The sequence below is a fragment of the Bos indicus genome, chromosome 17, assembly GCF_029378745.1.
Source record: "Bos indicus isolate NIAB-ARS_2022 breed Sahiwal x Tharparkar chromosome 17, NIAB-ARS_B.indTharparkar_mat_pri_1.0, whole genome shotgun sequence".
Lineage (NCBI taxonomy): Eukaryota > Metazoa > Chordata > Mammalia > Artiodactyla > Bovidae > Bos > Bos indicus.
This window is the reverse complement of record NC_091776.1, coordinates 43,688,492-43,832,670: the sequence shown is the minus strand read 5'-3', so window position 1 is coordinate 43,832,670 and position 144,179 is coordinate 43,688,492. Positions and strand designations below refer to the sequence as shown.

Here is a 144,179-nt window from a genome sequence, read left to right as displayed (position 1 = left end):
AGTCCAACTCTCACATCCATACATGACCACAGGAAAAACCATAGCCTTGACTAGATGGACCTTTGTTGGCAAAGTAATGTCTCTGCTTTTGAATATGCTATCTAGGTTGGTCATAACTTTCTTTCCAAGGAGTAAGTGTCTTTTAATTTCATGGCTGCAATCACCGCTTCAGCAAATAATGTCCTAGGGCTGTGTTGAATGCATTCATCTCTGCTGATCCAGAAAAAAGCATTTCACAATCTTGCTGGATCCTAAGAGTAGCATTAAGAACACACATTACAATACTGTTGCAAGAATGCATTTTATGTTATGTGTGTTAAAAAAGTTTTATTTATTTATTTGTTTTTAATTGGAAGATAATTGTTTTACAATATTGTGTTGGTTTCTGCCATTCATCAACATGAATCAGCCATAGGTATGCATATGTCCCCTCCCTCTTGAATATCCCTCCCACCTCCCACCACATCCCACTGCTCTAGGTTGTTACAGAACACTGGATTTGAGCTTCCTGTATCATACAGCAAATTTCCACTGGCTATCTAATTTTACACATGGTTATGTATATGTTTCAGTGCTACTCTCTCTATTTATCCCACCCTCTCTTCCCCTGCTGTGTCCACAAGTCTGATCTCTGACTCTGCATCTCCATTGCTGCCCTGCAGATGGGTTCATCAGTACTATCTTTGTAGATTCCACATATATGTGTTATCATATAATATTTGCTTTTCTCTTTCTGACTTACTTCGCTCTGTATAATAGGCTGTAGGTTTATCCACCTTATTAGAACTGGGTCCAACGTGTTTCCTTTTATGGCTGAGTAATATTCCATTGTATATATGTACCACAAATTCTTTAACCATTCATCTGCTGATGAACATCTAGCTTGCTTCCACATCCTAGCAACTGTAAAGTGCTGCAATGAACATTGGGGTTTATGTGCTTTTTTCAATTTTGGTTTCCTCACTGTATATTCCCAGTAGTGGGATTGTTGGGTCTTGTGGTAGTTTTATTCCTAGTATTTTAAGGAATTTCCATACTTCTCTCCACAGTGGCTGTATCAATTTGCATTCCCACCAAGAGTGCAAAAGGGTTCCCTTTATCCATTCCCTCCCAAGCATTTACTGTTTGTAGATTTTTTGATGGTGGCCATTCTGACTGGTGTGAGATGATACCGTCATTGTAGTTTTGATTCACATTTCTCTAATAATGAGTGATGCTGAGCATCTTTCATGTGTTTATTAGCCATCTGTATTTCTTTTTTGGAGATATGTCTGTTTAGGTCATCTGCCCACTTTTTGATTGGGTGGTTTAATATTCTGGTATTGAGCTGAATGAACTGGTTGTGTATATTAGAGATTAATCCTTTGTCAGTTGCTTTGCTTGCAATTATTTTCTCCCATTCTGAGGGTTGTCTTTTCACCTTGTTTATGGTTTCCTTTGCTGTGCAAAAGCTTTTAAGTTTAATTAGATCTCATTTGTTTATTTTTGTTTTTATTTCCATTACTCTAGAAGGTGGGTCATAAAGGATCTCACTGTGATTTATGCCCAAGAGTATTCTGCCTATGTTTTCCTCTAAGAGTTTGATAGATTCTGGTCTTACATTTAGATCTTTAATCCATCACTAGTTTATTTTTGTTTATGGTGTTAGGAAGTGTTCTAATTTCATTCTTTTATATGTAGCTGTCCAATTTTCCCAGCACCACTTATAAAAGAGGCTGTCTTTTCTCCATTGTATATTCTTGCCTGTTTTGTCAAAAATAAGGTGCCAATAGGTGCATGGGTACCTCTGAGCTTTCTATCTTGTTCTATTGGTCTATATTTCTGTTTTTTTGCTGGTACCATACTATCTTGATGACTATATCTTTATAGTACAATGTTACATGTCTTTTTGCCACAGTAGTAAAGCATATACATTATGATGTAATTGTGTAGATTATAAGAACTAGAGCTTCTTGTTGAACAGATAATTTTTAATAGAAATCCCATTTACAATAATTGCTGTTCAGGTGGTCTCAGGGTGTCCTGTAGCAGTCACACTTGACTTGACGATAAGCAGAGCAGTTATTATCAACTCTAAGTTAGCTTGTGTAAATTTATTTTACATAATAAATGATGTGAATCATGCATTTAGTTTTGGAATCTCAATTATTCTTGCCATTTTTTATGAAATAACTCATTACTTTCCTGTTGACTGGAAAGTAATCAAAACTCTTCAGGGAAAAGCCAGTTTCTCTATCAAATAAGGAAGCCCTTGAAGAGAGTGCCATAATCAACTTTACAGAGGGGTGAGGACAGTAAGAGGCAAAAGTAGAAAGGATTTACCCATAAATGTTCAGAAATACCTGCTGTGAGATAAACACCTCACAGTAGTGAATATGTACAATAGGAACTCATAAAAAAGTTGTCTCTTAGGAGAGACTTGTCTTCTAGACTCCCAAGTGGTGGCCTGGGAATATCGTGCAATGGCAGCCAGGAACCTGGACCAGTTTGTTGCCATTTGCCTGGTTACTAACAATTCAGGCACATCCAGTAATTACAAATTGGAATTCACTACTTTTCCTGTTTGAGGACTATTTTTTTTGACACTTTGATACCCTTAGCTATTCATATATTTTCATCCTTACATAAGATGTTTCCATTCCAGTCCTTTTAACAAGTAGATATGTGATATACTAATAACTAATTGGTGATAAGTGATTGGTACTATTTTTGTCAAAATTTTCTTCTATTTATCTTTTAAAGTGCATCACACTTCATAATATGAGAAAAGAAGAGCATAGCCGACTTTTCTTCCAGCAAGGAAGCAGCAGTGTTGATAACAGCATTGGGGCAGAGCAGGGCAGAGTCTGATCTGTGTAACGCAAAATGAGTTTCCAAATTTGGGGACACACGCTTTAAACATTTGTAACTTTGGCTTTCCTTCCTTTAATCAGTAGGTTGACTAAAAGCAGCTGCATATATTGTCTTTGAGATAAGGCTTTGAAACACTGCAAAAGAACAAGGAAGACAAATTCATTATATGTCATTTCTTTCAGTCTGGCAGGCAGATGATAAGAGTCCTATTTTCATGAATTATAGAACATCCATCCTGCTCTCGGTTTTGGGAGCCTTAAATTGTCAAAGCTTCATCTCCATGAAACTTCATTCTTATCCTTAAATAGTTATTTTCATTACGTTTACTTTCATTAATTCTTTCAGTATAATAGCATCAAATGACCTCAGCAGCTATTTTATACATATGCTACATCAGTACTCGTTACATTGTTATATTGGTACTTAGTATACGTATTAGTAAATGGGGCATTCTCTCCAATTACTTTAGGGGTATCTACTTGTGATATTGTGACTTATAATAACAAATATATATTTGGTATTTTGGCACAAAACCTTTGGAATTTCCTAAGTGATAAAAACAACAAAGGTGCCCTTTATTTGTTAATGAGGTGGATTTTGGACTGACCTTAGGTAACCTAAGTGTGGTGGCTGGTTGCCAAGAGAATCAACTTTGTGTTTAGAAGCCTGGAATGTTCAGTCCCATGCCCTGACCTCCAGGGAGGGGAGAGGGCTTAGAGGTGGAGGTCACCAATGGAAGATGTAATCAGTCATATCTATCTGACAAAGCCTCTGTACAAACACAGAAGGATGAAGTAGCAAGAGCTTCCTGGTCAGGGAACATGTGAAGATTCTGGGAGAGCTTGTGTCTGGAGAGGGTCTGGAAGCCCCAAGCCCTTTGCCCAAACCTCACCCTGTGCACATTTTCTGTTGGTTGTCCCTGGGTTGTATCCTTTTAAAACAAATTGGTAATCTAATGTCAACTGAGAAATAAATGCACAACCTAAAAGTTGAGAGGTATATTTTATTCAGTGGACATACTGAGGATTTTAAGCCTAGGAGGCAACATGTCAAGTAATCCTAAGAGAACTGTTCCCAGGAGGTGAGGGGAGGGAGCCAGGTTACACAGGAGTTTTTGCAACAAAGGGCAGGTATTTGGAACAAAGTGAAAGTGAAGTCACTCAGTCATGTCCGACTCTGCAACCCCATGGTCTGTAGCCTACCAGGCTTCTCTGTCCATAGGATTTGCCAGGCAAGAGTACTGGAGTGGGTTGCCATTTCCTTCTCCAGGGGATGTTCCCGACCCAGGGATTGAACCCAGGTCTCCTGCATTGCAGGCAGAGGCTTTACCCTCTGAGCCACTGTGAGCACTCAAGAAAATCAGACATCTCAAGTCAAGGAATTTAGTGTTTTCTATGTACGGGAAGATGCAAGAGTCTGGACTCACTGAAGTCATTCCTTTGATGTGCACCTCAGCTCTCTGGGGCCAGGATCTTGTGTTTTCACAACCTGAGTTCCACAGAGCTTACTATGGGGAGTGGCTGCAGTCTGATGGCTGCTGGATGGCAGGTGTTCTTTCCTTCCTGAGTCCCCTCAGGGCTCACCAGCTCACTATCTGTGGTGGCTGCAACTGCTAAGGATTGTGACATTCTTTGTTCACTGATATGGCAGGAAATATTCCATTTCTCAATATTATTTCCATTTATGGATAAAGTTACTGAAGTTAAGCAAAGTCAGAAGACATGGTAGTGCAGGTAACTGTTCTGTGAGAGGGAGGGGTTAGAACATGGAACAGTCTGCCTCACACTTACTCCTTTACCAGATCACACTTAGGACATTAAGAAACACTGTTTTCTTATCAAGCCACTGCTACTAGTATCTCATACTGTCCCTCAGATACATTGTGAAATACGGTCAGTACCATTTAACTCTCAAGATGTAGACTCATTAATTTCCTTAATTAAGAAGTAACTCATTCTGTCATATTATGAATTATGAAACCATAAACTGGAGCTGGATTTGACATCTCTAGTAGCAAAAGTTGATATGGTCTGCCATGTTTTAAAAATGAAATTAAGAATAATATTATATTCACTACTCTATATGAAACCAATATTGTTACCTAGCAGACATTCATATTCAGTGGCATGGTAGAATTCCATTATATTTTGAACTTTGTAGCTTCTTAGTGTTACTGCCAAAATCCTGGCTCCCTCTCCACTGATGCTAAATAAAAATATGGAGACAAGGTTTTGGAGCAAATAGAAAGATGGGTGAGAGAACACCTCAGGCTAGCATCTCAAGAACTGTGCCCCACTTTGAGGAATCTGAGGGAATTATATAGGTGGGGCTTGCAGTCTGGGGTATGTGATAAGGAACAAAGTAGTGAGAATCTTGAATTCTTCTTCCTGCATTACTTCCAAACGGTCAGAGCTGGCGTCAAGTAGTCCAGTAATTGGGTCCTTTGTCTCTATGTTTATCACTCTGCAACATTTTTTCTGAAATACAAAAAGCTACAAAGAGTGGTCTGCAAAGGGAGTGTGGGGAAAGTAAGCAGCAGGTACAGGATAGTGTAGTGTCAGGGAGTGGTAGGTTAGCTTTGCATAGTGTCAGGGAGTGTTAGGTTAGCTTTGTGAAATACTAATCTTGTTACAAACTCTGCAGAGTAGTAACAGTTAAAGCAAATCTGCTGCTGCTGCTAAGTCTCTTCAGTCGTGTCCGACTCTATGCGACCCCATAGATTGCAGCCCAGCAGGCTCCCCCGTCCCTGGGATTCTCCAGGCAAGAACACTGGAGTGGGTTGCCATTTCTTTCTCCAATGCATGAAAGTGAAAAGTGAAAGTGAAGATGCTCAGTCGTGTTCGACTCTTAGCAACCCCATGGACTGCAGCCTACCAGGCTCCTCTGTCCATGGGATTGTCCAGGCAGGAGTACTGGAGTGGGTTGCCATTGCCTTCTCCAAAAGCAAAGCTAGGAGTGATTAACTTCTCCAGGTCCATTTATGTTTCTTCTTTAGTCTTTTCACTGCTCCCCTTTCCTTTCCTTGTTCTCAGGAGAGGAAAAACTTCATTTCTATTTTTGTTGCAACATTAGTTTTAAGTCTGTAATTCATTTCCCTTGGAAAGTTTTAGGCAGTAGCCTTTGACCAAAAGCATTCAGTTAAAAAAAAAAAAAAAAAGACTGACTTGAATATAACTCTTACTTTCTTTACATGAATCATCTTTGGGTAAAAGGCACTGAGGCAGGAGGTAGATGGGCCCTGGTGCAGGGTAAAGCAATTGGAGATTTATCCCCTGTGGACCAACACTCCAAGACAAGGATGGCACAAGAACTGAAAGAGACCAGTTAGACCTAATTGATATCTATAGGACATTTCATTCCAAAACAATGAATTTCACCTTTTTCTCAAGCGCACATGGAACCTTCTCCAGGATAGACCACATCCTGGGCCATAAAGCTAGCCTTGGTAAATTCAAAAAAATAGAAATCATTCCAAGCATCTTTTCTGACCACAATGCAGTAAGATTAGATCTCAACTACAGGAGAAAAACTATTAAAAATTCCAACATATGGAGGCTGAACAACACGCTGCTGAATAACCAACAAATCACAGAAGAAATCAAGAAAGAAATCAAAACTTGCATAGAAATGAATGAAAATGAAAACACAACAACCCAAAACCTGTGGGACACGGTAAAAGCAGTCCTAAGGGGAAAGTTCATAGCAAAACAGGCACACCTCAAGAAACAAGAAAAAAGTCAAATAAATAACCTAACTCTACACCTAAAGCAACTAGAAAAGGAAGAAATGAAGAACCCCAGGGTTAGTAGAAGGAAAGAAATCTTAAAAATTAGAGCAGAAATAAATGCAAAAGAAACAAAAGAGACCATAGCAAAAATCAACAAAACCAAAAGCTGGTTCTTTGAAAGGATAAATAAAATTGACAAACCATTAGCCAGACTCATCAAGAAACAAAGGGAGAAAAATCAAATCAATAAAATTAGAAACGAAAATGGAGAGATCACAACAGACAACACAGAAATACAAAGGATCGTAAGAGACTACTATCAACAATTATATGCCAATAAAATGGACAATGTGGAAGAAATGGACAAATTCTTAGAAAAGTACAACTTTCCAAAACTCGACCAGGAAGAAATAGAAAATCTTAACAGACCCATCACAAACATGGAAATTGAAACTGTAATCAAAAATCTTCCAGCAAACAAAAGCCCCGGTCCAGACGGCTTCACAGCTGAATTCTACCAAAAATTTAGAGAAGAGCTAACACCTATCCTGCTCAAACTCTTCCAGAAAATTGCAGAGGAAGGTAAACTTCCAAACTCATTCTACGAGGCCACCATCACCCTAATACCAAAACCTGACAAAGATCCCACAAAAAAAGAAAACTACAGGCCAATATCACTGATGAACATAGATGCAGAAATCCTTAACAAAATTCTAGCAATCAGAATCCAACAACACATTAAAAAGATCATATACCATGACCAAGTGGGCTTTATCCCAGGGATGCAAGGATTCTTCAATATCCGCAAATCAATCAATGTAATACACCACATTAACAAATTGAAAAATAAAACCCATATGATTATCTCAATAGATGCAGAGAAAGCCTTTGACAAAATTCAGCACCCATTAATGATAAAAACTCTCCAGAAAGCAGGAATAGAAGGAACATACCTCGACATAATAAAAGCTATATATGACAAACCCACAGCAAACATTATCCTCAATGGTGAAAAATTGAAAGCATTTCCTCTAAAGTCAGGAACAAGACAAGGGTGCCCACTTTCACCATTACTATTCAACATAGTTTTGGAAGTTTTGGCCACAGCAATCAGAGAAGAAAAAGAAATAAAAGGAATCCAAACTGGAAAAGAAGAAGTGAAACTCTCACTATTTGCAGATGACATGATCCTCTACATAGAAAACCCTAAAGACTCCACTAGAAAATTACTAGAACTACTCAATGACTATAGTAAAGTTGCAGAATATAAAATCAACACACAGAAATCCCTTGCATTCCTATACACTAATAATGAGAAAACAGAAAGAGAAATTAAGGAAACAATTCCATTCACCATTGCAACGGAAAGAATAAAATACTTAGGAATATATCTACCTAAAGAAACCAAAGACCTATATATAGAAAACTATAAAACACTGGTGAAAGAAACCAAAGAGGACACTAATAGATGGAGAAATATACCATGTTCATGGATTGGAAGAATCAATATAGTGAAAATGAGTATACTACCCAAAGCAATTTATAGATTCAATGCAATCCCTATCAAGCTACCAACGGTATTCTTCACAGAGCTAGAACAAATAATTTCACAATTTGTATGGAAATACAAAAAACCTCGAATAGCCAAAGCGATCTTGAGAAAGAAGAATGGAACTGGAGGAATCAACCTACCTGACTTCAGGCTCTACTGAAAAGCCATAGTCATCAAGACAGTATGGTACTGGCACAAAGACAGAAATATAGATCAATGGAACAAAATAGAAAGCCCAGAGATAAATCCACGCACATATGGACACCTTATCTTTGACAAAGGAGGCAAGAATATACAATGGATTAAAGACAATCTCTTTAACAAGTGGTGCTGGGAAATCTGGTCAACCACTTGTAAAAGAATGAAACTAGAACACTTTCTAACACCATACACAAAAATAAACTCAAAATGGATTAAAGATCTCAACGTAAGACCAGAAACTATAAAACTCCTAGAGGAGAACATAGGCAAAACACTCTCCGACATACATCACAGCAGGGTCCTCTATGACCCACCTCCCAGAATATTGGAAATAAAAGCAAAAATTAACAAATGGGACCTAATTAACCTTAAAAGCTTCTGCACATCAAAGGAAACTATTAGCAAGGTGAAAAGACAGCCTTCAGAATGGGAGAAAATAATAGCAAATGAAGCAACTGACAAACAACTAATCTCAAAAATATACAAGCAACTCCTACAGCTCAACTCCAGAAAAATAAATGACCCAATCAAAAAATGGGCCAAAGAACTAAATAGACATTTCTCCAAAGAAGATATGCAGATGGCTAACAAATACATGAAAAGATGCTCAACATCACTCATTATCAGAGAAATACAAACCAAAACCACTATGAGGTACAATTTCACACCAGTCAGAATGGCTGTGATCCAAAAGTCTACAAACAATAAATGCTGGAGAGGGTGTGGAGAAAAGGGAACCCTCTTACACTGTTGGTGGGAATGCAAAGTAGTACAGCCACTATGGAGAACAGTGTGGAGATTCCTTAAAAAACTGGAAATAGAACTGCCTTATGACCCAGCAATCCCACTGCTGGGCATACACACTGAGGAAACCAGAAGGGAAAGAGACACGTGTACCCCAATGTTCATCGCAGCACTGTTTATAATAGCCAGGACATGGAAGCAACCTAGATGTCCATCAGCAGATGAATGGATAAGACAGCTGTGGTACATATACACAATGGAGTATTACTCAGCCATTAAAAAGAAAACATTTGAATCAGTTCTAATGAGGTGGATGAAACTGGAGCCTATTATACAGAGTGAAGTAAGCCAGAAAGAAAAACACCAATACAGTATACTAACGCATATATATGGAATTTAGAAAGATGGTAACAATAACCCTGTGTACGAGACAGCAAAAGAGACACTGATGTATAGAACAGTCTTATGGAGTCTATGGGAGAGGGAGAGGGTGGGAAGATTTGGGAGAATGGCATTGAAACATGTAAAATATCATGTATGAAACGAGATGCCAGTCCAGGTTCGATGCACGATACTGGATGCTTGGGGCTAGTGCACTGGGACGACCCAGAGGGATGGTATGGGGAGGGAGGAGGGAGGAGGGTTCAGGATGGGGAACACATGTATACCTGTGGCAGATTCATTTTGATATTTGGCAAAACTAATACAATTATGTAAAGTTTAAAAATAAAATAAAATTAAAAAGCAAAAAAAAAAAAACTGAAAGAGGAGGCTGGGCCCCGCCTAGATAGAAGACAAGAGAGACCACATGTTTCTTATTCTCAGAGTCAGAGACCTTCCTGACTACACATGTGCAGAAAGACTCCTTGGAGGTCAAAAGAGGAGTGATGCTAAGAGATACTACCTATAGGCCGCTTTCGTGGAATCAATCTTGGCTGAGAGATGCATGGACACACGTGGGAGGATCCTGAGACACATCAAATAGGGACTCTGCACCAGGCAAATCAAAATGACTGGTCAAAGGAAACCCAGAAGAAATGCCCCATGAAAGTATTTCAAATTGTCAATGAGCACACGACTCAGCGACTCTCTCTGAGCCCGCCTATCCACACATATCCTACAGCATGTGTCTATCCACATATACTGTAGTGTTTTTACTCCTATTAAATAATTTACTTCTTTCACCACTTTCCATCTTTGTGGAAGTTCTTTTTCTGCAAAGCCAAAGAAACAGGGTCTTATCACTGACTGACCACTGGTCTAGTGGCTAGAATTCAGTGCTCTCACAGCCATGACCCGGCCTCAATCTCTGGCTGGGAACTGAACCCTGCTTCAAATTGCTGAAGGCTGAGGCCACTAAGATCATGGCATCTGGTCCTATCAGTCCAGTTCAGTTCAGTCATTCAGTCATGTCCGACTCTTGGAGACCCCATGAATCACAGCACGCCAGGCCTCCTTGTCCAACACCAACTCTCGGAGTTCACTCAGACTCACGTCCATCGAGTCAGTGATGCCATCCAGCCATCTTATCCTCTGTTGTCCCCTTCTCCTCCTGCTCCCAATCCCTCCCAGCATCACAGTCTTTTCCAATGAGTCAACTCTTCGCATGAGGTGGCCAAAGTACTGGAGTTTCAACTTTAGCATCATTCCTTCCAAAGAAATCCCAGGGCTGATCTCCTTCAGAATGGACTGGTTGGATCTCCTTGCAGTCCAAGGGACTCTCAAGAGTCTTCTCCAACACCACAGTTCAACAGCACCAATTCTTCGGCGCTCAGCCTTCTTCACAGTCCAACTCTCACATCCACACATGACCACAGGAAAAACCGTAGCCTTGACTAGATGGACCTTTGTTGGCAAAGTAATGTCTCTGCTTTTGAATATGCTATCTAGTTTGGTCATAACTTTACTTCCAAGGAGTAAGCGTCTTTTAATTTCATGGCTGCAGTCACCATCTGCAGTGATTTTGGAGCCCCCAAAAATAAAGTCTGACACTGTTTCCACTGTTTCCCCATCTATTTCCCATGAAGTAATGGGACCAGATGCCATGATCTTCATTTTCTGAATGTTGAGCTTTCAGCCAACTTTTTCACTCTCCACTTTCACTTTCTTCAAGCGGCTTTTTAGTTCCTCTTCACTTTCTGCCATAAGGGTGGTGTCATCTGTTTATCTGAGGTTATTGATATTTCTCCCAGCAATCTTGATTCCAGCTTGTGTTTCTTCCAGCCCAGCATTTCTCATGATGTACTCTGCATATAAGTTAAATAAGCAGGGTGACAATATACAACCTTGATGTACTCCTTTTCCTATTTGGAACCAGTCTGTTGTTCCATGTCTACTTCTAACTGTTGCTTCCTGACCTGCATATAGGTTTCTCAAGAGGCAGATCAGGTGGTCTGGTATTCCCATCTCTTTCAGAATTTTCCACAGTTTATTGTGATCCACACAGTCAAAGGCTTGGCATAGTCAATAAAGCAGAAATAGATGTTTTTCTGGAACTCTCTTGCTTTTTCCATGATCCAGCGGATGTTGGCAATTTGATCTCTGGTTCCTCTGCCTTTTCTAAAACCAGCTTGAACATCAAGAAGTTCATGGTTCACGTATTGCTGAAGCCTGGCTTGGAGAATTTTGAGCATTACTTTACTAGCATGTGAGATCAGTGCAATAGTGTGGTCATTTGAGCATTCTTTGGCATTGCCTTTCTTTGGGATTGGAATGAAAACTGACCTTTTCCAGTCATGTGGCCACTGTTCAGTTTCCCAAATTTGCTGGCATATTGAGTACAGCACTTCACAGCAAATAGGTAGGGAAACAAGGAAACAGTGAGAGACTTTAATTTTGGGGGCTCCAAAATCACTGCAGATGGTGACTGCAGCCATGAAATTAAAAGATGCTTGATCCTTGGAAGAAAAGCTATGACCAACCTAGACAGCATATTAAAAAGCAGAGACATTACTTTACCAACAAAGATCCATCTAGTCAAAGCTATGGTTTTTCCAGTAGTTGTGTATGAATGTGAGAGTTGGACTATAAAGAAGGCTGAGTGCCAAGGAATTGATGGTTTTGAACTCTGGTGTTAGAGAAGACACTTTAGAGTCCCTTGGACTGCAAGGAGATCCAGCCAGTCCATCTTAAAGGAAATGAGTCCTGAATATTCATTGGAAGGACTGGTGCTGAAGCTGAAATTCCAATACTTTGGCCACCTGATATGAAGAACTGACTCCTTGGAAAAGATCCTGATGCTGGGAAAGATTGAAGGCAAGAGGAGAAGGGGACAACAAAGAATGAGATGGTTAGATGGCATCACCAACGTGATAGACATGAGTTTGAGTAAGCTCTAGGAGTTGGTGATGGACAGGGAAGCCTGGTGTGCTACAGTCCACAGGGTTGCAAAAAGGTGGACATGACTGAATGACTGAACTGAACTGAGGCCACCTGAGATCAGCACTAGGGTGAATTTTGGATGTAAGTCTTTTGAAAAATCAACTTAGCAGTGTATCACAGTGTTGGAATACTAGGACCATTTTCGAAGGTCTCCCTCTTGAACTCTCCTCCAGATTTAAAGAAGTAACTGCTACCTTTGGCTGGGATTCACAGATCCTGGAGAAGACAGTCAATCACACCTGCCTTGATGCATAGTGATGGTGGGTCCCTCGAGTGCTTACAATGTGCTGCTGTTTATTCTAGGTGCTCTACAGTTCTCTCTCACTTACCGACACAATAAATCTGAGAAATGGAAAGCTCAAGCTCAGAGGGCTTCACTCACTGGTTTGAAATCCCTCAGCTTGAAAGTGATGGACCTGGTGTGCCAACCTGGTCTTGTGCTTCTCTATTCAACACTGGCTCTCAAGAATGAAACAAAGGACAGGACTTGGAATTTCATGTTTCTCAGTGCTGGTTCCAACATGGTCTCAGTAAGCAGTTATTAGAAGATGAGGAAGGACAGAGGAAGGAAGGAAGGAAGGAAGGAAGGAGAGCAGGACAGACAAGGATGTGCCGTGAGGAGAATTTGGGAGAGAATGGGAAAATGATGAGGGCTGCACAGCAAAAGGCAGATCCACACTCAGGACCTATGAGGTCACACCTGCTTTCTCATCATGAGGACTTCTCCTCTGGGCCTTAGCTTGGCAGATATTTGTTGTTTACTGCATCATATATTTCACTAAAAGCCTGAAATTTGTGATTTTTTATTATCTCATTTCTTTCACAATTATTAGTTGAAATACTTAAAACAATGAAAACTCCTGCAACTGGTACTATTTGGTTACTCTGAAACCCTTTGAAAGGAAAAAAGCAGAAAAAACAGAACTTCATGCTTTTGAGGTGATTGGTCTTGGGGAACTTCATGTTTTCCAGTTCCTTTGGCTAAGCAGACCCTTACAAACACCACCTCTTCAACGAAGCCAATCACCATCCACCCAGGAATCCAGCCCTAGGAATCCACATCTCTGACCCTCAAGTCTTTGTGCTCTTAGAACAAAAACCACAGAAAACTGGGTGTATCTCTAAATACATTTCAGGTTTTGAGGCATGGCTAGATACACTGTTATTTTATGTAAATAAGACAGAGTATATAATTATGGTTTTGGCAGAGGCTCATAGAAGAGATGAGTAAAGAGAGGGTTTCAAGTATACTCACTTACTCATGAACTGTCCTGCATTCTGTGACATATCCATCAAAGGAGCCCCACCCCGAGGTTGCCTCTTGGGAGGACACATCCATCTAACCCTGAAAGCCAAACTGGACACAGTGATTTTGGTGGGTATGATTTCACCTTCTCCAAAATCTCTATGCAGACAGATGTGGGAAGTGGAGGTGTCTCCTGTCTGCAGAAACACATTTTCATGTCTTAGCCCCAAGTGTCAGAAAAAGCAAGATTTTGTGTCCGATTAGGACCCAGTCTCTCCTTCTGATGCAATCTCTCTCATTCTTAAACACTGTGGACCTGGAACATTGCTGCTGAGATGATAACATTTTTTCCCGAGTAGTGCTTCTGACAGGAGAGAACATAAAGCTAGCATCTCATCACCAACATTAGAATCCTTAAGCCATGTTCTGCTCCTCTCACCCTTTCTTTTTGTCCAGCACAGGCCACAGTGAAATAATGAACTTCATACAATGGGTCTATTGTCAAGGGCGACACTTCTGGCCAGACATGATTTTGAACATAGCTCTGCTTCATCATGGGCTTTTCTGGTGGCTCAGTGATAAAGAATCCATCTGCCAATGCAGGAGTGATGGGTTTGACCCCTGGGTTGGGAAGATTCCCTGGAGAAGGGAATGGCAACCTACTCCAGTATTCTTGCCTGGAGAATCCCATGGACAGAGGAACCTGGTGGGCTACAGTCCATGGGGTTGCAAGAGAGTCAGACAAGACTTAGTGATTAAACAGCAACAACTGCTTCTTCATATTATAAAAATAAGCAATTCACTTATTAAATGTCATCTTAGGCTTTTAATTTTCACACAAATGTCAGATGTGAAATCTTATTAACTATCAAAAGAATGTACAGGCATATATTTTTGGTAAACAATCTATTTGAATGTTCAGTAGCATCATATCCAATTTGAGGACCGAATCCAAAATCATGGAGGGGTTCATAGAATTAAGTTAGTTCTCATTTTCTTCATTTCTAAGATAAAGAGAATCCTTATTATTCAAGGTAACTATGACTCTGTGATCCATGAAAGATTTCATAGTCTTATGAAAAGCTTATCAGAAGCTGCATTTTGTACCCAGGCTTAAATGACTACCGGGAAGGAAATGTGAGGTGTTTATTTATGGGGTCTGTTCTCAAAATTAATGGGAAAGACTGAGAAGGCTCGCTTCATTAATTGGAAAGAAAAGGGCACTTTGTCTCACTTTTCTGTCTCTGCAAGTCCAGCCAGGAAAGAGTGCTGATGCTCACAGGAGATCATATGCAGAAAGGATAGGCAGGCAGATCAACACTTGTCAGGAAGATGATTTACAGGGAAATGATTTTTGGAATATTTCTAAGTCTCAGTAAATATCAAATAACTTAGGAGACACAAACAAAACTCAACTCAGAATGATATGAGTTGTCCATGCAATCCAGACAGCTGTGCTTAGGGAAGTGAACAGCTTTGTCTCACTGAAGTTTGAACAGGGGCACAGACTAAGTTCAACAGCTGCTGCATACATGAGTTGTTAGTTTTTTCTTTTTTTAATTTAATTTTTTATTGAAGTGTAGTTGATTTGCAATGTTGTGTTAGTTTCAGGTGTTCAATAACACGACTCAGTTATATATTCTATTTCAGATTCTTTAAAAATGCACATGTTTAATTTTTCAACATATTACTTACTTAAGATTTATTAATTTAAAAAAGGCCCCATGTGATGACTATAACTTACTGTCATTTTTAAAATTCTTGTCCTGATAAGACCTAATTAGTGTGAGAAAATTTTGTTAATGCTTATCAGTAAATCAGATAAAAGAGAATGTCATTTTTTTGCCAGCCCCGAAATTCTGGATCACAGATACATGACAACTGCTATGTTCTCATGCCAGAGCTTGAAAATATTCTGTTTATTTTTTTCTCTAAGACTGATCAAGGTCAAGTTCTTCATACAAGAATAAAGGCAACTTGCCGATGATGAGTTTTGGATCTAATGTGAGTGTTTTCCTAAATTTGGTAAAACCTTTCATGGACACTACAATGCGTACAGCATAGAAGTAGAGACTGGATATTCATAACTGTCTTTAGTTCTTTACTGTTAAATCCTTTTAATATTATTATGGATATTACTCCAAAGCACAGCAAAAATGAGATACCTTTGCTGCCCATTTGCAATAGGTGGTTCCTCTTTTTCTCAGAAGAGAAGGTCTGGTGTGAGAGGGCAGGTCTGAGGTCTGGGACCTCTGCTTACTCCCTCTTTGGCTGCAGGAGAGGTTCCTTCTCAGCCCAGCAAGGTTCCTGTTGATGAAGCACAATCTTTCAGTTGTATACTTTGGTTTAAAACATCCCTGTGAGGAAGGTGCCCAGACCCCAGGACCCAGGACAGAAGGGTCCTCAGGAGCTTCCTGGGCACAGACCCCCAGAAAAGGGTGGAAAACGTCCCCTTTGTCAATCATAGGAAAGGCTCAGCCCCCGTGGGAAAGGGCACACCTTCCATCCACACACAGATAACACTCCCATCTCATCACTGCCACTTTAAACTTCTTTCTGCCTTTCCTCCTTTCTCTGCATTTTCTGCTTTTGTTTTCCTTCCTCTTCTTTCACCAACAGGTCCCTTTCTTCAGTGTGTTCTTCTCTTTCCTCCCTCACATCTCCCGAGCTCATTTCCTTGTTCTCTACTCCTGCTCCAGCTTAACTTCCTTCCTCACCACAAACTTTCCTTTTCTTTTTCATCATTTCTGACTTCAACCACTGCAGAGGAGCATATGCCCTTCCATAGAACTATGGTTCTTCCTGGCAGGCACAGAAATGCTCAAAAGATATATTTGGAGTGATCTAATGTTTCAGTGTGGTTACTAAAATCTAAAGCTATGTCAGAGGATGTGAAGGGATGTGGGCTTCACAGTAAGTTCCCTACAAATGAATGAGTTCTATTCCGAGAGAAAGTCCAATTTGTTTCTAAGTCCAACAAAGTTAGCCCAGGTACCCAACTAACACGATCGACTCTATAGCACTGCACTGAAATTGGTTTATAATACTTTTCACACAAACAATACATAAAAAAGCATACACTCAATAAAGAAAACATTTTTAATCTTACAGTGCAGTACCTTGAAAAGTTCAGTAGTACAGTACAACAGCTGGCATACAGGGGCATATTTGCATTTTTGGAAGTTCACAACTCGAAAGTTTGTATGTAGGTACTTACTGTACTAGAGATTTGCTTAGTCCTTCTTACTCCACTAAGGCAATTGAAGGTTTCTCCACTTGCTATGGAACCTTAACCTTAGAAGCAAACCTCAAAGACATGGGCCACGACTGTTTCTGATGAACTTGAGGCTTCCAGCAAGAGTCAAGTTCTGCAGCCCCATCTGTCAGAAGAAGAGGTGATGTAGCTTGTTAAGGTTAAATCACACATTGTTTCCCCCACCTTGGCTTAATAAGTTAGATATCTGCAACAATGATTCACCAGAAGATTAAACTACAACTCACCCTTGAACAACATGGGCTTGAACTGCAGGAGTCCACTTATATGTGAATTTTTTCATAGATACAGTGCTTATATTTTCACTGTACAAAAATTTAGATTAACAGAATGTAGGGGGAAGTTTGTGTTTGATTAGAGATCACAGAATGTGATTTCAAAAGGGTTCAAATCTTGATTTCAACCAAACTGCTTTAGCTTCCTGCCCTGGTGTGAGGGCATTTTTTTGAGGCAGAGGTGGCAGCCTGTACTTTTTCCACTGTGAGAGGTCAGAGCACCTGATCCCTCGTGTCTCTAAGGGGCAGCTGTATGGTAGTTCCATCTTGCACTGACATTGGAAGAGGATCGGCAAAGCTATTAAGCAAATAATTTCTTTTATCTGCTTTTGTGTATTTAAGAAGGACAAACTAGAAGCTTCATGCTGGTCTAAAATTTTCCATTTAAAGAATTTTCTGTTTTAGCATTGTCCCCTGCCTCAATATAACAACTACTTTGTGCTGTTATAAAGTTTTTTTTTTATTAAAGTTACTTTTAAGGAGAAGGCAGTGGCACCCCACTCCAGTACTCTTGCCTGGAGAATCCCACGGACGGAGGAGCCTAGTGGGCTGCAGTCCATGCGGTCGCTAAGAGTTGGACACGACTGAGCGACTTCACTTTCACTTTTCACTTTCATGCATTGGAGAAGGAAATGGCAACCCACTCCAGTGTTCTTGCCTGGAGAATCCCAGGGACGGAGGAGCCTGTTGGGCTGCCATCTATGGGGTCGCACAGAGTCGGACACAACTGAAGTGACTTAGCAGCAGCAGCAGCAGCAGCAGTGTTTTTTGTCTTCTTCTTGGCAAAGATTTTAATGAAGAATAGATATTACTCAGGTGGCAGAGTAGTGTGCAGTTTTCTTCTAAAGAAACTATATTTTTCATGAGAACAAAGAAAGATTGCAAACCATATAAACTAATTTAATTTTCTTTGTCATTCAAAGTACACTTTGCCTCCTGAGGGTTAAATTCCTATACCAACTGAAGATTATTATTTTTTCTATCTTTGCAAAATTAGCAAAATAAGAAGTCATTTATCTTTTAAGTCCTATGATGAAGTGTATATAAATGAATTGTACAAAATCATCACACAAAAAAGAAATTGCCTGTCAGATTCCCTTGTGAGTTTCATACCTGTCAGAAGGAGCATTCTCCTTTAGAATGGAAACAGGCCCACCTTCTCTAATTTTCTACTTGATAAGATAAAAAGTAATTACAGACAGTTAACCATAGAATTCACCACTTATTAATTTTCTACTCTCCGTCTGACTAAATTTTTTCTTCCATTTCTCTTAACTGAAGTTACTAATTTTACCTAAAAACATCTTTATATGAGTCAATGAATTAAGCCTGAAGTAGTGTTATTTCAATGAGGCTAAAAGACCAGATCTTTTTGCACTTTTCCAGAGCAACAACACGTGAAGCCAAAGTAAACTATATTGAAGGAAGATTTTTAGTAAGAAAGTGTGTGGCCTGTTCACTTATTAAATTGTTGACTTAGGGTCGGATCACAACTCCATGCACACTGACGTTTCTGTTTGCTTGCTCCTGGGGACAAACAGCAGCAAGCCTTGCTTAGCAAGGAAACAAACATATCCAGTCCTTTCCAGAAACATCCTGAACTTCCTCAAGGAGGCTGAATGGACTATGGGGAAATTTTATTTGCTCTTGGTCAAAGGAACAATTAATTCAAAACAGATTTAAATCAGGGCAGCTGTAAGGCATTGGGTTGGAAAGAGGAAAAGGAAAAGAAAAAATTGTTCTGTGTTTCAAGAGAGTTTAGGAGATTTCTTTCAAGTCTAAAAATTGCAACCCAAAGAACACAACGTTTAACTAAAAATAACAGCATTATGACTCTTGGAAAAGAATCAAGACTTTTTTCAATAAAATAATCAGTACATCTGAGCGATCCACTATAACAGTCCTACAATATTCATACATTTATTGATGTTGCAACATAGAACAGTGTATATGTTGGACCACAGTTGTGCTAAAATAAGGCAACACGGCAAATGTTTGACTACAGAAGAGTTATTTTATAGTGTAAGCCTCCATGAATAAAAATATACATGCTTATCATCAAACTGACACTAGATGTAGGATGGAGCGATAATTCCCACAGTTGGGTTTCAATAATTTATATATTAAGTGCTTCCATTTTGAGTCAATTTCCTAATACATGTGAATATAAAATTAATTTCATATTTCAACTAGAGAACATACTACATAATTTTATATGGTCTATTCCATTAAGAATGGTCTCTAAAGACTTGATGAGACCATGATATTGTGCATGTATAAAATGCCTTGGGAGTTCTTTGCAAAATAGATAGTTTACATTTCATCTGCAAAATATGTCTATAAAACCATATAATTGTATGCAAAAGTATCATAATATTAACTTTGTATTTACTTTGTAAATATCTAAACCATTTGTAAGAAAGAATAAACTACTTTTTGTGTTTTGATAATAATCTATATCAGAATTTCCAAATGAACAAAATAGAAAAAAAGTACTTGAAGCCATAAGTTATATTTAGGTATTTGTCAAGAAGCCAGATTCCATGGGTTTTGAATATCTGACCCTTTGGCATCTTCCCACATAATCAGCTCTTTAACCCAGACTTGGAGTAAAGGGAATAACAGTGTTTTTTTCCTTCTCTGTTTAACTTGGCTTAGCTTTCTGTAGAAACTCCTCTTTCCCACAGCCTAATTCCAAACAAATTGTAATGTTAACAATACTCTTACCGTGGTTAATTCAACCATTTTGCCTGTTAACCTGATGAAAGGCCAACATTAGATTGTTTCCTTTTTAGGTGAGAAAGTAATTAGGAATTTCAACCTATGATTGACTTGTATTCTTATTACTGAATTTCCTTTTTTTTTTTTGCTTTTGAGCAAAATTTTCCTCTTTCATTGCTTTTGAGCAAAAATTTCCAGACATGGAGAGATCTTAAGAACAACAAAAAAAAACCTGAGGGGGATGATATCAAATGATTTAGAAAATATATGCTTTCCCTTCCTGAGTAACCAATAAGTAACAGAATGCTGGAAAATGGGTCGCAGATAAACTTTGATATGATCATTTTTCCAGGGCAAATTTCCAGGGCATCTCGTTTGCCAACAAGACATTTGAACATCTCAAATTTACCCTGGAAAAATGATCATATCAAAGTTTATCTGCGACCCATTTTCCAGCATTCTGTTACTTATTGGTTACTCAGGAAGGGAAAGCATATATTTTCTAAATCTTAAGTCCAGGTTCGATGCACGATACTGGATGCTTGGGGCTAGAGCACTGGGATGACCCTGAGGGATGGTATGGGGAGGGAGGAGGGAGGAGGGTTCAGGATGGGGAACACATGTATACCTGTGGTGGATTCATTTTGATATTTGGCAAAACTAATACAATTATGTAAAGTTTAAAAATAAAATAAAATTAAAAATAAATAAAAAAAAGAAAAAGAAAAAAAAAACAAATGTCTTGTTGGTTTTTTGTAATCATCAGAGAGAAAATACATGGATTTGAAAAATAATTATATTCTAAGTCAGGAGACAAAAACTATCTGTCATGCTTTTGGTGGAAATTAAATAGCTAGGGGCTGGAGAGCAAGATGATTTAACCCTATGTGAGGGGCTGAATGTGACTATCAGGACAGAGTATTTCAGCTTTGCTCATTTGACAGAAAAGCAGGAACCATGAAATATGTCAAAAATCTCTGTTCATGAGGCAAAAGTGGGGTCCAAGGACTGCAAACCTGCTGCCCACAACACTGGGCCAGGAGCTTGCTGGTCTGTTCCTGTATTTTCCAGGGGGTCAAAGGGGCGCTACAGTCCTGCAAAGCATTTAAATGATGTCCACAGTGGTGGGGGCAGAAGGTTGGGGCAACAGCCTTAGTGATTGCACATGATGTAGAAATGCTATTAATGTATTCATGGTTTGAACGTTTAGTGTTAAACAGATGTCTGACTTTGCTTATCCAGAGCTGCCCACATTTATTTCAGCAAAGAATTTCCCTCTCTGTTCCTTGCCATACACACACACACACACACACCAAATTTTTCACAAACCAGAGAACATAGGTGTCCTAAAAAAAATGCATCTTGGTCAATGATGATCTTCATTGTTGTCAGTTGTCTGAAACTAGGATTGGATATATTGGTGCAAAAGTTGGAAAATATTAAGGACTTTGGAACTCTCATGATACACATTTGGCTCTTCTTATCCACAGGTTCCTTGTCCACAGAGTCAACCAATAGTAATTCAGAAGTGTTTGAAAAAAAATTTCAGAAAGTTTCAAAAAAGAAAAACTTGAATTTGCCTTGCACCTGGCAAATATTGGGGCTTCCCCAGTAGCTCAGTGGTAAAGAATCCACCTGAAATGCAGGAGATGCAGGAGATGCAGGTTTGACCCCTGGTTCAGGAGGATCCCATGGAGGAGGAAATGGCAAATTATTCCAATATTTTTGCCAGGAAAATCCCATGGACAGAGGAGCTTGGCAGGCTATAGTCCATGGGGTCGCAAAGAGTCAGTCATGACTGAGCCTGCATGCCTTTGCAACTATTAATTAATAGATTTGCATTGCATTTGGTATAATCTATAGATGATTTAAATTATATAGGGGATATGCAAAGGTCTCATGCAAATGCAACACCATTTTGTAGGAGGGACTTGAGCATCCATGGATTTGGGTATTTGAAGGGGGTCCTGGAGTCAGTTCCCTGTGGATACTGAGGGAACACTGTATTTAGTGGTCTGACACTACCCATGAAGGCTAAGTTCAAAGGATCTAAAAATGAATCACATAAGAGCTCAATATTCAGCTACTTAGAGAAGTCTATGTTGTCTTGCCTGGGAAATCCCACGGACAGAGGAGCCTGGTGGGCTACAGTCCATGGGGGCGTAAGAGTCTGATATGACTTAGGGATTAAACAACAACAATAACAAGAACACCAATGCTAATCTACAGAAGCACGGACTCATTCCCTTTGGTCTGTGTACCCAAAGCATCCATCTAACATTGTTACTCAAGGTTGAGTAGACATGGGGACCAGTACTTAAAGACTTATCCTTCTTTCCTTGCTTTTTATTGTTAATTGAAGTTAGGATCTCCTCTAGGGCATTAGATATTTTCTACAACCGTTGTTCCTCTTCTTTCCTATAGAAAATTAATTTTTCCCATTTAGATAGGACCATAAGAGCAAAACCTGGCCCTTATTTCAGTCATGAATATTCTTGAAGGCAATGAATGTAAGTGGTATTTTTTGTTTAATATAGTACATAAAAATGAAAACCAGGCCATAGAAGATACGTTGGATAAGCCTTGCCTCATCCTACATACTGTAGGAGGAATAAATGTCTAAAGAGGAGAGAATTGGAAAGATATTGAAGATGTTATGATGTAGGAAAAGTGTAACCCATGAAATCTGTTAAAGGACTCCTCTGATTTGGAATTAAAATATTTTATTGCTCAATCCTATAGCTTCCAATAATTATAAAATAACACACTCACAAGTGATTATTTGGGATCATTTTATTTTTATGTGACTCCCATATGCTGAAGAGTCACAGTGTGTCTGAAAAATAGACAATCCTGTTACTAGTAACAAAAGTATCCACTCTCTATTGCTGTTGGAGGAAACCAGGGGAAATATTTAAATGTCTTTCTATATGTAATATCATGACCTGTATACAGTAGTCACTTAATAATGCTGCTACAGTTGTGCTCATATCAAACATAGGAGAGTCTTCACTCCCATTGCTGGAAGGTACTAGGAGGCTACACAGCATAAAAGGAGAAAATAAGGTGTATATAAAGAACATTCATTTAGTAGGAGTCCTAGGTATTTACCCCCAATTCATTAATTTGCTCTGCAAATATGATATGAGATCAATTAATCTTTCTGCATTCTGATATTTTCCTTCTGGACTAGAGATAATATCACTCATTTCTGGGCATGTGGTTTTGTGGAAATTTCATCATGATAAAGAAACGCTGGGCTGGAGGAAGCACAGGCTGGAATCAAGATTGCCAGGAGAAATATCCATAACCTCAGATATGCAGATGACACCACCCTTATGGCAGAAAGTGAAGAGGAACTAAAAAGCCTCTTGATGAAAGTGAAAGAGGAGAGTGAAAAAGTTGGCTTAAAGCTCAACATTCAGAAAACGAAGATCATGGCATCCGGTCCTATCACTTCATGGCAAATAGATAGGGAAACAGTGGAAACAGTGGCTGACTTTATTTTTCTGGGCTCCAAAAATCACTGCAGATGATGATTGCAGCCATAAAATTAAAAGACATTTACTCCTTGGAAGGAAAGTTATGACCAATCTAGATAGCATATTAAAAAGCAGAGACGTTACTTTGCCAACAAAGCTCCGTCTAGTCAAGGCTATGGTTTTTCCTGTGGTCATGTATGGATGTGAGAGTTGGACTATAAAGAAGCTGAGTGCAGAAGAATTGATGCTTTTGAGCTGTGGTGTTGGAGAAGACTCTTGAGAGTCCCTTGGACTGCAAAGAGATCCAACCAGTCCATCCTAAAGGAGATCAGTCCTGGGTATTCATTGGAAGGACTGATGTTGAAGCTGAAACTCCAATACTTTGGCCACCTCATGCAAAGAGCTGACTCACTGGAAAAGACCCTGATGCTGGGAAAGATTGAGGACAGGAGGAGAAGGGAATGACAGAGTATGAGATGGTTGGATGGCATCACTGACTCAATGGTCATGGGTTTGGGTGGACTCTGGGAGTTGGTGATGGACAGGGAGGCCTGGCATGCTGCGGTTCATGGGGTCGCAAAGAGTTGAACACAACTGAGCGACTGAACTGAACTGAAACCATATTTTGAAAATGCCTACTTATTTATGTATTTTTGTCTGTGCTAGGTTTTCACTGCTGTGCGAGTGCTTTCTCTAGTTGCGGTGAGCGGGGCCTACTCTCTAGTTGTGGTATGAGGGCTTCTCGTTGCAGTGGCTTCTTTTATTGCAGAGCACAGACTTTAGGCATGTGGGCTCTGTAGATGTGGTACACAGCCTCAGTTGCCCCAAGGCATGGGGAGTCTTCCCAGACCAGTGATTGAACCCATGTTCCCTGCATTGACAGGCAGGTTCTTAATAATTAGACCAATACGGAAATCCTCTGTATTTCTGAAAGAGTATTAAATCATAGCTAATCACTAGCTTAGAATAATACAAAATGGCAATTTTTCCTTTTTCTCCCCATTTTATTTCCTTGACTTAATTTGGTCAAATAATAGCACACTTTTAAAAATATTCAGTTCTCAGAAAATAAAAGCTCTTGAAGGATGTAAAAAAAAATGTGTCCATGCATGAAACAGACCACTCAAAGCTGGTGCACTGGGACAACCCAGAGGGATGGATGGGGAGGGAAGTGAGAGAGGGGTTCAGGATAGGGGGGACACATGTATACCCATGCCTGATTCATGTCAATGTATGGCAAAAACCATTACAATATTGTAAAGTAATTAGCCTCCAATTAAAATAAATTAATTAATTAAAAAAAAACTGTGTTCAATCTCAAAATTCTTCAAAATCACATACAAGACCCTTAAGTAATTTTTTTAGTTTCAAATATATTTACAATTATGTGTGTGATCGTATTCACTGCTGTGCTGTGCTTAGCTGTTCAGTAGTGTCTGACTCTTTGTGACCCCGTGGACAGTAGCCCACCAGGCTCCTCTGTCCATGGGGATTCTCCAGGCAAGAGTACTGGAGTGGGCTGTCATGCCCTCCTCCAGGGGATCTTCCCAACCCAGGGATGAAACCCAGTTCTCCCACATTACGGGAGGGTTCTTTACCACCTGAGCCACCAGGGAAGCCCAAGAATACTGGAATGGGTAGTCTATCCGTTCTTCAGGGGTTCTTCCCGACCCAGGAATTGAACTAGGATCTCCTGCATATCAGGCAGATTCTTTAGCAGCTGAGCTACTAGGGAAGCCCATGATAGTATCAGTTCAGTTCAGTCACTCAGTTGTTTCTTTATTTTTGCAACCCCATGGACTACAGCATGCCAGGTTTCCCTGTCCATCACCAACTCCTGGAGCCTACTCAAACTCATATCCATTATGTTGGTGATGCCATCCAACCATCTCATCCTGTCGTCCCCTTCTCCCCCTGCCTTCTATCTTTCCCAGCATCAGGGTCTTTTCCAAGGAGTCAGTTCTTCACATCCGTGGCCAAAGTATTGGAGTTTCAGCTTCAGCATCAGTCCTTCCAATGAATATTCAGGAATGATTTCCTTTAGGATGGACTGGTTGGATCTCCATGCAGTCCAAGGGACTCTCAAGAGTCTTCTCCAACACCACAGTTCAAAAGCATCAATTCTTCTGCGCTTTCTTTATAGTCCAACTCTCACATCCATACATGACTACTGGAAAAACCATAGTTTTGACTAGATGGACCTTTGTTGGCAAAGTAACGTCTCTGCTTTTTAATATGCTGTCTAGGTTGGTCACAGCTTTTCTTCCAAGGAGCAAGCGTCTTTTCATTTCATGGCTGCAATCACCATCTGCAGTGGTTTTGGAGCCCCCCAAAATAAAATCTCTCACTATTTCCATTGTTTCCCCATGTATTTCCCATGAAGTGATAGGACCAGATGACATGATCTTAGTTTTCTGAATGTCGAACTTTAAGCCAACTTTTTCACTCTCTTCTTTCACTTTCATCAAGAGGCTCTTTAGTTCTTCTTTGCTTTCTGCCATAAGGGTGGTGTCATCTGCATATCTGAGGTTATTGATATTTCTCCTGGCAATCTTGATTCCAGCTTGTGCTTCATTCAGCCCAGCGATTCTCATGATGTACTCCACATATAAATTAAACAAGCAGGGTGACAATATATAGCCTTGACATACTCCTTTCCCTATTTGGAACCAGTCTGTTGTTCCATGTCCACTTCTAACAGTTGCTTCTTGACCAGCATACAGATTTCTCAGGAGGCAGGTCAGGTGGTCTGGTATTCCCATCTCTTTCAGAATATTCCACAGTTTGTTGTGATCCACACAGTCAAAAGCTTTGGCATAGTCAATAGAGAAGTAGATGTTTTTCTTGTATTCTTTTGCTTTTTCAATGATCCAACAGATATTGGCAATTTGATCTCTGATTCCTCTGGCTTTTCTAAATCCAGCTTGAACATCTGAAGTTCATAGTTCACATACTATTGAAGCCTGGCTTGAAGAATTTTGAGCATTACTTTGCTAGCGTGTGAGAGGAGTGCAATTGCGCAGTAGTTTGAGCATTCTATGGCATTGCCTTTCTTTGGGATTGTAATGTAAACTGACCTTTTCCAGTCCTGTGGCCACTGCTGAGTTTTCCAAATCTTCTGGCATATTGCGTGAAACATTTTAACTGCATCTTCTTTTAGGATTTGAAATAGCTCAACTGGAATTCCATAACCTCCACTAGCTTTGTTCATAGTGATGCTTCCTAAGGCCCACTTGACTTCACATTCCAGGATGTCTGGCTATAGGTGATCACACCATCATGGTTATCTGGGTCATGAAGATCTTTTTTGTATAGTTCTGTGTATTCTTGCCACCTCTTCTTAATAGCTTTTGCTTCTGTTAGGTCCATACCATTTCTGTCCTTTATTGTGTCCATCTTTGCATGAAGTATTCCCTTAGTATCTCTAATTTTTTTGAAGATATCTCTAGTCTTTCTCATTCTATTGTTTTCCTCTATTTCTTTGAATTGATCACTGAAGAAGGCTTTCTTCTTTTCAGTGAAAAATACATCTATTTTGGGTATTAGTTCTAGAGGGTCTTGTAGGTCTTCATAAAACCATTCATCTTCAGCTTCTTCAACATTACTGGTCGGGGCATAGAGTTGGATTACTGTGATATTGAATGGTTTGCCTTGGAAATGTACAGAGATCATTCTGTTGTTTTTGAGATTGTCTCCAAGTACTGCATTTCAGACTCTTTTGTTGACTATGATGGCTACTCCATTTCTTCTAAGGGCTTCTTGCCCACAGTAGTAGATATAATGGTCATCTGAGTTAAATTCACTCATTCCAGTCCATTTTAGTTTGCTGATTCTTAAAATGTCGATATTCACTCTTGATACCTCCCGTTTGACCACTTCCAATTTGCCTTGATTCATGGTTCGTATGCAATATTGCTCTTTTCAGCATCAGGCTTTACTTCCGTCACCAGTCACATCCACAACTGGGTGTTGTTTTTGCTTTGGCTCCATCCCTTTATTCTCCACTGATCTCCAGTAGCATATTGAGGACCTATCGACCTGGGGAGTTCATCTTTCAGTGTCCTATCTTTTTGCCTTTTCATACTGTTCATGGGGTTCGCAAGGCAAGAATCCTGAAGTGGCTGCCATTCCCTTCTCCAGTGGACCACGTTTTGTCAGACCTCTCCACCACGACCCATTGTCTCAGGTGGCCCTACACAGCATGGCTTGCAGTTTCACTGAGTCAGACAAGGCTGTGGTCCATGTGATCAGATTGGTTAGTTTTCTGTGACTGTATTCCATGAGAGTATTTATATATATACTAATATAATGCCAAAAGCATCCTACTAAAAGGTGAGCATTCCATGCTAGATGCAGAGACTTTTTAATGTTAATTGGTTTAGTAAACAAAGTTCACAATTTTGTAGAGATAAAGAGATTACTACTGATTCCATCCCTGGAATTTTCTTGTAGTTAGTTGAAACTATAGAAACTAGTTACATATAAGTCATATAATGAAGCTATTTTCTAAGATGCCATCATCCATTCATTTATTACCTTGCTCATCAGTATTTGTTGAGTAGTTGACATGTACTAGGGATAGAATCGGAGAAGGCAATGGCACCCCACTCCAGTACTCTTGCCTGGAAAATCCCATGGCGGAGGAGCCTGGTAGGCTGCAGTCCATGGGGTCGCTAAGAGTCGGACACGACTGAGTGACTTCACTTTCACTTTTCACTTTCATCCATTGGAGAAGGAAATGGCAACCCACTCCAGTGTTCTTGCCTGGAGAATCCCAGGGACGGGGGAGCTTGGTGCCCTGCCGTCTATGGGGTAGCACAGAGTCGGACACGACTGAAGTGACTTAGCAGTAGCAGCAGCAGGGATAGAATGGTGAGCCCATCAAACAGACTAGGGGCTCCATAAAGCCATGGAGTCCACTCTGTGTACATGTCCATGTATGTTGACCTATTTGTTAAGAAATTAACTGAAAAAATTAATGTCCCCTTTTAGGGTTTGCCTTATTTTAGATTCTACAATTTGATCGCTTTCTTTTTCATATTCCTTGGACTTTAGAGTTTCATTGCTTCAAATTAATTCAAAATATATTTGAAACATAAAAGCAAACAAGTCTTTTTATGGAAATGCTAAAAGCAATGTTTTATAAATTTGTTTAGAACTGTGAAATTTGCTTACCATCTCCCACATGATATGGCTCATTTATCTATGGTAACAGCAATGGAAAAAAATTAAAGCTATTCTATATTTAACCATATTGCCTCCAATGCTATATGTGACCAAAATATGATTTCTGATGGAAATATAAATGAGCTCTGCTAAAATATGTCAAGAGATCTAATCAGTACATTAAATAATACTTTTCATACACTAGGTGGGAATATTTTCCTCACGCAAGGTAGGGAGTTTTTAGATGTCAAATGTGTTTCACCATTTAAAAAGAACTGATAAAAATTACCCTCCTAAACAATAATTATCCTGCTCTCATTGATGTTTGGGTAATTTCAACAGTAAGTTAATGGTGGAAAATTTTTTTTCCTGATGAAATATAATTTATTAATATCTCAGTTGTGGTGTTGGTACAAATGAGGAAGATGATAGGAAGGTAGTAGTAAAAACCCATTACATTATAACTTAATGTTTGTAACTTATTCTATTTGTTTCAGTGGCTGTAATGCTTCCCTTTTCCACCCCAGTCACCCACTCCACCAACACTTTGTTACGTGTTTGTTGATCTAACCCAGCTCTGCTGTGTCTGGTTTTCTCACAGTGATGTTTGAACCCCACCACTCACATATGCACACCCTCTCCATAACCACATGTGAAGACCATAATGCTTGAAAATTTCTTAAACTTGTCTGTATTTTTTTTTTCAAATTTCTTATAAATGCTTTATTCTGACTCTGGCTGTGATAAATGACTTTTCCACAGAGTATGAAATAACTCACCCCATGCTCAGGTAATAGAGTGATTAGCTCACACCTTAGTTCTTAAAATAGGATCCTCACATTTGGATCTCGGAGTCCATACATTGACAAGAGCTAACCTTGACAATACACACAGGAGACAGACTCTGCTACTGAGGAATTTGTGAAGCCACCAAGGACTGTCATTTCCCCAGTGATTTCTTCCTTTTTTTTTTTTTTGGTTTGAAGATAATTTTATTTTTATTTTTTTTAAATTTTATTTTATTTTTAAACTTTAAAATATTGTATTAGTTTCCCTCTTTAATTCACTAGCTACTCATTCCTTGACCTCTACAATGAAACAACTAACCTTCCACAGACCATTGAATCTGACCCCTACCAGATCATCAAAGACTCTTCATCTTTAAACATACCTTTCCTCCATCCTTGCCACCCCCAGTGCTAGGCTCCCAGAAATAATATGAAGTCACCCTGTGTGTCAGACAAGGGGCTTTGTGGCAACAGAAACTGGTGCTGGCCATCTGTATCTAGTAGGATAGAGAGGTGGTGTGCCATGATCAAGTGGAATTCATCCCAGAGATGCAGTGGTGGATGGATCTGCAAAGCAGTCATGTGATGCACCAAGTTAACAAAACAGAGAAAAAAATCATGATCATTACAAGAGATGCAGAAAAAGCATTGAACAAAATTGAGCATACATTGATGAGAAAAACTCCCAATAAAGCAGGTGTAGAGAGCAGTACCTCCACATCGTAAAGTCATTGGATGGCCAGCCCACCCAAGAGGACTGCTCTCTTGATTTCTGTGCATCTCCTGCCAGACCAGTCCATGCACAACATCCACCCACTCATATGACTGACCTTCCCTTTAAATCATGGAGCCCCAATCAGTAACTGTCTATGTGCTTTCCCCCAGCCCCTGGTCCCCAGCTAGTTATTGATCCAGTATGATAGTGGATCAGTGAGAAACATCCCCCGCTGTTGGTCCTTAGCATGAGGGACTGTGAGGGGCATTTCGCTCTGCTGTTTCCCTGGAAACCCCTCAGCCAACCTGATGTCAATTTCCCCTGTAACTGGGTACTTGCTTCTCCCCCAGTAGCAAAGACTGCGGCCATTTTCTGTCCTGCCCAATGTCTGCAGCACACTGCGAGGTGTTGCTCCAGGGCCTTGCTTCAGACATGAAAGATTCCCCATCCATTAAATCATTGATGTCTCTGTCACTGACTCCAGACTCTTTCTTTGGTCTCAAGGCTGGGCTTGCAGGCATGTGGCATACAGTCCAACCTTCATATATGATGAGCCACTGTTAAGCTGTGGTTTTTCCAATAGTCATGTATGGATGTGAGAGTTGGACCATAAATAAGGCTGAGCACTGAAGAATTGATGCCTTTGAACTGTGGTGTTGGAGAAGACTCTTGAGAGTCCCTTGGACAGCAAGGAGATCAAATCAGTCAATCCTAAAAGAAATCAACCCTGAATATTCATTGGAAGGACTGATGCTGAAGGTGAAGCTCCAATACTTTGGCCACCAAAGTATTGATGCAAAGAGCTGACTCACTGGAAAAGACCCTGAAGCTTGGAAAAATTGAAGGCAGGAGAAGAAGGGGATGACAGAGGACAAGATGGTTGGATGGCATCACTGACTCAATGGGTACGAATTTGAGCAAGCTCTGGGAGTTGGTGAAGTAGAGGGAAGCCTGGTGTGTTACAGTTCATGGGGTCATAAAGAGTTGGAAACAACTGAGAAACTGAACAACAAAAAGAAAAAAAGGAAAACATTCCTCTTTACAATTACATCCACAAAAGCAAAGCAAAATACCTAGGAATAAATTTAAGCAGGAAGTGAAAGACATTTATATTGAAAACTATAAGACATTAATGAAGGAAATTGAAGAACACACAAATAAATGGAAAGAAATTTTCTGTTCATGGGTTGAAAGAATTAATATTGTTAAAATGTCCATACTAACAAAAGCAATCTACAGACTCAATATGATTGTTATCAAAATTCCAAGAGCATTTTTCATAGAAATAGAACAAATAATTATAAAACTAGGATGAAACCAAATATCCAAATATTTAGTAATTAACAAATTAGTTAACAAGTTTACTAAACAAATTACTAAATTACTTAACAAATTACTAATTACTTAACAAATTACTAAAGTAACAAATTTAGTAATTAACAAATATTTAGTAATTAACATAGTATGTTATTGGCATTAAAAAAAGACACATAGATCAATAGAACAGAAAGAGACCTTGGAAATAAACCCACTCATAAGTGGTCAATTAATTTATGATAAAGAAGAATATACAATGGAGAAAGGACAGTTTCTTCAATAAATTTGTTTGGAAAAAACTGGACAACCACATGTGAAAAAATGAAACTCAAGCCACTATCTTATACAATACACAAGAATTAACTCAAAATGGATTAAAGACCTGATTATAAGCCCCCAAATCATGAAACTCCAAGAAGAAAACATAGGAGGAAAGCTCCTTGACATAAGCCTTACAATAATTTTTTGAATCTGACATCAAAATCAAAAGAAACAAGAGCAAAAATAAACAAGTGGGGTTGCAGAGGAAGCAACAGAATGAAAAGGCAACCGACTTCACGGCAGAAAATGTTTGCAAACCATATATCTGATTAGGGCCTAATAGCCAAAAGACATAAAGAACCCATACAACTCAATAGCAACAAACAATTTGATCTTAAAATGGGCAGGAGATCTGAATAGACCTTTTTCCAAAGACCAACAGAGAGATGGCTAGCAGGTACATGAAAAGATGCTCTACATCATTAATCATCCGGAAAACGCAAATCAAAACTACAGTGAAATATCACTTCACACGTGTTGGAATGGTTATTATCAAAAAGACAAAAATAAAAAGTGTTGGCTAGGATGTGGAGAAAATGTAACTCTTGTACACTGTTGGTGGAAATGTAAATTGGGGGAGCCACTATGGAAAACAGTATGAAGGTTCCTCAAACAATTGCAAATGGAACTGCCATGTGATTCAGCAATTCCAATTCTGGGTGTTTATCTGAAGAAAAGGAAAATACTAACTCAAAAAGATACATGCATCCCCACGTTCACTGAAGCACTATCTCCAAAGTCTAAGACATGGAAGCAACCTAAGTGTCCATCAATGGAGAAATGGATAAAGAAGGTGTGCTAAATTTATACATACACATATATACATACAATGGAGTATTATTCAGATATAAAAATGAAATCTTGCTATTGGTGACAACATTGAGGGCCTTATGTTAAGTGAAATAAGTCAGCAGACAGAGAGAGACAAGCACCAGTATCATAAGATCTGTCTTACATGTGGAATTTAAAAACAAACAAAACAAAATCAACACCAAACCCAAGGTCCTAGATACAGGGAACAGATTGGTGGTGGCCAGAGGCTGGGGTGGGGTAGGAGAGAAAGGTGAAGGGGATCAAAGGACAAAAAGAAATAAGAAGATAAGATAAAAAACAGATAAACCGTTCTATATGTTACTCGTAATCCACCTTAGAAGTTGCAGAAACACACCAAAATATTAAGTACCACAGAAAAGTAAATAAAGAACTACCAAGTTAAAACTCAGATTATTAATTAGTCTTTTCCTAAGAAAAATAGTTTCCAGCCAGTGGGGGCCTCGTGGGCCGTGGGAAGCTGACGAGAACATGTCCTTGTGGCTGGAGCTCTTGTGCCTACACGGCAGACACCTTGCATAGCTCAGCCTCCAAGCTTCTCCAGGAAGATGTCAGTCTCGTCTCTTCACATAAAAGCAAAATTCTCCCAGCCTACATCTTTTATCAACCTAATGGTTCTTCTTCTTCTCATCTCTTTTTAAAAAATCTCCACTGCCTGACAGATATTTCCACTTGGATGAATTACTGTCATCCCAAATTCAATATGTTTAAGCTTAAATGTATATTCTTCCCTCTCCTCTTTCCAAAGAAACCTTAATGCCTCATTATCCCAAGGACATCTGTACAGCTAGCCTTTTACCCGGCTGAAAACTGTTAGTTATTTTTAATTCTCAGTACACTCCTGGTTCCTATGTTCTCTTCCAACTTGTCCAACTGAGATATCAGTTTATTTCATTTACTATCCATTAGTGACCTCGCGTGCAGAAAGCCTGGGCTTTGCAACAGGTCCCCTGCTAAGTTTCACTTAAAATGTCAACAATAGTAAGTCCAATGAGGTTAAGAAACTATTTGAGAAATAGTCACTGTTAATAGAAAAAAGGGAAAGAAAGAGGGAGGGAAGTAAGGAAAGAGGGAAGAAAAGAGAGGAGGAAGGAAATAGAGAGGGAGAGAAAGAAGGAAGGAAGGAAGGGAGAAGGAAAGGAAGGAAGGAGGAAAGCAAGGGAAGAAAAGGAAAGATAAGCTACGTAAATAAAAGACCACTCAATAAAAATTGGGAGAACTGGTTCTCCTTGTACTAGTTAGCTCCAGTAAACCATTAAACACTGTTGGTTTTCAGTAACTTGAGATGGGAGTATTAGTCTGTGTGGCATGAGATCTTTCCAGTCCTGACACTGTATGACTTTTCTTCAGAAATCCCTGTTTTCTAGGTTGCAATCCTCAAGCTAGATTAAGAGAGAGCCCTGGAGTCAAGTAGAGACCTCAGCAGGCCTCGAGAGGTGCTCAGGTTACTAGGGGGGTGCCAGAGAGCATGCAATTCCCCAGTGTCCCCATCCTAGGAAATCAGGACCTGCCATGCTAAGCCAGGGTCGGCTGTAGAACCTGAGAGGCTTGGTCAAGGATAAGATAGGGCATCTCTTGTCCATGGCTACTAGGTGTGGTGGAGGGAGAAGGGTAACCCAGGACAGCATCTTAGGAAGTCTGAGTCAAAGCCAACCAGACCACCAAACAAATCTAAACCATCTAAAGGGCTGGGGCATCCATCCAAGACATGGAAACAACCTAAGTGCCCATTGGCAGATAAATGAATGAAGATGTGCTGCATGTGTACAATGGGATATTACTCAGCCATGAAAAAGAAGAAAATAAGGCCACTTGCAGCAACATGGACGCAACTGGAGATTATCATACTAAGTGAAGTAAATCAGACAGAGAAAGGTAAATGCCATATGATATCACTTATATGTGGAGTCTGAAATATGACACAAGTGAACTTATCTGTGAAGCAGAAACAGACTTGCAGACACAGAGAACAGACTTGTGGTTGCCAAGGGGGAGGGGTCAGTGAGGAGTGGAGTGGGAGTTCGGGGCTGGCAGTGGTAAACTATTTCATATCGCACAGACAGTGGATAAACAACAAGGTCCTAGTGCATAGCATAAGGAACTATACTCATATCCTATGATAGATCATAATGGAAAAGAATATTAAGAAGTTTATTTATATAGCTGAATCACTGTACTGTACAGCAGAAAAGGACACAACATAGTAAATCAACTATACTGTAATTTAAAAAACAAAGGACTTAGGCAGACAGGAGAAAAACATATTGGGTTGGTCAAAAAATTCATTCCGGTTTTTCTGTAAGATGTTGTGGGGAAACCCAAATGAACTTCTTGGTCAGCCCAATATATGAAGCAGAGAAAAATTCTAGAAATTTTCTCTCATGAGAATTTTGTCAAAGGCTGATCATGTCCTCTGGCTAAAACTTTGACCTGGCTCTGTCTGTGTGTGTGTGTATATGTGTGTGTGTGTGCATGTATTTCCCTGTCTCTTTGTGTCTGTGTGTGAATGCTAGCTTGAAAGGAGGATGAAAGGTTAAAGATAAAAAAGCAATGGGCTAAAATACGAATGAGATATTATATAATGAATGTGAGTATATGTAAATTATTCTGTTCATGTTTTCAAGACATTTGATAATGCAGGAAAAATATAAGTAACAGTTAGAAGAGAGTATAGATTGAAAATAAATATTTATTGAGAATCTATTATGTCTATATGTTGCTTCTAAAGAGTCAGCAACATATTAAACAAACCTGGACCTCAAACTGTGCCATGATTTTAATGTAAAACTAAAATTACCACAATGCCAGACTTAAATTATCCTGCTTAGCATCTTTGCTAAAAACCACACAGACTAAAGAAGAAAGCATACACACCAGACAAGTTAAGAAAGACTGTGACTTGCTAAGCCTCTGTGAAGCTCCTGCAGGTTTGCCTGAAACTTGGTGACACCCCCACTCCCACCTCACGTTGGTGGAGGAGGATGAACTTGCCCTTTCAGGCTGTGGAGTGGTCACTGGGTATGACCACAATGACAATGAACACATTCAGGGAATTCACGGGACAAAGATGTAGTTGAGGCTGTAATCTACCAATAAAACGCTCCTCCCAGCTCTGTTCTTTGTAAATGTGTGAGGACAGAAAGTGAGGCTAGTATAGGTTGGAGGTCAAAGGAGATAGGTTTTCCTCTTAGCTTTCCATCTGTCACTGCAGCAAAAATCCCCAAGTACCACTGTGCTCAGGCAACTCTGAAGCTGAAAACCTTCCACAGATTCATATTGATGTGTGGCAGAACCAATACAATATTGTAAAGTAATTAGCCTCCAATTAAAATAAATAAATTTAAATTAAAAAAAGATTTGCATGTGAGAACAGGTTTACTCTTTTCTGTTGGTTTTTTTTTTTTTAATTTTAAATTGAACTATAGTTGGTTTACACTGTAGTGTTAGTTTTAGGTATACAGCAAAGTGACTCGGCTATACATACATGTGTATCTATTTTTTCCAGATTCTTTTCCCTTGTTGGTTATTACATACTATTGAGTAGAGTTCCCTGTGTTACACAGTAGGTCTTTGTTGCTTCTCTGTTTTATATTTAGTAGTTTGTATACGTTAATGCCAAGGTCCCAATTTTTCCCTCTCCCTTTTACCCTTTGGCAATCATAATGATACAAATGAACTTATGTACAAAACAGAAATAGATCCACAGATCAAGTTTACTCTTGACTACTTTCCTCCATTTATTTATTTCTCATTCATTCATACAACCTAGCTATTGGAGAAGGAAATGGCAACCCACTCCAGTGTTCGTGCCTGGAGAATCCCAGGGACGGGGGAGCCTGGTGGGCTACCGTTTATGGGGTCGCACAGAGTCGGACACGACTGAAGCGACTTAGCAGCAGCAGCAGCTATTGTATAAAATTTATGCTCTAGGTCCTAAGAAATAGAAATAAAGTGGTTAAAAAAAAGAAAGGGGCCCTGGGCTCACAGAGCCTCCCATCCAAGAGGGGATACAGACAATGACCAAATCATCGCAATGCAGTGAATGTTACTATTACGGGAAGTGCTATAGAAACACAAAAGGTGCACTAGTCGAGGAGTGAGAAATCAGTTTTGAAGAGAATGACACTTCAGATGAGACAATGAGTTAGCTGAAGCGAGAAGAAGACTCCTGCAGAAACATGCATCAGTGAAAGCAGGCTAAATCATGCTGACAGAACAAAAGAGATCTGCAGGTCTCAGTGGTTTGTGTCTCCCTCATGGGTTGGCTGCAACTCTGAGACAGGCTGGGACCTGGGACCCTTTGCTGCAGTGCTTGCACCTGGACAAACAGCTCCTCAAGCAACAAAATACAAAGAAACTATAAGGGACTAAAAATAACTGTCATGGGCAGTTGGGGCAAATTATGGACAGCAAGATACAAAAAAGACCAAAAAAATCCAACAGCTGCTTCTGAAGAGCCTGGAGCAAAAGGAGGAGATTGGGAGCAAAAGCAGGATACTATACAAGCTGTCTGCTCTAAGCCATCCCTCCCACCTGAACCCTGGACACACCCCTCCCCTCACCCCATGTAAGGACCAGTTTGCCCCCTCTTGGGGAATGAGCAAGGGGACCTTTTACTTGTTCTTGCTCTCCCAAATGCAGCAGGGCCCCCAATAAATCCTTGCCTAAATTTCTTGTCTGGCCTCTAGTCAATTTCTACTGATTTGGGAAGGGCAAGTATCCCATTTGGTATCAGCTCTGCTCTGCTCTCTACCTTCTTTCTCTAAGACATGAGTTGACAGGTCCTTCATCTGGGCCATCACTTGTCTTATGGCAGAAGGCAGACATCCTGTTGAAGCACAGAGCTATTATCCCCAAGTGAGATGTGCCACTTCTGCTTACATTTCACTGGGCAAAGCAAATCATGTGGCCAAGTCCACAAGGTCAGGGTGTATAATTCCCAAAGGGCACGGCAGGAAGCTGCACTATGAACTGGCCTTGTAGCAGAAGACTGAGACCATCCATCAATGTTGTAAACAAAGGGACAGACCGGTCATTGAAGTGGTGCAGTCTCAGAGTTCAATGGTTGTCATGCTCCTTGATCTTAGATGGTGAAATGGAAAGTGACAAGGCAAGAGCTGGGACAGACAAGCTCCATAGGCTGCCTTAGAGAGAGGATTTCATCACAAATGCTCTGGGAGCCTTTGCTGGCTGCTTGGACTATGGAAACTGGATTGGAGAGAAGTCAGATTGATGGAAGTGTGGACATTAAGCCAGGTGAAAATTTACAAAACCTGAATAAAGGCAGTAGGAAAAAGATAATAGAATTTAAGGGGTGTTTGGAAAATGGAATCAGCAGTGGTTGGAGAACTCTTGTATATGAGGGATTAACACCAGAACATGCAAGGAGACAGCCAAGTTTTGTTCAATTCCCAGAAGAGGGGTCTCAAGCCCAACATAGAAACACAGAGCAGGGTCAGGCTAGGGAACAAGATGGTAAATCGCATTTGGGGACTTTTGATTCTGGCTCTTGGAAGCCATTCCAGCAAAGGTATCAGTGAGTCAGGACATATTTAGGTCTAAGGTTATGGAAGAGGGGAAATCTGAGCTAGAGGTGTACAGAGTTCATCAGGATATAGGCATGAACCGAGCTGAATGGCTGGCGTCACCCAGATGCTGTGTGAAAGAAGAGGGGAAAGGATGGAAGAAGGCAGCATAACAAAAACACCTTTCCAGCTGAGATTTTCTAGCCCTTTATTAAACACACACTTTTCAGACTTCTATTTCTCTGTCTTAGAGGAAGTGCTCTCATTCCCAAAGAAAAGTTTGGGACAGGTTTTCCCACTGTTCTCAACATAGCATGATCAGAAGGACAATTAAACCACAAATGAGGCAACTTGGGTTCCAATTTTCAGCTTTGCTCATAGCAACCATGTGTCTGTGTTGTTCAGTTGATAAGTTGTGTCTGACTCTTTGAGACCCCATGAACTGCAGCACATCAGGCTTCCCTGTCCTTCACTAAGTCCCAGAGTTTGCTCAAACTCATGTCGATTGAGTTAGTGATGCCATCCAACTATCTCATCCTCTGTAGCCCCCTTGTCCTCTTGACCTCAATCTTTTCCAACATCAGGATATTTTCCAATGAGTCGGCTCTTTGCATCAGGTGGCCAAATTATTGGAGCTTCAGCTTCAGCATCAGTCCTTCCAATGTGCATTCAGGGTTGATGCTCTTGAGGACTGACTTGGAAAATACCTTAATCAGCAGTGTCTGAACTTTCTCATCCTGAAACAAGGGTGTTAACACCTCAGCTCCCTCCTGAAGGAGCTTGTCAGGGCTGGAAAAGCTATATAGTACAGGTGAAAGTTCCTTGAAACTTGAAGTGCCTTTTAAACACAAGTTGGCGTTATACCATTCACCCGAGGAGGGGAAATTCCAAGATCTATTTTGAGATCTCATAAAATATGAAGGAAATAGAAAGTCCTTTGCCAAATCTCATAAAAGCAAAACTGACAACATTTTTGACATGACTCATTCTTCTCTTGAAAACCAACTATCAGATAAGGGTCGGCTCCTTTCAAATAGAAATTTATGGAAAATAGCACTTTTAAGAAATCTTGTTGGACTGAGATTGCTATTGTTTCACATTGCTCATTTTTGAGGTGTCTGTCATTATTTACACATGATTTAGCCTGTACCCTTGACCCCAACCCTAATATTTGTATTTTCCCCTTCAGGAAGATACATTTAAATGGTAGCAAAACATTTAAGTTTTCCAATTATGTCACCAAATTTTTAGTGATCTTTTTTTATGGAGCTCTCAGTATTAACCAAAACCTTTGAATATCCACATACTTAAACGAAGATTAATTCTAGAAGATTTCTCTAGAGATGTGAATTAGAGTGTTTCCACTGCCAACGGTCCAGTGAATGTGTTTTCTATAACTGACATTTTCAAACAGTAATTATGATCCTCTTTCCAATGCTTTTTATTTATTTAGATTAGAGTAACCTTCATTGTCATTGCTTGTGTTTTGTTCTTGTAAACTCCCATTTAAATCTATCCAAGCAGGTAATGGGAAATTTTGGACTTTTGGTTGTAGGTCAAGTGTTATTTTAAAGACTGTCAAGAGTGGGAACTTGTGCTTCAGCTTACTATAGTTTTTTTATTTTCACAACCAAAAAGTGTTCCAAATGTGAAAATATGATAAAATTCATCATATACCACAAGAACTATCACAGTTTAGAGAGAAAAAGAACTTCACTACACATTTAATTAAGTTTCTTTAAGCTTTAAATGTTAAAAACATGCTTGGTGCATATACACAATAGAATTTGTTTGGTCCTTGAGTTAATTTGTAAGCTATATATACAAGCTGGAGAGGTAATAAATGTTAGGTATGTAGACCATTAATCACCACACTCACCCCAAACATCACTATCATTTTATATGTTCTCAGTCAGTCCTTAGAATTTTTCTCAACACAATGCTCTGGGAAGCCACGTCCAGTTACTTACCTGTTTGCCACCCTGAGGCCAGCAGTCTTCACAGGTGATAAATACCAATAGTCAAATGTATTTCATCCTACTTTATCTACAGTAGATGTATCTTGTATGTAAATTTTATCTTTGAATATAAAAAATCTTCCATAGAACTTAACCTATGCTATAAGCACTTAAGCTATAGGCAACTACCTATTTTTTTTTTACAGGTATTAACACTACTTATGGAATAATAAATTATGACTCTCCTACTACTACTGTCTCTGTCACTCTTTGCTACCATCCCAAATAATGAAGTATTTGCTAACTGTTAATCACTAATGACTATTTAGCAATCATTCCTACACTCATTTCAAATAAATTGTGAATTTAGGAAGGAAAAAGTTGATTTTAAGTCTTATGCAAACCTTTGTTTTATCACTTCCATGACTACAGTCTATTTTCTCAAATCTCAGCTAATCTCTTCATTACTGTTTGTAAAGCAGTAATAAAATGGACATTTATTGTGCACTAACGTGGAAAGTTATCATTATTCTTCCAGAGCACATCCTATGCCTCTTATTGAGAGGCATTTTCCTTTTTCACATTCCACTGGACTCTTCCAAATGAAAGTCCCCTAACCGCATTGTAAAATTGCACCATGTAGCTCTTGATATCATGCAGATGTGTGTTGACAAAATAGCTACTTCAAACTTTGTGCGTGGCCTTAAAAAAAGTGTTTTAATGACTAGGAAAGGAGATTTGTTCAAGAAAACAAGTTGACGGTAAGCAGCTGTTCCTGTTTTATACATTCCATCTGTTGGACCACATTTTCTATCTGTCCTCTTTTCAAGTCAAATCTTCAACAGATTCATCTTAGTCATTCATCTAATAGTAAATGTCTGGTTTGGTACAGTTATGAGACTTGTAACAAACTAGTTGGTGAGTTTTACCCTGTACCCCTGGTGGGGAGCCTTTGGCAACTTGACTGTAGTGCACAGTTCTTACCTGACGGCATGAAATCAATTTCCAAGTGCTAAGGAAAATGCCATAGTATATCATTGTCTATAGCACAACAAAGAGATCTTAAAAATACAGTTTGGGTAAAAACATATCCAAAAATAGTGGCTTCAGAAGTGTGTCTGGTATCAGCACATAGTATGTCTCTTTGTAGACAGCCCACACTTAAAACTCACTTTGAATCAACTTAGTAAGTCTTTGATGGCTAATTATAAAAGGTTCTTTAAATTAAAAAAACCTAACATAAATGGCTATTTGTTGATTTTTATTGTGTATTTGCTGGTTTTTATTATATATTTTTATTGTGTATTTTTGCTGGGGTGTAATTGTGACTGTATACTTATTAAAATATACTTAGACTGCACAAATCACTAGTCATACTACTTACATTGGATAATCTTATAGTACCATAGAAAGTACTCTATTGCTTCAGAAAGGCTCATAATTCATGGGTTACATCACAGCATTTGTCAGTCTCTCCTGAATAACCACATGTCTCAAATGAGAATTAAAATGACTTATGCTGTGATTGTGTGGCCTTGATAATTACCAGAGAGCCTAAGGGGTCTAATTTCCATGACTGAAGCATATTGATGGGGGCGGGAATGAATGTTCCTGCTCTTTGAACCAGAAATCAATGATTTGAGGTTTTCTAAGTTAATTATATGACATGTTGTTAAGATTTTATTAGATAATATTAGAACTAGTGAAATGTCAGTCCATTTAAACCAAGAGCTATTTAAAATGTAAAAGTTTTAATATATTCACAGATATAGATGAGTAGACCACAGTTGACAATTTGAGTTCCTCTCAAGAATATTTTCATCAGGGGCTTCCCTGGTGGCTCAGTGGTAAAGAATCTGTCTGCCACTGCAGGAGACACAGGTTCAGTCCCTGATCTGGAAAGATCCCTCATGCCACAGATCAGATAAGCCTATGCACCAAAACTACTGAGCCTGTGCTCTAGAGCCCAGAAGCTGCAACTACTGAGTCCATGTGCCCTAGAACCCAAGAGAAGGCCCTGCAAGGGGAAGCCTGCACTGAAACTAGGGAGTAACCCCTGCTCACCACAACTAGAGAAAAGCCTGTGTAGTACAGCCAGAAATAAATAAATAAAATTTCAAAAAAGAATATTGTTATCAAAAATAATAGAAAACGAATCTACTGAATGAACTTAGAACCATCTGGAATCCAATATTGGCAAAGCAGTGATCAGTAACTTGGTATTGACATGTCACATAGTACTCCCACGAGGTCACAGAGACTCTGTGACTTTGAGGTAAAATGTACATTTGAAGGGCACATATGACTGAGAGTCTGGGGGTCTTGCAACTTGACAACATTTAGCGGTTCTGAGCACCTGTAAAAAAAGGCTTGATATCAGTGCTTTGATCAGTAGTTTTGATGACAGAAAATGAGACAGTATAACCATGATATGACTCTTGACTTTATGTCAAGATTGTCTCTCAGTTTGTTAAGATTTACTCAGTTTTATTCAGAGAACTTCTAAGCCATGATTTGTCAGGATCAAGTTTTTAAAAAATCTTGAAAATAAATTATTTTATTGATGTATAGTTGATTTACAATGCTGTGCTGATTTCTACTGTATAGCAAGGTGATTCAGTTATACATATATGTATACCTTCTTTCTCACATTCTTTTCCATTATGGTTTATTACAGGGTATTGAATAGAGTTCCCTGTGGTATACAATAGTTCCTTGTTGTTTATACATTCTATACATAATAGTTTGCAAGTCAAGATCAGTTTTAAAGTGTTTTCAAAATTTTAGTTTTCAGCAGAGCAATCAAGAATGTGTGATTTGCTTGAAAAATAAATGATAGTAGATCCTAGAGTCAACTTTCTCCCTATAGCATTGCAGTGTTTCTTGAGTAGAAGGTGAGGAATGACATCAGAGTGAGCATCTTAAGGCCCTGTGAGCTGGCACCCTCTCTGGTCTGAACCTCCTTCCTACTAGACTCATGACAATGAGTGGCTTGGGGCACATCATTCTCTGTGTGGGGCAGACAAAGAAAACCATCTTTACTCTGAAGAATGAATTGGACCCTCAATTGCATACCAGTCAAGGGAGCTCAGACCTCAAAGAACTTGTAGTCAAGGAGTACGTGCATGCTAAGCCACTCAGTTGTGTCCTACTCTTTCTGATCCCATGAACTGTAGCCCCCCAGGCTCTTCTGTCCATGGGATTGTCCAGGCAAGAATACTGAAGTGGGTAGCCATTCCCTTCTCCAGGGAATCTCCCCAACCTGGGGATTGAACCTGGGTCTCCTGCATTGCAGGCAGATTCTTTTACCTTCTGAGCCACCAGGGAAGCCTAAGGAGTAGACAGGTGTACACAAAATACTACAATAAAGTATCTAAGTCCTAAAAATTCATATGAACAAAACAGACAAAACTCAAATTGTATTCAGCGTTTGCACATGGGAAGAGAAGACCTCACACATGAGAGGAAGTGAAAGCAGGCAAGGGGAGGGGGTAGGATCCAGGACAGTGCCAACACCACTCTTGGCTTCTCTAATCTCAAGGGTAAGAAAAAATCTCCATGGAAGGGTCTGCAAGGCGCTGAGGCTGGAGCTTGCTCACAACAGAGCCAACTTTACCTGCATCCCAGAGCTGGAGATGCCTCTTGGGGAGAATGGATGTACAGGAGAGTCCAGTGTAGCAGGGGTCCCGAACGGACACACAGACAACAGAATGTGGCCTCTGGTCTCTCCCTGGACCACAGGTCAGAGACAGAGGAATTTGTTCTTGTGCATTGCCAAGGCCACCATTTCTCTACTTGGTCTTTTTAATCTATTCTTTACTTCATTCTAATCTCTTCTTTACTCCTTTCAGTCTCCACATCAGCTACACTCATCTGCTTTCAGTCCTTCAGACTTGCTGTTTCCTGTCCTCAGGGATCTCGCATATATTGTTCCTTCTGTAGGAAACCCCCTTCCTTCCCTGACACTCCATCCAGTTCCCATGCACCCTCCATATCTCAACTCGAGCTTCACTCCCTCTGACCACATCTCCATCTCTCATCTGCACCTGCAAAGATCAGGTTCTCATATTTCTTTGTACTTTCCTTTTATAGCACTTGGCTTGTTTCTAACTATAGGGCTGTGGGCAAAATCTTAAACTGTTTTGCTCACCACGGTATTTTGTTAATATGTAGCTAGACTCTATTTAATAAATAAAAAGTATTATTAAATCCATCTGAAAAGGTCGTCTTTGAGAACACTCCCCTACCCTCTTGTGTTTACTTCTGTGATATCCCCCATATCTGAACCTCAGCATGAAATTCTCAACCAGATGTTTTATTCATTTTCCATTGCACCTTCTCTTCTATAATCTCAAGCATCCAAAGAAAAATAATCTTAGCTTTTTTAAGAGTAAGACTTAAGGGAAAAACCCTTAGTGTCCACTTTTCATCTTTGCTATTCTTTTGATATATCTAACTTGACAGTTATAAAAAGTTTCTTCTGAGAAAGAAAAGTGCTCTGAACTGCTGGCCCTTTTAATGTGGGGCATAGGAAATTTCTGTTATAAACAGAGGAAGTCAGATGTTTCCTTTTCCACAACTTCTAAGAAAATTATTATTGTTAACATCTATTCCCACCTAGGAATAAAAGGAATTTAATATAAATCCAAGAAAATTCCTCATCACAGAAATAGATTTGCTTCATCTAGAGAAACAGAGGTCAAACCACATTCTCATCAACTTGATGGGAATATTTGCAGTTTGTACACAAGACAGAGAAGCATAATTTAATTATTGATAAGAAATACCATTTGCTGGTAATGTAAGAACATGATTTTATGTTTATCAAATATTTGAATCTTGTAATGATAATAGTCTCTACAGGTGAAATGGCAGCCTTGAGTTCAAACACTTGTCCAAGTCAAACTGTAGCTGCCTGAGTCTTCCCATGTAACTTGTCTAAACCAGAATTTCTGAGAGTACAGAGGATGCTACAAGTAACTGAAATTATGCAACTTTTGACATGTTTATTTTTTCAAATAAGACAGCAGTAGTATATTATCGGAGAAGGCAATGGCACCCCACTCCAGTACTCTTGCCTGGAAAATCCCAGGGACGGGGGAGCCTGGTAGGCTGCAGTCCATGGGGTCTGGAAGAGTTGGACATGACTGAGCGACTTCCCTTTCGCTTTTCACTTTCATGCATTGGAGAAGGAAATGGCAACCCACTCCAGTGTTCTTGCCTGGAGAATCCCAGGGACGGGGGAGCCTGGTGGGCTGCCGTCTATGGGGTCGCACAGAGTCGGACACGACTGAAGCGACTTAGCAGCAGCAGTATATTATGGAGAAATGCATTTTTAAAAAATATGTCTATTTTCTTTTTAAAGTAACTAATTAATTAATTTTGGCTGTGCTGGGTCTTTGTTGCTGCACATGAGCTTTCTCTAGTTGTGGCAAGCAGAAACTACTCTCTAGCTGCAGGGCATGGGCTTCTCATTGCAGTGGCTTCTCTTGCTGCAGGGCATGGGCTATAGGACGCACAGGCTTCAGTAGTTGTGTTGCGCAGCCTCAGTAGTCATAGCACATGGGCTTGGTTGTTCCACAGCATGTGGGATCTTCCTGGACCTGAGATCATAGAGCACTCCTGCTCTCCATGTTACCACGAAACCAACAGGGCTCTTGTATAGCTGAAATTTGCTGCAAAATGCAGACTCTCACTGAAGCCCAGAATCAAGAGATAAAAACAAGAACACTGAAGGAATTTGAAGCCTCTTGCACCTACAGCTCAAGTAAACATCAAGAAAATCCCAGTGCTTCTCATAACAAAACTTCTCAGATTAAAGGCCTATTTCCTTCCATTTCTACTAGTCAATACAAAATGTCCATCTTTCTCCAGAAAATTACAAGGCATGCCAAAGGCATGAAAAGACATGATCTGAAGAAACAAATGAAGCATCAGAAGCAGATTCAGATATGACACAGATGTTGGAATCATCAGGCAAGGAATTTAAAGTAAGTAAAATGAGTAAGTTTAGGTCTCTAATGAAGAGAGGACAATGTGTAAGAACAGATGGGTAATGTAAGCAGAGAGATGGGAACTCTAAGACACAGTCAAAAGGGGATACAAATTAACTTATCTACAAAACAGAAATAGAGTCAAGGATGTAGAAAACATCTGTGGTTACCAAGGGTAAGCAGTGGTAAGCAGGGGGAGGGATAAATTGGGAGACTGGGGTTGACGTATACACATGTATGCATGCTCTGTCATGTCTGGCTCTGGCGACCCCATGGGCTGTAGCCCTCCAGGCTCCTTTGTCCACGGGATTTTTCAAGCAAGAATACTGGAATGGGTTGCCATCTCCTCCTCCTAGGGATCTTCCTGACCCAGGGATCTAAACCATGTCTCCTGTGTTTCCCACATAGGCAGGTGAATTACTTACCAATGAGCCACCTGGGAACCCCTGACATATACACGCTACTATATATAAAATAGGTAACTAATAAGGACCTGCCGTATAGTGCAGGGAACTCAACTCAATGCTCTGTAATGACCTATATGGGAAAAGAATTAGAAAAAGAGTTGATATATGTATACCTATAATTGATTCACTTTGCTATACACCTAAAAGTATACTAGCACATACTAGTATACTGTATATAGCACACCATTGCAAATCAACCATGCTCCAATAAAGATTTTTTAAAAAAGAAATTGTAGAAGTCAAAAAAAGTACAACAGAAATGAATGCTTTTGACTGATTTTTTTTTTTTTTCAGTAGAATATGACTCAGTCAAGGAAAGAATCAGGAAATATGAAGATACATCAGGGGGATCTTTAAAGCCAAAATGCAAAGACAAAGAAAGAACAACAACAACAAAATAGAATAGAACACTTAAGAACTATGGGGAAATTTAAGAATGTAAAATATATGTATAATTGAAATACCATAAGGAGAAAAAAAGGGAGCAAAGCAGAAGAAATATATACGTAATAATGGTGGAGAACTTCCTAAAATTAATGACAGACACTAAAGCACTGATACAGAAAGTTTGGAGAACATCAAGCAGAAGAAATTCCAAAAAAGCTCCACTTAGGGCAATGGCACCCCACTCCAGTACTCTTGCCTGGAAAATCCCATGGACGGAGGAGCCTGGTAGGCTGCAGTCCATGGGGTCGCTAAGAGTCAGACACGACTGAGCGGCTTCACTTCGACTTTTCACTTTCATGCATTGGAGAAGGACATGGCAACCCACTCCAGTGTTCTTGCCTGGAGAATCCCAGAGACGGGGGAGCCTGGTGGGCTGCCGTCTATGGGGTTGCACAGAATCGGACACGACTGAAGTGACTTAGCAGCAGCAGCAGCAGCAGATACATACTACTCAAGCCGCAAAAATACAAAGAAAAAGAAAAAACTCTTTAAAGACATTGGAGGAAGGGAGGGAATGCTGTCTGAAAAAGAATAAGGGTAAGAATCACATTGCACTTCTCATGAGAAACTGCAAGAAGAAACAGGAGTAAGATAACATGTTAAAAGAAAAAAAAAATCCTCTAAGCTAGAATCCAGCAAAATTAACTTTTGTAAGTGAAGGAAAAAGGACAAACAAAAACTGAAGATACCCACTGCAAACAGACCTGCCCAGTAAAAAATGTGAAAAGAAATTTTTCAGAAAGAAAGAAAATTCTAAGGTCAGAAACTTAGATCTACTTAAATAAAGGAAGTGCTAGAGAAAGAATTAAGGTATTTTTCTTTTTCTTATTTTAATTTATTTAAAATACCACTGCTTTGTAAAGGAACAATAGTAGGATATATTGAGTGTTTATAAATTATGTTTAATGTAAGTGTCATGAATGACATAATGTCATAGGGATGGGAAGGAGAACTGGAAATATTTTGTTATAGGTTACCTACACCACATATGAATCAATGTAGTATTATTTGAAGGATAACAGATTAGTTAAAAAGTAGTGAAACAAACAAACAAAAACCCTTTAGGACAGCACTCAGTTTTATAAAGACAAGTATAACTGATACACTAAGATAAGAGATAAAATGAAGTCATGTAAAAATGTTCATTAAGCCAGAGAAGACAGAAAACAGGAGAAGGAAAGAGACAATGAATGCATGCAATGAATGGAAAATAGTTACAAATTTGGTGGGTATTAATCCGACTATATCAATAAACACCTTAAGTATAAATTGTATAATATAATAAGACACACAGATTGTATAGTGGGTTAAAAAAGACTCAATTATACATCATCTATGAGAAACCCACTTTAAATATGAAAAACTGATGCTAAAAACAAAGCAATGAGGAAAGAAATACCATGGTAACACCAATCAAAAGAAAACTGTAGCAGCTGAGTTAATCTAAGAGCAAGCTGACTTCAGCACAAGGAACACTATCAAGCATCTAGGGTGGATTTTGACAAGAATAAGAAAATGAACATCAAAAAGTAATGTATATTGCGATGACCTTGAAAGGAGGGAAAGTAGAGAAAATCAGATCAAAAGCTGGTCATTTGAAAATATAATTGATAAATCTCTCAGTCAGTCTAATAAATAAAAAATAGAGAAGACAGACATTACACATTTCAGAAATGAGAGAAGGGCTGTCATTATTGCTTTCATGGACATTAAAGAGTGATAAAAGAATGTTATGGACAGCTCTATGCCCATAAATTTGATAACTTAGATGAAATTCCTTGAAAGACATGAATTACCAAAATTCACACAAGGAAAAATAGATGAGCTGAATAGACATATAGGTATCAAAGAAATCAAATTAAAAAATGAATAACTTTCCAGAAAATAAATCACCAGACCCTGATGGTTTCACTGGTGATTTGTACCAAACATTTAAGGAATAAATGATAATATTCTATATAACTTTCTCAGAAAATAGGAGCAGAAGGAACATCTCCTAATTCATCCTATGAAGCCAATATTAACCTAATATTAAAACCAAGTAGACATTACAAAAAAGGAAAACTACAGACTAAAGTGTGTAGCATGGAAAGGAAGAGGCTGAATGATAGGATTTGGGGGAAAAAATAAGATATCTTATAAAAACTAAGGGAATATGAATACACTATGGATTACATAATAATTTATCAATATTCACTTAGCATTGTTGTTGTTCAGTCATGTCCCACTCTTTGCGACCCTGTGGACATGCCAGCCTTCCCTGTCCTTCACTATCTCCCAAAGTTTGCTCAAACTCATGTTCATTGAGTTGGTGATGCCATCCAACCATCTCATCTTCTGTCATCCTTTTATCCTCCTGCCTTCAATCTTTCCCAGCATCAGGGTCTTTTCCGGTGAATTGGCTCTTTGCATCAGGTGGCCAAAGTATTGGAGCTTCAACATCAGTCCTTCCAATGAATATTCAGGCTTGACTTCCTTTGGGGTTTTTGACTTCTTTGATCTCTTTGCTGTCCAAAGGACTCTCAAGAATCTTTTCTAGCACCACAGTTTGAAAGCGTCAATTTTTCAGCGTTCAGCCTTTTTTATGGTCCAACTCTCACATCCATACATGACTACTGGAAAAACCATAGCTTTGACTGGATGAATCTTTGTCGGCAAAGTGATGTCTCTGCTTTTCAATATGCTGTCTAGGTTTGTCATAGTTTTTCTTCCAAGGAGCATCTTTTTAAATTTCATGGCTGCAATCACTGTCCACAGTGATTTTAGAGCCTAAGAAAATAAAGCCTGTCACTGATTCCATAATTGGCTTATTAATTATATCAAATGTATGATATTAATGTAAGATGTAAAATCATAGGAGAAACTGAATGTGGGGTATATAGAAACTCTGTGTTCTAATTTGAATTTTTCTATAAATATAAGACTGTTTTTAAAAATAAAAGTATTTAAAAATAAAGTTTCACTCTATAAAAGAGTATTAAGAGAATAAACAGGTGAGTATATTTACTTCTTACGACAAACATGGTTTATAACTATAAGTGAAGAAGTAAACTTTTTAAAAAAAATTACATTCAACACAGAGAGTGAAGGAAAATGAAGAAACAGAGGAATATATTTCAAATGAAAGAACAGATAAAACCTCAGAAAAAGACACTACTGAAGTGGAGGTAAGTGATTTACCTGATAAATTGTTGAAAGGGTACAAACGTCTAGTATTTGCAAAATAAATGTCACAATGCATTGCAGAGTTACTATAGTTAGTAATTCTGCCTTTTGTATTTGAAAGGTGCCAGGAGAGTAAGATTTAAAAGTTCTCATCACAAGAAAAATGTGGACATCTTTTACTTGTTATTATACAAATATTATGTTGTATAAATTGATACAGCCACTATGGAGAACAATAAGGAGGTTCCTTAAAGAACTAAGAATAGAGCCACCATATGACCCTGCAATTTCACTCCTGGGCATATATCCAGAGAAAAACATGATCTGAAAGCTTACATGCATCCCAGTATTCATTGCAGCACTGTTTACAGCAGCCAAGACATGGAAGTAACCTAAGTATCCATGGACAGAGGACTGGATAAAGATGTTGTACATATATACAATAGAATATTACTCAGTCACTAAAAAGAATGAAATAATACAATTTGCAGCAACACGGATGGACCTAGAGAGTGTCGTACTGAGTGAAATAAGTCAGCTAGAGAAGGAGACATATTGTATGACGTCTCTTATACGTGGAATCTAAAAAGAAATGATACAAATGATCTTACTTACAAAACAGAAAGAGACTCACAGACTTAGAAAGCGAACTTATGGTTGCCTGAGGGGAATGGATAGGTAGGGAGTTTGGGGAAGTCATGTACACACTGGTATATTCAAAATGGAAAATCAAGAAGGACCTATTGTATAGCACATGGAACTCTACTCAATGTTATGTGCCAGCTTGGATGGGAGGGGGGCTTGTGGGAAAATGGATACATGAAAATGTATGACTGAGTTTCTTCACCGTTCATCTGAAACTACCATAACATTGTTAATTGAATATACCCCAATACAAAAGAAAAAGTTTAAAGTTTGAAAAAAAAAACAAAAGCATTATGTTGTACACCTGAAATGAATACACTGCTACATGTCAATTATGTCTCAAATGAAAAATAAAGGAGTACAATATAAATGTTACAAAGATTCTCATCAAGTTCAGGAGAACAATGGGTGAACAAAGTGAGAACTTCAACAAAGAGGTAGAAAATAAAGGAAAATACCAACTTGAAGTCCCAGAGCTGGAGAATACAATATCTGAACTGGAAAACACAGTAGAGGGCTCAACAGCAAACCAGATAAAACAGAAGGAAGGGACAGTGAACTGGAAGACACGGCAATGGAACTCATTCAATCAGAATGGCAGAAAAAAAAAAAAATGAGAGAGTGAAGATAGCATAAAGGACTTAAGTGGTGTAGCTCAAAGCCCTTGAAAATACTGAAAAAAAAATTCACATTATAGGAATGCTCTTTGCCTCTTTTAGGAAACAGGATTAAAATAAAATAGGTTATTGACATAAAATATGGAATAAGTATAAATTAAACTTGTTTTGTGCACACAGATATAGAAATATTTTCTAGCCTACACAAAAGGCGATCTTTACCCAGTGCTTTCTTTACTTGTGCTCAGAGAACTAGCACAAGTGCTGAAAGTGTCTGTTTATGGGGTTTGACCCTCTTTTCTCAACCTAACTTTAATCAGGGTTAAGTTATACAAAATTAAGTATTTGAATTTAGAATTTTAATTTCTACTTAATAGATGACCCCATCCTTAAGTTTATGGAAGCATATTTCTAGCACATATGGAAGAAGTGAAAAAGAAGATTCTTTTCTGAATTTTATCCTCTCTACGATGTTAATATGATCTCAGGTTATAACTGCAAGAGTGAAAGAGATGAGCTAGGCTCACTCGCACCCCATATGGAAAGGAAGCTTAGACAGAAGATATTAGAAAGCTTATAATCTGCAAACAGATTATAACTGCTGTGTGTGTGACTGCTGCATGTCAAGCTGATAACCATAAAATAGGTGTAAATAAAGGCTCACAAGGAAAATTAAGAGTTTTTTGAAAAGTCACTTCAAGCACACATTATTTACTGGAAGCTAATGAGCTTCTGAGAAAGGTAATAGCCTGCAGCATTCCAAATTAGAGCAGTCTTTCTACTGAAGCGTCCCTGGTGGCTCAGAGGTAAAGAATCCCGCCTGCCAATACATGAGACATGGGCTCGATCCCAGAGTCAGGAAGATCCCCTGGAGGAGGAAATGGTAACCCACTCCAGTATTCCAGTATTCTTGCCTGGGAAATCCTATGGACAGAGAAGCCTGTCAGGCTACAGTCCATGGGGCCACAAAAGAGTTGGATACAACTTAGAGACCAAACAACAACAAATACTACTGATGCGACAAAAGGAAAAATTACAATCAAGTAAAATATGTAAACTAGAAACTCTGATCATATGGTAACAGGTAATCTGCTGCATGTGATTCACCAGGACTGTGTCTGCTGTTCCACTTACTCAACCACACGGCCGTGTTAGTTGCTCACGTTCTTTGTTATCGCTTCCCTGATATCTATAGAAATGACTGGTATTGATAACTTCCCTTCCTTAATATTAGGGAAAAGTCTAGTATCTTCTCAATGTCTCTCTCTCCTTTCACTGACCCACAATTATGGCTCCAAACACACAAAAGTCCATTCTCCAGAGAATATATACTGTTCCTACCGTACATCATGACTCTGATCTTGTAAAGAGGAATAGAGGCCCCTCACGATAAAACTTGAGGGAAAACATATTGAGAAAAGATGTGCAGCAACCGACAGTGCTGAAGAGCCTGTGGGTGAGGTGAGCGGAGGCTCAGTGTTCAGTAAAGTTCTTTTTACTGAGAACACATGTGTGTGTGCAGGAGGGTGGAGGGTGCAGGAGGAGCGGTCCTGATGGAGAAGGAAACAGTCAGAGACAATTTGCCAGGAGGAATTCTTGTTCCATGCTTGCTCTCCCAACATCATTATTATTAGCACACTCTCCATTCTCATAAATGATGCAGTTTAGACAATAAATCATTCTGTCAGCCTAAGATCAGTCACCAAGTCTCAGTTTTTGAGTAACTTAATGCAGCCGAGATTTTTCATCTACTAATGATGCCTGCCTTATTTTACTACTTTCCCATACTTAAGTTTATATCAAATATGTTAAATTATTTTTCATTGTAAATTATTTCCATATTTTAGCTGACAATTCCTAACATCCTTAAAATTATCCCAATCTATGCACCAGTCTCACCTTGCATGAAGAAAGGAAAATTGAGACACAGCAACTTTACCATTATGATTCTGTTTTCCCATCTAGCAACAATGTTCTAGTATACCACATTTCTAGTTACTTTAATTTACTCATTTTAACTCCCCAAAGATTACAATCATAATGTGCAGAAAGAAAGAGAGAAAGAAGGAGAGAAAGCACATAAGTAAATATAACAAGGTTCCTGCTGCTCCACTATGATGAAAATAATTAACTTGACTTGATAACTAACTTATTAAAAGTGCCTGGACATGGCTTCTAGGCTAAAATTATTGTTATGCAAAAGCCATCAGTCTCAGAAGATTCTTATATCTTTTGATCTTAATTTAGATTACAAACGCCCAACAAGAGCAGATGCAAAGTACTTGGGTATGCTTTATAGCGTTTGTTGAATTAGTAAAGATAATATAAAACCATTATTAAAGAGTATGAATATAGTTGTGAACTTTCTTATAAGCTTTTTTTCTTGCCTTCTTGATTCCCTTTGTTATAATTATCTAACAATTATGTGTGACCCTTAAGCAGTTTCTGTGTGTGTGTGTGTGTGTCTGTGTGTGTGAGTGTGTGTGTGTGTTCACTGTCAGTATTGTTTGGTAGGTTGTTGTTACAATAAGAAATTTACTTCTTTTTCTTTTAAAGTACACCATGAGTCAAAAAAGGAATCTGAATCAAGCACTAAGCTCTTTATTTTCTGAAATTTGAGAATATATACCTTAGAGAACACCAGGGAATGCAGTGATATCTTCATCTTCATTTCTCTCGACACCAAGCCACCTCTCACCCATCCATCTGCTCAGCAAACATCTGGGAGCCCTGTTCTGTGTCAGGCACTGTGCTGGGTGCCGCACGAATCTACTCGGTTACTCAACCTCTCTGAGCTGCAATTTCCTAGTCCATAAAATTGGAATTGTAATTTAACTTCCACAGAAAATTACTAGACAACCTGGAAATCCCAAATTAAGCTCATCAACTCTCTGAAATGACTCATGACCCTCTGTGGGTTCCTACACACCGTCCAGGTATTTCTATTATATTCTGTATATCTATTTTGCAATTATTTTTCAATGTCCTTTCAGCCCATAGACTGTGAACTCCAGGAGGGACTATAATTAGATAACACCTCTTAAAATTCACAGCGGTTAGGTTACTAGGCAACTAAAATATTATTGAATCAAGTGAAATAATTAACTAATTGATTGAAGCATTACCTTTAAACAGCAATTGTTGTCTCATGAAATGGTAGACTATATGTTTAAATGTGTGAACTTAATTAATAAATATGAAATGTAATTGATTGAACTCATGTAATTGATGAACTAATGTGTCTATCACTCTCAACGTCTTGAGCTTTCTCAGTCTACCAATCAGCCCAAAAGGGGACTCCCCAGAGCTACCTTTCTTCTCACTCACCTTCCCACAGTGTTCTTCTGCAACCTGCTCTTTTTCTAATACCATCTCTCTATGGCCAAACTCAGAACTGGTGGATTTATTTACAACTTAGATGAGCAAAGTCAATATCCTATCAAATAGATTGTATGTGGGAAAAGGCCAAAAGCATACTGGTGTGGTGTTTGCAATAATGTTTTCAAGCTATATTGTTAGGCCAGATGTTTTGTGATCAGTCCTGCCCTTTGCTACCGTCTCTTTAGCACCACAAGCAGGGAACTTGGAAACTACGCATCTCAGAATCCTTTCCAACAGCCTTGAGATTGGATTCTGAGTTCACTGGAGGTTTAGCCAGCAGAGAGAAGGAGCGTCTCTGGTCCCCTGGGCAGCAGCAGACACAGAGGGACTTATGTCCCCCACGTGCAGGCAGCTGGCATCACCAACACCTTCCTCTGATCCCCACACTCCTCGCCAAGGTCTTCATACAGCTCTGTCTAAAATGCATCAGGTGATTTCCGTTTTCCTGAAAAGAAACAATCTGACATAGTGTTCATAATAAAACATATATTTTATACCTGAGATATTAAAACGATGGCATTGGTCAGACAGTGACTTCTCTTCCCTCCCACCTCTCCACTCTGTGTCCATCGTCTTTCTCTGCTTTGTTTTTCTCACACCACACACCACCATCTGATGACCTACATTTTTCGTTAATATTTTTAATTGTCCTTCATAGTGGAAACACCATGACAACAAAGGTCTTTGTTTTACAGATTGTTAAGTGTCCAGTTTCTAGAACAGTGCCTGCTGTGTGATTGTTTTTCTACCAAAATATTTTAATGAATGGGTGATTCTGAGGGAACACTTTTTATTCCAGAGAGAATTTGTGTTTGCTTCTGCCAGGCTCCTGCAGTCTTCCCAACACAGGATCACTTTTAAATTCAAGGTTCCACCTGCGGAGTTTCAAGCCACTGAATATGTATGAATTTCTGAGCTGAAACCATGGACATGCAGGCTTCAGATCAGGAAAACTCAGGAGAGACTGTCTTCTCTAGGTTCTAAGCCAACACTGAGGAGAAAATGCACCCCCACCGTGCAAGACCTCTATTGTGGTATCACTTCCTATCTGCGCTTATTCTCTCTTGTCCCCATGTCCGAGCTCCGAGGCCCTCGCCCACAGCGTCAGGTGATGAACTCCCAGGAACTCCTGCTACTACTGTGCTTGCTACCAGTGAGGCCCTTTTTGCCCCTCTCTGTTCCTTGCTTCAGTTTGTTACCCTTTCTAAACATCCAGCCTGCTTAAACCCTAAAATCCCATTTTTAATTTTACCCAGAGTCATCAGCGGTTCTCTACCAGGGAGGGCTTCTCTGCATGTCTGCCCCCATGTTGGAAAGGGGAGGCCCTTTTAATTGCTTGCATTATTTCTATAATCAGACCAAAATAGATCCTCTGAAAAGGAAGAAGAATCTGGTAAGACACTACTTCTTGTAGGTAATATTGTCAACTGTTTAAACACTGTATTTTATAAATATAGGAGCAGCAGCCATAACTGTCATTTTCATAAAGTGAGATTTCAACAAGTCTGCCTCTGCATAATCCGCCTTTTCTTTATGTCAAAACAGAGTTCTCTTTACTCTGAAATTCAGATCATTTTCTTGTTTTGAACCAGGGCTCAAGATATGCCTTTGGGCCCCATCCAGCAAGATGATCCCTTAAGGGCCTCTTATTTCTCCTTGGATGCCTTTTGTAGCTTTCAGATCTATGTCTTTCGTGTTTCCCAGAAGAAGAAGCAAACATTTATGAGCGAGACTCAAAGGAAACGTCTTGTCTTTGCAAGTAAAGTGAAAACCAGAAGCAACAGCGCTATCCATTCTTTAGATACTTCTGGCATAAACTCATCAGCTCATGGATTCAATACATCCTCAGGGTGAGGCTCCTGTGTTGGAATAATGATCAAGGTATACTCCCATGAGACTGCTCAGGGAGAGGCATATTATTTTTGTCATGCCATATTTTATGGTTTTAAATTATAAAATAAAATATAGGAAGCAGAAAAAGTTTTTAAAATTTTTAAATTAAATTTATTTTTAATTAAAGGATAATTGCTTTACAGTGTTGTGTTGGTTTCTGCCAAACATCAACTTGAATCAGCCATAGGTATACATATGTCCACTCCCTCTTTAACCTCTCTCCCACCTTCCTCCCCATCCCACCCCTCTAGGTTGTCAGAGAGTCCCGGTTAGAGTTCCCTGAGTCATACCGTAAATTCCCACTGGCTATCTATTTTACAGATGGTAGTGTATATGTTTTCATGTTATTCTCTCCATTTGCCCTCCCTTCTCCTTTCTTCCCCTAACCTGTATCCATAAGTCTGTTCTCTATGTCTGTTTCTCCATTGCTGCTCTGCAAATAGGTTCATCACACCATCTTTCTAGATGCCATATGTATGTGTTAGTGTATGCTATTTTTCTCTTTCTGACTTACTTCACTCTGTATAATAGGCTCTAGGTTCATTCACCTCATTAGAACTGACTCAAATGTGGTCCTTTTATGGCTGAGTAATACTCCACTGTGTATGTATACCACAGCTTCTTTATCCACTCATCTGTTGATGGACTTCTAGGTTGCTTCCATGTCCTGCTACTGCTGCTGCTGTTGCTGCTGCTGCTGCTGCTGCTAAGTCGCTTCAGTCATGTCCAACTCTGTGCAACCCCATAGACAGCAGCCCACCAGGCTCCCCCGTCCCTGGGATTCTCCAGGCAAGAACACTGGAGTGGGTTGTAATAAATGGTAGAGTACATGTGTCTTTTTCAATTTTGTTTTCCTCAGGGTATATGCCTAGGAGTGGGATTGCTGGGTCATATGGTAGTTTTAGTCCTAGTTTTTAAAGGAATCTCCATACTTTGAAAGCAGAGAAAGTTTTATCTGTTACAATATTTGAAAGGAGACAGGGAATGTTACTGACTAGAATATTCTTTTCATTCCTTTTACCAAAAAAAGCAGCGTTGAAAATGTGTTTTTCTACATAGATGGCTCTCTTTCCTGTAGGTAAGTATGTCATATTGGTTTGGAATGTTCCCCTTAAAACTTAAGGGCTCAAATGGAGATGCAGACTTAGAGAACAGACTTACGGATGTGAGGTGAGGTGGGGAGGAGAGGGTGTGATGAATGGAGAGAGTAGCATGGAAACATATACATTACCATATGTGAAATAGACAGCCAATGGGAATTTGCTGTATGACTCAGGGATCTCAAACCAGGGCTCTGTGACAACCTAGAGGGGTGGGATGGAGAGGGAAGCAGGAGGGAGATGTAAGAGGGAGGGGACATATGTATATCTATGGCTGATTCATGTTGATGTTTGGCAGAAACCAATACAATATTCTAAAGCAATTATTCTTCAATTAAAAATAAATAAATTTTAAAAAACTGAAGGGTTCAAAGATTCTCCTGTATTCATATTTACATAAAAACCTCTTCTCATTTGGATTAAATGCATTCCTCTAAAAATGTCATTCTTTTAAGGCTGTGATTTTTTAAAACTCTATTTCAATTTAGCTTTGCAGGACCCCCTGAAATTGGGAGATGCTCAGCCTGGTAAGGAAGATGCTTCACCTGTAAGAGTTCTGGGTTTTTTTTTTCAAAGACCACTGACCAGACATGGCAGATGCTAAGGAATCTTCAGCTTTTTGTCAAAGGCTTATTTTCTAATATGCCTTGCCATGAAAGGAAGCTGGGACAAGTCAAGTTTTGGTAACATTTGAATAACTGGGATAAGATTACCTGAGTGTGATTGCCTTAATATTTTCTTTTGTAAGCAGTTTTATTAATATACTTCTAATGCTTTGTCTACTTGTTTCAGGAATCTTCCTTTCTCTCCTTCCTCCTCCTTCCCTTCCTTCCTTTCTTTCTTCCCTTTATGTCTGAATCAGTTTCTCCTCTCTTTCATTCTATAAGTGTATAAATAAATGGAAACTCATTATTACACCAATTTAGTTAACTGTTCCATTAGGACATAAAGCTTGTTAAAGATGTCTCCACTGCTCACATGCAGCTTAAACTAGCTTCAAACAAGGAAATTAAGGGAGTATAATAAACAGTTTGAAGTGTCAATGTTGAAAATCCTATTGCATAACAGTGTTGGGAATGTGTACCCACCCAGGGACTTCTTCACTAAGACACCTTTACTACCATGAAATATTCCGTGTTTCTGATTGTGACCCTCAACAGCAGAATGATCTATAGTGCTTGTTAAAATGTAGGTTCCTGGGACCTGCAAGTACCCAGAGAATCAGATTTCATCAGCCTGAGCTGGGCTTCTTTGTCTTGCACAATTAGCAAGCTCTTTGCAAGATGGCCAGAGGGATTCACACTCTGGTTTTAGAACTAAGCCACCTGAGTCTGAGCCCTGCTTTTACCACTTGCTACTTGTGGATTTGGGGGAAATTGGTTAATTTCCCTATACTTCAATTTTCTCGTATGTAAAGCAGATATAATAACAGTACTCACCTCAAAGGATTCCTGGAGGAAAAGAATGACCTAACACATAGAGTGCTTGGAACAGTGTCTAATATATAATTACATCCTACAGTGCAATCTACTATGATTCTTTCCTGACGATTAACATTTACAACCCCAGAAAACAATTCAATCATCCTTCTTTAAATAACTTTGAAAGTTGTTGATGTTGTTTTCAGCTCTCATTTTAAAGCCAGCTTTATTGAAATAAGTGTGTGTGCGTGCTAAGTCACTTCAGTCACGTGCAATTCTTTGTGACCCTATGGACTGTAGCCACCCATGCTCCTCTGTCCATGGGATTCTCCAGGCAAGAATGCTGGAGTGGGTTGCTGTGTGCTCCTCCAGGGGAATCTTCCAGACTCAGCGACTGAACCCACATCTCTTACATCTCCTGCCTTGGCAGGTAGTTTATTTACTACTAGCACCACCTGTACATACAATAAAACACCCATTTTTAGTGCAAAATTCGATGAATTTTGATAAATACATACACCCTCATCATCTCCACCACAATCATGATGTGGAACATTTCCATCAGCCAGAAAGTACCTTCTGCCCCTTTATTGGCAATTCCCAACCCTGGGTCTAGGCAACCAGGGTCTGCCCTCTGTCTCTATAGATTGGTTTTACCTTTCCTAGAATTTCATATAAATGGAAACATGACACATGTACTCTTTTTTGCCTGTTTTTCTTCTTTTTTCCTCAGCATTGTTTCTGTGATTCATCTGTGTTGCTGTCTAGATTAGTAGTTTCTTTTCTGCTACTGAGCTGTGTTTTATTTTATGGATGTACTGTAAGTTGCTCATCCACCCATTTGTTACTGGGCATTTGAGTTGTTTCCTATTTGGGGTTACTATAAGTAACTCAAGTAACCTTTTTGTTGGCAGCTAGTTTCATTTTTTCTATTTAAAAATGACTAAGGTCAAGGACTCAGAAAATAGTCTGTCTTCACATGATCAATTTTGGAAAACCTTGAAGACTTGTAAGAGCAGGGTGTGGTGTGAGGGACTAAGCTGGGAAAGAAAGAGCAATATGGAAAACTAAGTGTTAAAATTTTTTTTTTTTTTTTAATTTATGTGGCCACATCATGCAGCATGTGGGATCTTAGTTCTCCAACCAGGGATCAAACCCAGTCTCTTGGCCGTGAAAGGGTAGAGTCCTAACCACTTGAATTTCCCTAAGTGTATTTTTTAACTCAGTTAGAATAAAAGCTTTACCTTAGCTGTGGACTCCTTTTTTCTTTATGGACAACATATCTTCGTGTGACTGAACTATTCTTTTTAAACCTGTCAAGTTTTGCTCATATGAAATATCTTTTACTTATTTTTTACAAATATCTTTACATAACATGTGCTGTGCTTAGTTGCTTAGTCATGTCTGACTCTTTGCAATTCAACATAGTTACACTCAATAAATACCTTTGAACTAGTTTGCCAAAGTTTGTTTTGCAGTATCCATTAGCCCATTTATCTTAGGACCTTTTTCTGTCACTGTTTCTATCTTATGTTTTCCTCTCAGTTTCCTGAAGTCAGTGCAGTGGTAAGTTATTCCTGTGAGGGAAGCATTTTAAAAGCAGCATTAAATATGTTGAGATTCATAAAAGAACATTTTGGCCTCCTTTTGGAGCACAAACAATTTATGAATAGCAGTGTTATGTAATGATATCAGAGCTAAAAGAGTCAATATAATTAATACTCTGGGACATAAAATTAAAATACAGGGATCTGTTGTGTCAATACATTTAGCAGATTTTTCAAATATGAGAATTAACAAAACCTCTCAGGATTGCCAAAGCACGAGGACATCACTGTTTACCTAGAAGAGGATGGCGTGGTATCCAGATAAGCTTAGGATTTCCCAAATCACCAAGTCCTGGTTCCTTTCTGCTTAATGGTTCTTCCTTTAAGTTGTCTCTTTCCTTTCACATTTTCCAATAAGCAGCAAGAGAAACCAGCCTGTTCCTTCAACACATTGCTTAGAAATTGCCTTTGGTGAATATCCAAATTCATTGGTGCCACATAACCTGCAGCCGCCAATGCTGCTGACGTCTGCCACTGTATAAGGATTTCCTTTCCTCCATTTTCTGATAATGGGTTCATTTCCATCTGTGCCTTCCCTGGCAGTACTTTTGCCAGCAGATTATTCATGATGTACTAGGAATTCTCTCAGATTATGGAGGCTTTCTCTGCCCTGCTTCTGACTCCTCACTAGCAGAGTTAACAGTCATATGTTTACTAACAGTACTGTAAGCTTAAAAATATTCACAGCCTAAGACAGAATTATACTGTATTCAACAGAAATTTTTAGGACTTGAGCCTGGGAGGCAGCATCTCAAGAAACCCTGAGAGAACTTCCCTGAGGAGGCAAGGGGAGGAACCAGGTTATATAGAGGTTCGGCAACAAAGCGCAGATAGTCTGAACATCAAAAGATTATTCCTAATTAAAGAAAACCAGATATCCTAAGTTAAGGGGTTTAGTGCTTTTCTATGTACGGGAAGATGCAAGAGCCTGGGTTCACTGAAATCATTCAGTGAACTGTCTGGGGCACCTCAGCTGTCTGGGGCCTGCGTCCTGTACTTTCCTCTGGGCTCACCAGCTATGGTGGCTGCAATCACTGAGGACTGTGACATCCTTTGTTTACTGACATTCCAGGAAATATTCCACTTCTCAAGACATTCCAAGCAACCTAGGCTTTTAAAAAAATCATGCTCCACAAAATTCTTCCAGTCTTGCCCCACTCCAAAGCTACTTTACATTTTGGGGATTTGTTACAGCAGGATCCCAATCCTGCTGGGACCAAAATCGTATTAGTTTCCTGTTGCTACTATAATGAAAAGCTACAAATCTAGTTATTTAAAAGAATGGGCATGCATTACCTAATATTTCTGGAAGTCAGAAGTCTGAAATGGGTCTCACTGGGCTAGAATCAAAGTGCGTATGTGGCTGCTGCTTCTCTGGAGGCTCTTGGGGAGAAAGGGTTTTCCAGCCTCATCCTTGTTCAGAGGCTGGACACATCTCTTGGCTACTCACTCCTCTCCATCTACAAAGCCAGTCATTCTGGTCAAGAGTTTCTCACACTGCTTCCCTCTGACTCTTTCTGATGAGGACACTGACACATTTGCCTCTATCTTTCATTTGTAAGGACCCTTGTGATTATACTAGGCTCACACAGATCATCTGGGATGATTTCCCATCTCAAGGTCAGTTGGTTACAATCCTAATTCTATGTGCAACCTTGGGGGGAAGGGGGCGGCAGAGGATGAGATGGTTAGATAGCATCTCCTCCATAATGGACATGAATCTGAGCAAATTGGGGAGCTAGTGAAGGACAGGGGAGCCTGGCAGGCTGCAGTCTATGGGTTCACAAGAGCTGGACATGACTTAGCAACTGAACAACAAAACTCCCCCTTGCCACATGCCATAATCTATTCACAGGGTTCAGGGATCAGGAGGTGGCATTTTGGGGCCAAGACCAGAGTGACAGGTATGGGGTGCATTATTCTGCTGACCAGACCACTCTAATGTTAACAAACACTATTGTTTTGAGAAAGTAGAATGAACTATATTTCTGTCACCCTCGAAGATCCCCTGGAGTAGGAGATGGCAACCCACTTCAGTATCCTAGACTGGAGAATTCCATGGACAGAATTCTACAGACCATGGGGTCACAAAGAGTCAGAGGCAACTGAGAGACTGCTGCTGCTGCTGCTGCTGTCACTTCAGTTGTGTTTGTCTCTGTGCGACCCCATAGACGGCAGCCCACCAGGCTCCCCCATCCCTGGGATTCTCCAGGCAAGTACACTGGAGTGGGTTGCCATTTCCTTCTCCAGTGCATGAAAGTGAAAAGTGAAAGTGAAGTCGCTCAGTCATGCCCGACCCTCAGCTACCCTATGGACTGCAGCCTACCAGTCTCCTCTGTCCATGGGATTTTCCAGGCAAGAGTACTGGAGTGGGGTGCCATTGCCTTCTCCACCTGAGAGACTAACACTTTCATTTTTTAACTTTTGGTATCCCCAAACCCATGTTGCTTCATGAATGTCTATAACAGGGCCAGAAATTTAGGGAATCTGACCTCATGCTGTTCCACTTTCTTTAATTAAAACCTCACATTGCAAAAGTGACGTGGATGCTAACATGGTCCCAACCATCACAAGTTACCTGGTATCTAACCAGGTGCATTTCAAACACATTGAGGGTAAAGGACCTTAAGGAGGAAAAAAGAATAATAGAGAGGAAAAAATATAATGAAGTTTGACAATTTACCTTGATAAACGGTACAGCCAGTGCTTTGCTTGCTAAAAAATAAAGAGAAGTTCTGCTTCTGAAATATTTTTAAAAAGTACATGTGCACTAGTACCTCATATTTCTCCCTCCTATCCCCACCTGCTTTTCTCTAAATCCCTCTTGGCTTGTGAACTTGTGGTTCTGGTTTATGAACTAGACCAAGAAGCCAAAGAGATGAATTCTTCAGTCGCAATACTGTTAATTTGAACTGAATGGTAATAATGTCCCAGATAAAAAGGAAAAACACTGGTTATAAAAATCCCCAGGTTTAAACAGATTCATAAAACCCATTTCCAGGTCAAGCACACTTAATGAGCTGACTGCAGATCAGTGCTTCCAAAACTGTAATATGCATATGAGTTAACTAGGATTTGTTCAATAAAAGTTCTGATTCAGGTTTGGGGTGAGACCTGAGAACTATATTTCTTTTTTTTTTTCTTTTAGTCAAGTTTTATTTTATCTATTTTTGAATATTTATTTAGTCATTTATTTATTTGGCTGCACTCTTAGTTGTGGCATATGGGATCTAGTTCCCTGGCCAGGTATTGAACCTAGGCCCCTTCATTGACAGAGTGGACTCAGCCTCTGGATCACCAGGGAAGTCCCTGAAGCCTGTATTTCTGACAAGATCACAGGTCATGGTGTGGCTGCTGATTCACAGACCACACTCTGAGTAGCAAGGAGTTAGACGGCATCTCTGACTGTCATTGTCATTTGCAAGTGTGAAAAGAATACACAGTTGAATGCTTGTGTGCTGTTGCCAATTGTGCTAACAGGGGAAACAAGGCATCTTGAGAAGAAAATTTTGATCTTTTCTGCCTGAGAGACAAAGTTACCCGCAAGTTGTTTTAAATCGAATACTTGTCCTTGTTAATATTTTGATGAAGTTGTCATGACGACTTTCCTGTGCTCAATAAAGTGAAAACAAGTAGGTTTTAAACTACACATCATCTATAAGAAAGAACTGATCTCAAAGATGATGAAATATTCAGGTGTTAATTTATCCACTTAAGGATAATTTTACTAAATCCCTACTGCAAATCATGTTCATTTCTGGGCACTTAGGCTGGAAAGATGTCTTCCCTAACATCAAGGAATTCTTGGTAAGTTTTCAGGGCACATCAGTCATTCAGATTAGAGAATGTCTTTCATCAGCCTTCAGTGGTTCCTGTACCTTTTGCTTTTTCACAAACCCCACGGAGAATAGGGCCACAAAGAGAATAGGGACCACAAGCAGACTTCCTTTTATTACACTTCCCTTTATTGCATTTTTTTCTACAGCTTGAAGTTTCGTGACAACTCTGCATCAAGCAAGTCCATCTGAGCCATTTCCCCAACAGTTTTTACTCGTTTCATGTCTGTGTCACATTTTGGTAATTTCAAAGATTTTCCTGATTATTTTATTTGATATGTGATTTTTTAAAAGATATTTTTTCTGTGAACCATTTTGAAAATCTTAATTGAATTTGTTACAATATTGCTTCTGATTTATACTTTGATTTTTTGGCCCTAAAGCATGTGGCATTTTGGCCCCAGAGCTCCCTGGCTAAGGATGGAACCCCTACCCCCTGCAATGGAAGAAGTCTTAACTGCTGGGCTGCCAGGGAAGTCCTTCAGTGATCTTTGATTTTACTACTAAGACTTGCAGAAGACTGACAGATGGTTGGCATTTTTTAGCAACAAAGCATTTTTTTAGTCAAGGCAGATACATTGTGTTTAGACATATTGCTATTGCACACTTCATAGACTACTGTGTAGTGTACACCTAGCTTTTATATGCACTGTTGTTCAGTCACTCAGTCGTGTCCAACTCTCTGTAACCCTGTGAACTGCAGCATGCCAGGCTTCCCTGTTCTTCGCTATCTCCCTGAGTTTGCTCAAACTCATGTCCACTGAGTCAGTGATACCATCCAACCATCTCATCCTTTGATGCCCCCTTCTCCTCTTGCCCTCAGTCTTGTCCAGCATCAGGATCTTTTCCGGTAAGTCGGCTCTTTGCATCAGGTGGCCAAAGTATTGGAGCTTCAGCTTCAGCCTCAGTCCTTCCTATGAACATTCAGGATTCACTTCCTTTAGGATTGGCTGGTTTGATCTCCTTGCAGCCCAAGGGACTCTCAAGAGTCTTCTCCAGCACCACAATTCAAAAGCATCAATTCTTCAGTGCTCAACCTTCTTTATGGTCCAACTCTCACATCCCTACGTGACTACTGGAAAAACCATAGCTTTGACTATAAGAAACTTTGTTGGCAAAGGGATGTCTCTGCTTTTTAATACACTGTCTAAATTTGTCATAGCTTTTCTTCCAAGAAGCAAGTGTCTTTTAATTTTCATGGTTGTGGTCACAATTTACAGTGATTTTGGAGACCAAGAAACTAAAGTCTGCCATCGTTTCCATTGTTTCCCTATCTATTTGCCATAAAGTGATGGAACTGGATTCATGATTTTCGTTTTTTGAATGTTGAGTTTTAGGCCAGCTTTTTCACTCTCCTCTTTCAATTTCATCAAGAGGCTCTTTAGTTCCTCTTCACTTTCTGCTGTTAAAATGGTATCATCTGCATATCTGAGGTTGCTGATATTTCTCTGGGCAAACTTGATTCCAGTTTGTGCTTCATCCAACCCAGTATTTCACATGATGTACTCTGCATATAAGTTAAATAAGCAGGGTGACAATATACAGCCTTGACATACTCCTTCCCCAATTTGGAACCAGCCAGTTGTTCCATGTCTGGTTCTAACTGTTGCTTCTTAATCCCCATACAGGTTTATCAGGAGGCAGGTAAAGTGAAAGTGAAAGTCACTCAGTCGTGTCTGACTCTGTGATCCCATTCTCCCCGCCAGAATACTGGAGTGGGTAGCCTATCCCTTCTCCAGCTGATCTTCCCAACCTAGGAATCGAGCCAGAGTCTCCTGCACTGCAGGCAGATTCTTTACCAACTGAGCTATTTAGGGAAGGTGGTCTGGTAGTCCCATCTCTTTAAGAATATTCCAGTTTATTGTGATCTACATAGTCAAAGGCTTTCGCATAGTCAATGAAGCAGAAGTAGATTAAAAAAATTATTTTGCTTTTTCTATGATGCAGCAGATATTGGTAATTTGATCTCTGGTTCCTCTGCCTTTTCTAAATCCAGTTTGTATATTTATTTAGAAGTTCTTGGTTCATGTACTGCTGAAGCCTAGCTTGAAGGATTTTGAGCATAATCTTGCTAGCATGTGCAATGAGTGCAACTGTACAGTAATTTGAACATTCTTTGGCATTACTTTTCTTTGGGATTGGAATGAACACTGATATTTTCCAGTCCTGTGGCCACTGCTGAGTTTTTCAAATTTGCTGGCATATTGAGTGCAGCACTTTAACAGCATCATATTTTATATGCACTAGGAAAAAAATTCATGTGACTCGCCTTATTGTGATATTTGCTTTATTTTGGTGGCCTGGAACTGAATCTAGAATGTCTGAAGAACTGCCTGCACAGGACACTCTCTAGCTGAGAGCTAACTTTGGTGAAACTGAGCAGGTCCTGGTAGAAAGGACTGAGGTAAATGTAATCCTTCCTAAAGAGTTTGTGTCTGAGGATGGTAAAGGCACAAGTGAATGAGTTAAGCAAGTCATAATCCAAGATGCAGAGGCATTACTTTGCAAATAAAGGTCTGTCTAGTTAAAGCTATGATTTTTCCAGTATTCATGTATGGATGTGAGAGTTGGACTATAAAGAAAGCTGAGTGCCGAAGAATTGATGCTTTTGAACTGTGGTGTTGGAGAAGACTCTTGAGAGTCCCTTGGACTGCAAGGAGATCCAACCAGTCCATTCTGAAGGAGATCAGCCCTGGGATTTCTTTGGAAGGAATGATGCTAAAGCTAAAACTCCAATCTTTGGCCACCTGATGCAAAGAACTGACTCATTGGAAAAGACCCTGATGCTGGGAAAGATCGAAGGCAGGAGGAGAAGGATATGACAGAGGATGAGATGGTTGGATGGCATCACCGACTCGATGGAGTTTGAGCAAGCTCGGGAGTTGGTGATGGACAGGGAAGCCTGGCGTGCTGCAGTCCATGGGATCGCAAAGAGTCCGATACGACTGAGCAACTGAACTGAACTGAATCCAAGATGAAGGCATGTTGAGAAGAGTAATGCCAGTAGAAGAAAACAAACAACAACAACAAAAAACAGGTTTTATACAACCCTACAATGTATGACAACTAGAGGTGGACAAATGAGACCATCTGGACTCAACTTATTCTTCTACCTCATTTGCCTATACTTTCTCTCTTTTTCTTTTTTTTTTTTTAATGTACTCTGGAAATGGCACCACTTCCTTTTCATTTAAAAAATTTTTTTAATTGAAGTTGGTTTACAATGTTGTGTTAATTTCTGCTATACAGCAAAGTGATTCAGTTTTATATGTGCATAGTGGCTCAGATGGTAAAGAATCTGCCTGCAATGTGGGAGACCTGGAGAAGACCCCCCTGGAGAAGGGAATGGCAACCCACTCTGGTGTTGCCTAGAGAATTCCACGGACAGAGGAGCCTAGCCGGCTACAGTCCATAGAGTCACAAAATGTTGGACACAACTGAGGAACTAACACTTTGACTTTTTTCACATATATATGATATTATGTTTTTTCATATTCTTTTCCATGACGGTTTATCACAGGATACTGAATATAGTTCCCTGTGCTAAAGAGTTGGACCTTGTTGTTTATCCATTTGACATGTAATAGTTGGTATATGCTTGCTAATCCCCAACTCCCAGTCCATCCTTTCCCTCTCCCCCACCTTTGGCAATCACAAGTCTGTTCTCTATGTCCTTGAGTCTGTTTGTGTTTCACAGATAAGTTCATTTGTGTCATATTTTAGATTCCACATATACGTGGTATCATGTGGTATTTATCTTTCTCTGTTTGACTTACTTCACTTAGTATGATAATCTCTAGTTGCATCCATGTTGCTGCAAATGGCATTATTTCATTCTTTTTTATGGCTGAGTAATATCCTATTGTATATATGTACCACACCTTCCTTATCCACTCATCTACAACATCTAGGTTGTTTCCCTGTCTTGGCTATTGTAAACAGTGCTGCAATGAACACTGGGGTGCACGTATCTTTTTGAATTATAGTTTTGTTTGGATATATGCCCAGGAGTGGAATAGCTGGATCATATAGTAGTTCTATTTTTAGTTTTTTAGGGAAACTCCATATGGAGTTTGTTCTTCAAAATGGCTCTACCAATTTATATTCCCACCAACAGTGTAGGAGGATTCCCTTTTCTCTACACCCTCTCCAGCATTTATTATTTATAGACTTCTTAAATGATGGCCGTTCTGGCCAGTGTGTTCATTGTTCTCTTTTTGAACATCAGGGTCCTATCTTCCCACCTCCAGGCCTTCACTCACAAGTTTGCCTCTGCCTGAAAAACACAAAAGACAAAACTTTCTTTATTTTATCTTTTCTTAAATATGACCTACCCTGTAGGGCCTATCTCTAATAGTGTTCTGTTGTAAAGTATTTCTCCTGTCAGAAGATCTCTCTTCTTCCTCTGAGTTTTCAAATCATTAACTTTATATTTCCTAAAATAGCATGAGCTCCCCTTTCAACTATGTGTTACTGGGTATTTCTTCTTATGTTTCCTCCTAGGTCTTAAATTCTAAGTATTCTTGGACAAAAGACCAAAATTTTGACCCAAGAGATTATCAAGTGTTGCAAGTAGAGAAATAGAAGGTTCCAGAGACAGCAGAACTAAAAAACACAAACTTACAGGTCTGGACTTTTCCCCAAGACTAAGACAAATTTTAGTTAAATGCATTTTTTCTAATTTAAATGTCTTCTTAGTTTGACTGATGTTTGCCATGAGAACAGCGTAGTTGTCAGGGTTGGGAGATGAGTCTAAAATGAACGGACTAGGTGGGTAAGTTTGGGGAGAAATATTAATATAAGAACTGGAGATAACCATAAACAATCTATCTCAGAGTTCCTGGGTTTGAAGAAAGACCGCATAATAATCATGATTAATTAATGAATTCAAAATGAAACAGCATAATGAGTTTTTCTTTTAGTCAGAAAGGTGACTAAAAACATTTATGTAAGAACCTATTTTTCTGTGTTGGAATACACACACACACACACACCCTGCACACCCACCAAACAGAACTAAATGTACCAAACCAAGCAGAATCAGGACCTTACTGGAAAGATGTAAATACTCTGCAACAGTAGAACTGCATTTGCAAAGGAGTAGATTGGCTTTAACCTGAGAACCAGGGCACGAAAACCATCCACGCAGACATCAATTTCCAGCAGAAACGCTGGAGTTTCTAACTACGGAGAACTACAGTTTTTCCGGCCCAGTGCACAGCATAAAATATATATATTTTTAAGTGGGCCAAATTTTCCTTGAGTTCCCTCCCTCTTTTTCCTTTCTCCTCGTTTGTCCCCATCCCCTACTGTCTGTCACTACACAGGAACTGCTGGGAAAGCTATTGGGCGGCTGGAGGACTCAGTTCCCCGGCCCTAGTCGGGTCGTCGTGGTGGGTGGGACTCAGTACCGAGCTGATTTTCCACGATCTGGTTTCACTGCAGTTTTTCTCCACTCTGGCTGCTAGACTCCGGGCAAAAAGCAGGGAGTCGCCTTGGGGAACCCTCCCACCCCACCCCTCAAGGCGACCGACCGACTCCTGCGAGGAGGGCGCGCCGCGAGCGGACAGAGGCCTCGAGTGACCTCACCATGGTGCGTTTCAGCCTCTACTTTCTTTTTCAGTCTTTCGTTGCAGGGAAGGGGAGGGGTTCCAAAAAGAAGTCAAAGGCAGCAGGGAGAGGCTGTAAGGGATCCTTGGGGCGGGGGGAGAGAGAGAGAGAAAGAGATGGAGACGCTGGTAGAGACCCAGGCTGGAGCTGGCTGAGCGTGGGCGCAGCGCGGGAACCGGGTCTGCAGCGCTTTGCGCCTGCCCCGCCTGTTGAGCAGGAGCCGAGTAAGCGCTGGCTGTGGGGAAACCGGTGCAGGGAGCCGCAGGTGCCGCCGCCGGGTCTCCTCTCCCGCCCACCGCCCCCTCACCCCCCACCCCTGCCGCCCACTCTCCTGCGTTGGCAGCGAGGATCTGCTAGGTGCGCCCGGGAGCTACCGGCGATCCCAGAACGCAGCCCCGAGGTCTGGGACGCAGCCGAGTAAGTGGTCGCCGTGTGCCCGCGCGGGTCAGGGCTGCCAGGGGAGCGGCCCTCTCCGCGGCCCCCGGCCCAGGCCTATCCCCCACCCCTTTGGGAAGACTTCCTGAGCTCCCAGCTGTCTAGCCCTGGGGCCGGCCGGGTTCCCACGCCAAGGAGGAGCGAGGGCGCAAAGAAGACGGCGCCCGGGGCAGCTCAGGGCCCGGGGGACCCGCGGCGGCCGGGGGCGGAAGGCCAGCTGTGGGTGGGCGCCGGGCCGCGCCGAACTGGCGGCTGCGCTCCAGGGGCCCTGGCGTGAGAACGCCGGGAGCCGGGAGCTGCTCTCCCACGGCCCGGGCGCCGGGGGATCGGAGCCCGCAGAGTGAGGCCGCGCTGCGCTGGTGCGCGGTTCGCGCTCCTACGGGGCGGGAGGCTGCGATCCGGTATAGCTTAGCGGGGCCGCCCTCAAACTTCCACGGGGGCTGCCGGGGCTCCACCGAGGAGTGAATGTGCGTGCGCGTGTGTGTGTCTGTGCATGTTTGTCGGGGTGTGTGTTCGCGTGTGTTTGTGAGCGCGCGTGTCTGTGTTGGGGTGCCCGCTGGCGCGTGTGTTAATTGCTGCTTGGGGTGTGTGATTCCCACTGTGATTTGGGGAGCAGTGAGCAGGGGTCTGCGTCTCCGTGCCCGGAGCCCGTCTTGGATGGGCTGAGCAGCCTCGCGGGGGCACTTGTGCGGAGGCTGCTTTGCACTGTGGTCACGTGGTTTCAGGCTATGGATTCCCTGCGTCTTCTTTTGCTCCCTCACTTCACAGGGTTGTGCCTTCCTTTTACACTTGGTGAACAGTGTGTATCTTCCGAAGTAAACCAGAAGGTTGAACGTGTCGCTTACTTGTGGCAATGCATCTTGGTTTCCAACATATTGAACCCCTTCGGAATTTTAAGAAGAACAGGTCATAAAACATAGTTCTAAATTAGAGCTTCATTTATAACGTATCAGAGTCTGTTGTGTGATGGTGATTTTATTAAATGTTTACCTCTTCACTAGAACTGCTCTTAGGAGGAACATCTTTGATCCTCTGATGACACATGGGTAAGCGTTGGAGTCTTCAAGTGATGGATATAGATTTTTATCTTGGTTCATAGTGTAATACTAATCTGTTGCTTTTCCTAAAACGGCTGTCTTTGTTTTGTTTCTTCAGGAGTTGTCATTTCCGGTACTATATTATGAAGAGTGGTAAAAGTCAATAATGGCAACAATATAACAAAAATATGAATGTCTAAAATTTCAAAGCAAATCTTAACTTGTCAAAAAGCCATGCAAACTTTATTAGGCATTTGGGGAGGTTGCCGGTGTAGTCTGCACTCTGTTCAGTTATTACACAGCTTGGTTTGTGGATTGCTTCCCGGGGTCTAGAAATTTTACATAAAACATTTGAGTCGCTGCATTTTGAGGGAGATAACCCAGGGTTCTCAGGTAATTTAAAGTGATTTTCGACCCAATAGAAAAATAAAAACCACAGAGTTAAATAAGCTATTCTTTTCATGTTAAAACAGCAGGCTTTTTGCATAAAACCTGTGTAGGAAAATTCTAGAATAATTAAATATTGTTACAGTAATTAAGCATCTCACATAAAACAGACACACTTGTATATTTTAAAATGTATCTGTTAGGAAACTGAAGTAGCTTAAGTTTATTTAATAGAAATTTGTAATTAATAGATGGCTACCTTCTGCTGCTTCTTGTGCTGTAAGATCTTTTTTTCAGTGCATGACAGAGAAAAAAGGAATTTTATTTTTCTCTCATTGAAACCCAACACAAATATAATGGAAAGTACTTAGGCATGGTACAGTGTTTTATAATGTATGAATATAAGAAGCACCTTAAAGGTCTGCTACAAGGTACTTGGGTATAAAATAACATGTTCAAGGTACTTTTTTGTCATTCTTGAGAACGTAGAAGGAGATGCAGCTTCACAAGGCTTGGTCCTCATATCTCTTATAACTACGGTTTATTAAGTGATCTTATGTTAAGACATTATTTTGAAAAACTTTAAATCAATCAAGATTGGATTAAAAATATCGGATTAAAATTGGATTAATTAATTGGAATGAATTGGATTAATTAAAATTGGATTTAATCCAATATTGGATTAATAAGTAAAGAAGTAAGTGAATTCAAATTGTTATTTCCGTTATGAATGTCAGATTTGCCAGGAAGTTGCTTAGCTTCCTTTTATTTGCTAGGAAATAAAACTTTTATGTCATTGATTTTTATACCACTTAATTATAAATATTTACCCAAGCAACTTTTGTTAAATGTTACTATTTATTACTTTTTTGCATATTTGTGGAAACATATTTTTCTTTCTAAAATATCAGTGATTTCACTGGTTTTTCATCTCTAGCCTTCTAGATGTTTTCAGTAAGCATTTGTTAGGTGGCTGGGCAGTAGTTTTGGTTAGGTCTCTCCCTCTTGATACAAGAAGAGTTTTTTGCCATTTTTAGGTCTTTAGATGAATAAATTTAGCCACTCATAGACTAGTTGACTCATTTGACACTAGAGTAATTTTTTGGCTTTCCTGACTTACATATGCTTCTTCTGTTTTTCTCAAACGGTTTGGAAGTGTCTGACCTAGTTTGTTTCTCTGTCCCCTGAGTGTAGGCCAATAGGCTTGCACTTCCCATAGCCTTCAGGCTTATAGAGTATGAACGGAAGTATTTGCTAGGAGTGAGGGGTTTTAGGCCAGTCACCACCAGCAGCAGTAGTTTATAAAACTGGAGGGACTCTGGGCCATGTACCCCCGTGGGCACACCCCCTCACCTGGCACCCCCCCACAAAATTGTGATTATCAACTGCTTGTAGTTGCTTTCCTGGAATTCTTTCTGTTAATAATCTTTTGTTATTATTATTATTAAAATAAACCCTCCCTTGCAGAAAATCAAAGGCAACTCAAGTTAATTCACTCACCACCTCCTCCTCCTCACCACAGTAGGAATTAGTAAGAAGCCCAAAGAAGACAATGGCTTTGGGAGCGAGCACTCTGGGAAAGGGGTCTGGGCAGACCAAGGAAAACTTCTTCATTCTGAATTTTTTCCAGGTCTGACATAATTCTATTTGCCTTTTCGCTGTGTTGCCTTACATCAAAAATACCCATTCAGACAGGTAACCAGACAGAGAAAGACATTTATCATATGATGTCACTTATGTGTGGAATCTAAAAAGCTGATACAGAGGAACTGATTTACAAACCAGAAATAGGCCCACAGACACAGAAAACAAACCTATGGTTACCAAAGCAGAGAAGGGAAAGGATAAATTAGGAGTTTAGGATTAAAATACAAAACTACTACTTGATATAAAAACTACTTTATATAAACAAATACAAAACTACTACTACTTTATATATATAAAGCAGGTAAACAATGGAGACCTACTGTATAGCACAGGGAATTATACTCAATGTTTTGTAATAAATTATAACGGGAAAAGAGTCTGAAAAAGAATATACCTACATATGTGTGTGTGTGTGTGTGTCTGTGTATAACTGATCACTGTGCTGTACACGTGAAACTGAGACAGCTTTGCAAATAAACTATACTCCAATTTAAAAAAAATACCTGTTTATATATCTGCATCACTACCAAACTCAAATCACTCTCAGGCTGTTCATCCTTGGATTCAAGATGCCTGGCACATGGTGGGTGCCTAATAAGCTTAATTGTGTTATCTTCGTAATTATTTTTTTCTTCTTCATAGTTATCGATTCAAGTTTTTTGATGCGTTGGTACTGTGGGTATTTGGTTTGGGAATACTGTCTCTGGATTAGCATCTGTCTTGTGAGGAGCCTGCAGGAAAGAACACTGCTGTGCTTTTTTCCCATGGGGCTTGCAGCTGGTTCAGAGCTGCTTGTAACTGCTCATTCACCACTGCCCAACTACCTTTCGTCTTTCTAAGTTTACACCATTTACCCTCTCCCCATGACCTGTGCTTATTGACTTCCTGAACATTCCACTTTCCTTGAGAATCTACACTAACAGAGGATTTGTTTTCTACACTTTGACCAACTGTAATCGCCTATAACTTAATTCAACTTCTAAGCATTGGATCCACAGGACTGCAGTCCACCTCCCTGGGCCTTTCTGCCCAGCTGAAGATGCTGAGCATTTCATATTCTTTTTCTGACCTCAACCCCTTGTCCTTCCGATAAGCCCTTTTACTCAAAACCACTTACACCCTCCTCTCCGGTGACTACTCCTTAGCCATTTCCAATTTTCTCAGGTTTTTCTGTCTTTACTCAGTGCAATGATTTTGGCAAGAAATGTCAGCTGTGCTCCATTCCTCTGCTTTCTTGCTGCTAGACCTCTTAGCTCTTGATTCCCACCAACTTCAGCTTCAGGGGTGGTTAATAGCTCTAGGCAGTTATTTTATTCTTTCTTGGATAATTCCTATCAATTTCTCCATGAGACATGTGGCAGAGTTTTCCAGTCCAAATTATCTTTAGTTTTTTCATTCTTAGCAGGTGACCTTATTTCCAAATTCAAGGTGAATATTAAGATTGATTTAGCAAGCTCCTTACCAAGATTTATCTTGAATGTGGAAGGCATTCCTTTATTTGACCTGTTCTGAGCATAATAATTCTTTTCTTATATTGAGCTATACTATTTGCCTTTATAATATTCATATCCAAATTTTTACCTTTTAGAGTACTTATACAGAAAGCTTTTATATATAATATTTGAGACATGTATGGCTTCCCTGGTAACTCAGTTGGTAGAGAATCCACCTGCAATGCAGAAGACCCTGGTTCTATTCATGGGCCAGGAAGATCTGCTGGAGAAGGGATAGGCTACCCACTCCAGTATTTTTGGGCTTCCCTGATGGCTCAGATGGCAAAAGAATCCACCTGAAATGTGGGAGACCTGGGTTTGATCCCTGGGTTGGGAAGATCTCCTGGAGAAGGGAACAGTATTCTGGCCTGGAGCATTCCATGGATTGTATAGTCCATGGGGTCACAAAGAGTCGGACATGAGATCTCTATGGTAATGTTCATTTTCTTCAACTCACCCTTAATTGGCATAGTTTGAATATCTTATTATCATCAGGGAATTTCTCCTTTGGGTGCATTCTTGTTTTTCTGAAAATGTGGTCCTGAGAGCTGAAGCAAGACGAGAGGACTAACATAATTAATCTCTTCTAAATACCATATGGTAAATCATCCTAAAATCAAATCTGGTGTCTCTTCCACTGTATTTTTTGCATCCATACTACACTGTTTAATTAGGCATCTTTTTGCATTCTCCTCTGCACGTATACTTCTTTTCCTCAGTTTGCACATTTGGCCACTAAATGTGGGACTTTAAAAAATAGTTACTGCAACTAAATACAATCTTTACCTTTAGTTAGCCTATTGTTCCAGAGGGTCAGGATATTTTCGGATTTTAATTCAATGAGACAGGCTAGCTATTCTTCTTCATTTAGAGGCATGAGCAGATTTAATCAGGATACAATTAATACCTTCTTCCAATACCTGTACAGAATGGAGAACGGGCAGAACATTTAGCCCCAGATGCCTCCCCTCACGAGTCCCTAAATTAATCAGCCATCTTTAGAAGGCCGTTCATGTTGTGTTATGGTCAAGTAACTCATTCATCAGAGTTTACATTCCTTTGTGTGGCCCGAGTGGGTATATTCTGTGACAGACTTGATCAGATTCCTTGCTGGTGTGCATTTCCACTTTCTGCAGACTAGCTGTCAAGTAAACCTGTAAAAACAGAAGGAAATAACCCCTAGGCTCCTCTGTAATGATGGGTTCCTTGTGTCTCCCTAGCTGGTAGGTAACAATGCTTCACATTTTGGGTGTGTACAGACCATAATGTTGAGAATCTAGCCTGGAATCAGTGTCAAGTGCTCTTGGCTATAAAGTTGGTGGAATCTAACTTCTGTATTTTGAGAATTGAGACCATAGCAAGATTCCTTGCTCTCTATTAACCCTTCCTTCATCATAATGTTTTAAAAGATGATTTTAACTGTTCCCTTATCACATCCACACACGCTTTCAGTACTTTGTGGTGAGATTTTTCCAAATTAATGGATTTAAACTCTTTTGGAATATTTAACTTCATACTCTTGCTTGGACCTTAAATTTGTTACTTTGATTTTTGCCTTGCTTTTGCCAGGATGATGATATTTTCTTGAAGAGCTGAGATGAAACCATACCAGCATCCGGTAATTCTGCCTGTCAGTCAGGTAGCATCGTTTGAATATCTTTGCCGCCAGCAATCAGTGTGCTCTTCCTACAGCTAAAGAACACGGTTAGCACTTCTGTATCTGGCAATAAGAATGAGAATTGAAAGAACATTTTTTGAATTTGTGATTTTTCAAAACACATGATTTTTCGAAAGCTTCAGCTTACTTTATGTTTTAGGACACACTTTTCAGAGGTTAGTCCCTCTTTTGTACCTCATGATGAAGTGTATTATGGATTATGTATGTCTCTGAGGAAGATGCAAAGATTATGACAGTCCTGCCTGCCTGAAGTTAAAGTCCGTGTGTGAAAGATACCAGCACCAGAACAGTCTCAGAATTACACAGCAGCACTCAACTGAGAGACTGATATTTGTGCTGCAGTTGTATAAGTTCTCAAGAACCTCAGAAGCTGTAATCCCACAGGAGGGAGGTGCTGAAGAAGGCTTTCTGGGGAAGGTCTGGTGCTTAGGGGAGGTTTTACAGCAGGACGAGGTTGCTGGATGTTGCAGGACCTGTGGGGTATAAATATATGGGAGGGTGGAGAGTGTCAGAGGCAGACGAAAGGAAGGGGCCGTGCAGGAGGCAGCTGGGTGTGTAGGTGTGAGAGGTGTGCAAGTGTGTGTGAGTGTGTGAGGGTATGTGTGGGCGAGAGTGTGTGAAGGTATGTGTGTATGTGAGGATATATGAGGGTGAAAGTCTGTGAGGGTGTGAGAGAATGTTAGGGTGAGAGTGTGTGAGTGAGAGAGGGTGTGTGAGGCTGTGAATGTGAATGTGTGAAACCATTTATGGACGGAGAACTGCACGGGCAGTTCTTCACACCCCGCAGCTCTGTAGTGCCCCTTTGCAGGAAACGGGATGACATCCCATCCCTTTCTAGATTCCCTGCCCCTCTCTGGGTTTCAGGGGAGCTGGTACCTCCTCAGCCTTCACATCTCAATCTGGGCTCTGCTTCCCAGAACCTTAGTTACTCTTCCACATCTGCAAGAGCTTGTTATGTTTCTTTGCACCTCCCTGTTCATCCCTCATCCTATTATTATTGTCTGCTATAATTTATTTATTGGACTATAGTTGATTTACATGTTGTGTTAGTTTCAGGTATATAGCAATTTGAATTGGTTACACATATACATACATATATATCTATTCTTTTCAGATTCTTCACCCTTATACATTATTACAAAATATTGAGTATAGTTCCCTGTACTATACAGTAGGTCCTTGTTTATCTGTTTTATATATAATAGTGTGTATATGTTCATCCCAAACTCCTGATTTCTCTCTCCCTCCCTTTGCCCTTTGGTAGCCATAAGTTTGTTTTCTATGTGTGTGGGTCTGTTTTTGTTTTGTAAACAAGTTCATTTGTACCAGTTTTAGATTTCATGTATAAACAATATCATATGGTATTTGTGTTTCTCTGTCTTATCCTCTGCTGTAATCGCTTCCTGAATTGTCTGCAATGAGAGGAGGTACCATCTCAGGTTAGTTCCCATTCTGTTCACAGACATGTAATAGAAGTGCTCCAGAAATCATGAGCATTCGATTGAAATTGTATGATGTGAAATGGGCAGCTGGGAGCAGTGAGTGTTGGAGAATATTGGTAAAAAGATTTACAGTAAAATGGGGTTAGGTTACAAGATTGGGATGGCCACTGAACCTTTCTTCATTAGGTTATGTGAAATCATTTTGTTTTTTTGAGTTTTGGGGAAGGGCTGTGTGGCTTAGGCACCACTTTTAATTAGACTTTCATACATCAGTTTGAACACTTCAGAGTTTGGGGTGCACCTCTAGACGTAACAAGGAAATTGTGTGGCTCCTCACCTTGCATCAGGTGTTTCCATCCATGAGGTTGACAAAGCTTAGAACTTTAATACTCTGTCTTTTAAAAAGATTTGTTTACTTACTTGGCTGCATCGGATCTTTTGTTGCAGCGCACAGACTCTCTAACTGTGGCGCATGGGCTTAGTTGCTTCACAGCATAGGGGCTCCTCATTTCCCAACAAGGGATCAAACCTGTGTCCCCTGCAAGGCGGGGACTGCAAGGCGGATTCTTAACCCCTGGACCACCAGCAGAGTTCCAATGCTGTGTATTTTTATTAGATATGTTGCATTACTAGTCTAATTTTATATGTATGCACTGGAATTGTCAGCTCCTTATTTTCAATTTTCAACCATTTTGCAACTTCAGATATGCTCAATTATAACTAGTTAAATGATATGTGGCTCATATGATTAAGTTAAGTAAATATGGGACACAATTTCACTGTTTCATTAGTATAATATGAACTTTTAAGTTGTGTATTTGTGAATATAAAGCTTAACATAGGTTAATTCTTCACCATGGATGAAGAATTTAGAGGATTACAAATATAATGTGGAAGACACTTGGATAAACATACTAACATTATTGAGACTTGATGTGTCAAGATTTGAAGCAACAGATTTTTATGCTGGATTAGCACTGTATGTTTCCAAGTGTGATCAGCAAAAGGCAGTCCTCCCCATGAAAATTCTGGGTTAAAAATTCATTTTTTTCAATGTCTTAAAATATTTGCAGTCACTAATGATAATTAACATTCTTCTTTGTTCATCTCCACAGCAAATAACAGTTTCATATTCCACAGCCTCTATTTCTGGGTCTTTTTTGTGGGGACTGTTTATAATAATGTTCTTAAGCTCTTACTGTGTCATCTTATGCTAAAGAATTTTCCCAGTGGAGCAAGATGTGATAGTTTTGGATAGAGTCTGAGGGTAGCAGGTCATCCTAGCTGAAGTCACTATCTCTCACCACCTCTGTCCTAGTTTATCTTACGTAGGCTGGATTATCCCTACACCTCACTTGACGGCTTGTCCAGGAACAAGAAGACCGGGTGTCACAGGTGTCATAAGGTTACTCTACAAAAGTTTCTCTTCCATTGGTCTTGCCCCACAGTCAACTCTTTTGGATTGATCCATTCCTTTGGAGTGGACACGGGGTAACTGTTCTATATCTTTCTTCCCTATTAGTTTTCTTCTTTGCTGACGAAGGAATGTCTTAACTGGAGGTGGCTAGAACATTTTTGCTCACCTGCCTTGATTATCTATTTAAATCAAACCAAGTAAAATCTGTTTAGTTCTGCTTGTCTTAATATTGGCTCTGTTTCAGTGCATGGTGGATGTTGGGAGCTGGGGTGTGTCAATCTGTTTTACACACAGTAAAATGGCATTTGGCTTTTTTTTTTTTTTGCAGTAACTGTCCTTGATAAAAAAGCATTGGTCATTGCGTGAGTACCAAGAATTTTTGCTGCATGCTCGGTGTCACACAGCCTTTTAAGTGGTGTAGAAACCCCGTGGTGCTCACAGCATCAAGTGGATAATCTGACAGCATACTTTATGTCTAACTCTGGTCCCATGTTTCAGTCATGCTCCTACTTGAATACTGTGTTACAGCTATATTGTCTTGGCTGCAGTTTGTCACCAGACTCTCTTGTTTTGCCTTTTTCCTCTGCACAAATTTTTCTGCTCCTTGGAATCCTTTTTCTTGTTTCGTATGCTTTGTTGTTCTTACTTACTCAACAAGGCTCATCTTAAGTCATTTATTTGAGGAAGCACTTACCAAAGTACTGTGTCAGGGTTAAAAAAGGCTTTTCTGTGTCCCCATGACACAGAACACCTCATAATAGAGCACACTTTACTAAATTTGTGTGTTTTTATTCTGTCCATACACTGACTCCTACACGAGACTCTCCTTTATCGTCTAGTGTTGGCTTGTTTTCGTTTGATTTTGTTTTTAATTCCTGAAACCTCGTCCTTTAAAATGCAGTAATAGGTGCTTAATAAATAACTTGCAGGATGTATGAATAAATGAATGGTTGGATGGATGGGTAAATCCAGGAGTTCAGAGAGACAGAAAGATTAAAGATTTTACGTAGGTAGAATAATTATAAAGAAAGGTCTTAAAGAAAGCATGGGCTCCCCAGGGGGCTCTGTAGTAAAGAATCTGCCTGCCAAAGCAGGAGATGCAAGAGACGCAGGTTTGTTCCCTGGGTCTGGAAGATCCCCTAAAATAGGAAAAGGCAACCCACTCCAGTATTCTTGCCTGGAAAATCCTATCGACAGAGGAGCCTGGTGGGCTACAGTCCATAGGGCCGCAAAGAGTTGGACACAACTGAATGACTGAACACAAAGAAAGCACTTGTGATGAATTCCAGGACAGAATATGAACTTTAAGAGGAAAGTTATAGTCTTGTCCAGGATTGGAGAGAAGCATGCATCCTTGGTTGATGGAGAGTGAGTGTTAAGATGAGAGTAAAGCGGTGGTATAGCCACACAGTTAGTGAGACTTATAGTTTTTCATCTGTGAGCAGTAACTATGCATTTGGTAAAATAACTCACAATCAGTATATAATTGTTTGAAATAAAAAGGAATATATTTTCAATATTTAACACATTCAAGTTGTTCCAGTTGAAGTGTATGAAAAAATCCAGCTTTACCCTGAAGCACAATTGAAAAGAGAGGAGTGGTTTCATGTGTCTTAATACAGCTATAGATATTCTTTTGGTATAAAAATTTTGAAATTTGAGAAGTGATCATTTCATAAAGGTTGCTTGCCATATAGGATCTGAAGCCATTAAAATCCGTCTTTCTGTGAATGGAACCTTTGTTCCTGCATGAGTTTGGAACATCATGGTCACTGGAAAATTCTGGTCTCCTTGTTTTGCAGATCTTCCAGATGTTGACAAACTACACTTTATTATAGAATAGGAGAATAATCACATTAATTAACATCACCATGATCTCATCAAGAAAACTTGAAGTATTGGGAAGCTGTCCAACTGCCATGGTAGATGTACACGGGGCAGCTGTGGGTTGAGGAAGTTTTCCAGTTCCCTCTTTTCAAGCCAAAAATCTGTCCTTAAATAGAAGAAAACTATAAATAAATTATTCTTTAAATTAGAATAAATATTATTAAATTTTAAAATAATAACTGTTAAGCTGAAAATTTCAAATTAAGAAAAGTTACTATAATTTAATGTCACTGCAAAACAAAACCCACAAGAGTGGTTACTTCTTGTGTTTACAGGTAGGTGTAAGAACAACTTGGGAATTTCAGAATAATGATTTATTGGACAATAATGAAGTTAACAGAGATCAGAGCAAGTACAACCAACAATAGGGAGAAGGAGCACAGTAGAAGTTCTGAGAACAAACCGAGTTTACCTCCCCCAAATACATACATTTATAACATTCATACCCTAAAGCTCCTACCCTAGAAAAGTCTACACAGGCAGCATTTCATTAGTTGTAGAATGATGACATTGCAGCTGTCATGTGACTTCCAGGAAGCTGCACAGTGCCCTTGGGAGAGAATGAGAATGGGAAGGACACAGGGTGTCTGAGCGCTGGCATGAAGGCAGCTCTGACCTTGCACGTCCTGTAAGTGACTCTTGAGACATCCCCCAGGGTGTGCAGAACTTTGCACACACTGACAACTACTGCTTTGGTAACCAAGCCTTGAACAAAGAAACATCAAGGGGCTAGAAAGATATAAACCTAATTTCAGGCAATAATAGTCAACGTTCATTAAGTACATACTATATTCCAAGCACTGGGAAAACCAAATTACCCTTCTTGAACCCCCTGGGAATTGTTCTACCCTCATCATTTAATTTAAGATGCGGAAGCAAAGTCAAGAGCAGAAAAGTAATTTGCCTAAATATCATACATCAAATTAGTGGTGGAACCAGTCTTTTTAGCCAAGCATCTTCTAAAAACTATGTTTACCACCTTAACCACTTACATATAGGTGTTTCTGATGGTTTGCATATAATCAATAGTGTTTTTAAAATAGTCAGATTAGACTCTGTAGCATAATGAGCTTTAGAGTTAGGTTTTGATGGTCTATGAACTTCCAAATAAAACACATAAGACAAGAAAAATTAATACATTTAGTACAAATGATAGAAATATAGTTTAACTAAAATAAAAGTATCATTAAATTTTCCACCAGTCTAAAGTTATGACTATGATATTTAGGAAATTGTTTTCATATTAATTCTTAAAGAATATTTTGTTGGATTTACAACTTAAGGTAAAGAGAGTTTTTTTCTTCTTTCAGCCCATACATCTTTGTTGCACTATCTGCTAGTCTTTATTGCTTTGGTGAAAAGTAAGTACAGATCATATCACTTCCTCTCTGTTTCTTTTTCTTTAACCTCTGGATATGTTTTTAAAAGTTTCCTTTTTATCTTTGAATTTCAGAAGTCTGATAACATTATGCCTAGCTGTAGTTTTCTTTGTGTTTATCATGTATGAGTTTTAATGAACTTCTTGGATCTGTGTTTGATACTATCATCAAATAGAGAATGTTTCCAGCCATTATTTGTTCAAATATTTTTCTACTTCCATTTCCTCTCTTTTATTTTCTGGACTCTTAAATGCATATATGTTAGGCCTTTAGGTGTTGTCCTACAGATTTCAGATCTATTTGATCACTCTTTGTTCTCTTTGTGGCTTTGTTGGAGTTATTTCTATTAATTTGACTTCATGTTCACTGATCCTTTCCTCTGATGTTAAATGGAATTCTTTATTTCTGTTGCTGTGATTTTTAGCATTTCCAATTGTTTCTTTTTCTTTGCATTCTGTTTCTTAATGGAAACCCCCTCTTATGGCTGCTATTCAACTATACCACTGGATTCTAATGTATATTTCTCATGGTTGTTTTATTTATTTATTTAAAAATTTTATTTTATTTTTTAACTTTACAATATTGTATTGGTTTTGCCATATATCAAAATGAATCCACCACAGGTATACATGTGTTCCCCATCCTGAACCCTCCTCCCTCCTCCCTCCCCATACCATCCCTCTGGGTTGTTTTAAAGTTCTGTTTGATGACAGCATCTGGGCCAATTCTTGGTCTCTTTCTGTTGACTGTTTTCTCTTGATTGTGGGTCACTTTTTTCTTCCTCTCCTGATGTCATGTATCGGTTGTGTGTGTCATATACCACATATGCATCTTAGCTGAGGGGTTCTTGGTGTTCTGGTCTCTCCTGCAGCTGCTAAAAGTCTGATAAAAAGACTCTGACCTGTGGGAGATTTTGCATCTTCCACCACTTCTTCTGGAATGAAAATAGCACAGGTCTCATCTCTCCTGGGGCTTCTTGTCTATTTACTTTGGAATTTAGTTCATTTAGATTTCTTGTAGTCCTCCACTGAGTTTTTTTCCCTTAAACTTGGCTAAGGTACAACATATATTAATACAAACAACCTCAAATACAAAAAACAGACAATAATTAGATAAGATTTGATAGCTGTACACACGCATGAAACCACCACCACAATCCAGATAAAAATCACTTCTGTCATTTATCCTGTGTCCTTTTCCAATCAGCACCCTGTCCTCTATTTGCAGAAAATAGTTGTCTGTAGGTATAGGTTTGCTTGCAGTACTTAGATTTTATACAAAGTAATATTTCAGTGTGGACTCATGTGTGCAGTCCCATTCACTCACATAATGGTTTTGAGATTTATCTTTGTTACATGTGTCTGCTGGATAGTAGTCATTTTCACTATATGGCTATTCAGCATCTTTTTCATTCATTCCCGTGATTCAAGACATCTCAATTGTTTCCAGTTTTTGACTATTATGAGTAAAGCTGCTTCATGAATATCTGTGTTCAAGCCTTTGTTTGTATATATATTTACCTTCCTCATGAGTAATTACCTAGAAATGGAATAGCTGGGTGGTATGACAGGTTGTGTCAGCATTTCCAGAAACAACCAAACTGCTTTCCAAAGTGATTGTTCATTTTTTCATTCCCACCAGCAGTTTATGAAAAATTCCAGTTATTTCTTATCATCATAAAGTCTTGACATTGTTGCTTTTAAATTTTAGACATTCTAATGGGTTTTTGTCTCATGACTAATATTATTGACATAAAGAGATGTTTATTGGTTAGTATTAGGTTTAGGTGAGATCATAGGGTGGGAGTGTTACCAAGTACAAGCTCATACAGCTTGCCGCATGACAGGTCAATAAATCCAGCGATGAGTTGTTGGGACAAGGAATATTGGCTTTATTCAGAAAGCAACCAGATCAAGAAGATGGTGGATTCGTGTTCCAAAGAACCATCTTCCCTGGGTTTGGATTCTAGTTTCTTTTGTAAAGCAAAGAAGGGGAGGTGAGGCAGTAAAGTATAAAAGGTGATTTTTTGTTGTTGTTGTTCAGTTGCTCAGTCATGTCCTACTCTTTGTGACCTCATGGATTGCAGCATGCCAGGTTTCCGTATCCTTCACCATCTCCTGGAGTTTGCTCCAACGTGTCCATTGAGTTCGTGATGCCATCCAACCATCTCATCCTCTGTCGTCCCCTTCTTTTCCTGCCTTCAATCTTTCCAAGCATCCAAGGTCTATTCTAATAGAACAGAATAGAATAGAATAAGTCTGTGGCCAAAGTATTGGAGCTTCAGCTTCAGCATCAGTGCTTCCAATGAATATTCAGGGTTGGTTTCCTTTAGGAGTGTTTGGTTTGATCTCCTTGCTATCCAAAGGACTCTCAAGAGTCTTCTCCAACACCACAGTTTGAAAGCATCAATTCTTTGGTGCTCAGCCTTCTTTGTGGTCTAACTCTCACATCCATACATGATTACTAGAAAAACCATAGATCTGAATATATGGACCTTTGTTGGCAAAGTAATGTCTCTGCTTTTTAATACACTGTCTGAATTTGTCATAGCTTTTCTTCCAAGAAACAAGTGTCTTTTAATTTCATGGCTGCAGTCACCATCCACAGTGATTTTGGAGCCCAAGAAAATAAAGTCTGTCACTGTTTCCATTGTTTCTCCATCTATTTGCCATGAAGTGATGCGACCAGATGCCATGATCTTAGTTTTTTGAATGTTGAGTTTTAAGCTAGCTTTTTTACTCTCCTCTTTCACCTTCATCAAGAGGCTCTTAATAAATTATTGCAAATATTTTGTGGTTCAAGCCAGACCCTGGAGAAGATGGGTTAACTTTTCTTTCTTGCAGCCATTCACAGGTGGGCCTCCTCAGAATGTTTCTTGTGAGCTGAACAAAGGTATTCAGGCATGGGAAGCATTGTTCCCAGAGACAGTCCATTTTGTACACTTCCAGCTATTGGAATAGATATTCCAGCTATTGTACACTTCCATCCCTTTAGTAATTCATTTGTAGCAAAAGCAATAGAACACAAAGGGTAGAGAAAAAGAAACAGTTCCAATATGGAGTCAGATGTGTTCTTCCCTGTTACAGTAACTTGTGATGGGGTTGGTGCCCTTTTAACAAGAGACACCCGAGAATTATCATTCTCTCTGTCTCTCTTTCTCTCCCCTTCTTGTGAAGGCACTGTGAGAAGGTAGGCATCTGCAAACCAAAAAGACAGCTTTCACCAAAACTCATCCATGCTCACGCCATGACATTGGTCTCCCACCTGTAGAACCTAAGAAAATGCATTAATATTGCTCAGGCCACCCGGTTACCCAATATGGTGCTGTGTTATGGCAGCCTGTCTGAACACAATACCGTGACTGTCTTCAGATTCCCAACAAACACCTCTTTTTGAATAGTGCCCTCTTCTTTTTCCTTCTCAGCACACTTTTCTTATTTCTGCTTCTCCATCTGAACCATAACATCCTTAAGTATGAATATTCCCCAGAATCTTCCATTTGGCTCTTTTCTATTTCTTTTGTTGCCCTTTAACATTGAACAGTTTGAGTAAAAGTCCCGATTTGAATGACTTCCTGTATGTGGAGAACCACAGATTCATATCTCTAATCTGTTTTATGCTATTTAATTAAAGACTTGAATTTTTAGATGTATCTCTATCCATATGTCCCTCTTAACAGTTCACGATCCATGTGTACAAAACACAGTGGACCATCCTTCTCTCAACCTGGCTTCTGCTGCCAGTTTCTATTCATGGCACATCATCCTCCCAGGCAGAACTTGAGTCATCCTGCTCCTCGGACCTAGTCAGTTGCCACTGATGCCAACTTTAATTTTGGACTATCTCTGGCACCATCCTTTCCTGCACTCCCCACAACTTCCTGTATCCCCTCCGTTCACCCACACTGTCCTTCTTTCACAGCATGCCCTTCTGCTCATGACTTCACGTCCAATCTCTCGTCATTTTCAAATGACCTTAGTGAACTTCATGCATTTCTATGTGCGATGAGATTTTTTTCTCTTCCCCAAAAGGTAAACATTAAATAATAAAATGGAAAAGGAAGATAATTGATAAATATAATAAAAATGAATAGGACAGCTCATACAAAACAATAAAATAGAACAGGAAAATATATAGAAAAATATTTTCAAAATAATTTCTTCTCTAGTTGTTACATATTTGTGTTTGTGTTGCATGTACAGAAGGACCTAGGGAAAATAAAGGGAAAAGATGGAGTGACCCATATAATAAGGACTTAATACCTCTATATCCTTTCCGTGTTTATACCAGATGACTCCAAGCTGATAGTCTTGTCTTTTAATTTCAGCATAAAATAACTTACTAGAAGCCTACAGCTGGATAAATTGTGACCTGCACTGGCTTGTTAGATTAAGGCTGGAAACATACTTAATTTTCAATTAAGGGGCAGAGACAGGGTAATGAATAAGTCAGGCTATTTAGAAAATATGTTTGGAGAATTAAAGAAAGACTAAAGATAGCTTCTTGAGAAAGTGCAAAAGGTGATGAGAAAATCATGAAAAAGAGCCTGGGGAAATGTTTTAGAAGCTGTAGATGCCAAAACAGTTTTATAGTGTGCGTTCATATTGGTGTGGTATGAAGATGAAGTGTAGCATGTACAGTAACTTTCAGGTGTGAAACTTGAGCTCAGAGTACCAAGTGTGAAGTTCTTGAAGCCATTGCAGCTTCGGTGGGGGGCCCACAGAAAGTGGGGGCTTCCCAGCCTCTCAGTTGAGGAGGCGATCAGAGTGCATGGGAGTGAACTCTGGACTCCAGGTCAAATGGCCTCCCTTTCAGAGTAACCTCTGACCCTCAGCAGCTTTGGATTTGGGCCAAGTCACAAGAATCTGGATTTCTGTTCTGCCATCTGTGAGTGGGAAGGATTGCAGTAAATAATCTCTAATGTCTCTTCAGGCTCTGAGCTCGTGTTATGTAAATGCTGTGTCTTTGTGTAAACAATACTGAAATGAAGGAGAAGCATTGTTTGGGTTCACTGTGAACAGGAAGGTTTCTTGGAACTTTCCCTGTTTCCAGGCAGTTAGAGATGAGAAGGCCTTAAAACAATGTTGTTGTGGTTTTAGATTTAATGGGAAAGGACTCACTCTCTCAACATGTCCTTTGCGGTATCCAGATATATACCTGCAAACCCATGCTCAGAAGCCAAGTGTCATTTCTGGTAATGATTTCTTTTGAACCAATGTGGCTGAGACGGTAAAGAATCTGCCTGCAATGCAGGAGACCCGGGTTCGATCCCTGGGTCAGGAAGATCTCCTGGAGGAGGGCATGGCAAGCCACTCCAGTATTCTTGCCTGGAGAATCCCATGGACGGATGAGCCTGGTGGACTATAGTCCATGGGGTCTCAAAGAGTCAGACACAGCTGAGCTGTCTAACACCTTCAATCATAATGTAAAAATTCAGAAAGAATTGAATTTCAGTTGGAATTTGCTGCATTTCTTTGGCTGACCTGGTTCCAGCATAAGCTTCAAGCATTGTGTGTCAGTGTCAATGACAAAAGACTATTTTCTGTCTCAAGAATAAGAAAGAGCTGAACAGAACACTTGAGAAGTCCCTTTCCTGCCCAGTGGCCTCTAAACGGTCAGTGGCCTGTGCCCCGTGGACCTACCAGAGAGACTCTCCTCCGGTGTTGCCAGGACGGAGCCCTGGTTGAATGGTAGGGGAGGGGAGGGAGTCTTACTCAAAATCTCTCTTCTGTGTCAGCGTTACTCCAATGCACCTCTATTTTTTCACCTTTGTTAGTCTTTTCCTTGGGATTTTAAAGGAAAATTTCTCAGAAAAATATACTTTCCCATAATTTATTCCTCTGCTTTACTATAAAGACCCCTTGAGTGTGTTAGAGACACTCACAGACTTTCTAGTTGTCTTCTGACCATACTTGCTTCCCCAAACCATAGAGATAAAAGTAAAATTTTGCACAGAGGGGTCTCATGAGAGTTCACGGGGTCCTGAGAGGGCATCTCACACCTGCATTTCTGGGATGTCCTGGCTTCATTCCTTCAGTCCACAGGCCTAAGGGCAGGTATATACTGGTGGAGACTGTATGTACTGGTGGAGGAATTTGAGGAATAATCCCTGTGATATAGAAAAGGTCCCCCATTTATCAAAGGCACCCTAGCACGTTGGGTTTATAATCAGATGGGCCTGGGTTCACTTCCTGTTTCTGCCACTCACTAGCAATGATCAAGGACAAATAATCTATGTTTTAGATTCTTTTTATGTAAAAGATATAAATACACACCCCTCATAGGCTGGTAGTGATGATTCAAGGACATAATGTATATGATGTTTTATAAGATCAGCAAACTGATTCTATAAAGGATCAGACAGTAAATAGTATAGGCTTTGGTGGCCTTGGGGGTCTCTCGCAATTACTTGGTTCTGCCGCTGTTCCAAAGCTGCAGCTTTAGGCCACGTATAAATGAATGAACTTGTAAACATGAAAACCCCTGTTTTCCCTATATTATCGGTCCTTCACTTCCAACACCAAATGTGTGTGTTTCCTCTCCCCAGAAATTGCGACACCAGCTGGGTGTCATACAGTTTAATTCAGTTCTGAGACCATATCCCTAGAGTTAGTGTCGGGATCCCTTAGGTTGAGGGCACAGTCCCACAAGACTGCCCCGGCTTCAGATCCTAATCTCACATTCATGCCTCTGGTGCTTCTGACCAACTAACCGTGAATGAAAGGTCCGCACATCTCCCCTCTCTGTGTTCCATAATAGCCAGATGAGCTTACAGAATTCAGGAAAATAGCTTGCTTACTGTATACGCATTTATTATAAAAGAATACAATTCAAGAATAGTCAGATGGAAGAGACACACAGGGAAGGTGTGGGGAAGGACCTGGAACTTCATGGGCTCTGGATGCCCCACCTTCCTAGCACCTCCACATGTTCCCCAGCCCAGGAGCTTGCCACCACAGTTGGGTTTTTCTATGGAGGCTTCATTATGTAGGCATGATGGTTAAATCATTGGTCATCATTTGCAGAGATGTGGATGGACTTAGAGACTCACACAGAGTGAAATAAGTCAGAGTAAAACAAATATGATGTAATATCACTTACACATGGCATCTAGAACAATGGTGCAAATGAACCTTTTTGCAAAGCAGAAAGAGAGACACGTGTGGATACCAAGGGGGTAGGGGTGGGTGGGATGAATTGGGAGATTGAGATTGACATATACACACTACTATGTATAGAATAGATAACAAATGGGAACCTACTGTATAGCGGGGGAACTCTACTCAGTGCTCTGTGGTGACCTAAATGGGAAGCAAATCCAAAAAGGGGGGATGTATGTACACATATGGCTGATTCACTTTGCTGTACAGCAGAAACTAACACAACATTGTAAAGCAACTACACCCCAATAAAAATTAATCAAAAAAATAAAAGTGCAAAAAAAGAAAAATCATTGGCTATTAGTGATTAACTCAAACTTCAGCCTCTCCTTCCCCTACCCACCAGAGATCTGGGTGGGATGCAAAGTTATAACCCTCTAACCCCAGGTTGCTTGCTGTGTCCTAGGCGACCCAGAGACCCTGGCCACCAGCTACCTCATTAGCATTAAAAAAAGACCATCACTCTGGAGATTCCAAGGGTTTCGGGAGCTGCGTGCCAGGAAACTGAAAAGAGCAAGAGTGGGCAGAGACCAGATATATATTTCTTATTATGGCACAACATGGCCGTGTTCCAGTGAGACTGTATTTATGGACATGGAAATTTGAATTTCATGTTGTGCTCATTTATCATGAAATTTTCTTTTGGTTTTCCTTCACTTTATCATATGAAGACCATTCTCAGGACAAGGGCTGGGCAAAAACAGGCAGCAGGCTGGATTTGACCCACAGGTCATGGTCTGCCAGCCCCCTGAGTTTCCGGGTCTTCCTCGGGGCTGATTTACCTTCCTCTGACCCTCCCACTATTCCAGGGCCAGCATCTCTTCCACCACCCACGCCTCCGTCATGATGCATTTCTTCCTGGTCTCCTTGTTTTGCTCTTTGCTGGTTTCCATGTGGCCAGGCCTATATGTCTTGATTAATTTGCTCTTGGTTAGGCTGAAGAAGGTTCCATCTCCAGCAGAGCTTACAAGTCTTAGGTTTTTATGACTCTATTAGTTTGTGGTCCTTTTTTCTCAAGGATCTTGGTAAAAGTTCCAAGGGCTGGACTAGAAGAATCAAGACTCACTATTGTATCTTCTTCCAGAATCTTCCTTCCAAATCTGATAGGTTAGACCTCAGATAATTTGACTTTCTTCCACTGTAGAGTGAGTCCATGCTCATGAGGTCACCCTTCTTTCCCATCAAGGAGAAGTCACTTGGATGCCTCCTCATTCAAAATATTAAATCAGATGCTCCACAGATGTGACAGTCAATACCAGAATTGACTTTACTCTTCTCACAAACCTATTTTAGTCGGATGTTGGGTGACTTATCTTGATTTCACAAGTATCTTAAACATTTGCCTAAGTGTCTCACCTCTCCCTCCTCATCACCTAAACCTTTCTACAAAATAAACCAACTTTGAGAGGTAAATAGAAAAAAGGGTTACCACTGAATCAATTTTGAGAAGAACAGGTAACTTATAAAAGCAAAAGCTGGAGATAAGATTCTTTGTATAATAAACACGAACCATTTGTCAATCTAGCATTCTAGGAAAAGAAAATCAGATACCATGGGATTCCTGTTTTAGCTTGGTTTTAATTTTAAAATGTTCCACATTGGAAATAATTTGGATTTATTGAAAGCAGTATGCACTGCAATGACATAAGATTTGCTTGACTGATATAACGTTTGGTTTAATGAGTGGAAAAAGAGATTTAAAATCTAGCATAGTTCTTCAATGTTTATTCTAATATTTTATTAAAGAAATTTGGCATGCAACTTATTAGTTAATAGAATTACATAAGATGAAACCAAAATAGAATCTTAATGTTCTGGGTTATGCTGTATACTCCATTATTTTGTAATTCAATAAACAGAACCCTAACTATTGACATAGATACGACTTTCTTGGTATGCTGTAATGTTCTTCAAGTGGAGAATGTTTTCTGTATTTGTGGTACACTAAGCACCTGCTATGGAGAAGGCAATGGCACCCCACTCCACTACTCTTGCCTGGAAAATCCCATGGTTGGAGGAGCCTGGTAGGCTGCGGTCCATGGGGTCGCTAAGAGTCGGACACGACTGAAGCGACTTAGCAGCAGCAGCAGCAGCAGCAGCAAGCATCTGTTATAAATGAGGTTACTTGGCTTTGAAAAGTGATGATTAAAAGTGGCATAGGTTTAACATATTACCTGTCTTTCTGAGAAGATAGAATACATTTGTCAATCATTTATTTAGTTACTTCTGTGAGCCTGACTATCCTGTGGAATGCTTTTGCATAACTTTTCCCTAATCATTCATATACCCCTGTTTCCTCATCATTTTTTGGGCAAGGTAATAGAAGCTCAGTGAAGTTAAGAAAATGATTCAGTATCACCCTATTGCTGAGAAGTAATTGGGATGCTTGACTTCACAGCACATGTAGGAAATAGTTATTAGAATACCTATTTCCATATGGAGAGAGTTGGGGTGGATTAGCCTAGGAATTTCGGAGAAGGCAATGGCACCCCACTCCAGTAGTCTTGCCTGGAAAATCCCATGGATGGAGGAGCCTGGAAGGCTGCGGTCCATGGGGTCACTGAGGGTCAGACATGACTGAGCAACTTCACTTTCACTTTCATGCATTGGAGAAGGAAATGGCAACCCACTCCAGTGTTCTTGCCTGGAGAATCCCAGAGACGGAGCATCCTGGTGGGCTGTCGTCTATGGGGCCTCACAGAGTCAGACATGACTGAAGAGATTCAGCAGCAGCAGCAGCAGCTTAGGAATTTGACTAAAATCAGAGTTGATAAAGGGTAGAGTCAAGAAGTAAACACACAGCCTTTGGTGTCAGAACCTAACTCAGCCTTTGGTCCTGGAATCTGACGTGGGTCCACGCACCTGGTCCGTTTTGAAAGTTTCATCAGTGTTTACTACCTGAATAGTAATGAAATCTATAGTCTTAGCGAATGTGACTTTATTGTTTTTTTCCCTAAGTAATTAAGTAGGATTTCACCTTACTTGTAAATTTCAATCAAACACTGTTGAAATACAGGCATTTCTCATACAACATGATACAAGTATTCCTAAAAATCTCTGTATGCTGCAAAATTATGCACTAAAAATAAATGGACTTATGGGAAGAAAATGTGTTGAAGTGAAACCAATCAACACTTACGGCACTAGCTAAAGCTATAACAGTCCTAACAAACATACAAGCTTAGTTAAAAAGACAAGCTGAATTCTGATGAATACCTCACTACAGTAATTATAGGACTGGTTTAAGGGGAAGAGGTAGCTTGATGGGAAGGAATTATAGGAAAGTGAAGAGCCTGATGAGTTATTGAGAAAGGGAACTAAACAAGGAAACTGTATCAAGACAGGGTGTATATTCAAGCTGAGCTGCGGGGATTTGCAGGTGTGAATGGGGGTCTAGTTGACCCCTATTTTACACTGACATTATCCCCCATTAGTGAATATGAGCCAAACCACATCACAGAAATACACAGTATTTATCTGCAAGTAGATGAAAACAAAATGGCTTTATATAGGGTATAAAGGAATCACTTATCTCTTGTAACTCTGCAGAAGAATCACCATATTTTCCATAAATATATTCATAAAAAGATGAAGTCATCGTAAGGAACTATTTGAGCAGTATAAGTATGATGTGGATTCTAGGAAGAGCTGGAAAATATTCCACATATTTCTGGAACAAAATATTGAAACATTTATCTGATTTCCTTGTGATCTGCCATTAAGAGGGTATGATATTTAATTTGAAGAGATACTAACTGTATGCACTCAGATTTCAGTGATAATCCTGGTAGAGAGGTTTAAAAGCGGATATTTAGAATTTATAGTCCCCAAAGTTTTGCTCTTTAATTAGCCATAAAGCATCCTGTAACAGTTTGCTATAAAAATTGAGAATCAAAAAGTGATAATTCTTAAAGTTAAAATCTCCCAGCTCTAGAGTATCAACATTGCTCTTATTTCAAAGTTGTCACTGCTGAATCTAAGAAAGGTATGGATCACGCCCACCTTATTTTTAAGAAAGAATTAATGTAGTGTGCTAAGCATTTGTGTCCGGTGCTATAGCTTTAGCAAAGCAGTTATTTTCAGGAAAAGGAGAGTTCTTGTGTTTTGGGTCCCCAGGACTGACGTTGCCATGACCTTTAGAGGTAACTTCCTTGTTCTGCGGGGGGTGACCAGCATGGGCTCTTAGTAACAAAAATTTAAACTAAGCATCTTCCGCTTGTGCAGAGAGCTGGAACTGCCTTGCACTGTGGAGGTCAGTAGCCGGCCTGGAATCTGAACTGCTGTTGGCTTGCCCATGTCTGGGCTTTGGAATAAGGAGGAGCTGCTTCCCTAAAGAAGGCTTCAGAGGAGAATTGGAGCAGCCCAGTCCCCATGAATGGTCATGTAATATTGCAAACCCCACATCTGGGCTTGGTTATGACTGAATAACCTGGTCTTGGGAAGTGAGCTGTGGACAACTTTAAAGGGAGCTTTTCTGGATCCTGGTCTCCCCTGGGCTATGGCTTATTGATAAGGTGAGTTGGGAGCCTATGGGCTCCCTTGCCTTCAGCCCCACGTCCCACCAGGAGATGAAGCCTGTGGGTTCTCTCTCGGAGATGCTTCAGGATTGATCTGCTTTTTATCCGCACTGGGGCCACTCTGATCCAACCTAGATCAGCCGCCTGTCCAACTCTGACCTGTCCCTCATCCTGCATTTCAGATAATCTCTTGAAAATACAATGATATTTTCACTTCTTAGTCACCTAGCTTTTAGAACAGACTGGTGGCTTAGGTAGCATGGTTTACACGCCCCCTCCATCTGTATGTCCTGACCGCCACTGGCTCATCTGCATCACCTTCCCCAGGTTCTCCCTGGCCGCACGCTTCGGCTGGGCTGGGCCCGTTCATTTCCTGGGATGTGCCCTGGTCTGTCCTCGCCTCCAAGCATGCTCGCTGTTTTCTCTGGGGCTCGCTTCTCTCGGCTCACAGTCACCATTCAGCTTGGTTGTCTCTTCCTCCTGGGACTGGATTGGGATCCCTGGTGTCACTCCCGGAGTGCGGTGTGCACCCCCTTTGATAGCACACGTCACACTTGGAGCTGCGTGTCAGAAGTATTTTCCTAAAGGAGTCCTCTTACACTGTTGCTAGGAATTTCAACTGGGACACCACCATGGACAGCCACTATGAACAATGTAGAGATGCTTCCTTTAAAAACTAAAAATAGAAGTACCATATGATCTAGCAACCCCACTTCTGGGCATATATCTGGGGAAAACCATAATTCAAAAAGATCATGCATCCCAGTGTTCACAGCAGCACTATTTACAATAGCCAAGACATGGAAACAACCTAAATGTCCATCAACCAAAGAATGGATAAAGGAAACATGGTGCTTTTATACAATGGCATATTACTTGGCCGTAAAAAGGAATGAGATAATTTCATTTGCAGCAACGTGGATGGACCTAGATATGATGATACTAAGTGAAGTAAGTCAGAGAAAGACAACTACCATATGATATCACTTATATGTGGAACCTACAATATGATACAAATGAACTTATTTGCAAAGCAGAAACAGACTCACAGACATAGAGAACAGACTTATCGCTGCCACAGGGGAAAAAGGATGGGAGGGGGATAAATTAGGAGTAAAAAATTAAAAATAGTCTAGTCTTCCTGCTAGATTGTAAGCTGCCCCTGACTATGATGCCTTTTGCCCATGGCTCTGCCCTTGCACCTGGAAGAATGTCCCACATATAGTAGGCCACTCATAAATGCTTGTTGAGTAGACTGGAACGTGAACAAATGAAGGGATGAAGCGGGAAGCAAGACGCAAGCCAGTGCATCAAAGAATCTGTGAGAATGGAGCTTACGAAAAGCAAAATGCCAGGGGAAGGTCAGGTGTGTTTGGAGGTTTAACTTTCAGGAGCTCATGGCTGAATTTAGCAAGGAGGTTTGGGTGACACGGTGAAAGCAAAGCCAGAGCCTGATCGGTGGAAGAATAAATCTTGTGTAAACGGGCTGAGTGCTGCACGGGGCTGTGACTGGAAAAAGCAGCAGAGCTGGCATTGGAGCTGGGAGCAGGGGCGGCATGAAGGAAGCCGGCTCTCCCCTGCCCTTTCCCTCCAGTCAGGGAGGCACAGTTTTTCTACTACTTTGTCCAGCTTCCCTGGTCTGTCACAGGGGACTGTTCTGTAAATATTGCTTCCTGCCAAGTGAAAAGAAACACATTTTGAAGGCCTGATTTTTGAAATATTATTGAACAATTTTTCAGCTTTGGAGGAATGAAAACGTTCGATGTTCTGAATGTTAAGCTGCCTTCTTGACATTTGTTTATGAAGATGGTTGTTACAATTTGGGTGGGGCATGCACACTTTATCCTTACCGAGGGGGTTTGTTTTGAAGGTCTCTCTTTCAGCTACTGTTCTATATCTGGACTTTGGAATTTAATCTTAAAACACATATTTCTTGAATCACAGATTTCGGTATGGCTGGGTGCTAAGCCTGGCATGTGACCTGCTATTGTAAAACAAGCTTTCTGTGTGAGAGAGTACGTGTGAGGTGCTTCCCCCCCGCACTTCCCACCTCCCGGGTTTTTCACATGTGGAAAACAAGGGTTTGTGCTTAATTGTTTCCTTAGAGGTTAATGATGGAGTATCTCATTACCTACACAGCAATGCATCCTGGTTATTTAAAAAAAATTATATTGGAGTATAGTTGATTTATAATGCTGTGTTAGTTTCAGGTGTACAGCCAGTGAACAGTTATACATATACATATATATATACTGTTTTTGCATCCTGGTTATTGATATGAGGTCAATAGGTCTTTATTGTCACTCTAGAGGAATTAATAACTTACCAGTAAAGGGAGAAAGCATTCAGTCAATTTGGAGGCTGTTTAATCATCAGCCTGGGGGATGGCAAATACCTCTTTGAATTTCTGAGAATATCTCTCCCACTGCCTGCCAAGGCCTTGTCACCAAATTTATCACTTCAATTCACTTGTTTTTTTCCCTCCCATGTCACTACCACATCTACACCCAGCTCTGTACTGCATTCAGGAACTGACCCAACCATTTCTGAAGTTGCTGCTGATGTTTTACAAAAGAATCATCACTGGTTCCCTTGAAGAGCATAGTCTGTCTTCCTGGCAACCTGGCAAATGACTGACAAACACGAGTCTCCAAGGTATTGGCATTGGCTGCATCTGTTCGTAGTGTAATTTCATCAGCTGCACAGACGAGGGACGCTAATTAGTTTGTTGATACATATGTGATTTAATGAGACTAAACACTTAACTGATCTTGAAGTAAGCACAATTTGTTTCCTGTTGCTGTTTTTACTTTACTTAAAAAAAAAATGTTAGGCACATTGGCTGGAAATTAGAGCACTGTGTCATATTGGAGAAAAAAGAATTTCCAGGAAGTCTGACTGGTCAGTTGTGTCCTGCTCTAATGAGATTGAAGAGAAGAGGATAAAATATTGGGTTTGAGAACAAGGGTTGAAATCCAATTTAAATAGAAGATTAAGCATAATGGAAGAATTTTCATAAACTACATTATGTCGGAATCCTCTGTCCAATACTAAAATTATAATATGTACCAGAATAACTGATTTTAGGAAGAAATTCCAGACCCGCATCAGCTCCAACATATAATCTATTTTTATGGCCTTTTTTTAAGTGCCCTCTTTTCTAGTTATTGTATTATATTTTTATGTAACTGAAACTATGACATTCAATTAATAAAATTTTTCTTCCTAAAAATTCACATAAAATAATGGTATTTTGATTTTTATTAATAAATATTTATTTAGAATTATCTACTAGACTCTTCTTAATTACTTTCAAGTTGTGCAAAACTGAATCCAGAGAGGTTCTCTATTTTGGGACTGGGAAGAGGTGATGAGGAAGTAACTCTAACCCCATGGTTAAAATTATATTTGTATTAAAACGCTTCATCTAAGTTGCTTAGCTTTTTGCAAACACGAGTCAGTACTATGGTCTGTGCAGCCTGTTTTCATGGGACCATGTCCATGCTCTCTCCTCTGTGTATCTGCTGCAGTGGCAGAGTTGAGGCATTGACCACAAGCTGAAGTGACCCACTCTGCCTTTATGGGGAGGTTGGACCCCTGATCTACACCATGCCGGAGGACAGGAGTTGATAAGTAGTAATATGAGACGTGGGTTTTATCCCTGGACGGAAAGATCCCCTCAAGTAGGAAATGGCAATCGACTCCAGTATTCTTGGCTGGAGAATCCCAAAGACAAAGAAGCCTGGCGGGCTACAGTCCATAGGGTCACAAAGACTCGGACAGGACTGAAGTGACTTGGCATGACTACTCAATAGTGTTGTTGAGAAACATTAAAGACTAAGAAACAGCTACTTGTACAACTGAATCTTAAACAGATCTTGGTGGAGACCTGTAGATCTGCAGGTCTTTCTGAATCCAGTAACCAGTCCTCCATCACCAGATCACCTCTAGGCACCCAGCAGCCTCTGAGATAGACCATGCCCTCTTCTCTGCTGGCAGAATATGGTTTCTGCTCCTTAATGCTGAAAGGATCTCCCTTTGTACCTTCCTGAAGATTCATAAATTATGTGTGAACACAGATTTGGGGTTTGACTTTAAGAAACAGAGTCACGTAGGTGAAATCTTTGAAAATGATACAAATGAACTTATTTACAAAACAGAAACAGACTCACAGACATAGAAAGCAAACTTATGGTTACCAAATGGTAAAGGGGGAGGGATAAACTAGGAGTTTGGATTAAATGTATACCTATGGCTGATAATCATGTTGAGATTTGACAAAAAACAACAAAATTCTGTAAAGCATCTATGCTTCAATTAAAAAAATAAAAAAAAGATACACACTAAGGGAAAAGAATCTGAAAAAGAATAGATACATGTATATGTAAAACTGAACTATTTTGCTGTACACCTGAAACTAACACAACATTGTAAATCAATTATACTCCAATATAAAATAAAAATTAAAAAATAAAAAGAAGCAGAGAGTTCCAGCAGTTTCTTCTGGCCTGTCAGCATCCATCATCTTCCCCAAACCTGATAACCCAGCAACACCCCAGGGGCTGTCAGATGTGAATTCAGCTTCCTTGTTTGTCCCAGTTTGGGAAATGAATTGTACATTGTTCTAAGCCTATCAGTAATTTATCTGTGAAAAATTATAAGCTGATGTTATATACATTAGGAACATACTAAGAGCACTGAGGTGCATAGAAAAGACACAAAATAATTGAACTCCAATTCCGAAGACTGAAGTATAATCCTTTTCATGATTCAAGTACCACCAGCCAGCAAGCAGGATAATTACGTTCTTATTTGCTTTCTAATGTAAACTTATAAACCATATCTTCAAGATAAATTAATTCCAGTGTATAAACTAAGCCTGATTGTTTAGAAACAAGTGTAACTTGTTAATATATGAGTTTGAGTTAATGGAAACCCGTTGGCTGTGGAATCAGATGGACCTATGTTTGAATCATAGCTCTTGCACTTTCTAGCATTTCAAATCAAAGATGACACAAACGTTGAGCCTCTGACCCACTGGTGATAAGAATACCTATTTCAAGTGGTTACTGTGAAGCTTAAATGTAAAGACAGGGTTCTTAGCACTGTACCAGACCATGTATTCTTTTTCCCTCTTTTTTGAGTTTTTTGATTTTCCAAGTATCGAAATAGCTGGTGGGCTCAGTTAATCAACATCACTGTATTGTTGACAAGCTGAATTTACAACCAGATGGTTCCACTGAAAAATTAATGAGACATGGGTTGTGAATTGTGTGGAGACTCCATTACAACATCAACAAAAACAAAAGTACAGGGGAAAATTGGCCAGAAGGGTCATGCTCATGACTTTGGGGACTCCTAGAAAGAGAGGCCTTCTTGGATTACTCCAGTGTCATCTGGATTTGGATTCAAGGTCTCCTGTAAATCCAATGGCCTATTCTTAGGAATCAGGAGTCTTTTGAAAAAATATTATTTGTTTTTCATTTTGGTGATATTTTAAAAATATTTTACTATTTATAGAGATAAGTCTCTTTGTCAGTAATCATTTCAATTAATTTTTTTCATGTAAAAGACAATATTTCAGATCTAACAACATATACTTGGGCATCATTATATACATTTTTTTCTTTGGGTATGTTTAGGAGACATTATGCATGCTATTCTGATTTTTTAGAAAATACAGACTAATGAGAATTTAGTAGTATGAGCAGTGATATGACATAGTTTGAGACCCAGCTTCTGTCATGCTGCCAAGTCGCTTCAGTCGTGTCCGACTCTGTGCAACCCCATGGACTGCAGCCTAGCAGGCTTCTTTGTCCATGGGATTCTCCAGGCAAGAACACTGGAGTGGGTTGCCATTTCCTTCTCCAATGCATGAAAGTGGAAAGTGAAAGTGAAGTCACTCAGTTGTGTCTGACTCTTAGCGACCCCATGGACTGAAGCCCACCAGGCTCCTCCATCCATGGGATTTTCCGGGCAACAGCACTGGAGTGGGGTGCCATTGCCTTCTCCCGCTTCTGTCATAAAACCACAATATTTCACCCTTGTGGAATCAAATGAGACCAAATGGGCTACAAAAATGGGAATCAGTAGTTTGTGCTAAAGACATTTTGGAGAAAATTATATTCTATTTGAAAAATATTAAAATACTAAAAGCAAGTATTTTTCTAGTATACTGGAATGCACACATAGGAAATAAGATCTTTACCAAATGTTCCATCCATTTTATAATGGACATTTGCACCAGATTTTTTTTTTTTAACTTGCAAATGACATAGGACTGTTTGGTCTTCACTTTTTCATACCTGTATTTTTCTCTTTCCATAGGAATACAGAGTCACTCCTCTTTCTCCTCTGACCTTCTGCAGCCCCTGGACTCCCTGGTCATCAGCATCTCTGGTCCGCTAGTGGCTTCTGTGTGTCCATCCTGGTAAGAAGAACCAAGCCCAGGAGCAATCACCATGTTCTGCGCGAAGCTGAAGGACCTGCAGATCACGGGGGACTGCCCTTTCTCCCTGCTGGCCCCGGGGCAGGTCCCCAGAGAGCCCTTGGGGGAAGCCACAGGGAGTGGGCCAGCATCGACCCCAGGGCAGCCAGGCGTCTGTCCAGGTGTCCCCGACAAGAACCCTCCCGGAAGGCTTCCCCGGAGGAAGACCAGCCGCAGCCGGGTCTATCTTCACACTTTGGCAGAGAGTATTTGCAAACTGATTTTCCCAGAGGTGAGTGCCTGCCCTTTCAAGATCTTACTGACATTTTGAAAATGGTAATAGGGTGTTTTCCTAAGGAAAATGTGAACACTCGCTTTCTCACTTTCAAGGCTATAGTAGATGTAGACAATTTGACAATTTTCTGAAAACATTTAAAAACATTTTTAAAAAGCAATCATTTTCTTAAATTGTGTTTAATCTTAAAATGTTTACAGTCTTGCATTCTTTTCCAAAGCATCCTGCACTCTGACAAGCTTTATGACTTTGAGCAGCTGTTTCATCCTCTTGGCCTCAGCATCCTTATCTGAAAATAGACATGCTCACAATCCCGGGTCCCTAGAGTTTGCACAAGCATTAGGTGAAATAATCCACAGCTTTCACCACCCACCAGGACCCATTAGTTACTTACGGATGGCAAGCTATTTTTTTTATGGATTCATTAGCTATTTTTTAAGAGCTAAATTCCTTGGAGAATAACTTATTCTCTGCTGGGTTTCCCTCATCTAATTCCTAAGAGCATCATCTGTTCCCGCCAACTTGCTGAGGTGGGAAGACCCACCCTTGTCCTGCTGGGTTGGACAGGGTCACAGGCCTGTTCATGACACCTCTGTCACCACTTTGGACATGTCTTGGTGTAGGTCTGTGGGCGGCACAGCCTAATGCTGTTTTGAGATCTGGAGCACCACCATTAAAGGGATTCAGGAAAGACACTGTATGGTCTCATATGTGGAATATTGAAAAACAACAATAACTCATAGAAAAAGAGATGATACATGTGGTCCCCAGAGGCAGAGGGTGGGGAAGGGGATTAGAGGAAGGTGGTCCAGAGATGCTGGAAGATAAGATAAATGAGTACCATGGGTGTAACTCATGGTGACCCTGCCATCCTGTGTGGTGTGTAGGAAGGTTATCTGGGTTCTCATCACAAAGAGAAAGTTTTTTGTTTTCCTTTCTTTTCTTTGTTCTGCATCTGTATGAGAAGATGCATGTTAGCTAAGCCTATTGGGGCCATCATTTCACACGATAGGTAAATCAAGGTGTCATGCTGTATGCGTAAACTTAAACAGTAATGTATGTCAATTATTTCTCAATAAAACTGGGGGAAAAAGAGAAAACAGGGAATGCTGGGGACAGGCCATAGACCTAATTAGGTAAAATATGTTTGGAATAGACAGGGCATGTGGAGAGCTCCTCACTCCATGGGCCTAAAGAGAAGAGCCACTGAAAGTCTTCATGGTGTGTCTTCCTCCTTCTATCAGTGTTCACAGTTTTATGCAGATTCACTTAGCCTAGGAGATTGGGCATTGAAAAAATCAGATTCTGGCTCTCATAATTTATTGATGGTTTTTAATTGACTCCACACCAACCCTTTGCCTTGTGAGAAACACTGAAGGACCACAGGCTGCTGACTTTAGGACTGGAAGGAACTTCAGAGGTAACCTTGTTTACTTCCCAAGAAGGACCTGAGAGGCTAAGTGACTTGACTAAAGTCACACAGCTTTTGAAAGATATAGCAATTACTGCTGTCGGCAATATGGGCTCAACGGGCAAAGAAGAGACTTGAAGTTTGAAGAATGGATAAATTAGAATTGGCAGGAAGTTGAGGGAACTTATTTCAAATATAAGATAAGCACAGTAGTAGACTGGCTAGTGGCCTTTGAGATGGAAATATTTAATTACAGTCTCCCCGCTCCAGTCACCAGCAGCCAGCATTGACTAGGATGAGGGATGCAGCTCTTCCCAGGCAGTTGGTTGGTGTCAGTCTGGGAAGCGGTTGGCACCCTCATTTCCAAGGGCAGAGAACAGGGATGAGCAGATGGTGAGGTTGGGAAGCTGGAGAGTGGCCATGCTTTCCCCAGGTCCTGTCATTACCCTGTTGGCTTTATTATTTTGTTTGATAAATTCTGAATTCCTACAATGGAAGTCATGCACATATTGGAATCTCTTTTAAAAACATTCAGAATATCAAATATATGCATTCTTATTTTCCTTTATTTAGGATAATGTGTGTCGTTTGTTTGCGGGCTCATAGCTTTGAGTGTGCTGTCATGTAGTAGAGAAAGCCAGGCTGAGGACTTCCAGGAAGCAAGAGGTCTGCCCTTGACCTGAAGAACCAGGACTCTTTCCCACAACTGAGGCCATTTTCATTCACATTTTAGTGAACATTGCAGGGCTGGATATATTCATGCTGAATAGCAACCAAACTAGATTACTTCATCAGCTATTCAAACATCTAGGTGTCTTTGATTAAATAGGGCTTTTTAAAAAACTGATCTTTTTTAAGTGGACAGATTTAATGCTTAGCTTACTGTTCAGTTTCAGTCCTATCCGTAGCCCCAAAGAAGAGACTCCAGATAGCATTTGATGGCATCCTCGTTCTTGTTTTCGATAATTAGATGTAAACTCTAGTTATGTTTTAGGGGGACAAGTATTATAGTTCATTATCCTTAGAAGATTTAGAGTGGGAGATGGCATTCCAGAGTCATGGAATCGTAGGTTACAAAGGTCTTATAGCTCATCTAGTGCAAACTTTTCATTTGTTTGAGGAAATTAAGACACATAAAAGTTAGATCACTTGCTTTAAGATAACTAGGGGAGATGGAAAGGTCTCTGCACCTCATTCATAATCTGTTGCTCTTCTATTTGATTATTAGCTGATTTTTCATGGAAATTCTCCCCGATAATCCTGTAAGCTCCTCAAGCAGAGTGTTTTTAAAATAACTGCATCATGATCTTAGCCACAGTTGTAGCAAATCAGAACCCATTCCCTGAACTAAATCGAGTCACATATGCTTATATGAGGGCTTCTCAGGTGGCACTAGTTATACAGAACCCACCTGCCAGTGCAGGAGACATAAGAGATGCGGGTTCGGTCCCTGGGTTGGGAAGATCCCCTGGAGGAGAACATGGCTAACCCACTCCAGTGTTCTTGCCTGGAATATCCCATGGACAGAGGAGCCTGATGGGCTACAGTTCCTAGGGTCGCAAAGAGTCAGACACGGGGCTGAAGCGACAGCACAGCACACAGCAGCACACGCTTCTGTGAAGGATATTATCCCAAATCACACACCTTGTGAGATGAAGGGGGCTTGAAGGAACTCCTGAAGTCTCTGAAGGTGTTGTGGAATATTGGGTTGCAAGAAGAAAAAAAGAAGTAGTATTCCGTTATGCTTATGAGCTAAAATTTCCTTGGTCTAGAAGAACATGAAGAACTATAGAAAACATTCCATCCCAGGTCCTGCCATACTCAAAACCTTTCAATGGCTTTTCTTCGCTCTTACATAAAAATAAGCTTTCTTAGTGTAGTCTCTAGGCAAAAAGAAAAAATGCAGAAAAGTTAAAAATCATCTGAAGTAGCCACTAATCCATAAACCAGACCTATGAAATTCCATTCAGAGTGTTCCCAGCAATACTGGATGAAATGGCAGTTGTACCTGAAGTGTTAATATACTGGTATCCTCCAGGGCCATCCTGCAGTCGTTGATTCTGTATCCTAAGGCGTGAGATCTCAGGGAAGTTGAGTCCTGCTCCTGACATTCTTGTGATCTACATCATCTCAGGGTGTAGGCTCAGGATGTGTTCGAGAAGCCTTAGCACCAAGGTAGGAAGCTCTAGGCACCAGCAGCCTTTACCAATAAATGTTTTGTCTGAAAAACTTGTGGGTTTTGTTTTGTCTTATCTTGAATTTATAACAGTTTCCAGAGGAGCAATGGTGTATGATGAAAGCAGACACCAAAGCCTGTTAAGCTGTAATATCACTAACATATGCGGCTACAGCTTGGCTAGGACTTCAGAACTTTTTACTTAAAAAAAGCAAATTCTTTTTTAAAAAAAAGTTTTATTGGAGTAGAGTTGACTTACAATGTTGTGCTAGTTTCAGGTGTACAGAAAAGTGAGTCAATTATACATATACTTATATTCATTCTTTTTTCAGGTTCTTTCCTCTTATAGGCTATTACAGAATATTGAGTAAAGGGCCCTAAGCTATACAGTGGGTCCTAAGTTCTGATTCAGCATAGAAAGTCAGGAAGACACCTGTTCTAGGAAGTCCAGCAATGAGAGAGGGACCATTTGTCCTTTCTTACAATGACAGCATATATATTAGGAGGAAAGGACAAGAAAAAGAAGTTTCTGGTGGCAGTGGGAAGGAAATGAAAGACCAGGAAGAATACAGACTGAGAATGGTAAAAACGCGTCCTAGTGTTTAACCAAAAGGTCAAGAGGAGAGAGGATGGTGATATTGCCACTAGTACTTGAGGTGAGGAAGGAGAAAGTCTTCAGGGGCAGAAATGGATGGATTTTCTTTCTTTGTTGCCCATCCCAAGTTCCTGGTCAGAGCAATAAATCATGTATAAGTAAATGTAATTAAAGTTATTTTAACTTGAAATAATATAAATTGTGTTTTTGAGCAAGCTGCAATGGTAACATCTCTGTACTGAGTTATATTGCTTCACTGATACACATGTTACAGACTAAGCCTTCAGGACTTGGAATGGCTGACAGGGGAGATGATGTGCATTCATTCCTTTCTTCCTTCATTCCATCAGTATGTAGGTAGCATCTCCTGTGACCAGGTACTTTCTAGGTGCCCAACATGCGGTGGTGAGCTAAACAGATCTTCCCTGTCCTTTTGGAGTCTCTATTCTAGTGGAGAAGACAGAAAATAAGAAAAAAAAAATGTCAGGTTGCAAATGCTTGAAGGACAACCAAGATCTTCTGTGCAGGCAGTGACCATCATGTCACTGATGACCCCTCTTCCAGATGGCTCAGTTGTAAAGAAATCTGCCTGCCAACATGAGAGTTGTGGGAGACGCAGCTTCTGTCCCTGGGTGGGGAAGATCCCCTGGAGGAGGAAATGGCAACCCACTCCAGTATTCTTTCTTGGGAAATCTTTCCCAAGATTTCCTCTTTCCATGGACAGAGGAATCTGCCAGGCTACAGTCTGTCGGGTCGCAAAGAGTCAGATGTGACTGAGCATGCACGCACGCACACACTTTCTGTCTGATTAGGTTTTAGAGAAGGGCAAAACTCCCAGCAACCCAGAGTTTCATGGGCTTTCATCCACAAAGACTTGCTGGTGTTCGTGATTCCAGAGTCACTCTCTATGAAGTCAAAGACCCTTGATGGGGTGAAGCTGACACTGGCAGTCTTACATATAACTGATGGAGTGACAATGGCTACAAACTCTTATGAAATTGATCTGGAAAGAGCTACTGGAAATCCATAGATTTTAAGGATTCCACTTAAAAGAATATAACCTACAGAAATAAAAAGCAATACATAAGAATAAGAAAAAAACAGCAAAAAAAAATGCCCTTGAAATATTAAAGCCGTCTTAAGCAGCCTAGGCTGTCTGCTTCTGCTTCCTTTAGGGTCTCAAGTCTAATGTTTCCTTCTTCCTTCCTTTCCCAGACCTGCTCTCTGCCTGCCAGGCAATCACCCTTTGCCACAGGGTGCTGGGCCCTTGCTCAGAATCTGCCTGCTGGCCCAGCACCCTCCAGCCCTTCTGTCTCTCGCTCCTTATCTAAACCATCAGAAAAATTGTTATATGGGTAAATTTAAGTTCTATTTTATTTCTTTTCAGCACTTATATTGTCTTTCAAGAAATTTCACATTTAAGTTCTACTAATATATGCTCTTTAGAAACCAAAAGTTCTTTTCATAATTTCATTAAAACAGAATCTTGGTCGATTTTGCTTGACTTTACTGTCTTACAAGAGGGATATAAATAGTTCTTAAGGAAAAAGGAATTTCACAACTTGGCACAGAGCCAGAGAATTCTCCACTGTCCTCTGGATAAACTACAGAAGGTGGCTGTATACACATGCAGATACATAGAACTTTTTTTTTTTTTATGGAATGTAAAGAAGTTACCAATGATTTACTTTCCACTTATTAACTGGTTAGGGAGAGCAAGCTGCTAAGAGATATTAATTATCAACCAGTATTTAAAACTATGCAGGCTTACATACAAGTATTTTGCAATCTAGGAAGATTCATGAGATACTCAGAAATCAGTAAAAGAGAAGAACACTGTTAAGTATTTTGTGAAGATTGTTTGTTCAAGGAAAAGAAATGAGTACAAGTTTGGGGAAATCCAAGATTTGTTTCAGTCAGTAATCAACTGAACTCGGTGACAGATTGGATTTAAGGGATAAAAGAAAGGGAAGAGACAGATGCTTGGAGTTTCTAGAGAAGGAAGAGACAGGAATGATACATGAGCAGAATGTGAGATTGTGGGAGGGTGGAGGATCTCAGCATAGGGTAGGGGGCTGCTATGGGTCTGTGGAAGGAAAGAGGGTCTCCTGGCTTGAGCCCCGTTGAGACTGAAGTCCTGGCTGCACGTCCAAGGGATTTCCTGACCTGGAGGAAGGTGTGCCTGACTTCACCAAACTGAGTCTCTTGTGTGATTCCAGCTCGGTGGCTGTTGGTGCCACCCACCAGGGATACAGCTCACATCCAGATTCAAGTCAGTCTGAGTGGTTGGCTTCTTCCCAAATGTGAGAGCTGTTGAAAATCAGTCCTCTTTTCCACAGGGGTAGTTCAACTACACTTGTCTTTAAAGTAGCAATGCTTCTGCTTCTTCCTGACAAGCTCTCAGAAGAAATTTTTGTGAAATACGTGTCTTCAAGAAAATGATTATTTAAGGGAGTGTTTAAAACTTTTCTTTTCAATTTTCAGTTTGAGCGTCTGAACCTTGCCCTTCAGAGAACATTGGCAAAACACAAAATAAAGGAAAACAGGTAAATTGAATCATTTCAGTTGCATGAATCTCCTGTTACAATCACTGTCACAGCTTCTAATAACCAGCACTTAGTGGTGTCTCGCATATATGAATCACTTTGGTATGTAGGAACTGGGCTAAGCGTTTGAGCTGCCACTAATCTGAAAGGAAGTGTGTTCATTTTTCACAGTTCATATGTCACTAAGCTCAGGTTTCTATAAAATGTCTAGAATTTTATAGCTGTTTAGGAAATGGCAGAATGGAGTTTCAAGCCTGGGTTTTTCAGAGCCCGTGATTTTAACCATGTTACCCTGTGCTTCTCCATTTAGTAAACTCCCAAAAGGCCTATTCTTTTCTGCTAGGGTGTAATTTCTGAAATATTTAACAAAGTTAAGGCATAGATCAGAGCAGACTCCTGCTTGAAGAACAGTGCCAAGAATCTGGGGCTAGGTCCCAGTGCAGCCTGCCTGTCCCTTTGCCCCAGCCTAAGCCACAATTTTTTAAAATTAATTAATTTATTTTAATTGGAGGCTGATTATTTTACAATATTGCACAGGTTAAATTTTTAGCTCCCACATCAGCAGGGAAGGATGTGGGAGTAAGAGGTGGGCAACTCAGGAGTGGGGCAGCAGCTGGATCAGTCCTTAGGGAGGTGTTTTGGTATTTTCCTAACTAGCTTGGTTATACTGATTATACTGATATTCAAATACCTATTCCATTTGTACTTTTTCTTCTACTTTGTCTTTGAAACTTTCTTTAAGAAAGCTTTCTGTAGCAGTTTCATATATAAGGTGAATTAAAAACAAACAAGCAAACCCTGATTTTTAGAGTTCATTTTACAAATACATCTTGGCACATTTACTGTTGGTGGAAAACTTGATTTGGCTTTGTTTTGGTTTCCCAGAAATTGAAGGATTATTTGCTGTGTAAATACTACAATAAACACTTGCATTCAAATTTCAGAATTGAATTTGCAACTTTTGCAAACCAGTACCTTTGTCAGGAATATTTTATACATTTATCCATCTGCTGCTCAGGAGGGGATCATCTGCTCTGTGCGTTTTCTGGGCTTAATTTCACTCGCTGACTAACTGGTCCCAGGCTTCAGGCAGCAGGCAAGCCAAGAAGGGGTCAGAGACAGATCCAAAGAGAGTGTGAATCTATGTGTCTGACAGAAGCTGTGTTTGCAGAGTGATATGGACAGCATTCCAGAAGCCTCTGACCTTAATTCTCAGTCCGGCTGATAAGATAGCCAGCAAGTCCTGGAGCTGTGCTACTCTGTCTGTCTGCCTGAGGCCTTGGCAGCCAGTTGACTCAGAATTTATTCCCAGGGCTTGGTGTCCTGAAATGTGCCTAAGCTCGATGCTGATATTCAATTAGGATGTGTTCCCAGAGATGGAGCTCTTTAAAAAAAAAAACAAAACACCTCAAAACTTAAAAAAATGATTTTATTTGAAATTTTGAAAAATCTTTTTACCTCTTCTTTGACTTCTTAAAGCATTATCATACTGTTAAAGTGTCCTAATGATTATACCACTGTTGAAATAAGAAGAGGGACTTTTTCTCTTATGAGACTGCCTGCTGATAATGCCAAATGGCTTCTCTCTGCTTTGTTTCTTTAGTTCTTGGCTATGTGGGGCCTTTTTCCCCATCTTTCTGGCAGGTTGGCTGCCATTTCTACTGAGGGCACTGTGCTGACTGCTGAGGGGAACTTCACTTTCCCACCCACCACCATTTTTAAAATTTTAAATTTATTTATCTTTAAATTGAAGGATAACTGCTTTACAGAATTGTGTTGGTTTCTGCCAAACATCACTATGTATCAGCCATAGGTATATATACGTCCCCTCCGTCTTGAACCTCCCTCCCATCTTCCTCCCTCTCCCACCCCTTTAAGTTGTTACAGAGCCCTGATTTGAGTTCCCTGAGTCATACAGCACACCCACCACCATTTTTAAGTGAATGAGTTTTATTCAGTCATTATGATACCCTTTTGGGTTGGTTTTGAGCTTTTGCTTTTATCTTTTCCTAGGACCTTTTGATCACATCATGTGTGAATTCATGGCTGGTGTATGTGTGCCTGTGTGTATAACATACTTACATTTGCTGGTGTACATGCAGACATACACCTTATTTTTAAATTTTTTGAAGGTAAAGTTAAGGAACTTATTTTGAATGGCACTGTATGATGTCCATGGGGTCGCTAAGAGTTGGACATGACTGAGCGACTTCCCTTTCACTTTCCACTTTCATGCATTGGAGGAGGAAATGGCAACCCACTCCAGAATTCTTGCCTGGAGAATCCCAGGGACGGAGGAGCCTGGTGGGTTGCCGTCTATGGGGTCGCACAGAGTCAGACACGACTGAAGTGACTTAGCAGCAGCAGCAGCAGCAGCAGCAGCAGTGTGATGTTTGACTTAGCTAAGCTTTGCTGGGAATTGGCAGAAGAGTCCTCTGAGCAGCTTTAGGCTAATTCTTCAAAAAAAAAAAAAAAAGAAGTTGCTTAAATGAGAAGAAGGAACAAATCTGGAGACTGACTAATATAGTATATAACAAGGGGTTGGGGGTATCTAATTCAAACTAGATGTAATATCATAGCCTGATCCCCAAGTTATTTAGATAAGAATATATTTCTGACTGTTGTTGTTCAGTTGCTAAGTCATGTCCAACTCTCTGTGACCCCATGGACCGAAGCACTCCAGTCCTTCAGACTGAAGCACTTCTCTCTCCCTATCTCCCAGACTTTGCTCAAACTCATGTCCATTGAGTCGGTGATGCCATGCAACCATCTCATCCTTTGTTGCCCACCTTCTCCTCCTGCCCTCAGTCTTTCCTGGCATCAGGGTCTTATTCCAATGAGTTGGCTCTTTGCATCAGGTGGCAAAGAGTATTGGAGCTTCAGCATCAGTCCTTCCAATGAATGTCCAAGGTTGATTTCCTTTAGGATTGACTGGTTTGATCTCCTTGTAGTCCAAGGGACTCTCAAGAATCTTCTCCAGCATCACAATTTGAATGCATCAATTCTTTGGTGCTCAGCCTTCTTTATGGTGAAACTCTCATATCCAAACATGACTACTGGAAAAACCATAGCTTTGACCAGATGGATCTTTGTCCGCAGAGTGATGTCTCTGCTTTTTAGCATGTTGTCTAGGTTTGTCATAACTTTTCTTTCAAGGAGCAAGCATCCTTTAATTTCATGGCTGCAATCACTGTCTGCAGTGATTTTGGAGCCCAAGAAAATAAAATTTGCCATTGTTTTCACTTTTCCCCCATCTATTTGCCATGAAGTGATGGAACCAGATGCTATGATCTTAGTTTTTTGAATGTTGAGTTTTAAGCCAGATTTTTCACTCTCCTCTTTCACCCTAATCAAGAGGCTCTTTAGTTCCTCTTTACTTTCTGCCATAGAGTGGTATCATTTGCATATTGGAGGTTGTTGATATTTCTCCCAGCAGTCTTGATTCCAGCTTGTGATTCATCCAGCCCAGCATTTCACATGTTGTACTCTACACATAAGTTAAATAAGCAGGGTGACAACATACAGCCTTGACATACTTGTTTCCCAATTTTGAACAGTCTATTGTCCCATGTTATAAGCAGTATACCTTTATGTGATCAAGTAGCCAGTGGGATGATTTTCCTTGTCAAGAATTTTTTCTTTTGAAGTTTCTCTACATGTATCATGCTTTATTGAAATCTGTTTGATATAGTATTTTCAACTTATGCCTATTTGTGATCTTGGCTTGTCTAATAGCAAACTGAACCACAAAATAACTTGGGTATCTTTTAATATGCTTTAGTAGTTTTGTGAATTTGATTTTAATCAGTTGTCACTATCAGAACTCATCAAAAAAACAATTAAGCAAACATGAATCAACAAGTTGTCCAGTTGAAATTACAAAATCCTATCAGTCAAAATGTATGCTATTATATATCATTAATCATATATATTAAATTATATTGATTATTATTAATATATAAGTATATTATAAACATGTGTTCCTTAAAGCAGTTCAGTAATTTAATAAGGAATAAATTTATTTCGTTACTAATTTTATATTAGATCAATTAGATCATTTAATGTGATGATGCCTGATAGTTAAATATATAGAACCTAAAACCTAAAAGTAGCATGTACTGTGTATTTGCTTTAAAAAATAAATAAGGACTTACTTAGACGTGAAACCCATCAGTAGGTAGATTTTTCTTCTTGGTTGTTTTATCAGAAAAGCCCGTCCTGATTTATTATCATCCTTGGCCATTTGTACCATTGGGTTTTCTGCCAGCACAAACCTTTGTACTATTAGCTTATATGAAGTTAGTCTCAAGGGTAGATATGCTTTATGAAAAGTGATGAAATAGTCTAGGTCATGTATATTTGGGGGTTTTCCAACGTTGATTTGGTTTGTACATGTCACTGCTCCTATCCTTTAAACTCGACAGTCAAGATTTGCCTCTACAAAGAAGGTAATTTAAATTATTTTCTGTCAGCATTTCTGTATGTTATAATCTGAAATTTTAGCATTCATTTGTCAGTTTATAATTTAAGATATTGAAATAATTTCAGGAAATCTTTGGAAAGAGAAGACTTTGAAAAAATAGTTGTGGACCAAGCAATTGCAGCAGGTAATAGAATTAAATATATGAAATTAGAAAATAATTTGCTTATAGAACTATTTCACCTGTAAAGTAAAATTTTCTATTCCTAGAAAATATTTACCTGGAGAACTAATATTTTCTTTAAAATATTCATGTTTATTTGTTGGTAACATCCAATGTGAAATGTTAAATATCATGTTTTGTGTTAATGTAAAGAATTACTCTTTTTCGTACTTATACCTTTGTTTGACCTCAAACGTTTCCTCTTCTTACAATGTTTATTTGCTGAGAAGTAGATAAAGCTGCCTGGCAGGCTGATTTATAGACATTCATATGCTTTGGTCTTGAACTTGGTAACTAAGTGTCCTTCATTTATGCATGAAAAGTTCTACTCAGCATAGTAATATAAGTAAGTTTTTAAAGGTTGGAAGCAATTATGAGAAATATGTGAGCAGTGCTTACATATTAATACTTAGTTTGGCAGAATCAAGCAGATGAGTGACTTTGTCATACTGTCCTATTCAAAGTTCGAGTATGTGGACCAACTGGTGAGGTTTTTTTTGAAGTAGATTTGAAGAATTTGCTTCTGCTGCTGCTGATGATGACTGACTTGCACTGAACCCTCTCTCTGGGTCAGGCACAATTCTAACATGGCCCACAAACACCACAGCAGTGCTGTGAACAGGGCATCCATGTTTCCCCTACGTTATAGATGAGAAGAGTGTGGTACAAAGAGTTTAAAGAATAAAGGAGACTAGTGAAGGAAAAGTTGTGGAAAGTAAATGATATATTCCCAACACATTTTCATTCAGGTAACATTAAACAACAAGAATGCTATTTTGCTCAAAAATAATAATAATAATATTTACTACTATTATAATATATTACTTTATATCATCTCAAGAAAAATGACAAAATTGAATTTCACCACCAGTGATATAAATTAATTCTATATCTGATGCTTATATTCCAAGGGGGCTAGCTAGTACCCCTTCACAACATGTGCCACTGTTTCTGATGTTAACAAGGTGGGAAAACTTTTGAAAGAGACTTAACCCTGTGATTCCAATTGCTCTTTTATAGTTAAGTTTCAGGGTGATAAAAAGTCATATACTCAATTGATCATTATTTCATAATTAACCAATTCGGGTGTATATTTGGAGTTACTTGAATTTTAGAAATGAATTTATGCAGATAATTTTAACAAAAATGATTAATTTTGGTTGGAACTCTTATAGCAGATATAAAGCAAGCTAAATTGTCAGATAAGGTGGTATTAAAAATAGTAGTAAAAATACAGCTCTGCCAAGATGATGCATATGATATGGCAGAAAAATGTGTTCTATGCTTTCAGGAGTTCCAGTGGAGATCATCAAAGAATCTCTTGGTGAGGAGCTTTTTAAAATATGTTATGAAGAAGATGAATACATCCTAGGTGTGGTTGGAGGAACCCTGAAAGATTTTTTAAATAGCTTCAGCACCCTCCTGAAACAGAGCAGCCACTGTCAAGAAGCAGAAAAGAAGGGCAGGTTTGAGGACGCATCCATCCTATGCCTGGATAAAGATCCCGATGTCTTATATGTTTACTATTTCTTCCCCAAGAGGATCACTTCCCTGATTCTCCCCGGCATCATTAAGGCAGCTGCTCGCATACTGTATGAGACGGAAGTGGAGGTTTCTTCGACGCCTTCTCGCTTCCACCAGGACTGCCGTGAGTTCGTGGACCAGCCCTGCGAGCTCTACTCCGTCCACATCAGGAGCGCCCGGCCGCACCCGCCCCCTGGGAAACCCGTGTCCTCGCTGGTCATCCCCGCCTCGCTCTTCTGCAAGACCTTCCCTTTCCACTTCATGCTTGACAGAGATATGAGCATCCTGCAGCTCGGCCACGGCATCAGGCGGCTGATGAGCAGGAGAGACGTGCAAGGGAAGCCTCATTTTGATGAGTACTTTGAGATCCTGACCCCCAAAATCAGCCAGACGTTCAGCGGCATTATGACCATGCTGAACATGCAGTTCCTGGTGCGAGTGAGGAGGTGGGACAACTCCATGAAGAAATCTTCCAGGGTAAGAAGAAAAGTTGTCCTGTTGTGATATGGATTCAATGATTTCACTTTTAAAGACTGGGTGTGAAAAATGTAAAAATATACCGTATCACTTCACAATATTTTAAACATTTTTTAATGTGGACCATTTTTAAAGTCTTTATTGAATTTGTTACAGTGTTGCTTCTACTTTTTGTTTTTTGGCTTTTTGGGTGAAGGGAATGTGGGATCTTAGTTCCCTGACCAGGGGTCAAATTTGCAGAGTCTTAACCACTGGACTGCCAGGGAAGTCGCCAGAATTTTTAATAAAATATTTCTGTTTAAAATAATTCTAAAATACTTTGAAGGCTTAAAACAAGATTCTTTGTGCATTCATTTGCTTGCTTACTTAAGGCATTACTTCACAAATATTTTTTGAACGCAGTCTACCTTTTAAAATCTTTGTGTGCTGTGCTGTGCTAAGTCATTTCAGTGGTGTCCGACTCTTTGCAACCCTATAGACTGTAGCCTGCCAGATTCCTCTCTCCATGGGATTCTCCAAGCGAGAGTATTGGAGTGGGTTGCCGTGCCCTCCTCCAACGGGATCTTCCCGGCCCAGGGATGGAACCCATGTCTCTTACATCTCCTGTATTGGCAGGTTGGTTTTTTACCACTAGCATCACCTGGAAAATATTTATGGAGTATTTTATAGCTGAATTACAAAAATACTTCTGTAAAAATATGGCTTCGATCATCACAAAATAGCTGACTTAATTTGGATAATAAGAGGAGTTCTACAACAAAGAAACAAAAATGACTTGTTTCTTAGAGGAGGCAACTAAATGGATTCTTAAGTCAATATTTAATAGACATGGAAAAAATCAATAACTTGTTTGATTAACTGTTAGAAAATGTGGGAGAAAGTGTTCTGCTCTCATCTCATAGTAGAGAACCATGCGTGATTTAGAAAAGAAGTTTGGAAACCACAGTCAGTAGTATAACTGAGCTCATAGAAAGGCTCACAACGCACCTCTCTTCTGGACAAGTTAACCCAGAAGACAAACCATCTGTCCTCCCAGATGGAAACAGCTTTATTACTTTTTGTCATAAACACAGTACAACTAAATGTTTAAAAATAGGTACTACTTTTAAGATGTCCATTGCAAAATCAAAAACATTATGTACATTTTTGTTTAAAACAAAAAAGCCACTTTTTACAGTTCTTTTTTAATCAGTAAATGATATCTGTGTGTATTCTTCCATGTCATTAGACACCGCTCTCTTTCACGATGGGATAGGCCATGTCGTATCCCATTGTGTGGTCGTCCTGAACTTTGGTTAACCATTCACTGTTGAAGGACGTCCAGGCTGCTTTTGTGGCTCTGTTTCGTTAACACGTATGTACACATCTGTCTCCTTCACACATGTGAGCTTGTGACCCAGAATGAAAACGTGAAGCCCCCTCCCCCAGGGGTCCTGTGCACCCTTCTGCTGATGGCTGCTGCTGAGAGAATGTTGGAGCAGAAGCATCAGTGTAGCACGCAGTGAGAAAGCCTTGAAGCAAGAATTTGGGGCATTGTTGATTGAAAAATCATATTTTCTGTGTAATCTGTGATACTGGGAAAGATTGAGGGCAGGAGGAAAAGGGGGCAACAGAGGATGAGATGGTTGGAAGGCATCACCAACTCAGTAGACATGAGTTTGAGCAAACTCTAGGAGACAGTAGAGGACAAGGAAGCCTGGTGTGCTGCAGTTCATGGGGTCACAAAGAGTTGGACATGACTTAGCAACTGAACAGCAACAATTCTCCAGTATATTCTCCAGATGTATGCATGCATTTTAGAGCTCATAGTAAATTGAAACCGTAAGAGAGCCTATTGTTTTTGTCAACAAGTAGAAAAAGCTCAAGTTTAAAAACAAAGGTGGGGTGGGGGGACTAAGATCCTGCAAGGTGTGTGACTTATTCAAAAAAAAAAAGAAGGGATTATCACTGTTCCTGTTTCCTCACTTTTTGTCTGTTGGGAACGTGAATAAGCCACAAAGCTTGGTCCTCCTTTTACACAGGTGATGGACCTCAAAGGCCAGATGATCTACATGGTGGAGTCCAGCTCCATCCTGTTCCTGGGCTCACCCTGCGTGGACAGACTGGAAGACTTCACAGGCCGAGGGCTGTACCTCTCCGACATCCCCATCCACAACGCGCTGCGGGATGTGGTGCTGATTGGGGAGCAGGCCAGGGCCCAGGATGGCCTGAAGAAGAGGCTGGGCAAGCTGAAGGCCACGCTGGAGCAGGCCCACCAGGCCCTGGAGGAGGAGAAGCGGAAGACGGTGGACCTGCTGTGTTCCATCTTCCCCAGTGAGGTGGCGCGGCAGCTGTGGCAGGGCCACGCTGTGCAGGCCAAGCGCTTCGGCAATGTCACCATGCTCTTCTCGGACATCGTGGGGTTCACGGCCATCTGTTCCCAGTGCTCCCCGCTGCAGGTCATCACCATGCTCAACGCACTCTACACCCGCTTTGACCGGCAGTGTGGAGAGCTGGATGTCTACAAGGTAGGGGGCCAGGCCCTGGACGGGGAGAGTTGGGCATTGGGCCAGGAGCCTGTCCTGGGAGCAGACATCCTGCCTTCGTTGTATGGGTGTCTTCTGGCTCTGAATCTGCTCAGAGATGATTATTCCAGAAAGGACAGCCACTGTGTCTTTTCACAGAATGCAGGGTGACAGCAAGAGAGTGGGCTGCCAGACCCTCAGAAAGGTGACGTTTTAAAGTCAGTGAGCCTGACACTTGGACTGTGAAAACTGAGATGAATTGGTTTGGTTTTGTTTTCTGGTTTTTTTTAAGTATTGATTTTTTTTTTTTTGGCTGCTCTGGGTCTTATTTGCAGAATGTGGGATTTAGTTCCCTGATCAGGGATTGAACCTGGGCCCCCTGGATTGGGAGCTTGGAGTTATAGCCACTGGACCACCAGGGAAATACCAAGACGGACTGTTAAGCCTGAGATGTTTCAAAGAGGGAGGATGTAGCCTTTCCATCTGCAAAAGTAAAGAAGCAGGAGGATTACATCAATTGTCTTCCAACACATTCATTCAGTATAGAGTAACAGGATGCTTTTAACGGCCAGGGAACAGAAACTCAAATCACCTGCTTGTCTGGTGACCAAGGGCAGGAGACGGCCTGTCTTCAAATCTCGTTTTCTGCCTTGTTTGCTTTGTAAGCAGAGAAAGTTAAACAACCTTTCCCATTTCTGAAACAGAGGATATAATATCCATTCACAGAGTTAATATGCACGAATAACATGCTTTATGTCCTGTAATCTTCATGAACGGAGCTCTGATAAAGATTACGGTAAAAAAAATATCTGTTATTCATCAGCCAGCAGGGTTGACTGAGTGCCTGCAGGGTACCAGGCATCATTCTAGGCTCTGGGGATGTAAAGAGATTGTCCCGGAAACATAATAAACTATTTTTAATGTAACTATTGTTAATAAGGGGCTTCCCAGATGGCACTAGTGGTAAAGAACCTACTTGCCAATGCAGGAGACATAAGAGATGTGGGTTTGATCCCTGGATTGGGAAGATCCTCTGGAGGAGGAAATGGCAACACACTCTAGTATTCTTGCCTGGAGAATCCCATAGACAGAGGAACCTGGCAGGCTATAGTCCATGGGGTCGCACAGAGTTGGACTCGACTGAAATGACTTAGCACGCATTATTAATAAGAGAACCAATGAAGAGATTCTGACTGTTTCTTTAGAAGTAAAACATTTTCTTACTGATTTAATGTTTCTTACATATTTCTCAGCATTGGCTTGAAGAATAAAGCGTGCTTCTCATTTATGTGGCTTGAATCATGTTTTAATATGCCACATAAAAAATTGACATTTCAGAGCTTAACCTAACATGAAAAAAATAAATGATTAAAGAGGAAACAAAAATTATTTATGGGACAATGTAAGCCCTGCTTGGTTCCAGTCTAGATGCTCACGGTGAAACTTTCTCTTTAAAACATTTCTAACAGGAAATTCCAGACAGAGCTGTGTTTCCCTTGGGAAAAAAGTGGTCCATGTATAATTACAGATAAAATAATTGGCTTCAGTTAGGTTAAGCTGGATGGCCTCTTGTGGAATTCACTGTATTTATTTGTAGACAGCTGATGTCTTGAGAAGGTCTCCTCTCAGAACTGTGAGGAGGTCTCGCTCTCCTCTGCAAACTGTCCAGCTGCTCACAGAAGCCGCCCACTGCTGCACGGTGCTCCCTGCTGAAATGTTTAAAACTGTTGTCACTCCTCTCTAGCGTTCAGAGCCTTACTCCTCATGGTGAGGATGGGGCGCAGAGTCCCCTGGGGACCCAGCTGCTGTCCCAGCCGGTGAGTCTGTGTCCTCGCTTCACCTGCTGTTCACGTCAACGCTGTGTGGAAACACTGGAGATGCTGTGAATAAATGGGGAGGGGGCCTCCCCTCAGAATACACTTAGGATACAGAGTGTGTTCCCATCACCGGCTCACCTGTGCCTGGCTGGCTTGTTTATCCCAGCCCCGAATTGGACCAGGACTCCGTTCAGTTTCATTTTCTTTCTTTCATTCTTTTGGTCATTTTCCTGCTTGTTTGATTATTTATCTAGTGGTTTAGAATATCCTTACTGGTCCTCCAGAGTTTGCCAGTGTGGTGGGGGGCGGAGTCCAGTCCCTGTGATAAGAGCCCCAGAGCAGGGAGGGAGCCAGGGAGGGACACACAGATAGAGGACAGGATAGATTCCCTGTGACGCTGGGGACGTCATGCCACGCTTGCCAGCGCAGGGGCTCCAGCAGGGCTGAGGGGGCCTCTCCCCCTACTGAGTAGCTCTTTGAGCCCTGTGACAGGTTAGCGCCTAGGCTGAGTGCATCTCCGTGTGTGTGGCCAAGGTGATACTGTCAGATGCCAGGCTCGCTCACTGGTGAATATCCTGGGCCCCAGTGGTGGAGGAGTTGATGAGACAGCAGACTCAGAGAGCTCGCTTTCCACCAGGAAAACAGACAACAAAGGCGTGAATTCACAGCACGCCAGTTGGTGTGCTCTCTCTGGAAGGAAATAGAGCAGGTGCAGGGGAGCCAGGGATTTCACGGAAGTGGCCGGAATCCCTTCCTTGCAAGGTGAGTTTTAGCAGAGCCTGAGGAAACCAAGGACGTGCCTAGTGGTCACCTGCAGGAATACTGATCTAGACAAAGGAATAACAAACATTTGCAATGTTTGAGGGAAAACAGGAGGCCAGCAGCTTGGGACAAAGTGAGCAAGAAAGAGAATAAGGAGAAGGATCAGGATCAGGGGCAGTAGAAAGGCAGGACAGGAACTTTGGGGGCAGCTTAAGGGCTCTGGCATTTATTCTGAGTGAAATAAGCAATTGCTGATGCTGTCCCCCTTTCTCTTCTCTCTCACCTTCACCCCTCCAGATTGCCAGCTTTGGATCAGAACAGTGATATGATCTAGGTTACAATAAGAATTTGGAGGAGAAAAATGCACCTATTACAATTTGGTAGCTAATTTGTGAATTTAAATGAACTGTTAGTTTTCTATATTCAGCATGACAACTGAAAATCACTCGTAACAACAGCAATAATGACAATGATAATAACTGATCAATACATGAAATTCACAGAAGAGATTGATTTCCGATAGCTTTCCAATCACCATTGTCTCTGCCTCCCGTTTGACATCTTAGTCTCTGTACTTTATGATTAATATTCATGTAGACAGTTTATCATTGCTATGACGGCACCAAAAGTTCTTTGAAAAGTTGCAATGTCAGTTTTAACCTTAACTATATTCATAGGACCTTGATTCAGTAGTGACTTTGTTCAAAGCACTGTATTTTATGCTGAGAGGATATTATCACCCAATATCTCAAACATATTATAATAGATTCAAAGTAAGTCATTTGCTTCTACAAAGTCCATTTTACATGGTGTGGGAAGAAAGAGGTGCAGGGATATGGGGGAATCAGTGGCAAGTTTGGGAGCAGACACCCCTCCTGACACTGTATTCACAGCAGGGTGCTGCCTTTCAGCTTAGAAACCTTGTGAGTTTCCTGGAAAGAAAAACCTTTTCCAAGAGTCTGTGATTGACTCTGATGTTCCATTGGCCCATGAAGCTGAGATTTCTGCTTCATGATGTAATTTCTGCTGTATGATGTACACTGTGATGCTTCCTGGGTTTTTGTTGTTTTTTTTTTTGTAATGTGGAGAATCTGTTGTGCATAGGTGGAGACGATTGGCGATGCGTACTGTGTGGCTGGGGGCTTACATAAAGAGAGTGACACCCACGCTGTTCAGATCGCGCTGATGGCCCTCAAGATGATGGAACTCTCTCATGAAGTCGTGTCTCCCCACGGAGAACCCATCAAGGTGAGCCTGCTCACGTGTTGTTCAGGAGATGTCACGAGAGTAAATGCTGGGTAGTTAGTCTTGCTGTATCTCACTGTTCTCTGAACCGTGGGTAGGCAAGGTGCCAGCGGGGAAGCTGGAAGAAAAGTCAAGGAGCTGTAGGAACTGCAGACATGTTTATTCTTTCCTGACTGGCACAGCAGCCATAGCAGCAGACAAGCTGTATTTTCTCATGGTTGACCCAGCGGACACAGCCATAACCGTGGCCATAACGCAGCCTCAAGGGCTTTTCAGGTGGATCTTCTATATGTTTACAGAACAGAAGTGGCCCGTGCCCAAGTGGGTACATTGTGACATGCATGCACAGTGCTATAAGTTAGCTCAGCTGTTACATAACCATGTATTTACAACACGTGGGGCCAGAGTGAGAGGCCATGGGGTGAGAGAGCCTGACCAGTACCTGCTTGGCTAATTAGCCTTTTCCCTACAGTTAGTTATCAGTAGAATGGTGCATCCATCAGGGTTTAGTTGCATAGAGTAGATCTCCAGCTCATTGAAGCATCAGAAAATCTGTAAGTGGCTTACAGATCACTAGGACCAAGGAAGCCATCCATGACTTGAGCTCTCAGAGAGTGGATCCTAAAGCCATGCTTCAGAACCATGGCTTCCTCTGTGATATGGAAGCTGGTTCTAGAACCACACAGCCACAGCCAGGCAGCAAACCATTGTGCTCAGAAAGTAGCTGTCTCCACTACTGGCTGCACAGCAGAGTTGCACCCACTGTAATTGCATCAGCAACGTGGAAATCCTGCATCATGACTCACAAATTGAATGACTAGAAACCGGGCTCCCTGCTAAGCCTGGGAGACGGAGCACGCAGTCTTCTGCTGTGCTCACAAGGGAAGCTATAGGCAGAAATCCAGATTCCCAGAGCTTATGCAAGGGCGTCTGATTCACCAAAACCTCAGTACATCTAGAAACTTCGAGGGAGTTTGAAAAATGTAGTTTTGGGTTTTTTGAGCCCTGCAGGGGAGGAATTTAACTAGAATGAATGTGGACTGGGTAATCTAGTAATATTTTCCAGGACACATAAAATTCCAAAATTTCTAAATAAGCCAGATCCCAGAATAAGAATGTCTTATTGCAGACGATAAAATTAACGTGCCTGGCATAGATTTAATAGATAACACATGAACAGATATCTTTATTTGTCCTACTTGAAGTGAGTCTGCCACTTAACTTTTATAGAACAGTCCTCAATTGATGACCTTCAGAAATGAGCCTTTGAAATAATATGGAATCCTATCTGGCATGATATAAAATACAGAGAGAAGGAGGAAAAAGAAGTTTAGCCAGAGCTCTGGCTTATACCGTAAAGAACCTGCCTGCAATTCAGGAGACCCAGGTTCAGTCCCTTGGTTGGGAAGATCCTCTGGAGAAGGGAACAGCTACCCACTCCAGCATCGTGCCTGGAGAATGCTGTGGACAGAGGAGCCTGGCAGGCTACAGTCCATGGGGTCACAAAGAGTCAGACATGACTGAGCCATTAACTTTCACTTTCTTTTTCTCTCCAATGTTACTATCAATAGAAGCTGTATGTGTAAGCCTTCACAACTATTTCTTAAGAGAATGGTCGTCCCAGTTATATGCTGATGTGTGACATGCTTCCCTAAAGTTAGTGGTGTAAAACCACAGAGCTTTTTTTTTTTAAGCATTTTTATTTTATTTTATTTTTTTTCTAATTTTATTTTATTTTTAAACTTTACATAATTGTATTAGTTTTGCCAAATATCAAAATGAATCCACCACAGGTATACATGTGTTCCCCATCCTGAACCCTCCTCCCTCCTCCCTCCCCATACCATCCCTCTGGGTCGTCCCAGTGCACTAGCCCCAAGCATCCAGTATCGTGCATCGAACCTGGACTGGCAACTCATTTCTTACATGATATTTTACATGTTTCAATGCCATTCTCCCAAATCTTCCCACCCTCTCCCTCTCCCACAGAGTCCATAAGACTGTTCTATACATCAGTGTCTCTTTTGCTGTCTCGTACACCGGGTTATTGTTACCATCTTTCTAAATTCCATATATATGCGTTAGTATACTGTATTGGTGTTTTTCCTTCTGGCTGACTTCACTCTGTATAATAGGCTCCAGTTTCATCCACCTCATTAGAACTGATTCAAATGTATTCTTTTTAATGGCTGAGTAATACTCCATTGTGTATATGTACCACAGCTTTCTTATCCATTCATCTGCTGATGGACATCTAGGTTGCTTCCATGTCCTGGCTCTTATAAACAGTGCTGCGATGAACATTGGGGTACACATGTCTCTTTCAATTCTGGTTTCCTCAGTGTGTATGCCCAGCAGTGGGATTGCTGGATCATAAGGCAGTTCTATTTCCAGTTTTTTAAGGAATCTCCACACTGTTCTCCATAGTGGCTGTACTAGTTTGCATTCCCACCAACAGTGTAAGAGGGTTCCCTTTTCTCCACACCCTCTCCAGCATTTATTATTTGTAGACTTTTGGATAGCAGCCATTCTGACACACAGAGCTTTTGTGATGCATTGATTCTGGGCGGTGGAATTTGGATGAGGCACGAGTACCTTGTCATTTCTCACAGTATCTGGTACCTCCACTGGGAATTCTCAGTGGTTGAGGGCATGCAGAGTAGCTGGGATTACATCACTTGAACCAGAGGACCATTTCAAGATGCCGCCTATCTCACCTGCCTGGTTGTGGCTGGGCATGGCAGAGGGTGGACCCAGTTGGGACTGTCAGCCCAGTGCTTACATGTCCTGCTCCAGCTGGGCAGCCTTGGGATAGTCACACTTCTTACCTGGGGGTGGGTGTCCACTGAACAAAGTTGGTATCTGCTGCATGGCCTTTTACACCTTGGCCTTAGGAGATACATGGTGACACGTCCATTGTATTGGTCAAAGCAACCTTAAGCCTGCCCAGAAGGGAGAAGACATAGATGCCAGGTCACAATAGGAAGAGTGTGAAACAATTCTCCACTGTGTTTTAAAAGCATCACAGTGTCTGACTTTTCCAGATGGTTAATTTCTATAGTTTTTTAGAAGATAATTATATTTTGTTTTGGTTTTTGATGAGGAATCTCATAGCATCAAAGTGAATACATAAAATATACGGATAATAATAAACCCAGTGATCTCCACTTAAATGGATTCTATAATTAAGATGTGTGTGTTTGGGGAAGGGGGTTAGTGCCATGATTTTTGACATTTGTAGAAATGTACTTTTATAGTTTTGCAATTGCAAGAATTATTTATAGCTAATTTCAAAGATGGTTACCCAGGTGATAATTTAGCTTTGCTGCTGCTGCTAAGTCACTTCAGTCATGTCAGACTCTGAGCGACCCCATAGACAGTAGCCCATCAGGCTCCTACGTCCCTGGGATTCTCCAGGCAAGTTTTACTGACCTATAAATTCAGGTTTAAACATGCCTTTTTATTTGTACTGACCTAGGAAATTTCTTATGGCCTTAGGGGTTACTCATGAATTACCAAAAGTGCAGACTATTTTTAGTAGTGAGAAAAAAACACTAATGTGTGTCACGGGAGCTGTTGTGACTTAAACATCATTTTACTTAGTATATATGTAGTATATTTAATGTATAATATAATTGAGCCACATTGTAGAGGAATCCACAATTCAGTGATGGACAAGGGCAATCAAGACTCTACTGGATTTGAAGCTGTGTGTTTCTGGGTGCAAAACCCAGGCTTTTACGCATTCTTACCCTCCTTCCCCATGAAATGGAATCACAGTGAAAGAATAGGAAATATTTTTGTTTTCAAACTCTATGTCTTTCTCCAATGTGTCATGTGTACTAACTGTCTACTGGTTATTCTACCAATTTCCTTACCAACACCCACCCACTGAGGCTTGGAAGACCGCAGGTGAATTCTGTCTTAGGATGGAAACTTTGACCAGGCTGAGAAGCTCAGCGGGAGTCAGGAAGTGCAGAGTGCATGCTCTGGGAGCCTCCCTCCCAGCCCAGCAGCCAGTGTGTGGAAGGGCTATGTCTAAAGTGGCCCTGATTGGGAGATTCCCCAACAGATTTCCACTTGGGGCATGATGGGCACCTCAAACTTTGGACCATTTTTGTGCTTGTAAATTTACAAAGATCTCTGATATAGCTTTGGAGTCAAGAGTGCAGTTCAGGGCCGGGGGAGGGAGGGAGGGGAGAAAGCAAAGGACCTTGACCTTGTCTGTGTTGTTTGGATGTTTACAAGGAGGATGCATTTCTATATTAATTATGCAATAGAAACATTAAAACACTATGATGAACTTGTCCTGTTAAAAGCTAGAATAACTAGGTACGAGGGAGAAACTGGTTTAATGAGAAGAATGCCCAAAGAAAATAAAAACTTATGAAAGTATGCCTGGTATTTATAAGCAGAAGATAGCCTTTTGTCACCTTTTCTTGGTTTGTTTAAATTGTTCTTTGTTAATTGTTTATGTATAGAACCCTATTCTCCTAAGGAAGAAAAAGCTGGATGCAATAGAAATCTTATGTTTTTGTGCTTAAAGTAAAACTGATGAAGAAGAGGCTTTAAAAGTAATCCAATCCTGAATTTTTTAGGTGAGGAAAGAGTACAAGGGAAATATGGAGATTTAGAGAAAGTCAGACAATCAGACGCAGAGAACAAGCCAGTGGTCACCAGTGAGAAGCAGGTAGAGGGAGAGGGCAGGGAGTGGGGGTCAGAGATACAGACCACTAGGTATGAAATAAGTAAGTTATAGGATGTAATGTACAGTGCAAGAAAAAGAGCTAATATTCTATAATAACTTTGTGTAGGGCATGATCTGTAAAATATTGAACAATTGTATGTCTGAAAATAATATCGTAAGTCAAGTATACTTCGATTAAAAAAGTCAGACTGCCAGCTATTAGCAGAATTTTGGTTTCTAATACAAATCCCTTGATTCATGATGTAGTGCTTTTGTTTAAAAATGTTGCAGAATTCATGGTTTAACAAATGATTCTCAGAAGTTTCTAGAAGAGGTCTGAAATTAGCCATAAAACTTGGGAAGTGTGGGGTCTCCTGTATTCTAAATTACATCTAGGTGACTAAGTCCTTAGCCTCTGTGTACAATACAGGAATCTGATGGAACTTGTTTTAAATGGTCAACTGAACATAGACTTTGAAAATAGCAAACGTGGTGTCTGATTGTCATCTTAAACATCCTTACTCTCACTTGCTTCGTTGTAGCAGTGATTTAAAAATCTGTGCCTCCTCTAAGATCAGCCAGTTTTCAGTCTAAAAGATCCCAGTTTAAAACATTGCCTTAAAGTGAAGTTGCTCAGTCGTGTCTGACCCTCAGCAACCCCATGGACTGCAGCCTTCCAGGCTCCACTATCCCATGGGATTTTCCAGGCAGGAGTACTGGAGTGGGGTGCCATTGCCTTCTCCAAAACATTGCCTTAACTGCTCTCCAAATTATCAATTGCTTTCAGAATTCCTAAACATTCACCTCAGTGTATTCTGACTGCCTCCTATACCCAGATATGGCACAACTCTTGTTTTCCATGGATCCAGATGTTGACTGAAGTGTTTATAGTCGCTGCGATCCAGGCTCAGCAATGCCAGCTTTCTGCTTCCTCCATCATTTTCTGCTTCAATATTGCAATTCTTTTTCTCCCCGGGTTGGTCATTTGAATAGTGAGGTAGTGTCTGGCATAAAGTTCTTGCGAGCAAAATACCTAAACACCCACACTTTATATCCTGAGAAGTGACCGTGTTTTGGGAAACAGCTTCTGGGCTCCAGAAGTCCTGTCTCTCTCACCCAATGGACAGAGCATGTTCACATAGCCTGCAGAGACTTCGTCTGGTCACCATGGCGACTGTGGTAGGTTCGTGGGGGGCTTTGATTCAGATAGGAAAGACGAGTGAAATACACGTTGTGTGATAAACCCAAGTGCATCCATGAGAAGTGAAGAGGGGTGACTGATGCCCCGCTAGTGGTTCTTCCTTGGAAGGGAGGAGTAGAGGAACATTGGCTGGAGGTTTGGAGGAAGGAGGAGGTGTGGGAAGAGTGAAGAGTATAATAATTTCAACAGGTCCACAAACAGCACTGACAAGCAGGAGTGTTTTTCCAGAACACTGACTGACTTTTTGCTTTCAGATGCGCATTGGGCTGCATTCTGGGTCAGTTTTTGCTGGAGTTGTTGGAGTTAAAATGCCTCGTTACTGCCTTTTTGGAAACAATGTCACCCTGGCTAACAAATTTGAATCGTGCAGTGTTCCCCGGAAAATCAACGTCAGCCCAACCACTTACAGGTATGACCCCACTGAGCGCCTGCAATGTACTCTTTTATATGCAGTTGTCATTTTTGTTCATTGATTTGTCTCATTCTTCATAACATTTTCTTGCTTAGATAATATTAGAGAAAAGTCATAATTGAGTCATCCTCATTTTAACTGTTTTTAAACTACTTGTTAGTCTATGGGAATGACCCTCCTGAGATACCTGTAGCCTGGCTGTCATCCTCAATGTATATCCTATCTCCCCCATTATTACCCTTTAAGCAAAGGGTAATAATGTATTCCTTCTCACGGGCTTGGGAGGTATTCTAACACTGACCAGAGTTACAGAGACCACACAAGTTGATGGGCATGGTCCCTGAAAAGAATGTCCTTAATTCATGTGCCAGGTGTATATACAGTTTATCTGCTTTGAAAAATCAAATTATAATGGAAATCCTCGAAGAACAAAAAGATTTTCCAGATCTAAGCAAATGAACTGCTATGATGGTTTCATAGCATCATCTTTCTACTCCAAACAACTTTCCTTTCCAGCCCTGATTCTAAGTTGAAAACCTTGCTTTGTTTTGCCCAAGAAAGGTTGAAACCTGCTAAGACCCGCTCCAGCTTCATGCTCAGATCCAGTGCACCTGGCTCCCTGGCACTCTTGACTGTGTGTGGTTCCTGTCCTGGGGACCAACAGCCCTGCTCTGGATTTGCTGTCCTTTCAAACATTTTCTTTGGAAAATATCAGCCTTGTCTATGATCAGTTCCTCCAATGAAATGATTCTTCCCATCAAAATACAGCCATATCTGTTTACTTACCTCTTTAAAGGTAACATCTTTGTTTTGTTTCCAAGACTGTCTCTGCTGTCTCCTTGTGTTCCTGCTCCTTTTCCAGAAAAACTCTGCACACAGGTCGTCTGTGCTCAGGGCCTCCCCTTGCTCTTCAGCTCACTCTGGTCAGTGTTTGTCCCTCACAGGCCACTCCAATGGCTCCCCTTGCTAAACTCAGGGTCAGTTCTCTCTCCTTATCTTCCTAACCATCTCAGGATGTTTTGAATATCTTATTCTTCAGGCTTTTGTGACAACGGATTCACCAGGTTCCCTTGTGGCTGCGCCTTCTCCTTGTCTTGGTTGCTGCTGTCTCCACAAAACCGTTCCCCACCAGGTTATTGCAATCCTTAATCAGTAGAAACTGACTAGAGGCCAGATAGAAAATTTAGGCAAGGCTTTACTGGGGCCCCTGCTGCCTGGAAAATCCCATGGATGGAGGAGCCTGGTGGGCTGCAGTCCATGGGGTCGCGAAGAGTCGGACACGACTGAAGCGACTTAGCAGCAGCAGCAGCTGCTGCAACAGGAGGGAATGAGAACAAGTAACAAGTTTCCCTTGCTTGCTCCTGGAGTGGAGGATAAGCTAGTTGCTTTTATGGGGTGAGGGTAGGGTGTGTCCCGGGGTCTGGCTGAAGGGGTGGCTTAGGTGGATTCCCCATCCCTCTGGTGGTGTTGAGTGCAGGGGGCATGTGAAGTACCCTACTTTTGCTTCCAATCCCCTGCTTTTGCTCCTCAGAAGTGGCAGTTGGGTTTTTGGTCTTTTTGTATTTTTTGGTCCAAAATTTGCTGCAGCTGCATATGCACATAGTTATTTTGACTCCCACAGTTTCTTTGTATTTTGTTGCTGGAGGGGAAGTTTGTCCAGGTGCAAGCATTGCAGCAAAGGATCCCCAGGTCCCAGGCTGTCTCAAAACCACTAAACTTTGGAAAATTGTCCTGCCCAGAGCCACGTCTGTGTTCTCATGTTTCTGAAATGTTATGATTTACCACTTTTATCTCTAGCCTGACCCATGATTCTCTACTGATCATATAGATTCAGTAGATTCATATAATTCTGTCCTGTATTTCTACTTGGATGACTAACTGACCTATTAGATGGCTAATGTGATCATGTTAGAACAACTGATTTCCAATTCCCCACCCCCACGTGGATAAAATCTACTTCCCACCCAGCGAAACTCCATCAGTCTCTTTAAAGAGCAGCAGTGTCTACCTCAGGGACCTCAGAGTGATCTCTCCCTTCTCCCCATCGTGCCCCGCCCCTGCCTCCACATGTGTGTCCTGCACATAGCCTTCTCACCTCCTCCAATGCCACCACCCCAGCCCAGCATCACCCTCACTCTTGTATCTCATGTGCCTCCTCCTTGGCTCATCCTCCACACGAGAGCCAAGTTCTCTTCCTAAACCATAAACAGATCTGTCATCCCTGCCCTACAAGCCCTCCGGTGGCCTCCACTGCAACCAGAATAAAATCAGACTTGTAACCACAGACTCAAGTGGTGTCTCTGGTCATAGTCACATCAGCTCTTACCACCTCATTTTCTTCCACTTTCTCCTTATTTCATGGATCTCCTGCAACCCCAGCCTCGTTTTTATTCATCAGACTTGCTAAACTGATTCCTGAATCTGCTTTCCCTTTCTCTCCTGGGTCATCTCCTGTTTTCCTCCTTCTTGTGATCTGACCTTAAGTCAGATGTCATCTCTTCAGGGACACATTCCTCATCTGCACTGGATACACCCTCACGTGGTCATCTCAGCTCATCCCTGTGCCTGAAATGGTTAAGTTCGGGACAAGGGTAGATTTTATGAGAATTCACGCAGATATAAAAGGTGATTGTTTCTTTGCAGAGCTTTAATGATAGAACGTTAAATCCTGGAATGGTATTTCTCAACAAAATAATATTAGGAAGCTTACCTTCCTTGATATATTTATGAAACCTGTACATTTAGGACACAGACTACATCCCCACACCCAAAAATATCCACTACCTTCAAACTTCTGTTTCCAAATTCTAATCAGTAATTTAGAAAGTAGCAATGTAATAGCAGTTATACATTCCTTTCTTTTAAATGTCATGAAGAGTTTTATTCTCGGGGACAATTTTCTGCATTTTTATTTGTTTTTACTGAACTGCAGAGAACTCACAGAGACTAGGTTTGGTATCGTTTGAGTTTTGGATCAGTGGATTGAGGAGAAGGGTGTGTGATGATCCCAAGATCATTAAAGACAAAACTGGGGCATAATGGAGCATAATGGAGCCACCCCTGTGGGTGGGAAGGTTGACCTAGGAACTCCTGAGGTGACACAGAAGCAGGACTTGGATTCTGTGAGGGAACAAGGAGCGTAAAGGGCAGATGACAGAATTAGGAGAGCTGATGCAGCCGCTTGGAGGACATGGTGTCCAGTCCGGGGGAGTAAGAAAACCGCCTTCCGTGTGTGAACATCCGCCCTGGGACTGTTGCTGCTAATCTCAGATCTTTCTTTCCTCAAGCTTTCATCTAAATGGTTTTATATTTCCAACCTGTTTTTCTTATAAATTTGGATTTTAAAAAAGATTTAATGAACACTTCTAATTCCATGACACTGTGTTTATCTGTAAGTTTCTTTAAAAAGCATGGGATTTGTAGTCAGAAGACATGTCTTATGGGTCCCCAGTACAGGGCTTACCAGCTGTGTGATCTTAAGAAAAGCTCTTAATACATTCTAATGATTTGCTTTAAAGCCACTTCTAAATGCACCAGATACAAAAATAAAACCAGAGAAAAATAGACTCCCACTCAACCTGTCCATATTCTTTTGCAGCTTGCCTTGAATCCATTCAATATTATGTTTTTGAGATTTTTTTCTTGATAAAATGTAAATCCAGTTCATATAAATCTAGTTCATTTAGTTAAAGTATTCCAAATGCAGTGGTAAGCTGGTCAACCAGCTTGGGGAGTGAAGTAGATACTCCCTGACTTCTAGCATTTACCATTTCTAAAGTGTAAACACTACACTGTGGCTGGTTTCAGCCTATCCATGGTTTAATTGGCTTGCAGATTCCTGAGTATTTAACAGTTGGTTCTCCCAGGCAGGTCAGAGATAAATCTAACATGTCGCCAGATGTGCCTATGATGTAATATGTATTCTAGGATATAAGTAAGCCACTCTGTCTTCTGTCCATGGTTAATTTCAGGATAGCCAGTTTTTCATTATTATGCAAACTGATTTGATAAATATACTTATATACATGTCTCTAGATAACATACCTATGAATGACATTCCCAGATCGTGAACTTCATTACTCAGTTTCAGTTTTACTCAGCATCACTCAGCTGTCCAAACCCATCTGTGTTCCATTGTGTCTGAAGGTTTCTATTTCCCAATGCCTGATATTATCAAACTTATTGTTACCAATATGGCAGGTGTTATGTGACATCCAATTGATGATTAATGAATCTTATTTAAACAATTTATTTAATCTTCATAACTGTCCTAAGAGACCTGTATTATTATGAAAGTGAAAGTGTTAGTCGCTCAGTCGTGTTTGACTCTTTGCGACCCCATGGATGGTAGCCTGCCAGGCTCTTCTGTCCATAGAATTATCCAGGCAAGAATACTGGAGTGGGTTGCCATGCCCTTCTCCAAAGGATGGAAGAAAGGAAGCTAGAGATGGGGTTCCATCTCCAGGGGATCTTCTCAACCCAGGGATCGAACCCAGGTCTCCTGCATTGCAGGCAAATTCTTTACTATTTGAGCCATGAGGGAAGCCCTGTGTATTATAGTTTCCTTTTAAAGGCTAGAAATCTGACATCTTTGCTGTTATTCAAACTTAGATCTACCACACTTTGAAGCTTACACTTTAATACTGTGGAATTCTGTAATTTTTCACTATATATTACCAACTACTATGCCTTGGCTATGGTTTTTCCTGTGGTCATGTATGGATGTGAGAGTTGGACTGTGAAGAAGGCTGAGCGCCGAAGAATTGATGCTTTTGAACTGTGGTGTTGGAGAAGACTCTTGAGAGTCCCTTGGACTGCAAGGAGATCCAACCAGTCCATTCTGAAGGAGATCAGCCCTGGGATTTCTTTGGAAGGAATGATGCTAAAGCTGAAACTCCCGTACTTTGGCCACCTCATGCGAAGAGTTGACTCATTGGAAAGGACTCTGATGCTGGGAGGGATTGAGGGCAAGAGGAGAAGGGGACGACAGAGGATGAGATGGCTGGAAGGCATCACTGACTCGATGGACGTGAGTCTGAGTGAACTCCGGGAGTTGGTGATGGACAGGGAGGCCTGGCATGCTGCGATTCATGGGGTCGCAAAGAGTCGGACACGACTGAGTGACTGATCTGATCTGATCTGATGCCTTATAAATAATAGGTACTTGAAATATTTACAAATCCATGACTAAAACATCATTTCACTTGTTTTATTCTTTTGCAGACTATTTATTGATGCGCTTATAAAATTAGTTAATTGAACACTCTTGTGTATTCTGTCTGAGGTCTGTAATCCTTGAGACCTTCATGTCTATATAGCAGTTTCCTCAGTACATATAGAACATCACAGTTCTGAACTTTAGCATAATATCATCACATCATTTAGATGCCCATTGCAGGGGAGTGGAAGGGACAATATGAGTAATTTTCTGTAGAAGCTGGTTTAGAGCTTGTTCTCATCCATGGCCTGAATAATAGATCAGAGAGATGCTTATTAAGTTTGCATTTGACAGAGACCTCGGGAAGCAAATGGGAAGAGGAGCCAGTAACTTAATCAGTGTGATTAGAATTTAAAATGAGTTTATCCTCATGGACCAATGAAGCAAATAATAAAAGCTGGTAGAACATCTGAATTTAAGAGGAAATTTAATTCTTAAGAATTTAAGAAGAAAACATATTGCAAATATCAGATAGTAAGTAGAGTATACATATATACAACTAAACCTCACTTTAGTCCCACTAACCTAGAATTCATAAAAACTTTATCCAAAGAGATCCCAAAGTTATTTCCCCATTTTGTGTGTTCACTCAGTGGCTTTGGTTGTGCCTGACTCTTTGTGACTCCGTGGACCGTAGCCCACCAGGCTCCTCTCCCCATGGAATTTTCCTGGCAGGAATACTGGAGTGGGTTGCCATACCCTCCTTCAAGGAATCTTCCCAGTCCAAGGACTGAACCTGCATCTCCTGCATTGCAGGCAGATTCTTTACCACTGAGTCACTGAGAAAGCCCCATTCTCACATTATATGTGTCTGTCTGTCTGTCTGTGTATGTATATATATATATATGGCTTCCCTGGTAGCTAAGCTGGTAAAGAATCTGCCTGCAATGCAGGAGATCCTGGTTCGATTCGTGGGTTGAGAAGATCCCCTGGAGAAGGGAACAGCTACTTGCTCCAGTATTCTGGCTTGGAAAATTCCATGGACTGTATAGTTCATGGTATCACAAAGAGGTGGACATGACTGAGCGACTTTCACATATATGTGTGTGTGTATATATTATGTAGAACTTTTCTTTCCAAAGTTCTTGCCCATGATTATTTCTCAGTAATATTTACAAAATGAATGGATATAGTGTCTTATATCTTTCAACTCCTTCAGTTCTATAATACTATTTTCTTATATTATTAGACTTTGTATCATTTGGGTTTTTCCCACTATTATGAATTTCACTGTTGTATAGATTATGGATGATATCTTTACAAAAATATTTTATAGTTATTTTTCCTAATATGAGTGAAATCCATTATCTGGTGGAACTTTCTGTTATTGTGAACAATGTGTTTGTAAACATCAGTAGGATTTTTCTGTCAATCACACTGAAGATGGTGGGTTTATCAACATTCTCAGGAATGTTCCCTTAGTTGTGTTGCCTTTTCTTGACTAGACAGTTATGTCAATGTTGTTTTATGATCAATATCTGCCTTTTAATCTTTCCAGATTACTCAAGGACTGTCCTGGTTTTGTGTTTACACCTCGATCAAGGGAAGAACTTCCACCAAACTTTCCTAGTGACATTCCTGGGATCTGTCATTTTCTGGAAGCGTATCAACAAGGAACAACTTCAAAGCCATGGTTCCAGAAAAAAGATGTTGAGGAAGCCAATGCCAATTTTTTAGGCAAAGCATCAGGAATAGATTAACCAAACACACACCTGATTGTTAGCCTTTGGGGTTTGACTCCTTGGAACGTGAGTGGACCCTCTGAGAGCACACTGGCATGGTGGTGAGCTGAGGAGCAGTATTAACATTTCAGGAGCCAAGTCACCATCTACTTTTCCTTCCACTTAACATGACAAAAATGTATTCACTTCAATATTCAGTTTTTCAGTGAAAAACAAAGAAACCTCAAAAAGTGACTTTGAGGGGATGTAATATACTTATTACCTGTACTCAAAACTCAGCACCTTGTATATACATCAGGTAATGTAGTGACCTGTACCACCTGGTGAGCTGTCTGCGTGTCCTGCCCTGGCTGAAAGCCCTGGTTATCAAAGTGCTTGTGGTAGTGTTGGTTGCCTTAAAGATGCTTGTTGAATAGAAACAATAGTCTTGATACCGTAAGCTCTTTGAACCTTTCAACTGTACATTTTGTTACATTTCCTCATTTAACAGTTAGCATATATAATAAGATAGACTGAGTTTTTTTTTTCCTGTTGCACTTTTTTCTTTTTCCTTTTCTTAAAGAAAATAAGCCATTATGGGTTAGATGCAATATGAATCTAAAGTAGTTCTCCTGTAAATATCAAGATGATTTTATAAAAATATTCTCTACAACATAATATGTCATAAAAATAAGTATTTCCTTTTTTGACATTTGTAAAAGTCTATACATGGTAAAGGCTATTTTAATTCATAATAGCAATTTCATTTCTATTAATTCATTTTTATGTCATCTTCAGGGTAAAAGAGGGTTATGGCCTATATTAAAATGCAATAATATCATTATGATTTACTTTAATTGAAGCAACATGGAGTAAAGGCAGCATTCAGGGAGCGAGCCATAAAGTCAGAAGCAAAGTACTTACACACACCGAAGTAATTTTGACCTATTTCAGCAGACACCCTCCATTGCCAGGCTGAGCCACAGAAAGTTGCATGAGGAAAATCTAAGTTCAGAAGTCGGAAATAAGACTTGTTCTTTTTGCTGATAGCTTACTTTTAAGTATTTGTGTTGAGCACTTTGGTGTGTATATATGTCCTCAGAATCAAGCTTTTGTCTTAAGTACACATCTGTGAATATTTTATTCTAGTGAAATAACTCAATGATATTTTTAAAGGGAATGTTAATGTTGATGAAGAAAATGATGCTGTGATTTTATTCTGGAACTTTCAAAACATTTTTCTGGAACATAAACTTTTATTTTTAGTGATGTTAGTCTAAGATCTCTGCTGAACTAAATAACATAGAGTTTGGTTGGAGATAAGATCTGATTTTTAAATGAATACAGCTTCAAAGCTAGAGAAAGAGGAACATAAAAGTGTTTAGGTCACTATTAGCAGAGCTATAGATACAGCAAACTCTTATTTGTGGATCTGAGAAGTAATTCAGCTTAAAAATTTAAAAATTATCTCCATTGGTCCCCAGGCTAGTCCATGGTGACCTCAGGAATACCAGTAATTTCTGATAGGTCTCTTAGCATCCCTGTGTATTATTATATATATTACAATAATTATTATTTACTCAATAATGATCCTGTGTCTTGAAGCACTGATGTGGCTCATTAAATGCCAATCCTATTACTGGGGACTACCACAGGACTTGGAAAAATATAGTTATAATCTTACAAGCATATGAAGTTAATAAAAGAATTTAAAAGTAAAATCAAGACTTAAATATATTTTTCTTTCTGGAACTGAGCCCTTATTACAAGGAAAATATTAGAAATTAAGGAAAATTAAAAAGCATAAAATGTGTTATCACTTGTTTAAGCAGACACAAATTTGCTAATAATTTACTTTCCAAAAGTTGTAAGTTAATTGGAATTCAAAAAATATTCTCTCTCTGTGTGTATAAACACATGTACACACACAGAACCAGTGAAGGAAAATATAAACAATCTGTTGTTCAGTCGCTAAGTCATGTCCAACTCTTTACAGCCCCATGGACTGCAACATGCCACGTTCCTCTGTCCTCCACTATCTCCTGGAATTTGCTCAAATTCATGTTGATTGAGTCAGTGATGCTCTCCAATCATCTCATCCTCTGCTGCCCTCTTCTCCTTTCGCCTTCAGACTTTCCCAGCATTAGGGTCTTTTCCAATGAGTTGGCTTATTGTATCAGGTGGCCAAAGTATTGGAGCTTCAGTTTCAGCTTCAGCATCATAGCTTTGAACATTCTTTGGCATTGCCTTTCTTTGGGATTGGAAATGAGAACTGACCTTTTCCAGTCCTGTGGCTACTGCTGAGTTTTCCAAATTTACTGACATATTGAGCACAGCATTTTCACAGCATCATCTTTTAGGATTTGAAATCGTTCAGCTGGAATTCCATCACCTCTACCAGCTTTGTTCATACTATTACTTCCTAAGTCCCACTTGACTTCACAGTCCACGATGTCTGACACTGGGTGAGTGACCACACCATCATGGTTATCTGAGTCATTAAGATGATCTTTTTTTTTTTTTTTTAATAGTTTTCCTGTGTATTTTTGCCTCATCTTCTTAATCTCTTATGCTTCTGTTAGGTCCTTACTGTTTCTGTCTTTTATTGTGCCCATCCTTGCATGAAATGTTTCCTTGATATCTCTAATTTTCTTGAAGAGATCTCTAGTCTTTCCTACTCTATTGTTTTCCTCTATTTCTTTGCATTGTTCATTTAGATAGGCCTTCTTATCTCTCCTTGCTATTCTCTGAAACTCTGCATTCAGTTGGGTATATCTTTCCCTTTCTCCCTTGCTATTTGCTTCTCTTGTTTCCTCAGCTATTTTTGTAAAGAATCCTCAGACAACCACTTTGTCTGCTTGCATTTCCTTTTCTTTGGGATGATTTTGGTCACTGCCTCCTCTACAACGTTATGAACTTCCATCCACAGTTCTTTTGGCACTCTGTCTACCAGGTCTAATCTCTTAAATCTATTCATCACCTCCACTGTATCATCATAAAGGATTTGATTTAGGTCATACCTGAATGTCTTAGTGGTTTTCCCTACTTTCTTCAGTTTAAGATTGAATTTTGCAATATGGAGCTCATGATCTGAGCCACAGTCAGCCCAAGGTCTTTGTTGTCTTTGCTGACTGTTATAGAGCTTCTCCATCTTTGGCTGCAAAGAATATACTCAATCTGATTTCAGTATTGACCATCTGGTGATGTCTAGTGTAGAGTTGTCTCTTGTGTTGTTGGACGATGGTATTTGCTATGACCAGCATGTTCTGTTGACCAGACTCTGTTGAAAACAATCTGAGGGAAATGTAAGCAATCTGAGTCAAAGCTACATGGGAATTCCTTGTACTATTCCTGCAATCTTTCCATAAGTTTGATATTTTATCCAAAGAAAAAGTTACTAAAATGTGTTTTCTTAAAAATATTCAGTCACCTGTTATGGATTACCTAGCCCAGTGTGCAAAGGCTCCTTAACTGTGGGACGCTACATAGCCAGATGGACACACAACATTTCTGTGATGGAATGCACTCAAAATCTGCAACTTGGATGCTAAAAACTTGGAGGAATCCCTTTCTCATCTCTGCCTTATCAATTCTAGAGGATGTACTTGTCAGAGACACATTCAAGTCCGGATCACTGAAGGTGCCTAGGGACAGAGCCTGAGGGTGAGTTCACAAGGAAAGTGAAGGACCAAGACAGAGGCTTGAGATTGGCGTGGAGTTGAGAATGGATAAAGAGTGGACACAGAGGGTCTCTGACAGGGTTGAGGGCCGAATCTTACCGCCAAGTCAACTGTTCTATAATACAATTTGAGTCCCCAGATGCCTATTCCTCCTGAGAATTCCATGAGCTGTTCTTCTGTTCTGTTGTTTCCATGACTTCTTGTCCCATTATTTTGTGTCCAGTACACAGAATAAATTTGCTTGTCACATATCGTTCTCAAGTGAGCATAGAGTTCCCTTGAAGTCTCCCAGAGATATCTGCAAAGTGAAATACAGAGTTCAAAGATCTGTTCCCATTTTCCCTTCTCTTTCTACTTCCATCTGGACTTCGTAAGAAAACACAAAGTTTTTGAACCTAGCACTGAAGAAACTCATTTCATGTATTTGTTCATCTTTTACTGAATGACTACTATGTGCCAGAAACATATAATGCTGTTTTTGGAATTCCAAGTAAGGCCTCTTTTATCAAGAAAGAAAATTGGAAGGTGCACATAAGAAAAATAATCACAAAATGCCATGGAACCCAAAGGAGGAGACTCAGTGCCTGCAGAAGGGTCTTAGTCTTCGAGGAAGTAGCTCATCAGGCCAAGGGGAAGGACTGCCAGGCAAGTGCACGTGTGCACACGGACACAGAGGCTTGGGGTGCAGGGTACACTCTGCATCCTCAGGTGCCTGGAATGAGCAGTGGTTGGGGGAGGAGAAAAAGGACAGAAAGTCCATTTGTCAGAGTGACTTATGATTGTTAATCATTGTTATTATTATTATTCATGTCCATGGAGCCCTTTGTTCAAAATGGCTTATAAAGGAAAGAAAGAAGCAAAACAAGCAGACCATTGGCTTCTGCCTCTCTCCCCAACAGTTTTCAAACCACTTCAAGCACAAAAGGAAGGAATGTGATGCTGAGATGTGAGTCTGTGCAAGCATGCCATGAGCAGCATGGATGAGGATGGAATTTACCTGCGCAGATGACTAAATGAGCATCCATCTGTATCTCAGAAGAAAATGATGCAGGACCATAAGTATGGACACAAAGCTGGGGTGCCTGGCCTGGAAATTTCAGGTCACTCTCACTTGTCCTTCACACCCTTTGGTGGGAAAGAAGGAATGGTTGCTACAGTAGCTTGTTTGTTTGTTTTTACTACTAACCTTTTCTCCAAATTACCCGTCTGTGACTTGGCCAGACCTTCCGGGGCAGCTATGGTGAGGTGAGGAGCAGTTGTGGACACAGCAGGCTGCTGGGCAAGGTAAGGGGGAGTGAAGGGAGGAGTGACTGGGGGGCACGCACGCCCCCATCCCACCCTGAGAGCACTAGAGCAAAGCCCGAATGCTGTCTAGGCTGTGTAATGTTGGAAAGACACGCTCACATCTCTGCTAAAGTGACAGGTAGTTGTCCCAAAGAGAATGGGTTAGTGGATTATCCTGGCTATAAGTGCATGGGTTTTACCTGGAGAAGTCATTATTCCTCAGAGGAAAGGACTCTCTCATGGGTATTTGTCAGGGTGGCATCATAGGGCGCTGCCCTTCCCTGAACCATGGAATAAGGAGCTTGTCTGTGCCTGATTGTGGGCCTGGGTGCGTTTCCCTCGGGGACAGTTAGGTAAAGGAGGGTTCGCAGAGTAAAGGATGACAGATGTGGCACACGTGAAGGGGGAGGGCGGTGGATGGGGGGAGTCTGGCCAGAGGCCTTGCAAAGCCTGTCAAGAAGGACTTATCATCTGCAAAACCGAACCTGCAGAGACTGCTGCAGAGATGCTAGGGAAGTGCAATCCCCTGGGTCTAAACACAGGCTAAAAGCAGGGACAGCTTGCTTTATTCAGCAGACTTTATAGTGTCGCAGTGTACAGTCTTTGTTGGAATTCAGCTCCAATCCTGGGAAAACTGTTCTCTCCTGAGGGGGAGGATCCCTCCCAGTGTGAGAGGCGGGGAGCTTCTGGAAGTGATTAGCCCTTTGCAGTCCGGTTGCCTTCAGTTTCCTTCTGCTCTTTGCGTGTTTGGTTCCAGATTGTAGGCGAAGTGTGGCTCCCTTTAAATGCTTCTTTTATGGTGTTGGTGATGTGCACTGACTTGGTGACGTGCACTCTTGGAACATTCTACACTTTAGTGCCACCTATATTTCTCCTGAAGCAGCTTTGCCCTTGACCTGTCACACATGCATCTGTTTTGACCAGCTCACACAATCCACACACTTTTACCTCTAAAACTATTAATATTCTTCCTGCATTCAGTGCCTGCAAAAAAAAATAGGTTTCATAAATGCATAGATTCCAAAATTAGAAAAAAAACCTAACCAAAAGATAAAAAAAAATGATATCCTAAAAGCCAGGCTTCTTTTATTATCAATGCAAATTCTTTTTCATCATAATAAATTTAGTGTCAGGAAGATGGGGTAGAAATTGGGATGACATATAAGTTGCAGGTCTAGGACTTAATCTCAGAAATTTTGGTAGAAGATTTGCAATAAAGGTCTGCTGCCTTTCAGTTTTTCCAAGTATTTCATGTCAAAACATTAAATTGCAACTAAACCTTATAGATTGAGAAGAAAATCACTTGGCAGAAAAGGACTTTGCATAATGCCCAAATCTTAAACTGTAAGCTAAGATGTTTGTTTAGTCTGAAATGTTGCCAAACCCATCTGTACTGAAGAAAGAGCAATGAGGTAGTCTCGGGGGAAACTAAAACAAAGCAAAGCAAAACAAAGATGCTGTTGTAGAAGTTGGACACTCCAACACATTACATACCCAAGAAGAAGGTAAAGCTGAGGGCTTTTGGGAAGTCACAGAGACGAGGCTCAGGAAATTCTGTGCCTTTGGAAGCACTGGTGGCCAGTGAAGTTGTTCAATCACAGTGAGCTGCCTGCTTCCTCAAATAAATTGTATCTTGGAAAATGGAAGTGGATAAAAATATATTAGTATTTGAGAATGTTCTGTTCCTTCACCTCCTCCCACATGTAAGTTAAAGATGCCCTGCAGAATCCTATGACACAGCTTGATAATCACTAATTTCAAGCAGCGTTCTCCAACCTTTTGGATTCTGCACATCATTAGTATTAATAAAATTTTTAGTAAACTGACAATATATTATGAATCCATAAAAATACATATTATCATATATGTATTAGTAGTATTTATGATTAATATAATATGCTGTTCTCAATCTGATATATTACAATATAGTAAGAAGCTTATCTTTAAGAGAGCATGAAAATAAATAGAAATTATAGTATTTTCTTCACTTACCCTAGTGAATTGTCTTTATATTTTACTCTGGAAACTGTTACAACAGGCTGGTGGGCCTCCACTTTGATTGAGTCACAAATCACTTTGAGAACTGGATAAAAGATAACAGATAAGACCATCACCTTCCCAAGCATGTGGGCATGCTCTTATACCCCAAGACTGATATGAATTTCCAGAGGTTTGGGGATTCCTTGGAATCTACTCCTGGGCCACCCCAGTGGGGTAGCAGAGACCCTCAAACCAAGAACTTGTTATCTAGAAGGGAGAAAATAGCAAGTCCTATTTGGAATGAAAGGAGAATGAAGAACCAGAAGAAGTCTGTGAATTTTGGCTTAGATATGACCAGTTGATTTTTGAAGCACAAAGGGAGTAAGTTCTTTCACTCCTGGTTCTGTGAAATGATTCATGGGGCTTCACATATGAGCAACTAAAGTTTTCTTTTTAGCAAATATTAAACATATCTCTCAGTGTATTTTCTCAAGCTTTTGGTAACTGTGCATTGCTCTAAGTATCTAGTAATTTTTTTCTGGTTTAAGTATTTCTTTTCATTGTTCCTCTATGTGAAATAGGAGAGCCACTGAGCCTTGCACTGAAAACCTCCTTAATACTAACAACACTTCTTTTATTATTACTTTAACAGTTGTTTTAAATAACACATTTATTTTGAGTTCTACTTCTGGCAGAGTTGCAAAATCTATCAGAAATTTATCCTGTGTCTCAGAAGCTTGTTAAATATTGCTGCCACATAAATATTGTAATACAAGTGTTAAATAAAAATCTTAAAATGTTAAATGAGTTCTGTTTAAAAAGAAAAGGAACTGTTGACTTAAGCAAAAACAACATTGAATATTTTGTTTTCTTGTGGGTCTTGCCGTTTCAGACAGAGGAAACCCCCATACTACTAGTATGACTGAAATATATTTCTTTAGGTATGTAAAACTCCTATTTCTGACAAAACTCATATTCAAGTTTTTCAAATCACAAATAAAATCTTTTTTTAAAAGAGAAAAACCTTAAATTTAAGACTAGAACTGTGCTCAGCTTATCCGAGTGCAATGTAATGGGTAGTAGCACCAGCTCTGGGTCAGTTTGTCCTGGTCGCATGCTGCTACATGTTTTTCCATCACTCTTTTGCATTTTGTAGAGAAATAGGAGGACTGACTGCCTTCGTTCTACATGATCTTTTCAAGGATGTTTGCACAAGCGCCCTTAGAAAATAGCAATAATGCCTTCCTGCAGAGCAAAAGGCAGGCACAGTTACTACCCATTATAAAACGTTTGTGTTCCTAAGCTGGGGGTTTCTGTCCTATAACTGAAACCACTGTATGCAGAGATCACATTGTCTTGTGGAAATGGGGTTGGGGGCAGGAAGCCAGTACAAGACACTCTGATTCTCTTTGTCTGCTGGCATCACTGTGAGCCACGAAGTCTTCTGTCCCTCACCCAGAGAATGCGTGTGTCTTCTTCCAGAATTCATGAAACCATGACAGTTTAACCTGTTAACTCACAAGTAGAGTAAAATCTCACTCTTTGTAGTCTTGACAGTTTGGCAGTGAGGATGGGAAGCTGATGGAAAATGTGGCTTCCTGGAAGAGGGTAGGTGAGGGTCTTGTGGGCTGATCAATGGGACTTGAAGGGAGAGTCCATGCGATGTGGGAGCAATGATGGTGACCAAGTTGTATGTCCCACAGAGTGGTAAGTGTTTGTCTGTTTTGTCAGCTAGTGAGGAAGGCTCATGGGGAGTTTCATGTCAAGTACCAGGCAGGAGGTTCCAGTTCAGTTGTCTCAAGAGTGACTTGGTTGTTGCAACACTCCTCTGGGTGAGAACTTTCTCCCCAGTCAGGCTGCCAGCTCAAATCCACATTGTCACCATAACCAGTACTAAGAACAGTCCTGGACTGGAGCAAGGTTCCAGACTCTTCAGACCACATTCGCGGAAATGGACGTTCACACTTAACACAAAGGAAGACCATCCACATGCACTGTGAGCTGAAACCAGATGAATCACTGAAACACTGGCTAGTTCACTTGTGAGGTGCGTGTGTTACGTTGGAAGCATCGTGCCTGTTAGGGAAGAATGCAACTCCTGGGAACTCTTAGGCTTAGCTCTCCTGACAGACTTTCACGCGAACCTCAGATCTTTGCAGAAATGACAGTCAGGGATCGATGAAATTTTTCAGTAGTCCTGGCTGCCATAAGTGAGCTTGGTTCTTTGAGGGAGATTGCCCTGAGAAATCTCATGGAAACCACACAAACTTGCATGGAAACCACCGAGAAGGCATTGCTGTGGGGTGAACTGTGTCCCCCCAAAATCCATATGTTGAAGTCCCTGGTCCCTATTTGGGAATAGGGTCAGAGTAGGTGTGTAATTCGTTGTGATGAGGTCACATGGGGCAGATAGACTAGACCCCTAATCCAACATGACTGGTGTTCTTAGAGAAAGGAGAAATCTGGACACAGAGACACTAGGAGAACCCATATGAGTATGAAAGCAGAGATCGAAGTGATGCTTTTACAAGTCAAAGAATACAAATTATTGCCAGAATCACCAGAGGCTATGTGAGAGGCACCGAACAGGTAGTTCTCACAGCTGTCAGCAGGAACCAAGCTGCTGACACCTTGGTCTTGGCCTTCTCATCTCCTGGGCTGGGAGACAGTAAATTTCTGCTGTTAAGCACCTGGATACTTGTTTCAGCAGCAGCCCCAGAAAACTCATGTAGGCTTGGTCGTGTATTTGAACCTTTTGGGCCCTCAATTGGGTTAAAGTGCTGATTAATGTGACTGGAGAGACTGACACCGACAAGTGATGGAAGGGACACCCACACCCTGGAAGACACCCTAGGCCTCACTTGTCAGCTGGGAAAGAATTTAAGGATATTTTCTT

At 40.4% G+C, this 144,179-nt stretch overlaps 1 protein-coding gene and 1 long non-coding RNA gene across 12 annotated transcripts; one reads left to right on the top strand and one right to left on the bottom strand.

The window, feature by feature from the left end:
- Window positions 1-13,250: 13,250 nt before the first annotated feature.
- Window positions 13,251-17,078, bottom strand: LOC139176847 (uncharacterized). Its single transcript, XR_011561322.1, has 3 exons — window positions 16,922-17,078; window positions 15,870-16,011; window positions 13,251-13,815 (listed from the first exon to the last, which is right to left on the bottom strand). It is a non-coding gene; the product is annotated as an uncharacterized lncRNA (long non-coding RNA).
- A 52,910-nt stretch (window positions 17,079-69,988) lies between these two features.
- Window positions 69,989-142,087, top strand: GUCY1A1 (guanylate cyclase 1 soluble subunit alpha 1). Of its 11 annotated transcripts, none has more exons than XM_019977702.2 (10): window positions 69,989-70,242; window positions 97,250-97,393; window positions 101,066-101,457; window positions 108,127-108,188; window positions 112,737-112,795; window positions 114,123-114,832; window positions 116,854-117,339; window positions 121,020-121,163; window positions 127,303-127,457; window positions 134,177-142,087. In XM_019977702.2, exons 3-10 carry the CDS (start codon window positions 101,200-101,202, stop codon window positions 134,376-134,378), a joined length of 2,076 nt encoding a protein of 691 aa, XP_019833261.1. In that variant the 5' UTR covers window positions 69,989-70,242; window positions 97,250-97,393; window positions 101,066-101,199; the 3' UTR covers window positions 134,379-142,087. The 11 variants fall into 11 exon arrangements, with proteins under 11 accessions (XP_019833261.1, XP_019833265.1, XP_070625321.1 ...); XM_070769220.1 differs by lacking the exon at window positions 69,989-70,242 and adding an exon at window positions 70,307-70,483; XM_019977708.2 differs by lacking the exon at window positions 69,989-70,242 and adding an exon at window positions 70,543-70,676 and having other exon boundaries at window positions 101,107-101,457.
- Window positions 142,088-144,179: the final 2,092 nt, after the last annotated feature.

Bases quoted from the DNA above. Each gene is read 5' to 3' on its own strand.
- GUCY1A1 (XM_019977706.2), top strand. From the start codon at position 101,200: ATGTTCTGCGCGAAGCTGAAGGACCTGCAGATCACGGGGGACTGCCCT. The intron at 112,796-114,122 runs GTAATAGAATTA...CTATGCTTTCAG, and splicing joins GGACCAAGCAATTGCAGCAG to GAGTTCCAGTGGAGATCATC. The intron at 114,833-116,853 runs GTAAGAAGAAAA...CCTTTTACACAG, and splicing joins CCATGAAGAAATCTTCCAGG to GTGATGGACCTCAAAGGCCA.